The sequence below is a fragment of the Tiliqua scincoides genome, chromosome 6 (assembly GCF_035046505.1).
Source record: "Tiliqua scincoides isolate rTilSci1 chromosome 6, rTilSci1.hap2, whole genome shotgun sequence".
NCBI classification, from domain to species: Eukaryota; Metazoa; Chordata; class Lepidosauria; order Squamata; family Scincidae; genus Tiliqua; species Tiliqua scincoides.
Window position 1 is genome coordinate 69,544,237 of NC_089826.1, and position 144,179 is coordinate 69,688,415.

The window sequence follows — 144,179 nt, forward strand, 5'->3', positions numbered from 1 at the left end:
CACTCGCACAGAGCACTGGGTGGCATCCAACTGGCCTGCACCTGGCTCTGGCTCTGCACTGGCTCATACTGTGCAAGCTCTGGCACCCACCTGGCACAGACCGTCGCAGGCATGCCTTAGGGCACATTTGAAACAGTGCATGCTGGCGCTGAGCTCGTGCACTGGCCATTGCGTCAGGTGCTTAATCAGTAGATGCCTTGCCGAAAAAGATCCCTTTACCAAAATTCTAGATGGCAATAACTTCTTCATCCTGAATATTTTCTTGCTATGTGAATTGCCCTGGCCTCTGAGCGGCCCGCTTGGAGGCAGGCTATGCAGCATGGCCTTTCCCAGTTTGAAGAGACACTTGGCCAAGAGTCTGAGGCAAAGAGGCAAAGAAGGAAGGCCCATAGCCAGGGAGACAGACCAGGGACAGACTGTACTTGCTCCCGGTGTGGAAGGGATTGTCACTCCCGGATTGGCCTTTTCAGCCACACTAGACACTGTTCCAGAACCACCATTCAGAGCGTGATACCATAGTCTTTCGAGACTGAAGGTTGTCAACAAGAAGATGACTTATCCTGGACAATCTCTGCCTTTTGCGAATGTATCATTGCCACAGCTCTCTTCTCATCGCATACAAATTGCAATCTCCTGGCAAATTGCCCATATATTCAGCACCTCTTTTGTTCTGAAATCCTATCAATGGGTGCTAGCAGCAAACCACAACCACAGATATAAAAAAAATAGCATTGTAATTTATCTTCATCAGCTAATTTTAGCAACCAGGTTTCAACTCTGTCATTATACTTCGGGTCTTTGATTTCCATAACAAGGAGATTCTAACTGGTATGCACATTTGTATTCAGGGATGGGTCTGCATAAGTGTTCTTGAATTTCAAATCAATTGCAAAAGGTGCAAACAAATGGGCAAAGTACCTTAGAGCCACAACATAACTCTGAGTTTCTCTTGTGTTATAGTGAATAGTTTTGCAGATTCACTGATGCTTCCAGAAATATTTTTCTCTAAGCATGAAGATAATTTCCAGGTCTATCACATATGTCCATGTCCATGAGCAACTGAACAGCAACCAGGGTGACCACATGTCCTCTTTTTCCAGGACATGTACTCTTTTTAGCCTCATGTCCTGGAAGAGAACTTGTATGTCCTTCTTTTCCTTGTGAGCGGGCCCCTGCAGGCAGCGCATAGTTTACTTCTAATTAATAAATATTAATCTAGCTTTAAATTTAACAATAAGTAATATAGTGTTTAAATTAACCACATGAAATCAATATACAAGTATTTTTAGCTTTTATTTTGTCATGTCCTACATTTTTCTTGGATGTCCAACATTTTGGGGTGCCTTGTCCTGTTCTGAGATTATGACATCTGGTCACCCTGATAGTCACTCATCTATAGTAACAGTCTGCCGGAAAGAGCTAGGAGGGTGTTACCTTTATAATACATGTTCACATGTCCATAGGTGTGATAGGACAGGAAGTTGCCCTTGGAAAATAAGAAGCTGAGAAGCAGGGGAACAGCACATGTACAGCTACTCTTTTACAGCCAGGTGAATCACTTTGAGCCCGAGCTTATGCATGTCTACTCAGAAATAAGTCCTACTGAGGTCAATGGAACCTCCTTCAAGTCCCAGGGCTGCAGCCTTTCAGCCCTACTCACTCAGCTCCTGCATGGCAAAACAGCTGCACCAATGTGGCACATGCCGTAGCTTGTGGAGACCTCTGAAAGCCTCCTCAGGGTAAGGAAACATTTGTTCCCTTGCCCCAGGGTAAGCCTGCACTGCACTGCTGGGTCTACTTGGGCCAGCTATTTCACTAGAACAAGTCCACATGTTCCGGGTTGGGGGACTGAAGCCAAGAAGGAGGATAGGATATCTGCATGCACTTCTGCCCCCAATACCGCCCCTTTCCAGGCCCCAATCCATCCTCCTGGCCGCCTCCATCACCCCTATGTTCCTCCCCCTCACCACCCTGATCTGCTTCCTCTTTGCCTCCCACTCACTTACTCTCACTGACTGCCCCCCCCTGCACTTACTGGAGGCAGCAGCTGTCCCTGGTCCACTGGTGCACAGACCTGGCTGCTTGCCACTTACGTGGCCAGTGTGCTACTGGCCACTGGTGGTGGTCAGTGTGCGCTGAATGGCTTGTTGCATTTTGTGACAGCCATAAAGACAGCCATAAAGAGCCATAAAGGTGGTGGTCAGTGTGCGCTGAATGGCTTGTTGCATTTTGTGACAGCCAAAAAGAGCCTTAGGCCACCAGAACAAGCATTCTCTCAACATATGGCCCGAAAAGAATTTGGCTAATGATAGTAACACAGCAATCCTGTGCATAGTTTCCTAGAAGCATGCCTCATTGACCACAGTGAGACTTACTTCTGAGCAAACATGTATAGTGGCAATTTTCAACCTTTGTATCTCAAGGCACGCTGACAAGGCACTAAAATGGTCAAGGCACACCATCAATCTTTTCACAATTGACAAGGCAAACTGTGCTGCTGGCGGGGTGCTCACATCCCCCAAAGGCCCTACTAGTAATGACACCCCCTCCCAAACTCCTATGGCACACCTGCAGACCATTCACGGCACAGTGGCACATAGCATTGCCATAGCACATACTGCTGATGTAAATTTGTTTTGGTTTGGGCTGTAAAGCAGAAGTGGCCAACTTCGACACTCTCGCACTGCAGGGATGGTCTTTGCTCAAAACAATGTTCTGAGGGACAAGTGTGTATTTGGCTGCACAATGCACTCCCTCATGGGTGATCAGGTTCTTTAATTCAGTCCCCAAGAGGTCATCAGCCAAGTCATTACACATGAAACCTGAAGAAGGGATGTAGCTTTAAAGTGTGGAATCTATCTCAGAACATTTAAATGCAATTTTCCTTTTGAGTGAAATGTGGACAGCTTTCTCTGCATCTTGATTAAACCCTGGCAGCGTTCTGGGGGCAGATCAAAATGCTTTGTAATCCAGATTTCACCTGTGGGCACACAGTTAACCAGCCTGATGGGCATTTATCTTCCTATGAAGACAGGATTTGTGGACCATTTGGCAAAGAAAGGCAAGCAAATGTGTTCCTCTAATGGGGAACGGGGATTGATGCGAAGGAGAGTTGTTCATTGTACTCATTTCTTTAACATTTTGCAGGCTGCTGTTCAAAACACAAAAATGTCTTTCTCGGTCCCCAGATAAGGCCAGTCACTGGCAATCAGGCCGCATGATAACATTTTCCTCTCTTCCACAGTGACAGTTTGGTGGTTACTGCTGAAGACGCAAAGATAGACATCAATTTATGAGAAATCTTCTGCATCTTTTCCTTCTGAGCAGATTATTGATCAGGCAAGCAGTTGTCTTTCAGAAGTGCAAGTCAGCGAAGGAGAAAACCAATGGCACGCTAAAGAGCAATGTCCGTTGTAGCTGCAGTGCTTATTGTAGTGCCTAAAATAATGTTTAAGGAAGGGAAAAGAGAGAACTGCCAAGTCTCGAGTTTGCAAGAAAGCCACACAATCTGCCAGGGAAGATATGGATCTTGCAGCCTAATACTATTCCTCATCATTCTATAGCATGCAGCCACACGAATGGAGCACACGCTTCATGCTATGGTGTGTGTGTGTGTGTGTGGGGGGGGGGGGTAATCAGACAGCCAGCAAGAGTTAGGTAAAAAAACTATTTTACTTGCCTCTCAGTGTGCTGCCTGATTACCTAGGGGTCTTGTTTGGATGCAGGCCAGCTATTTTAGTGGAATAAGAAGAAGGGGTGGGGCACGCTGGAAAATTAGGGGTCAGATCCAGTGTGTTGCCAAGATCCACCCCTCCATTCCACTCCCCACCCCCTACCCTCTCCCTCCTGGCTTTAAACCTGTCCAAACCCTCTGCCACCTTACCTATGCTGGCAGAGCATTCAGGCATTTCTGGCAAGCGCACATGCCAACAGAGTGATGTTTGTGCCACTGCAGGGCTATTTACGACAGCAGATCATTGTAAATGGCCCACAGATGATGATTTCCTGGGAGACCGGGAAAAGTACTTTGCACGTGCCAAGAGACAAAACTCACAGCACAATTCTACTGTGGTTGTCCACTGGTGCAGCAATCCCTGTGCCAGTGCTAGATGCAAAAAAAAAAAAAAAAAAATATGTCTGTGGCACCATGTGATTAGGCAGCTCCAGCAGGGAGACCTGCGCTGCCCCACTGATGCGGCATTCAGAAGGATGAACACCAGTGGAAGAGTCATGCTGAGTGGTGGCGGGCTGGCAGGAGGGCGGATCAGAGGGTGAGGAGGGGCATTTCGGGGTGGGGAGGGCAGAAGAGGGCATATCAGACCCAGGAGGAAGGCAAAGTTGGCAGCACAGACCTCCACTGTATCCTATCTTCCCTCCTGAGACTGAACTCCCTCCACGGGGCTGCTTGGACTTGAGCCAACTAAATAACTGGCGCAGATCCAAGTAGCTCCATAGGGCAGGCTGGGGCTTTACTTGTGGTAAGGGGCAAAATATCCCTTTACCCCAAGGAGACTTCAAGCCTGCTCCTTGTGGTCCCACTGTACCAGCACAGCTTGGGATTGGACTGTCAGTCTGTCAAGCTGAACATGCATTGAAAAAACAGAGACTTGGGTCTAATAGCAAACTTGTTCTTCAGCTTTTGCTGTCAAGTGCAAATGGAGATTCACACAATGGAATACATACATCCCTTCCACACATAACGCTCTTGGCTCCATCTGAGTGGCCCCACATGATTATGGACATCCATTTGCACAGAACATTGTCCCCCTTGGCTTCTCCGGTCAGCTCCAAGTTTGTGTTGCTAAATCTACTTTAAAAGGACCGTGCACCCCGCAATTAAAACAAACTGGGAAGTGAGAGAAGAGGCCAGGGCATGCATGTTCTCACATGGGGCTGGTGTCATCCTAACTTGCCCTGTGTATTTAGGAGAAAGGTTCTAGTTTAGCCATCTTTCTGACAAGCTTATTTTCTGTAGTATTTTATAGATTATCACAGTCATTCATACTGGAAGAAGGAGAGGAGAAGTCTTAAGAGCTGGTCTAGAGCTGGTCATGTTGCATGTCCAAGAGGAAAAGAAGGACCAACCACTGTGGGGCAGGAATGCGCACCGGCAGCATAGCTACTGGAGGAACGACATGGTAAGTATTGCAGGTGACATAATGTACTGTGTAAGCAGCCAATCCCACTCACTGTCAGAGCCATTTCTGAGCAGCGTTCCTGCCACTACTGGTGGGCATGCCCTGAGAGCTCAAGGGAAAGGAAACCACAGAGCAAGCACACTTTCTGTCTCACAGAACCACCTCAGCATGATCTGGGCTTGAGGTGGCCCGAATCCATTATGTAAATAAGAGAATGTACAGAAATGTCTTCACGGCAGAAGACCTCGGGCAGATACCGCTACCCGAACGGCCCCTCCTGACCAAGGAATTAAGTCAGATGGAGGTTAAAAGAGAAGATGTTTCAGACCTCATTGATAAATTAAAGATCAATAAGTCCTGATGGCATCTACCCAAGAGTTATTAAGGAATTGAAGAATGAAGTTGCTGATCTCTTGACTAAAATATGCAACTTGTCCCTCAAAACGGCCACGGTGCCAGAGGATTGGAGGATAGCAAATGTCACGCTGATCTTTAAAAAGGGAAAGAGGGGGGACCCGGGAAACTATAGGCCGGTCAGCCTAACATCTATTCCAGGTAAGATGGTGGAAGGCCTCATCAAAGATAGGATCTCAAAACACATAGACGAACAGGCCTTGCTGAGGGAGAATCAGCATGGCTTCTGTAAGGGTAAGTCTTGCCTCACAAACCTTTTAGAATTCTTTGAAAAGGTCAAAAGGCATGTGGATGCGGGAGAACCCATGGACATTATATATCCGGACTTTCAGAAGGCGTTTGACACGGTCCCTCACCAAAGGCTACTAAAAAAACTCCACAATCAGGGAATTAGAGGGCAGGTCCTCTCCTGGATTGAGATCTGGTTGAAGACCAGGAAACAGAGAGTGGGTGTCAATGGGCAATTTTCACAATGGAGAGAGGTGAAAAGCGGTGTGTGCCAAGGATCTGTCCTGGGACTGGTGCTTTTTAACCTGTTCATAAATGACCTGGAGACAGGGTTGAGCAGTGGGGTGGCTAAGTTTGCAGACGACACCAAACTTTTCCGAGTGGTGAAGACCAGACGTGATTGTGAGGAGCTCCAGTAGGATTTCTCCAAACTGTCAGAATGGGCAGCAAAATGGCAGATGCGTTTCAATGTAAGTAAGTGTAAAGTCATGCACATTGGGGCAAAAAAAAAAAATCAAAATTTCACATATAGGCTGATGGGTTCTGAGCTGTCTGTGACAGATCAGGAGAGAGATCTTGGGTTGGTGGTGGACAGGTCAATGAAAGTGTCGATCCAATGTGCAGTGGCAGTGAAGAAGGCCAATTCTATGCTTGGGATCATTAGAAAAGTTATTGAGAACAAAACGGCTAATATTATAATGCCGTTGTACAAATCGATGGTAAGGCTACACCTGGAGTATTGTGTACAGTTCTGGTCACCACATCTCAACAAGTATATAGCGGAAATGGAAAAGGTGCAAAAGAGAGTGACTAAGATGATTACGGGGCTGGGGCACCTTCCTTATGAGGAAAGGCCACTTCAGCCTAGAAAAGAGGCGCTTGAGGGGGGATATGATTGAGACATACAAAATTATGCATGGGAAGGATAAAGTGGATAGAGAGATGCTCTTTACACTCTGACATAACACCAGAACCAGGGGACATCCACTAAAATTGAGTGTTGGAAGCATTAGGACAGACAAAAAAAAGTGTTTCTTTACTCAGCGTGTGGTCGGTCTGTAGAACTCCTTGCTGCAGGATGTGGTGATGGCATCTGGCCTGGATGCTTTTAAAAGGGGATTGGACAAGTTTCTGGAGGAAAAATCCATTACGGGTTACAAGCCATGATGTGTATGTGCAACCTCCTGATTTTAGAAATGGGCTATGTCAGATGCAAGGGTCTTGTTATCTGGTGTGCTCCCTGGGGCATTTGGTGGGCGGCTGTGAGATACAGGAAGCTGGACTAGATGGGCCTATGGCCTGATCCAGTGGAGCTGTTCTTATGTTCTTATGTAAATGTGTATCGTTCACACAGGTTGCAGAATTCCCTTTCCTTAATGGAATGTATCACTTAGGATGCCCATATTTTTCAGCGCATCTATAAATGTGGCTGTGATTCAAAAGAATCCAGTCTGGTTTGGCAGCCATTATGCCTCGGGAACGATTAATTTTAATCATCCTCCGATTGAGACGAGACTTGAATCTACCCTGTTTGTGCTATAAAATGAGGCAACGGTTATCACAGTGGTGATTACAACATTCCATACTGGGAAGCCGCAAGTGATGTCATCCTTCAAGCATACGGTTCAGTCATTTCAGTGCCCTGCATACCACAGATGCAATCAAAGGCAACTGGAATGGGGCCAGGTCAAGTGCTTAGTGGTTCCTCCCAGGGTTTTGGAGCCTCAGGAGCTGTCAGGAGGATTGCAAGCCAGCTTGAATCCTACCAAGTTGCCAGTTACTCCAAAAAAAGCCACTGAACTGGCAAATTTAAGCGGCTGCATGCATGCATGCATGTGGAGGTGCCAGTTCAGACTTTGTGATATCTTGTGATATCATTTGAAAGCTGCTACTGGGGCTTCCTTCACAGAAGCTTCCTTCTGACTCAGGTAGGATGCCTGTGTATGTGATCCACCTGAATCAGTTCAGACTACAGATGTGAAGCTCCCTCTCTTGAAGGTGCAGACTGGCAGTAGCAACCGTGGTAAAGCCCTGGGCGATACAGAGAGTGGGTACCAGTGGAGGTGGGGTGAGGTGGTCAGTGAAAGCAATTGGTGCAGCCCTGCACTTATCCACAACCTGAGGCAGCTGCATTAGCCTGCCTCATTAACAGACCAGCCCTGACTTGATGCTGCTCAAAGGTATGCTAGTCATAGGGACAAAGAATCCTGGAGACTACTGAAGCCTCTCAACATAACCTTGAAACCCACTCTGAGATTTCACCAGGCATTGCTCATACACTTTCAAGCCTTTCTTCACACCCATGAGGACTAGACACTTGTTTAAACCAATAAACACAAAAGAAAACTGATATTTTCAGGTGGTCAGCTACGCACCAAATTCTGTGTGGGGTTTCTCTGAGTGGCAAGCAGAGCTTCTCTGCATGGGCCCTTCTTCCTGCTCCTGGGTCTGATTGACTCAAAATCAGGCTTCCCAGAACCAGTTGGCAGAGATGTCATCATGTCACTGCCACCTACTTCTAGGTGCCATGCTTCATATGAAGAACCATCAGCCCTGGGCTTGCCATGGCTGCTCATCACTCTGGTTGCTGGGTGAGGAAGGTGGCTGTGGAGGTCCCACAAAAATGTTTTACATTAGGCCCCACTGCTCCTGGGACCAGCCCTGATTTCCTTGATGTCCAAGGGAATGCTCCTCATGGAAGGTTTTTGATGATCTAAAAATCCACTTTTGTGAGATTCCACGGTCACACAAATCATCGCATCCCCTATTACTTTCCCAACCCCTGCCAAATGGGAAGGTGCCAGCCCACACCTTAAAAGCCTCCGTGTGAACCCAACCATGTTGAGTTCCTACCAGTGGCCATGCACTCCTGAGGCCATATCACAGGGACCGCCTGCTCTGAGTCAACCATAACGCTGTATCACACACACAATTCCATATCTAGCTACAAAACTCTGGTGCATTTCGTAGCCAATGCCAGTGGTGTGTGAGCCTCTGACACACCACTCAGTAATCGTGATAGATCATTTTTCCCCATATTGATGTCACTTCCATAACTAATCAAAGGAGATATCTTTATGAATGACACATATTACTCTGTGCATTAATGTATTTGCTTGGTAAAGTTTCCCCCATGGATTTTTCCCTGCGGGCTGCTGTAGGCCATTTTTCACAGTGTAAGGTTATTGCTTCCGCTGTGCATGGTCAGCAATAATTTGATACAAGCATTCATCTCTACACTCTTCCCCCTATTCTCTTTATTACTGTCTCCTCATATGCCTCATCCGTCCTGTTCCTTTTGTGTGATAGGAGGACCTAATTCTGAATGTGGATTAGCTTTTTTCCATTCCAGCTGGGAACAAATGGTGTCTATATAAGTTGCCTGCATGTTGCACTGGTAGGCCATGGATGGTCCGCAGGTGTGCTGTGGGAGTTTGAGGAGGGTTGTTTATTAGTAGGGCAATTGGGGGATTTGAGCCCCCTACCAGCAGCATGGTGTGCCTTGTCAGTGATCAAAATATTAAAGGTGTGCCTTGACAATTTTAGCCCCCTGTCAGTGTGCCATGAGAGGAAAAGGGTTGAAAATCACTGCTGTAATCATTATATACTAATTTTCTCACTCTGTAGTATTATTAACAATATTTACTTATTATTAACAGTACTTATATACCAGTCTTTTGTATCTGGCTGTGTCTAGATTGAATGAAGTTGGGCTGACTGAAGCAGATACGACACATGGCTAAATAACAATGGCTATCAGGCCTTGTGAGCTGAAGGTGTGGAGAAAGTAAGAATTTCATCAATGATGTACATGCAACTACCCCATGGTCCTAGCTACATTTCAAATATTTGTATATTGGTTTTATCCCATTGTAACTGAGAGATGGCAGATTTTTTTTTATTTTTCATTAAAAAAACAAAACACAGTTGTGATGTCACACCCAGAAGTGATGCCACTTCCAGGTGTGACATAGGGGGCATTGTTTTTAAGTTTGCCCTGGGCTCCAGGGTGGCTAACTAGCCACAGGTTCTGGATATTTTAGTTTTGCAAGAGTGCTGAGCATTATTTAGACATATTTAATACTACCCTGAGCTATAATTTCCTGGGAAGGGGAAAATGATTCTCAACTGGTTTTAAGCTGTCACGTGAATATACGCATGGTGTTTTTCCTAAATAGTTGGCTCCAGAGTCCATTGCTGTAGAGGACATAAGATGAGCTTTTTAGCAACTACAATATGGTGATAATCTGGTTCAGAACTCACCTAAGATCGTAATTCCTGCCGGCATAACATCAAAGAATGACATAAAGATGTAAAGCAAATTGCTTGAAAGCAAAAATTCTATTACACTGGTGGAAGAATTAAGACAACATCTAGATTCTTAGCATCTGCAAAGCAAAGTTAGCATACACAATCAGTCTGTCTCCTGATTGCTTGGTACAGTACAGGCAATTTTATCAGCCGTTTATAGGGGAAAGCAAGAGCTTGAGTAGGAGAATTCATTATAGGGGAAAGCAAGAGCCTGAGTAGGAGAATTCATTGCACTATATGCAAATCTTTCATGTCTGATTGGGTACACAAAAAGCATGGTTTGTGTTGCAGCTGTATTTGCAGATTGAAAACACCACATCACGTCAAAATAGATGTCTAAAAATAGATGTTTAAAAAATCCTTATCTTTTTTTTGTTTTTGTTTTCCAAAGAGATCACAGTCATCTGGTCAAATAGCCTTAGAACTGTGAACTATCTGCGCCATAAAAAGATGCCCAACAAGTTCTGTGATTCACTTCCTGTGAAATCACTTCTGAAACTCCTTTTTATAGAATCATGCAGCTGAGTGTAAATCTGTGGTCTTACGCACATGAATGCAGAATACATGCATTGTTATCGGCAGAATAGCAGTGTGGAGCATTTTTTTCAACATGATAAAGGAAATGGAATCAGCTCCCTGATATGTTGCACCGGTCATGTCTCCCTATGTATCTGTGGACCTGTAGGGGTAGCACCCATCAGGGACAAGTGAAGGGCACCATGTTGGGGGGGGGGGACGACCACTATAGGGCTTTATGACATTGCAAACAGTGTAAGTCTTTACAACATTGAAAACAGGGCTTTGCCCAGGACTCCAAGTAACGTGGCAGTGGCATTGGGTATGAACATTCAAAAACCAAGGCTGTCCGTCTATGAGACCAACTGAGGCAAGTGACTTCTGCTGCCATGAAATGGCTGCAGAAGGAGCTCAGAGCATCAGCATCCATTTTGTGTGCACTGTTGCAAGATGCCACAGCAAAGTAGCTGCCATACATCCAAGGAGAGTAAGGAACAGGGAAACAGGGTTAGGATGTAGTGCAAGTCACTGCTGCTGAGAACCATCCCCTCCCTCGCCATTCTGCCCCCCATCCCATTCTGCCCCCTTGCCCATTGCCCATGTCTTGTGACAGCTTATCTGCCTCAGTGCAGGTTGCCTTCTGTGGCAGTGTGCCATGCTGCAGCTACCATTTGCACCCCCAAAATGGGCACTGGCATCACACTGTTTGCAATGGCTAGCTAGGATTGGGCCATAAGGTATAACAGGCATAACATATCACAGCAGAAAGGCCCATATGGAAGGTGACCACAATGTCAGGGAAGAGGCTATAAATATTTCTCCTGTGTAGGTACATATGAAATGTGTAAGTAAAGTTCCATTCTCATTTCTATCTTCTCTGCCCAAACAGCAGATTTCCGCAGAAAATCCAATCTGTGCCTTTTAAAAGCAAAACTTCAACCGGTTCTATTTCCACTGCCGTTCCTTCAATATTTTCAATTCATTGTTTTCAGTTAAATGCACCCCACGTGGGTCTATCCGCAACCACACTGCATCACAGGCATTGTAGTGTTATGGCCACATTCTTGGCAAATGTCTTTTAGCTCAGACAGATGAAGTTTGGCATGAAACAGTTAAAGTGTACTCTGCACACACAGATTGTTTGGCTCTCACAGATTGTGTTTCACTCCTGGAAATGAATATAGCTTGGCACAAAATTGCTCAGTGCCATAAGAATACCTAATGCTCTTTTATATGAGCATGACTTGTCAGTGGCCTTGTCCTTTTTTTTATTTTTTATTTTTTGGCTGAGTTCCTGTGTCTTTGACAACTGGGTAACAGGAGGACACTTTCTCCAAAACTGCATGTGCAGGCATGGAAAAATTTGACCTAATGATTATCTGTTTTCCTTTGTATCCAGCTGTTAAAGGCATACAAGCCCTGCACTACCACTGCACCCAAAAGAGGTAGTTGCAACCTAATCTCAGCAGAAGCAGGAGAGATTATGGAACCCTAGTACTGAACCTGAATGCCAGGCTTATATTTTCTTTTTGAGGAATGCAATCTGAATGCAAAGTAGGTTCCTCTACCATTGTAATCAAAGTATGCTATGGGTACTCCCTATTTTTTTTTTTTTTTGCTCAGATGAAGCACTCAAGAATGCTAAAATGTTATGCAGAGAACATGAAACTTACCTAACTGGATCAGACATGGCTGGGATGGAGATCTTACATAATGATGGTGGCTGTTTTAGCGACACCTTGTGGTGAACAGTGGAAATGTATTGCATCTGAGCAAATCCCTATGGTTCATTGGCCATGTTCACTTTTTACCACAGAGAAAGAACAAAGCTGAAAAGGCCACTAGGTCAGACTAGCAGCATATGAAGAGGATAGTTGGAGGGCTCCCAGCCCGGGGTGTCAGGCTGCAGAGGGTGTCCAAGAGATCACCCCAAGATGGTAATGGCAGCAGAGGTGACATTGGCTAAAGCCACAATTTGGCTAGTGCTGGCTACAGCCATCCACAAGAGAAGCATGTTTTTTATATGATTATACATACAAAGTTATATATAAATATGCAAATATAAATACAAAGTACAGGTTGAGTATCCCTTATCCAGACTGCTTGGAATAGGACGGTGTCTGGACTTCAGATTTGTCTGGATTTTGGAATCATTGCAAGAATTTAAAGAGAAATGCTTCCTCTTGCACTTTTCACTGTGACCCATAGGGGTGTCTGCTGGCCTCTTGATTGTTTTTCAACCATGTCTGTAGAGGTACACCCCATATAGTTTATGTGTATGTGACCTTGGTACTCCACTCAGTGACATTGCTAGGAGGTGGGCTGCACTGGGGTGTGTACGTGCACAGGGGAGTGACACCACTACTGGCCAAAAAATTTTAAATCTTGATATTTTGGAATAATACCTTCATGCTATACATCATTCAATGTGTAATTTCATGCAGAATGCAATGAAACAAACAGCATTGAAATATCTCTAGTCTATCAAAAGTTATAGCCAAAAAAAAACAAAAAACCAGTGAGGTGGGGCAATGGTACATCACCACGCCGACCACCTAGGGCACTGCCCCACCCACTGCATGAGAGGAGGTCCCTCTTGGGGATGGCAGTCTGGCCTCCCACACTGGGTGATGCCACTGGTTCAGACTGCATTCTGCAAAGCAGGAGCATGCTGAGATCTGTGTTCCTGGACCAAGGGGTCATCTAGTCCAGCATGTTTCCAAGAGCAACCAGTTAGATGGGTCTGAGAAGTTCACAAGAAGGGCCTGGAGAGGAAGACTGTCCTCTGTTCCTTTCCCTCAGATTCACATCACTAACATAACAATAACTTTGTGATACAAAAATTGGAAGACTGCAGAGAGACAAGCTGGTGATGGAATTCTTATTAGTTATCAATAGTCATGATGCACATTAAAAATAAAAACAGCAGCTTTACAGATATCCAGTACACAATGCATGTAAGAAAACCTGTTTGAAGTTGCATTTAGAAGTGGAAAATAATGGCCAATTCTCTTACCTTTGTAATGGAAATTGATGGAAAGTAGACTCACAGGGGATAATTAGATTGATGTTCACTTTTTCATTTTAAATGGGTCAGGCTGTTGTTTTGCAAAAAATGATTGCAGAAATTATGTAAGAACACGTGACAGTCAGGGATTGAAACACACGACTTTTAAGTGGCATAAACTTCAGAAAATACGATATTATCATAAACTGTGACTGTTGTTGTATGTAAAATTTACCTTGAGTGCTGGTGCACTGATACGTCCTTTGTGTCTTTTTCCTTGGGATGAAATTCTTCCTAGGCTTTTAACAATGGATGTTTTAATTCAGAGCTTGTAAAGGCAAAGAGAAGGAGTTGAGCCCAAGTCGATGCCTGTCTGCTCAGAAGTAAGTCCTATTATAGTCAGTGGAGCTTACTCCCAGGAAAGTGTGGATAGGATTGCAGCCTAACACAAGCTAATCACATAAGAAGGGATCTCTTTCTGTAGAAATCGGGGTGCACTCAACTGAACCAATCTCAGATACAGAAAAAAAAATTCTAAAAAACAGGGTTTATGCAGTCTTAAAATTCTGGGTACTGACCCAACAACATTCTTCTTGCTATTGAAACTAACAGCCTCCTTTTGACATTGATATTATTTCTATTGCATTTTGAACTATGAATTCTTTGAAATAAAATTTTTTTTAAATGGTCACAAATCCCTAGTGAGGGGACTGTTTCTGGTGTCACTCATGGATGCATTTTGCCATGGAACAACTGCAGATTTGGTATGGGTCTTAGTGAGAAGATTGGAAATCATGGCATGCATACTGCTGCCAGTCTTCCCTGGCAATGTGTAGTGGCAAGTGAGTATTGGGTAATCTCCTAGTTGGCACAGGGTGAAGTTTGTCAGGCATGAACCTGACGTGAACCTAGTGTAGGTTCACTAGGTTAGAACCTTAGAACCTGGCCCAGGAACTTGCACAATGCACAAGAATTTCTCGACATGCACTGTTGCGGATGAACTCAGTGGTAGAGCACATGCTTAGTATTAGAGAAGATCCCAGGTTCAGTCCCTTGTATGTTCTGGTAGGCAAAGGACCCCTGCCTGACCACTTGGAGAGCTGCATCTGCTCAGATGTAGATGAACCAATGGTCTGTATAAAGCAGCCTCAGGTGTTCAAGTCAGTGAGTTCTTTGAATATGGAGAGTTTGAACAACCCCAGTAGTAGATACAGACCTGGACTGGATAGACCGCCTTGAGTTCAATTCCTTCCTCGTCCATAAGGCTTACTGAATAGCTTGGAGCAAATAATTCATTCTCATGTTGCTAGTTCGAGATTCTCTGGAGCCCAGTCCAGGGAACACTCAAAGCTGCCAGGATGAAGGGTGAGCTCCAGGAAGGATAAATACATCTGAACAAATGGAATACTGATTTGCAAATCCTAAACAACTTCCCAGCATCAAGGTAAGGGCAATGCAGCCCCAAGATAAGGAAACAAAGATCCCCTTACCTTGAGGAGGCTTCCTTGACTGCCCCCACCTCCACCACAGGATGCAGCACACACTTCATTGGCACGCCTGCATCAGTGCTGGAAGGTTGGATAGAATTTGTCCCTCTGTCAATTGCATTCCCTCGCTTCCTCTTCCTTCAGTCCATGAGATCACCAACTACATTCTGTGTTATCTTTCCAATATTCATCGGAGAATTGTTGATGCCTCCCAGCCAGTAATGTGATACATCTGAATGTAATACGAGTGTGATACATGAATGACTGCAACATAATTCTCTCTTTGCAAAGCCTCTGGCCAAGCCATGTGCAATTCCTAATATACTTTATGCTGACTTTAAATTCTGTCTCTGTTTCAGATTGTATATTCAGCATTATGAGATCTTATGGAGCAACATATATAGAGAAGAATATATTTGTACGCTGTTGGCAGAATTCATTTCTCTCTCTCCCCATCCCAAGGATCTCATATGTAATACACATTTGTATGAATATTATATCTCAGCAACCTTCACATATTCCAGACCTTTAACCCCAACCTGCAACATGTGACCCACTTTAATTTTTCAGTCTCTCTTGCTGTTCCTACCATTTTTCTCCTTTTATTAAACAAAGCCTAATAAAAGGGAAATGACAATGCTGCTTTCATTATGATGCACTGTAGGTCAAGGTGACCACTTGTGGGTCCTGGCCTACCATTTGAAAACCAAAGACGCATTTTATATTTCTCTTATAAGTGGAAGGCATGGAAACCTTCCATTTGAATCCTAGCCCCAGCTCACGGAATGAAGAAGCGACCATCTTTCAGGGCTGCTTCACATTTTACAGAAATTAGGTGAACCTGATTAAGGGCCCAATCCTGATCAATGCGTACCAGCCCAGCATCAGGCATGGGAGGTGGGCTGCCACCGGAGCTGGCTCAGTGCAAGCCTGCGCTTTGCCAGCCTGGCTGGTGGACAGAGGACTGCCACCTGGAGCCTCGGGTGAGCACTGGGCAGCAGAGAGGTAAGTCTGGGGGGGAGGAGGCATTCCAGGTGGGGGGGATGCTTGGGGGAAGGCGTGGCAGGGAGGGGGCATGGCAGGAGGGAGCAGAGATGGCAGCAGGCCTTGTTGCCATATCCTTCCCTCCCTCCCAGCCTGGGAGACTCAACGCAGGTCTTCTTGAATCTGTGCCGGCTCAATAGTGGGCGCAGATCTGAGGAGACCCATCAGGACTGCCTGGTTGCTACATGGCTAAGGGAGCATAAGCTCCCTTCCTCTAAGTGCTTCCCAGACCCTTAGGATGCTGCAGTGGCCATTTTGGCACCACTGCAGTCCATGCTGGGAAGTTTAGGATTGGGCTGCCCCCTGTACCTTGTACACCTGATGTGCCTTGTACACCATATACCTCATACACCATGCACCAAATGTACTTTGTACATCTGATATGATGTATCCTGTATCTGCTGTTTTCCTGTAAGATGCAAGTCTTACATCATCATCTTTTCTGATTATAGACACACACTATTAGAGTAGTGATTTCCCACCTTTTTCAGTTCATGGCACACTGACAAGGCACTAAAATTGTTAAGGCACACCAACACTTTTTCACAATTGACAAGGCATACTGCACTGCCAGCGGGGTGGCTCACATCCCCCAATGGCCCTGCTAATAATGTTACCCTCCCCCAAACTCCAGCGGCACACCTGCAGATCATTCTCAGCCCACCAGTGTACCACAGCACACTGGTTGAAAATTGCTGCTATGGGCCAGCCCACCATGGCTCCTCACGGAATATATATGCATCAAGGCCAGCTCTAGGCTTTTGTGTAGCAAGGGGGCTGGAAGTGGATCTCCACTGAGCAGGAGACTTGCTGTTTTCCCAGCAAAACAAAGTTGCTTACTCATTCTCGTAATGTTTGTATTACTCTTAATTCACCTTCTCTGCACTGGAAGAGCAGTAGCGAAGTAGATTATGCCTAGTGGGGCTTGGTTTGGTGAACCCTTCAAAAAAGCCATGGGCCATAGGTAATTACCCAGGCTTACAGAGTCACGGTGCCAGCCATGACACATATACAAGATTCATAGAATCTGTTGGAGCTTTAATTGTTGCTGCTTGGTAAGTTTCCAAATGTAAATGAACTTTTTTCCATCTGGGAAAACAGGATGAAACCAACATTTCTGAACATCAAACCATTTACCTTCATGTGAATGAACCATCAGTTTCAACATTCAAAAAAGAGCTCTCATATCACTTCCAAGTCAATATTTCTCAATGAAAGCAGTTCATACATTAGGCTGCAAGCCCTCAAGTGACCGTAATTGAGAGAGGCAATTTTGAGCTATATGAAGGCAAGTGTGAATAAGGCCTATAGTTATATGCAATACAGGAAATAGGGCAATAGCTCAAAGTGGGCTTGGCCCTTCCTACTAAGAGTTTATCCCCAGGTGTCGCATTGATCAATATTCTTGTATAAAGCACTTACAAGTCCTAGTTGTTTTCAGTTGTTTTCAGTGTTCCACTTTCACACTGGCTAGGCTAGTGGGCCAAAGAACCACTGGAGGAGCAATACTTCATGCATTGCACATGCTTTCAGTGCAGAAGGCCTCTGGTTTGGTCTTTGGCATCTCCAGGTAGGACTGGAAAATGAATCCTGGCTGCAGCCCTGGAGAATGGCTGCCATTCAATGTACAGGAATGCGCCACAGAGCAACGTTCAAGTGAATGAACAACTGACCAAAGAACAGTGGTCCCACTGACCAGGCTAGCTACTTTCCCTCCTTAGGCTGACTAACCGGTGCTTCATGTGTTTTCGGTCATACTTTTGACAGCTAGCTGCCTTCTTCCTGCTTCCTTCAGTCCTGCAAGGCATTCTGTGATGCCAAAAGTCTGCCGCAAGGCATTCTAAGGCGCAACCTGACAGCCATTAGCAGTTGTCCAGGCAATGACCTATGTGCCTAACAGGGTTTGCAGAACTAATCCCCGTCAATAAGCGGTTCATACCTGTACACAGTACTGATCTAGCTGGACCAGAGGTCTGACTCTGTATAAAGCAGCTTCTTCAGATGAACATTATGTTGCAGAGGATCTTGGGACTGGGACGTATTCTAGGTCCCACGTATACATCAGTGTCCTCACTGCCACCCCAAGCGAACTGAGACTGTGTCCTGGAACACACTCAACACTCCCCTGCATTTTTACATTACTGAAAGATACACTACTGAAATAACATTACTGCATTTGTACATTACTGTCCTGCCTATCAGGACAGCTTCACCACCATTATTTATCTTCTAATTGAGGAGATCTTGATAATCTTCCAAGGAAACCCAGGATTCACACCATCTTGAGGGAAGGAAAAGCTGTGCTACACTAGCCTTTTTACTCTTTCTGGTGATTTCTTGCTATCTGATTATCAGGTTTCCATGCACAAATCCCTTCTTTCCATGACCATGTTTAGCTTTACCTTCCTCCCCCAGTCTGTTGTCCCTTTGTTATGGTTCTTCATCCAGGTCATCTTCTCTCCGACCTTCACAGAGAACACTACCAGCTCCCTTGGCATAAAAACACCGTTTGCCAGCATGCTTCTTTCTCAAACAAAATGAAAAACAAACAAGTCAGGAGATATGATTCTTTGGCAATTGCTGGGGTTCTAGCACACCACCAGGGAACACAATCAACTCTTGGCATGGGCTAAGATAGATGACCTGGTAAGTTTTTCCCTGACTCAGAGTTCTACGATTTTACCGAAAGAGTCGAGGAGAACGGACAGAAGTCCAAACACAAGATGCTTTGGCAGCATAGATATTTAACACATATTTTAAGAACCTTTGCCTTTTGGGATGTTAAAGTCTCATTTAATTATTGTATATTCGAGATACCCTGAGGGAGAGAGAGAGGAGAATCCCATTTTGGACGATTTCTTTCCTTTCTGAAGTTTCCAAGGAGCAAGGAAACAGAACCAGCATTGAAGTTGTCTCTTCTTGTTCAGCTGCAACTAGAATTCTAACAGTCAGACTTCGGCCTTTTGGGAAGTTGGGGTCTCTGGGTTCCTCCTGCTATAAGCCAGTGAGCAACTGAGTTCCACTAAAGGCCTGTGTTTAGTTTCTGAAATAAGATTGCCAGAACTGAGACCTGCATGAATTCAATGCTTAACCTTCAAATAAGTTATAGAGCACACACACTTGCATGATAGAAATTGCCATGTCTAGAAGAAGACAAAATTCTGTCTTCTTTCTTTTACCAATCTCCCAATAAGCAACACATGGAAAACAACACATAAGTGTGTACAGCCTTTTGGAGGCTGCTGCACCATCGCAGAGCACATGTTCAATACCAGGTTCAATCCTTGGCATCTGGAAAAGATCTGTGCCTGAATCCCTGGAAAGCCACTGTCAGTGATTTGACTAGAAGGAAAGCAGATTTGTCTATTCAAAATCATGTAGCCTACAACTAAAACAGCCAATAAAATAACCACTAAGTCTAAAACAGCTATTAGAAAATAAGCCAAATGCAACCTGAAATGAAAAAGTGTTGCAACCCTTCAGGTTCAGTGCTCTCCTAAGAGTTCCTCTCAGATGGCCTCCCTCTGCTTGGTCTCTGTAGCCTGGGATGGTGGCAGCAGATAGAAACTACAACATTCCCTCCTCCCCATTCAGCTGCTGACCCAGTAAAAGGGAAAAAAGGAAGTAGGAAAAGGTGTGTGTACTGGCGTCGCTAGAGGGTGTGTGGGGGTGCAGGTTGCACCAGGTGACGCGCCAGGGGGGTGACGCGCCCTGGGGGAGGATGCGCTAACTTAGCGGCTTTTGGAGCTACTCCATCGTGCCATACACCACTGCATGCAGAATGTCCAGCAGAGTGCAACACACAAAACTGAATTGTAATTGCTCCTCTCGTTCAAAAGTTATGGCCAAAAAACCGGAAAGAAAAAATGCATGGAGCCCTATGGAAAGTGAAAGTGAGCCGTATCGCGCGTTTACTCGTGAGTAGGCATACTTGCCATAGTCCGTCGGAAAGGGCGGACTGCAAGGAATCCAAAGACACCAGAATGGTCCCGATTCAATGAATGCAGCCCCCCCAAAACACGAGAAGGAAGTCCCTGCCTCCCTCCCAGCTGCGTCCATTGAGCCAGAAATGAAGCCACGTGGTCGTGTTTACTCACGAGTAGGCGAACTTGCCTTAGTCCAGGCAAAGACTGAGAGGGCAGGCTGAGAGGACTCCAAGGACATCAGAATGGTCCTGATCCAATGAATGCAGCCCCCAAAAACACAAAAGGAAGAAGGAGATCCCTCCCTCCCAGCCCTATGGAAAGTGAAGTAGCCTCATGGTCGCATTTACGCACGAGTAGGCAGATGAGCCTTGGCTAGTGGTCAGGCCAGGCAAAGGGGAATGTGAGGACACCAAAATGGTCCCAATCCAATGGACCTGAAGCTCAGCATATGTTCCAGAAGGCAGTCTCTCTATCCAACTAAAAAGGACGAAAAAAGAGGCTTGAATGGTAAGGGGAAGTTTTCCATTTTGCACTTGCAAAACCAGGAGGGTCTTTAGCTTGATATGCCTGAAATAGAAGAACTTTAAACTGGGCACTGGGAGGGCTGGAAAGCTTACTGATTCTTTTTGGGGGGTTGTTATTGCAGGCAGACTACAGAGTAAGCTCCATTGACCACTATGGGACTTACTTCTGAGTAGACATGCATAGGATTGGGCGCACAGGCTGCAACCCTAACCACACTTTCCTGAGAGTAAGCCCTATTGACCACTATGGGACTTCCTTCTGAGTAGACATGCATAGGATTGGGCTCACAGGCTGCAATCCTACCCATACTTTCCTGAGAGTAAGCTCCATTGACCACTATGGGACTTACTTCTGAGTAGACATGCATAGGATTGGGCTCACAGGCTGCAATCCTACCCACAATTTCCTGAGTAAGCCCCATTGACCACAATAGGACTTACTTCAGAGTAGATTCACTTGGTGGAACAGAATTGGCTCCCCCTTATTTAATTATTTACATAAGAACATAAGAATAGCCCCACTGGATCAGGCCATAGGCCCATCTAGTCCAGCTTCCTGTATCTCACAGCAGCCCCACCAAATGCCCCAGGGAGCACACCAGATAACAAGAGACCTGCCTCCTGGTGACCTCCCTTGCATCTGACATAGCCCATTTCTAAAATCAGGAGGTTGCACATGCACATCATGGCTTGTAACCCATAATGGATTTTTTCTCCAGAAACTTGTCCAATCCCCTTTTAAAGGCATCCAGGCCAGATGCCATTACCACATCCTGTGGGAAGGAGTTCCACAGACTGACCACACGCTGAGTAAAGAAATATTTTCTTTTGTCTGTCCTAACCCTCCCAACACTCAATTTTAGTGGATGTCCCCTGGTTCTGGTGTTATGTGAGAGTGTAAAGAGCATCTCTCTATCCACTCTATCCTTCCCATGCATAATTTTCTATGTCTCAATCATGTCCCCCCTCAGGTGCCTCTTTTCTAGGCTGAAGAGGCCCAAACGCTGTAGCCTTTCCTCATAATGAAGGTGCCCCAGCCCAGTAATCATCTTAGTCGCTCTCTTTTGCACCTTTTCCATTTCCACTATGTCCTTTTTGAGATGTGGTGACCAGAACTGGACGCAATACTCCAGGTGTGGCCTTACCATTGATTTGTACAACGGCATTATAATATTAGCCATTTTGTTCTCAATACTTTTTCTAATGATCCCAAGCATAGAATTGGCCTTCTTTACTGCCGCCGCACATTGGGTCAACACTTTCATCAACCTGTCCACCACCACCCCAAGATCTCTCTCCTGATCTGTCACAGACAGCTCAGAACCCATCAGCCTGTAAGTTAAGTTTTGATTTTTTGCCCCAATGTGCATGACTTTACACTTACTTACATTGAAATGCATCTGCCATTTTGCTGCCCATTTTACCAGTTTGGAGAGATCCTCTGGAGCTCCTCACAATCACATCTGATCTTCACTCGGAAAAGTTTGGTGTCGTCTGCAAACTTAGCCACCGCACTGCTCACCCTTGTCTCAAAGTCATTTATGAAGAGGTTGAAAAGCACCGGTCCCAGGACAGATCCTTGGGGCACACCGCTTTTCACCTCTCTCCATTGTGAAAATTGCCCATTGACACCCACTCTCTGTTTCCTGGTCTTCAACCAGGTCTCAGTTCAGGAGAGGACCTGCCCTCTAATTCCCTGACTGTGGAGTGTTCACAGTAGCCTTTGGTGAGGGAATGTGTCGAACGCCTTCTGAAAGTCCAGATATATAATGTCTACGAGTTCTCCTGCATCCACATGCCTGTTGATCTTTTCAAAGAATTCCAAAAGTTATCTTTCTTTTCTTTTAATTTAATTATTTATAATTATTTATTTTAATTTGCTTGATTATGTCACTTCTGGCCATGACATCACTTCCAATGGGTCCTGGACAGATTGTCATTCTAAAAAGTGGGTCCCAGTGCTAAAAGTTTGAGAACTGCTGCAATAAGGTGTTAGTAAGTTGACATGGGTGTGTGTGTGACTCTACAAGTTTTCAAAATCACAATCTGGAGGAATAAGACCATCATGTTATATATCAATCAATGTGTAGTTTCATGCAGAATGCAATGAAACAAACCACATTGAAATATCTGTGTTCTAACAAAAGGTACAGCCAAAAAACCAGTGGGGGTGGGGCAATGACACATCACCATGCCCACCACCTGGTGCGTTGGCCCGCCCACTGCATGGGGTGACGCGCAGGCCTCCTGCACCAGGTGACGCGAATCCTAGTGACGCCACTCATTGTGTGAGCACTAACCACTAGGCTCTACTCCCCTTGGTCAGCCTACCTATCCTGGTGCCTCCCCTGACATTGATAATATCTCCCGGTTTAACTCTTTCCTAAGTTAGGAGAACGCTAAAATAAATCCCACAAATTTTCTTCTAGAGTTTTTTCATGAAGATTTTGAAGGACCAAGACAAATGAAGATGGGGTAGTAAAATCTCGAGTTAAGATGGGTATGTGTGGACAGGTCAGTTAGTAAACATGTGTGTGGGCTTGTAATTTGTGTGCCGCTCTTTGCAAGGATGCTGTATGCAGTATTTAAGGTAGGAAGCACTTTGCAACAGCGCTGCTTAGCTAGCTAATAAATCGCAGAGAAAGGGGACCACAAATGGTAAGAATAATATTTTTAAAAGACTTTGCTTGCATGTCTGAGGTAGTGGATTTAACACTGAAGCCATCTTTCAATTTCAGTTAAAGTGCAGTGCACTGAGTTAATTTAATGGGAAGTGGGGTGGCCTAGAAGATAAGTGAATTTGCATTTATGGGACACAAAGATATATTTGAGGATGGTTCTGAGAAAGTGCATTATAAAAATAAGCTCACAGGTATAGCCTGTGATTCATGCATTTCATAAAAGCTCCAAGGCACTGAGTAGACAAAGCTGAAAAGAACTGGATCACAATGCTTGCATTAGAATACAGCATCATGCAACAATGGCTTATACAAATTGGATGAAGTTGGGATCAAGGTGCAGGTTAAGATCTCATAAAATGTTGCCATAGTATTTGGAATGGGATGAACTATGGTAGTTTTATGGTGTGAAAGATCTTTTGTCTCTTGGTGAAGAGTGCTGTGGTGTAATGAATGAGTCATGTTCCCCCATTCATAATGTTCATTCATAATGTGCAGATTGTATTGTAGACCACTATGCTAATACAACCAATACAACCAGCATTTTCAACCACTATGCTGTGGCACACTGGTGTGCCGTGGTAGTCAGCAGGTGTGCCATGGGACTTTGGGGGAGGATCATTTGTTAGTAGGGCCACTGGGGGATGCAAGCCTCTGCTGTCAGTGTGGTGTGCCTTGTCAATTGTCAAAACACTGATAGAGTACCTTGGCAATTTTAGTACCTTGTCAGTGTGCCGTGATATGAAAAAGGTTAAAAATTGCTGGTGTATACAATGGTGTTGTATAGTAGGAACAGACTGAGCTGAGAATCAGGACTTCTCTGGTTCAGTTCTCACCTCTACCATGAAATCACAAGGTGACTCTAGGCAAGCCTCTGAGTTTCACAGTATAAGTCTATGCATGTCTACTCAGAAGTAGACAAGTGGGTCGGAAAAGTGGGTATAGTATTGCTGCCTTGGTCTTTGTTAATAAGGGAGTTGCATGAACAATTATTTCATAAATGTTTCCCTTGAGAAGGGCACAGGTGATAACAGAACACCAGGACCAGGGGACATCCACTAAAATTGAGTGTTGGGTGAGTTAGAACAGACAAACAAAAACATTTCTTTACCCAGATGGTAATTAATCTGTGGAACTCCTTGCCACAGGCTATGATGATGGCATCTGACCTAGATGCCTTTAAAAGGAGTTGGACAAATTTATGGAGGAAAACGTCCATCACAGGTTACAAGCCATAATGGGTAAATGCAACCTCCTGGTTCTAAAAGTAGGCTATATCTGAATGCCACAAGCAAGCGATTATAGGATACAGGTCTCTTGTTGTCTTGTGTGCTCCCTGTGGCCCACTGTGAAATACAGGAAGCTGGACTAGATGGGCTAGATGGACAACAGGGATCTTCTTGTGTTCTTATGTGATCTGTCCTGCCTTTCGTGAGGAAAAAGTAGTTTAAAAGTAAAATGGCTCCTTGATAAGGAACCTTTAAACTGAGTTCAAAACCAGCATTGTGTAGAGATAAGGAACAGCCTTTTAAAATAATAGACTGGAACAGAGAAAGCTTCCAATCTAAGGATGTAGATGTATGCACAAATATCATATCTAATACCCTTCCAGACACAGAAGGAAACCTTCCTCCTTCCAGAAGGAAAAACATAAATTTGAAGGGAAGGTAGGGCATAGGGAGAAGTCCTAACTTTTTACAATGAGATGGGGTGGGGTGTGTGTGTGTGTGTGTGTGTGTGTGTGTGTGTGTGTGACTTCCCAGCACTGTTGTTGATGCCACATTGGTAAAACAACCTTCCTTAGGGGCATAATATTTCATCAAGGCCATAGCTATGTTTGGGTACACAACTCTTTTGATCTTCAGTCTTTTCCCAGCCTTCCAATCACTGTCAATTAGGTCAATCACATTCGGAACTGAACAAGCAACCTGACAAAACCTGCAAGATTTCCGTTCAACCTCAGGCAAAATGCTGGCAGCCAACAAGTTTTCCTTCAGAAAATATAATGTGAGCTATTGAGTCATTGATTGCCAATTTTAAATGGAGTCTCGACAGAGAAGCTGTCAGCTTTAGAGTTTTTCCAGCAAGTGATAACTTTACAGTCTCTTCTTATTCGTTATATATGACTTTGGTTGCCTTTGATGGTTTAGCAGCAAAGATCTACGGCCATCATCATCTGCAGCCATTGACTGAAATGCCAACACAAATGTTGCCTAACTATATCTGCTGCTGACTAGCTCCTTGTGAAACTCCTTGGCTGGTAACTCCCTTGTTGATTCAATGCACCTTTCTTTGGAACTGCTTTTGTTGCCCTTGCCACGCTGGGCAGCTCTCCAACTGTGTTGGTACACAGAAAAATTCAGCAAGCCTATTCAGGGCTGGTGTTGCAGGAACTATCCATGGTCCTGATGTCTTTTCTGCAATTCTAGATTTAGGGCTTACTTTTAGAACTGTTTGCTCAATCCCATACTTCCTGCTAGCAAATACTTTATATTCCGGTAGCACTGTTCAAACACATATGTAAACTTGTCTTCTAACCAGAATTAAAGGTCTTCCATGGTCCTTTATTCCCCACACTGGGCAGTAGCTTTTCTGTGGACCCGGACCACAAACAAGACTCATTCAAATGGGGGAGAAAACAGAGACCAGAATGAATAATTGAACTATTCAAAGGTAAGAGCTTCACACTTGTAGCAAAATGTGTGTTTACCCTCTCGTGTGAAGTATGCGACATGGACTTTTCACTCCAAGAGTTGATGGATCAAGCACCTGACTGCAAACAAACCAAATTCTTCTTCTTTTGATTGGAGAAACTGCAGAAGTGTACAGAAATAATTACAATAATAATGGTGTGTGGGAAAAATCTTTGCAGACATAGCATGGTGCTTGTTCTAGACATGGAAATGCAAGATTGTAATCAAGGTCTTGAAGGAAATGACATTGGGTGGTAGAAATCCCTTTCAAATGATACAACATTTTGCACATTATCTAGATTTGATACTCTACATCAGTGTTTCTCAAACTGTGATTCAGAATCCACAAGGTCAGTGGTCTCAAACTTTTAGCACTGGGACCCACTTTTGGGTCTGTCAGTACCCACAGCAAGTGATGTCATGACCTGAAGTGACATCATCAAGCAGGAAATTTTTTAACAATTCTAGGCTGCAATGCTAACCACACTTATTTAGGAGTAAATCCCATTTACTGTCATTGTTAAAAGAATATACATTGTAGCCTGTTAAAAGTAGAGAGCTGTAACATTTCCCCAAATGCAGTCACATACCATGGTAGCATCAAGTCTAATATATGAAAAATAAAACATTGAAATGAATGGGGACCCACCTGAAATTGGCTCATGACCCACCTAGTGGGTCCTGACCCACAATTTGAGAAACACTGCACTAAATGACTCATGAGCCTATTTCAGCTGGGTTGCACACCACCTAGCTCAGCTGCCATTGAAAATGCGGGGTGCAGAGCTGCTGGGTAGGGTGGACTCCCAGTGGGAGAGAGACATGGTGCTTTGCCCTGAATAGGTGGGAAGATAGGATGCTGAAACGGAAGGGGCTGTGTAGTTGGAGGACAGCTTCACACTTGTAGCAAGTCTGCATTCTGTTTTGACTTCCAAGCTGGAATGTTTGAATTTCAAGCTATGCAAAATAACAGCATGAGTGTGTTATGTAATAGGACCTTTGGCTGATCACGACTTAGGTTTGAAGCCTAAATTGTTGATGTCACTTCTGGCCATGACATCACTTCCAGTGGGTCCCAACAGATAGTCATTCTAAAAAGTGGGTCCCTGTGGTAAAAGGTTGGAGAACCACTGCTCTACATTACACAGGACTGTACCACACTAGTCCAGTGGTTCTCAAACTGGTGGGTTGCGACCCGCCAGCTTGTGTAAAGCTGCCCTGCTCCCTTTAAGGGGCGGGAGCAGGGGGAAGCAGCAAAGCGATCCCCAGGATCGCGCCCCTGCGGGGGGAGGGGGACTATGTCTTTACAAACCATACATGCTCCCAGGGTCCAGGGGGTGCGGGGAGCCCAGTGCAGCGCTTGAAGGGCTCTCCGCGGCTTGTAAACAGTGAAAGCTCCAAGCACGATGAAACAGGAAATTCCACTTCCAGTTTAATCACGCTTGGAACTTTCACTATTTACGAGCAGCAGAGAGCCCTGCAAGTGCTGCGCTGGGCTCCCCGCACCCCCTGGACCCTGGGAGCATGTATGGTTTGTGAAGACATAGTTCCCCTCCCCCCGCAGGGGCGTGATCCTGGGGATCGCTTTGCTCCCCCTGCCCCTGCCCCCACAAAGACTTACCCCAGGAGTAAATATCCCGGGACGTTTAGGAACCACTGCACTAGTCCTTTTAATAATTATCCATGTGACTAGTTATCCATGGTTATAACATAGCAGGTCTTCACAAGTAAGCCATCAAGCCAATGCAAGCCAGCAGCCATCCGTGGTGATGCACCAGGACTCAATAAATCCCCTTCTTGTACTGTCTGCCTGGGATCCCCCAAAAAAGGTGTTCTCAAGTTCCAATCAGTCCCCATCACGTGGCTGGTGTCCTGTGTTTTGTTTGGTGAGTCACAAGTTGTTTCAGGCCTCTACTTGAAATGAATGGCTGGACCAGTGATTTTCAATCTTTTTCATCTCACAGCACATTGGCAAGGCACTAAAATGGTCCAGGCACACCATCAGTTTTTTGACAATTGTCAAGGCACACTGTGCTGCCAGTGGGGGGGGGGGGGCTCACATCCTCCAATGGTCCAACTAATTAATGACTAATAAATAAAAAGGAATTCTCCCAAATTCCTGTGGCACATGTGGAGACCATTCGCAGCATACCAATCTACCATGACACAGTGGTTGAAAATGGCTGGGCTGGACCATATATAAAAGGTGATGGCCTTCATGTCCTCACTCTTCAGGTTTTCAGAAAACGAAGGTTTTATAATTTTTTGTACATCTTACCTGGTCTATCTTATTTCTAGGCCAAGTCTCCTGGTCTCCTTCTTAAATGTAATTTCTAGCAATGTTCCCACATCGGTTGTCATTGCAATATAGGTGAATATTTTGAGGAGCTCATTCTTTCAATCTTAAAAATTGCTTTGCTAATTTATCATGTCATTTGCACTGGTTAAGGAAAGGATCTCACTGTGCCCTTTGCTAGCTGTTCTCCAGAGCCTACGCTCAATGTAGCAGTGGTGGGAAATTGTATAAGAATGTTCTTTGTTTTGTGCAGAGGTAATGGCATTCATGTGAAGGAACAGCTTTTTAAGACAGCTTTGTATGAAGAGCTCGGGCAAAGTGGGCCAATTAGGACTCTCCGATTACGTATCCCTGGAAACTCATTACTTCAGTTCCATTTAACAGATCCTTGGGTTGATACCAGCGTATAAAATATCCCCCATTGGATGCTGTTTCAGATGCCATTGGTTCCAGTGTTCCAGGCTATTTCTGAGTTCAGCCCAAGCTTGCTTATTTGCTGCATTGAGAGACTATCTAGGTAGTGTTATAATGAGAGCCTTCCAGGTAGAAGGAAGCTTGATTGTATCCTCCTTATTAAGCAGCTGCACTCCCAGCTGGCTTGTTTATCACAAATGGAAATGATGCCTTTGGTTCTCAGTCTCTCTGCATGATGACCAAGGTCAGAACCAAAATCACTTTCCGGGCATTACAAAAAGACAAATGCTGTCGGCTGTCTGAACTCCGGATCATAAAAGACCCAGATGCCATAATATACCATAATGATATATCTCTAATCAGACTATTCAGTGCTACCAAAGGATCTCTTAAAACTGAATCACAACTTGCTCATTTGAATTTAAATGCACCCCATCTTAGACAAATCACTGTCGAGTGAACATATTTTCAGTAGATAGTGGAAACTATGTCAGTGTTTTGAGAAAAGCAGATGATGGAGCCTTAGTTGACCCAAAATTTGTGAGCAGGAAAAAAAACTTTTGAGCAGTAAACCATTACTAATCATAACTCAGCCAAATTAGCCCCTTTGAGTCCCATTGGTTTCAATGTGAGCAATTTAAGCACATGCCTAGCACATTTAAGCACATTGGTTTCCGCTGAAACAAACACAACTTTAGAACTACAATCACATGCCCACTTACTTGGAAGTAAACCCTGTTGAATTCAGTGCGACTTCTGGGACGTGTGTAGGATCAGGGTGTAAGACTGCAATTCAAAGCCTGTTTTGTAGAGGTCATGACCCATTGAATTCATGGGACTTTGAGTAAATATGCTTATGATTATGTTGCATAAATGTCTCACTTTGGCTGCATGTGGCCACACGAGACAAATATGGGTGAAAGGTACACCTTTATTAACCATTAGATACAAAGAGGGAAACATGAGACCTGCAGCAACTGAGAAAGGACAGAATGTAGTGCAAAGGCCATTTGCTGAAGGGGCATCAGGAGATAGCCCAACCCCCAGTGGACATTCTCACCCTGATTCCAAGCCATGCTCCTGCAAGGAACAGACAAGCTTATCACAGTCAACCCTAGTCAAACCCACCCCAAGCCATGAAGCATTTGAGGTGGATCAAGTGATACATCCTTCAGTCTTGGAAGACTATGGTATTGCGCTCTGAAAAGTGGTTCTGGAACAGCGTCTAGTGTGGCTGAAAAGGCCGATTTGGGAATGACAATCCTTTCCACACTGGGAGCAAATGTAGTCTGTCCCTGGTGTGTCTCCCTGGCTACGGGCCTTCCTTCTTTGCCTCTTTGCCTCAGTCTGTTGTGTGAGTGTCTCTTCAAACTGGGAGAGGCCATGCTGCACAGCCTGCCTCCAAGTGGGTCGCTCAGAGGCCAGGGTTTCCCACCTGTTGAGGTCCATTCCTAAGGCCTTCAGATCCCTCTTGCAGATGTCCTTGTATCACAGTTGTGGTCTACCTGTAGGGCGCTTTCCTTGCATGAGTTCTCCATAGAGGAGATCCTTTGGGATCCGGCCATCGCCCATTCTCACATCATGACCAAGCCAACACAGGCGTCTCTGTTTCAGTAGTGCATACATGCTAGGGATTCCAGTTCATTCCAGGACTGTGTTGTTTGGAACTTTGTCCTGCCAGGTGATACCTAGGATGCGTCAGAGGCAGCGCATGTGGAAAGCATTCAGTTTCCTCTCTTGTTGTGAGCAAAGAGTCCATGACTCGCTGCAGAACAGAAGTGTACTCAAGACGCAAGCTCTGTAGACCTGGCTCTTGGTATGTTCCGTCAGCTTCTTGTTGGACCGGACTCTCTTTGTGAGTCTGGAAAATGTGGTAGCTGCTTTACCAATGCATTCAGTTAGGTCGGTAGCAAGAGAAAGAGTGTCAGAGACAGTTGAGCTAAGGTACACAGAGTCATGGACAACCTCCAGCTCATGCGCAAAGACTGTAATGCAGGGAGGTGAATCCACATCCTGAACCATGACCTGTGTTTTCTTCAGGCTGATTGTCAGTCCAAAGTCTTGGCAGGCCTTGCTAAAATGATTCATGAGCTGCTGAAGATCTTTGGCAGAGTGGGCGGTGACAGCTGCATTGTGGGCAAAGAGGAAGTTGCGCAGACATTTCAGCTGGACTTTGGACTTTGCTCTCAGTCTGGAGAGGTTGAAGAGCTTTCAGTCTGATCTAGTCCGGAGATAGATGCCTTCTGTTGCAGTTCCAAAGGCCTGCTTCAGCAGGAGTCCAAGTGATACAGGCCAGAGACTACCCAGTCAACCCCTCATGCTGGTGAACAATTGAAGGAAGTGGGTTCCTGCCCTGCCTTCGCTGACCTCCAGGTGCACACCAAGAGCCACTTCAAGCCTTCATGTCTGCACTAAACTACAAAACATAGTGACCAACAGCCCAATCCTATCCACACTTTCCTGGGAGTAAGTCCCATTGACTCTAATGGAACTGACTTCTGAGCAGACATGCATAGGATTGGGCTGCAAGAAAGAAAGAAGAAAGTCCCAACCCCACACACAGACTGGGGAAAGTGGAAAAACTGCATGCCACCAGCAATCAGGCAAACAAAAAGTTCCTGTCAGCCCCAAACAGCAACCATCCAGGCCCAGAATGTGACAACAGGAGGGTAGGTCAGGAACAGCAAACATGTATGCAGCTCATCACATACAAAATGGCACAGTGTGAGGCACAGCCAATAGAGACAGATTCAGCCAAAGGCATTCCTGACATGAGCACCACCCAGGGCGGTGCTTAACCTGAAGGAGCTTTGCATCCTGGAAGTTTGTCATCATGTCATGTCATCATAACACCTGGACCTTCTGGGCTAAATATGATAGCTTACCTCTGGGTCAACTCCATTTGGTGATCTTTGAACCCTGTCCCTTCATGTTCTTGCTGTAAAGCAACAAAAAAATTGCTGGTGGGTGCGAGCGGCAGCTGGGCCTATAGCAGGCCAGAGATTGCCAAAGGGTGATGTGGCTCACCTGTGGGGGTGTGACTGGGGTCAGCCTGCCTCTATCGCCTCCTTGTGATACCACTGGGTTAGGCCCTGCCTTAATGTGCAGCCGCCAATGCGCTGGCAGAAAGAATCTTATGGTTAGACCGACCAAATGCCATCCTTGAATGAGAAGTGGTGAGGCTCAGAATAGTGGTGTGTATTCCAGGTTCCTGATAAAAGCTAGAGAGCATATTGCTGGCCAATTTATAATATCAAGGCACGTACAGTTTCATTTAGCCTTCCTTTGTGGTCTTGAAAGCAACTTAAAACCTAAGCTTTGTTCTACCTTATCACACTGCTATATATTTCACTGGGGAGATCAGTCAACAATCTCTGTTCCATCAAGGGAGATGTGTGTGGCTGATTATTTCCAACTCTTCCAGCAGAGCTGATTTATACAAAGCTGGAACGTTTTTGCAGTGAAATGTTCATTTGTGCTATCTATTGTGAATAAATTCCATTTGCTTTCTTTAGTGTTTCTTTTCAATATCAGTCAATATATGTGGCAGCCAGTAATCAGCAGACTCATAGAATCTGTTTTCTCTTTCACTCTTTTTCCTTTCAATATCCTCATGCTTTGTGCTTCCCCAATACCTTGTTGCATGTGGTTTCCAATACATATTTTAAAAATCCATGTTGGCATCCTTCAGTCTCAGAAGACTATGGTATCGCGCTCTGAATGGTGGTTCTGGAACAGTGTCCTCTCCAGTGCGCGAAGCCTGGGTAAAGTAGGTATGAAGGATAGACTGTTACCCATGCAGCAAATCCCCCCTCTCCACATCGCTGAAATGGTCCAATGGAAAGGCAGAAGCCAATACAGTTGGTTCCAGCGGTATCTCAGAAGTTGCCAGAACGTGACTGTGTTCAGCCATGAACTGCCTCAGGGACTCCAGCTCCGGATTTTGCCTCGAGGTTGACTCCTGAAGCCTTTTCCATAACTGGATGTAGCCACAAGGCAGCGGAGGTTTGGGGTCAGAGTTTTCCTTCTCTCAGATGAGCTGTCTTCCCAGGCTAAAGAGTCTCATCTACCTGGTGGACCACTAATAGTTTTCAGTAAATAAACATAAGAACATAAGAACAGCCCCACTGGATCAGGCCATAGGCCCATCTGGTCCAGCTTCCTGTATCTCACAGCAGCTCACCAAATGCCCCAGGGAGCACACCAGATAACAAGAGACCTCATCCTGGTGCCCTCCCTTGCATCTGGCCTTCTGACATAGCCCATTTCTAAAATCAGGAAGCTGCACATACACATCATGGCTTGTAACCCATAATGGATTTTTCCTCCAGAAACTTGTCCAATCCCCCTTTAAAGGCGTCCAGGCCAGATGCCATCACCACATCCTGTGGCAAGGAGTTCCACAGACCAACCACACGCTAAGAAAAGAAATATTTTCTTTTATCTATCCTAACTCTTCCAACACTCAATTTTGGTGGATGTCCCCTGGTTCTATGTGTTGTGTGATAAACACACATTTATCTTGTTTTGCAGTATAATCTTAGAGGAATGTGTTATGTGTGATGTTGCTGAGTTAGAAACCTGCTTAGTGAGAGGAAGTGACTCTCTCTCTTCAACATCTTCGAAAACATCGGTAGACAGAAGCCCCAATAGTGATATAAAAATAAAAATGCTTGCATTGTGTGCCAGACCAGACATAAGTAACTCAAGAGATCTGTGATTCAATCTTTTTCTTGTGTGATTACAACTTTTTTTTAACCTAATGGGAGGCCTCAGATTCCATTAGAGCAATAATGTAGAGAAACAGTGTTGAACCCTTTCCCCATGTATTTTTCCTGAATTAAATCACACACGTACACATAAATTCACATATCTAGAACTACTATTGGCCATCAAGGGAAAAACAGAGGTACAGATGCTCTTCCTGTATTTTTACCAGTGCAGAGTTAGTAACAGATTTGGGGGAATTGCTGCTGGGGAAACAGGAGAGAGCAAGAGTTAATTAAACATCCACTCTCACAGCACTACTGCTCAGACTAAATTTGGAGCCCCCTATGGCTTCTTTAAAATAAGAAAGGGGAGATTCAACCACACAGATTTCTCACATTATATCTGGGATGACTGTGAGGGATGAGTAATTTACAGGCTCTGTTTTTCCTCTGCCCTTGATGCCTGGCAGCTGAATGCTATCAAGACTTGAGGCCATAGCAAGCCTTGAACTGGTGACCTAAGGCATTAAGTAAGTGATATACCTGTATGTGTATCATCCAGTTTTGATCAAAAGAAATAACTGCAGGAAGTCTATTTGCAGCCACCAAGGAAGACTCTTTGTTTACATCAATAGGCAAAGTGGATGAGGTGATACTCCCTACCTAACTTCTATACAAGCTTCCAAGTTAGACTTGCTTGTGGTCTAAGTAATTAGGAGATCTGCACTTGTTTATGGACCGTCTCTGTGTTGCTCCATCTGCCTCCTGGTGCTTTGCAGTGTGACATTTTGTGAGCTGAAGATAGTCTAGCTTTACATTCTAATTAAGTTGCTTCACAGTATTATAATGAGGAGAAAAGTCATTTCTTGCTATCCCTTCATATGCAAATGTAGATAAGCCCAGAAGGAGTGACACTAGGCAAGAAGACAAGAAACAGGCAGGGAGTTGGAGGAACAGAATGCAGTTAAGGGCATCTCTGAGAAACTGGGTTGCATGCATTGAGCTAGCACTTGAAAATAACATTCCCCCAGGAGGCAAGACTTTAGCTTGACACAGTGCTAGGCAAAGAAGCATCTCCTTGGTCTATAATGGAACAAATCATACCTCTGGAAATAAATATGGAGTATGTATTTTAGCTATATGGTTTTTTATATGTTGATGTCTAGTATCTGCCCCAAATATATTTCAGGCATGTGGTTTGTTTAAAGTTATTTCTGATCTTTCGAAAGACTCGAAAGCTATGGTATCGCACTCTGAAAGGTGGTTCTGGCACAACGTCTAGTGTAGCTGAAAAGGCCAATCCGGGAGTGACAATCCCTTCCACACCAGGAGCAAGTGCAGTCTGTTCCTGGTCTGTCTCCCTGGCTATGGGCCTTCCTTCTTTGCCTCTTTGCCTCAGACTGTTGGCAAAGTGTCTCTTCAAACTGGGAAAGGCCATGCTGCACAGCCTGCCTCCAAGCAGGCCGCTCAGAGGCCAGGGTTTCCCACTTGTTGAGGTCCATTCCTAAGGCCTTCAGATCCCTCTTGCAGATGTCCTTGTATCGCAGCTGTGGTCTACCTGTAGGGCGCTTTCCTTGCACGAGTTCTCCATAGAGGAGATCCTCTGGAGTTTCTATAATACATAATTATAGCAGCATCTAATGATTGGTATTTCTTTTTGATATAAGGCTAGCCAACCAATCTTGTGTGGATTTATTATGAATTTATTGTAAAGGGATACACAGGACAATATAATTGTATCTCTGTTGATTCCAGGGGTTATAATCCTTTCTGATAATAAAGTGTTAAAAGGTTTTTTCTTTTAAAAAAAATTGATTTTATATTTTATTCAAGAAAATGAAGAGCCTTTGTCCTAGATAAATTGGCTATAATATTTTTTAAAAATAGGAGCATACATGCAATAGCTGCAATAGATTGCGATTTGTGGATTAGGATTTTATTGACTGATGTCAGGGCCCTTTTACAGTTTGATTTTATAAATAAAAATTTTCCCTGATCAATATATTGAAATATGTTGGAAAGTGTGTTAAATTATACTTGCATCCCTATGATTGTCCCGGATAGATGATAGCACTAGAGTTAAGGTTGGTTTTCTAATGCATTTGTACAATTTATTACACTCTATTTATATTTACTATGTATTACATTATTTATGTAAGTTTATTATTACGAAAAATATTTCTATACCACTTTTCAACACGAGTAGTTCACAAAGTGGTTGACATAGTAAAATAAATCAGTGCTTGTGGACAGGTCGATGAAAGTGTTGACCCAATGTGCGGCGGCAATGAAGGTCAATTCTATGCTTGGGATCATTAGCAAAGGTATTGAGAATAAGATGGCTAATATTATAATGCTGTTGTACAAATCTATGGTAAGGCCACACCTGGAGTATTGTGTCCAGTTCTGATCGCCACATCTCAAAAAGGATATAGTGGAAATGGAAAAGGTGTAGAAGAGAGCAACCAAAATGATTACTGGGCTGAGGCACCTTCCCTATGAGGAAAGGCTACAGTGTTTTGGCCTCTTCAGTCTAGAAAAGAGGCGCCTGATGAGGGACATACCAAATATTGCGGGGGATGGACAGAATGGATAAAGAGATGCTCTTTTCCCTCTCACATAACGCCAGAACCAGGGGAAATCCATTGAGTGTTGGGAGAGTTAGGACAGACAAAAGAGAATATTTCTTTACCCAGCGTGTAATTAGTCTGTGGAACTCCTTGCCACAGGAAGTAGTGATGGCATCTTGCCTAGATGCCTTTTAGAGGGGATTGGACAAATTTCTGGAGGGAAAAGTTCATCATGGGTTACAAGTCATGGTAAGTATGTGCAAGGTAGAGGTAGGCTGCCTCTGATTGCCAGATGCAGGGGAAGGCACCAGGATGCAGGTTGTGTCTGTTGTCTAGTATGCTTCCTGAAGCATTTGGTGGCCACTATGAGATACAGGAAGCTGGACTAGATGGGCCTTTGGCCTGATCCAGCGGGGCTCTTCTTAGTAAATGGTTCCTTGACCCCAAAGGGCACACAATCTAGAAAACTACAGAAGAAACACCAGCAACAGCCACTATGCTGGGGTGAAGAAGGACAGTTTATCTCCTGCTAGATATGAGAGGCTGCCACTTAAAAAGGTGCCTCTTTGCCCAGTTAAGCAGGGACAAATAATTAACAGCCCAATCCTAATTCCCCCCATGAGTGCAGCAGTGCCAGCATGAGCCACATTTCATTCATTCCATGGGGAAATTTTGGTTGCTGGAGATTTCCTTGGGGAAAGAGGATATTTGGGATAGAGATTCTTTCCACCTTCGTTGTTCCACCTTACTTCAGCTGGTCTCAGGCTGGAATTCTGTGTGGAAATGGGCTTCTCAGCTCCCAGTGTCCACAGCATCTCCACTTCTTGTGATTGGGGGGGGGGGAGTGATTATGAGCTCACTGTTCTCAGCTGCCATGGTTTAAGGTGGGCAGAGGCAGAGAGACAAGAGGCACAGCATATTGACAACCATGTGCTGACATCACAATGCTGCTCTGTGGATAACATGCTCTGTCTGTGCTCCCATGGATGTTGGAGGTGTTAACTGGGAAAGGCTGTGCCACCACTGCTTTGCCAGGACAGGCTTGGCATTCAGCTCTTGCAGTGCTCGCATCAGTGCTACACCCATATAGTGCTGCTAAGATGGACATTGGTGCAGCCTCTGAACAGGATTGAGCCAAAAGTACAGTATAGTCTCCCTTCATCCTCATCTCCTGATAGCTTCTACTGAAAGTGGATTTTATCATTTAAAATAAATACTTTTGGGCCCAATTCCTATCCAATTTTCCAGCACCGGTGCAGCTACGATGCAGCCCCAAGGTAAGGGAACAAATGTTCCCATACCTTTTATGGAGCCTCCCAACTACAGGATGCAGTGCATGCCCCATTGGTATGGTTGCACCAGCACTGGAAAATTGGAAAGGATTGGGCTCTTTATCATTTCCACTGAGTGCTTTGTCTTGTTTTATTACTGTTTTAGTTGTTTTTAAAGTTTTGTGGTTTTATTACAGTTGTATGTTTTGAATCTTGTAAGTGGCCTTGAGTGAGAAAGGTGGGGTATAAATTAAAGAAATAAATAACTATGTATGTATATCCATGTAACCTGCAGACTGGACTTTATTTGAAGTAATTTATCAACTTGGTAGCTTGCAGAATCATATATTCTCTTGACAATTATTCTTGTTCAGAAAATAATGAAAACAGAACTTGAACTGAAAGGCAGTTGCTGCTGTGCCATTTCTGTGTGCAACCAGCTAGCTTTGTTTGTGCCATTCAATACTGGCACATCTATCACTAGGTTAAGAAATATTCCCATTACTGCTGCGACACTGCTGACCTTTTTCATACGCCTTTTTCATTTGTGCGCTCATTTCACAGTCGTTGTCTTCGAAGGAAGCTGGATACAAAATGCTCCACAGCATGAAATCCTTTTCAAATTTGGCCACTGCAACTTTAGCAGCTTAACAGCACAATCCCGCACATGATTATTCAGAATAAGAGTGCAATTCCAACCATAGGTTAGGCTGGTGCAAGTCCCCTGCACCAGCCTACAAATGTTGTAAAGCATGTCCACACTGACTCAGACAGTGGTTGGGCCAGCACGGACACCCACACTGGCTCCCAAAGGCTAGATCCAGCCGCAGAGAGGGTGAGTGCATGCCAGTCTGGGCAGACCGGCGCAGGGGGTGGGAGAGGGGTGTGGGAGAGCAGACCAGGAGAAGAGTTGGGCCCTGGAGGTGGTTGGGACTAGCTGCAGCAGCCCACACCTAACCCCCACTCCTACGCATAGCAGCCTTTCACAGGCTCCTCAGATTTGTGATAGTGAATTTGCTGGTGCAGATCTGAGTAGTCGCATGGGGAGGCCAGGGGTTAACATGGGGTAAAGGGGAAAAATTCCCTTACCCCAACATGATATCCAGCCACCTTCTTACCTGTGCTGGATACAGCGCAGCCCAGTTGGACTGCTGGTTCCAGCGCAGGATAGGATAGGGCTGTTAGGTTGTAAACCTATTTTACTCACTAGAAACAATAGCCAAACATGCATGGGTCATCAATAGAATGCAATGAATGAATGCCTTATTTATTATTAAATAAATAAGGCATTCATTCATTCATTGCATCCTATTGATGACCCATGCATGTTTATATTCCCAAACGGGGCAAGTACTATCTAAGGTCCTGCTAAGAGCAGTTCAGGCTCAGGACGGTTTTGAAATCTCATATTATCTCATAGTGAGTTGCTCACATGTGAATTTGCTCAATGAGATTTTTATGACTTTTATCAATGGGCAAGGATGGTTTCATGATTTCCATCATCTTCTTCCTAACAACACCCCCAGAAATATGAAGCAATTGATTTATGTACTACGTATATGATGCTTATGTGCCTTTTACAAATGTGGTACATTTTCTTTCCACCCATCCATCAATCAGCTGAGCTGATGTCTTGAGCTGAATGGCTTTCATTTAATCTTTTCCTACAAGACCATCTAATTCTATCCTTTCAAATCTGGTTCTTTATTCAACTTGAGATATTATTCATCACCATAATGCATCTTCTGGTTTAGTTTACAGCATTTATTTGTCCTTTCCCTATTATTAAACAGTACGAAGACCTCTTTATCACTTGCCAAATTTCATTACCATTCATACTTATATCTCAACATATTCTAATACATAACATTCTTTTCAATGTCCAAAGCATCATTACTGAGATAATGTATGCAAAACACTTTGCATACTGTACTTTAAAGAGTTATATAAATGTTAGTAATAACAATATATTTTCAGGAAATGAAATATCTTGGTTGATACCGTAACTGATTTGGTCTACTCAGTCCAAATGTATAGGAATTATGATATATATTGTTTCTTTTTGTGTCTAATATGTAAACCTTTTCTATGGTCTACATTTGTCTGTAATCTGATCTATTCTATGCCCTTTATTGTTTAATAGTCCAATAGTCCAATCTTTTAGCAATGTTTAAGTTATATCCATAGTATCCTTTTAATAACCAATCCTCTCCAGCTTCCACTTTCCATTTTTATGTAATCCTTTTAATGGCCTTCTCTTAAAGATCCTAGGTTCTTGGATATTAACGTCTATAAATTCCATATTAATCCACTGTACAGCATGTTTTCACTTTAAGAGTGCATTTCCCTTTAATGGCTCTTCTACAATTTCATTATTTCTATGTATGTATTTATAGAGATGCCACTCCATAAAGATTTGAGTATCCTTGAAAAAGTCTTACTATGGCAATGCATAGGTAAACTGCCTTATTTATCATGAAACAAGTTTGCTTTCTAAAAATGATCTCATAGTGCAGAAAAATGCTGAGCTGCTTATTGATTGATGTAGATTCTAAAAATACACTTTCCCTCCTAAATATGTCAAACCTTGAAAGGCTGGCAAGAATCTAAGGAGTAACGTACAACACACACAGTTGTTGAGTGATTGGCACTGTTTTTAGTATATTTTGTCCTCATTTATGCCTGGGTTCCCACAATTTTTTAAAACTTTTTGTTAAAGTAACAGCCCAATCCTAACCAACTTTCCAGCACCAATGCAGCCCTGAGGCAAGGGAACAAATGCTCCCTTACCTTGAGGTGGCCTCTGTAACTGCAGAATGCAGTGTGGACCCTGTTGGCATGGCTGCCTCAGTGCTGGAAAATTAGTCAGAATTGGGCTGTAAGCCACACAGGTTTTAATGACAAATGCCATTTTAAATTTTATAAAACCAACAATCTGAATTAATTGTAATCTATTATTTATTAGCATTAGTTCTAGGATCTTCTTCTCTTTTTCTAGGAAATACATTGAAATAAGAAATAAAAATCCTATGTTTATCTGCCATCTGTTTATCTGCCAGACCTAGAATTTGAGAATCAGTGATCCCACAAGTGGGAAGGGTACTGTGACCAAGACCCCTCCACCTGTTCCACGTTCATACATTGATATAACATTTGCATGTACTGCCATGTGCATAGACTTGACCCTGAGATTCATATACATTCAACTTTTCCAGTGATCATCAAGTCTGAGCCTCCTTGCTTAGGATTACTTTCCATGTGTGCATTTCAGTCTGATGTGGTCATGCACACAGAGAATTTGAGGTCTGATTTTTCCAGTCCCACTCCATCTCTCACTCCAGTACACTTTAGACTACAGCTACATCATATATTGACATAAAGAAGTAAATAAGGGGTACCAAACAAAATATTAGTTACGGAAGATTTGCTCTAATGTCATAGGAACAAATGTATCAGGGAGACAAACCTGCCACATCCCCCCTGTTCCCAGCACTGGGGGTGTTGATCCCAAGGAGGAGCCATACCTCAGTGGCAGAGAATATGCGGAAGTTGCATGTGGAAGTTCTGGACTTCAGATCCTGGCATCTCCCTTTATAGGATCTCAAGAAGTAGGGCTGGGAAAGAACTCTTGCCTGAGACCTTGGAGACTTGTTGGTAGTCAAAATAGGTAACTCTGGGTTTATTCATACGGAGTGTAATATATCCATGGGGCATTAGGGCAAACCCACTATTGCAAATCTTTGTATTGATTTGTTCCCTTTCAGCTTTTCCAGTACAGTACCACAATTTCCTTGTTGCCAACCATGTCCTTGATAGAAAAAAAATGTATTTACATTATTATGAGCAAGACATAACTGAATTCTGCATTTACATATGTTAGCTTATTAGACTGCTCTATGGAGCTCGTCACCTTTAGCCTTCCTCATGTATTCCAGCGCTATCATTAATTTATCCTTATAATGCATTTGGGAGACAGCTGCTTTTAAATGCAGCACCTTGCAAGGTGAAGACGTACTGCTTCTACATTCTGATTATGTTACTTCACTGCAGTATTATGATGGGGGGGGAAGTCATTATGTGCTATCCCTTTTCATATACAAATATACTTGCACTAAACCTATATGCTCATGTGTGCATTTTTATTTAAAATACATGTCTTCTACAAAACACTTTTTCACATAGTAAAAAATGAATTTTATAAGACAATTCTGTATATTATGTTGGATAGTGAACTTTTACCAGTACCAGCTTTCATTGTGAAGCAGTGTGATGTAGCGGGCAGAGAATATACCATCAGAGTTCTCCTTTCGTGTGACTTTGTGGAGCTTCTTTTCTAGCTGTTCTTTCCTGTGGGTGTGAACCAAGATCCAGTCAAATAGGTACCATGAATAAAGTGTCAGAGACACTCTTCTGCTCTGTCTCTGTCCTCCTTTTCTAACCCAGGGAGTGGGAGGAGAAGGAGAAGCAGTGGAAGTGAGTGGGCTGACAGAGGCGGTTGCCCCCTGCCAATTTCATGTCTGTGGCAACCAACACATCTAGCCTCATGGATGATCTGGCCCTGTCCACAGTTAGTGGGGAAAAGCTAATGTTGCTGATCTCTCAGGTGATATAAGTGACTTGTGTACATAAATCCTGCGCCCAAACAGCTTGATATTCATTTCCTACATACAATTGCTGATAGAAGGCTCATTTAAAAGAAGACTTTTAAAGCCCTTTACGGCTCGGGTCCGGGGTATTTGAGGGACCGCCTCCTTCCCTACAATCCTGCCCGTGCTCTTAGATCATCTGGGGGGGGCCCTTTTGACTGTGCCGCCACTAAGAGATGTGAGAGGGGCAGTGGCCAGGAAGAGGGCCTTCTTGGTGGTGGCCCACGAACTGTGGAATACCCTTCCCTTAGAACTGAGAACTTAGAACGTTGCTAACGTTTCGGCATGGACTGAAGACCTTTTTATTTCAAAAAGCTTTTAATTGTTGACAGGCTGGCTGGCGTTCTTGCTTTTTATATGAAAATCCACGGGGTTTGTTTTTAGTTTTTTTAATTATTGTAAATTGTTTTTTAATGTATTTTTAAGGTGTTTGAAAGCCACCTTGTGTGCCTGCTGGACAAAAAGGCGGGGTATAAATTAATAAAATAATAATAATAATAAATAATTTGCACCTAAATTTTCAAAACTGCTGTAACTTTAGCCATAATTTCAACATAAAAACAACAGAGTTTTGGAGCATCATAAGAATGCCAAAAGGATCAAAACATTTATTTCAGCAGATCCTTTTGTAGACCAAAATCTACTTCATCAGATGCATGAAGTGAAATTCAGTACTTCACCCTACACTGAAGTGATCAGGAGTCATTTATGCCTCACTGCACTGGGAATGCAGGCACTGCTCAAATAACTGATGAACTAAGTGACTGCTCTTTCAGCGCATAGGTGTGCATGCGCCCAGAATTAACACACATAAAGAAAGATATACAGAATGCGACTTCCCAAAAAAACTGGTGATTCCGCATGCAGAAAAAGAGTATAGACAAACAGCGCAATCCTATGGTTTTCCTTGCCATAGCAGGCAGCCATGCTAAAATGGGCTGTGCTGCATGCTATGGGACGGGATGGTGGTGGATCAGAAGGCTTAGGAGAGTTAAGGAAGAATATTTTCCCTTACTTCCCTGTAACTGTCCCATCTGCCAATGGGTGTCCTTGACCCTGTGCCTGCTCTTTAGCTGGTACAAGTTCAGGGATAGAAAGGGGGATAGAAAGGCAAGGAAGGGAACAACATACTGGCACAGGTCACATGCACCAAGATACCCCCCCTCCCACTCCTGACACGCTGCTTTTGGTCTCTGCCCTGGTTAGCCCACTCTCACCTCTGTCAGTCGGTCTTCCTTCTGCTGCCACAAGGCATGAGGCCTCCATAGCCTCTCTCATGGCAGCCTGGAAGTACAAGGCTTTGCAGGCCTGGAAGTGCACAGCCCCAACAGAATGTTCTGTGTAGGACTGGGCCTACGAAACATTTCAAAAAGTTGAAACTTTTTCAACTTGAAAAAAAGAGGAAAAGGATTTCCTTGATGGTGATAAGTGGTAGGCTATCTGCAAAATAATTTTGGACGCAATCAAGAAATTAAAAGCTCTTCCATTTAAAAACAACAAAATAAACTCCCATCCTAAACATATTTTTCTGTGAAATCCTATTCATTTTGATGGAGTTATCTTTCAACTGGTTGGCAACCTTCAGTCTCGAAAGACTATGGTATAAGCCTACAGCACCCGGTATTCCCAGGCAGTCTCCCATCCAAGTACTAACCAGGCCTGACCCTGCTTAGCTTCCAAGATCAGATGAGATTGGGCATGTGCAGGGAAGTGGTCGTTTGATCTTGGAAGCTAAGCAGGGTCAGGCCTGGTTAATACTTGGATGGGAGACTGCCTGGGAATACCGGGTGCTGTAGGCTTATACCATAGTCTTTCGAGACTGAAGGTTGCCAACCATCTTTCAACTAAGCATGCCCAGGATTTTTGATGGAAGTAGGTGCAATATCCAAACTGTGGTTATCCCACCGGGGTTCAGTAACAGAGGCTAGGTGGGGGAATGAACTCTTGGTGGGAAGGCTCTTGCTTCCCTCTGGTGCCGCCTATGGGACATGACTGTCATTGCAACACTCTGACAATTTGTATGTGCCCAACATCTCCTGAGGATGGAGCTTTCTGGGGGCAAATTCAGGGCTAGTCCAAGACATCCTGGTGCTTGAGGCGGCATGTCAAACACTGTTTGCCCCCTAACTGATCATGTTCCAGCCTCTACTCCTTCCACTCTTCAATGTTCCAAGTTCAGTTCCATTCCATAGTTCCTCTTCCTGTCTGTCTCATTCTTCTTTTTCCAATTCCATGAATGGAAGGAGAAGAAGGTCCAGTGGAGGTCAGTAGTGTTGGGGGGGGGAGGGCAAAGCGTTGAGTTTTGCAGGATACCTCAATACACCCTGTAAGCTGCTCCTCCATCTCCTCCATCTTGGCATCTCCTCCATGTTGCTTTTGCTGCCCAGAATGGCTCTGAAGGGGAAGGGGCAGCTTACAGGACACAGTGTGATGCCCTACAAAACTAAGGGCTTTGCCCTCTTCTGGGAACACTACCAGCGGAGGCAAGAGGGAGCTCCCCACCAAACTATTCCCTGAGACGACTGCTTCAGTCGGCTTCATGAATGGGCTAACTAGATGCATAAAAGGATGCATTTCCCAGCCCTTCTTCCTGGCAAAACCCCCTCATGAGGAGAAAAGTTGCATGGGGGGGGGGGAAGTGTTGAGCTTTCTCCCTGCCTGTGGTTCCCCTACTTAAAAGTCCTTCTTCACTGCTTGTGTACCCTTCAGGGTTAGTAGTGTAGCTAGCCACTCTGGAGTCTGGGGCAAAGTTAAAAATGATGCCCCCACATCACACCTGGGAGTGATGTCACTTCTGGATGCGACATCATTCCAGTGGTTTTTTTAAATTGAAAAATACAAAAAAACTGCCACCTTCCCCCCTACCCCCAGCCCCCCCTCCTGCTGACCCCCAAAGAGGTGCAAGCGGTGATTCAAGTCTCTGAGTGCTGCCTCCCTTGCTCTGGCACCTCTCGCATCCCCAGCCCCCTCCTGCGTGCCCCCCAAGCCCTCAGTCACCCCCCAAGCCCCCAGAGCAAGGGGAGCAAGCCACCAGAGACTGTGACTGCAACTGCCCCTCTCGCAGAGCGCCTTTTTTCTGGAACTTTTTTGAAGAGGCGTGAGTGGCAATCACAGGGGATGCAATTGCATGGGCAGGCAGGAGGCCAAACTGTTGCTCCCAGGCAGCCTGGTGCAGTTGTTACCCCTGCACCCCCTTCTAGCTACGCCACTCTCCAGGAAAAACATGCTCGGGAACACTAAGGAGAGGGGACACTTCTGAAGCACACTTGTTCGAGAGCAAGGTCTGCTGCCATCAATGCATAGGCTCACCCACTGCACAAGGCCCCAGGGCCACCCTTGGCTTAGGTCCTCAATCTTTTAGTACTGGCACCCACTTTTTTGAATGTGAATCTGTCAGGCCCCACCAGAAGTGGTGTCATGACCGGAAGTGACATCTTCAAGCAGGAAATTTGTTAACAATCCTAGGCTGCAATCCTACCCACACTTACTCAGGAATAAGTCCAATTTCATTGTTGAAAGAAGGACCTAGTAGCCTGTTAAAAGAATAGATCTTCCACATTTCCCCAGATGCACTCACATCCCACGGTAGCATCAAGTCTAACACAGTAAAAATAAAATATTGAAATGAATGGGGACCCACCTGAAATTGGCTCGCGACCCACAGTTTGAGAAACACTGGTTAGGAGGCTGGCAGCAGCCCTAGAAGCAAACTTTTCCACCTGCGCCTGTGTGGGCATGCTTGAGTCTTTCCCTTGGCTCCTGCTGGGCACAGCAGCAAGTGAGGCTCGACCGCCTACCCCTTCCCAGCAACAAGGCGCTCCAGGCCGGCGCCCCCTGGAAGCGACAGCAGGTCCCAGTCCCAGGCGCTGCTCTTCCTTGCAGGCCGGCTGGGCCTGACGTCAGCGCGGCTTTCCCGAGTTGCTGCTGCTGGCTGGGCGCAGGCAGAGCCAGGCTGCTGCCGCACCAGCCGCCTTCTTCTCCTGATGGGCTGAGGAGGATGCTCGGTCCTTCGCAAGGCGCCGCTCCCGACACGCCGCCGCTGCGCCGCTGCGCCAGAGACCGACGAGCCGGGCCACGAGCTGCCCTGCAGAGGGCGGGGGGGGGGGAGGGAGGAGAGACCTCAGGAACGTGTGCGGAGCCGGGGCGCCGAGCGGAGAGGCAGCCCGCGGGCAGGGCGCACGCGCGCGCAGAGAGGTGCGCACTGGGGCTGCAAGCCCAGCCGCACTTGCCAGAGAGTAAGCCTCATTGACTCGAATGGGGCTTACTTCTGAGCAGACAGGCACAGGCTTGGGCTCTGAGGCTGCAACACCAGCCACGCTTCTCTGGGAGGAAACCCTCTTGACTCTCACGGGGCTTGCTCCTGAGTAGACAGGCATAGGACTGGGCTCTGCGACCCTAGTCCCGCTTCTCTGGGTGTGAGCCCCTTTGACTCTAATGGGGCTTACTCCTGAGTAGACATGCTCAGGACAGGGCTCTGAGGCGGGGCCCACCTTGGAAAAAGGGGGCTCAGGAGGAGGCGGGGAAAGGCGCTGAGAGAGGAGCCTGAAGCAGCCCTGTGGGGCGGGCAGAGGCGGGCGAGCGCTCCCCACGCCCCGCTTGGAGGAGGAAGGAGGACTGCGCGGGGCGCAGGAGAAGGAGCTCCTCTGGAGGGACGGGGGAGGCGCGCCACAGAGGCTGCGAGGCGCTTGGAGACGGTGCCCTGAGCGCGCACGTGGCCAGAGGGAGGAAGGCGGCTTGCCAGGCAGGCAGGCGCGGGTGTTGCGCCTCTGTGCCCGGAGGCAGGTGGCCTCGGGTGGCGGAGCACCGCCGCAGCCATGGCCCTGAAGGACGGCGCGGGCGGCGGAGGGGGCGGCGCGGGCGCGCCCTCCACCATCCTGCCCATCAGCGACATGGGCTCGGCGTCCTCGCCGGCGGGGGGCTGCGCGCCCTTCCCGGAGGTGGTGGAGCTGAACGTGGGCGGGCAGGTGTACGTGACCAGGCACTCCACGCTGCTGAGCGTGCCGGACAGCACCCTGGCGCGCATGTTCTCGCCGCGCCGGAGCGCCCCGCGGGAGCTGCCCAGGGACAGCCGGGCGCGCTTCTTCATCGACCGCGACGGCTTCCTCTTCAGGTACGTGCTGGACTACCTGCGGGACAAGCAGCTGGCGCTGCCCGAGCACTTCCCGGAGAAGGAGCGGCTGCTGCACGAGGCCGAGTACTTCCAGCTGGCCGAGCTGGTGAAGCTGCTCTCGCCCCGGGTGCCCAAGCAGAGCTCGCTCAACGACGAGGGCTGCCAGAGCGACCTGGAGGAGGGCGCCTCGCCCGGCAGCGGCGGCGGGGGCGCGGGGGGCGAGCTGCTGCTGCCCCAGGCGCCCGAGAAGCGCGCCGGCTTCCTCACCGTGGGCTACCGCGGCTCCTACACCACCGTCCGGGACAACCAGACGGACGCCAAGTTCCGACGCGTGGCCAGGATCATGGTGTGCGGCAGGATCGCGCTGGCCAAGGAGATCTTCGGGGAGATGCTCAACGAGAGCCGCGACCCGGACCGCCCCCCGGAGAAGTACACCTCCCGCTTCTACCTGAAGTTCACTTACCTGGAGCAAGCCTTCGACCGCCTCTCCGAGGCCGGCTTCCACATGGTGGCTTGCAACTCCACCGGCACCGCAGCCTTCGTCAACCAGTACAGGGAGGACAAGATCTGGAGCAGCTACACCGAATACATCTTCTACAGTAAGTCCCTGCCCTCTTCTCCTACCCCCGGGGTGGCCAGAGGAGAGAAGCAGAGGGGTTCATTTCTGCCAAGGTCCACAAGGGCTTTTTCATTCAATTTTCTCTTCCTTGAGGCTGTACGATCACGTGGCATGCTAATTCTAGAAGAAAGTACCTCTGAACATGTGCAGAGTACCTTTGCAGGGGGTGGGAAGAAGGGGAAGCACAGGGGTTCATTTCTGCTAAGGTTCACAAGAGCTTTTCCATTCCACATCCTCTTCCTTGAGGCTGTACGATCACGTGTCATGCTAAAAGTGCCTCTGAACATGTGCAGAGTGCTATTCCTTCTCCACTAAGGGCCCAATCCTATCCAGTTTTCCAGTGCTGATGCGACCGTGCCAGTGGGGCATGCGCTGCATCCAGCGATGGGAAGGCAGTCACAGAAGCTTCCTCAAGGTAAGGGAACATTTGTTCCCCTAACTTGGGACCATGTTGCAGCTGCATCGGCACTGAAAATTTGGATATGATTGGGCCCTAAACCTCCACTCATATAGGTTTAGGGGCAAAGTTTTCTTCTTCTAAGGCAGCGATTTTCAAACTTTTCCATTTCATGGCACACTGACAAGGCACTAAAATGGTCAAGGCATACCACCAGTGTTTTGACAATTGACAAGGCACACCATGCTGCTGGTGGGGTGGTCACATTCCTCAATGGCCCTATTAATAAATGATCCTCCTCCAAACTCCTGCAGCACACTTATGGACCATTTGCAGCACACCAGCGAGCCACGGCACACTGGTTGAAAATTGCTGTTCTAGGTCATTTATCTAAGGACACAAAAAGAATCTTGCTGGATTAGATAATTTAGGCTTTAGGACTGAAGGTTCTAACGTGACAAGGTAACTTGCCATTTTTTCCCTTTTACCGCTTCATAAATTATATTTAATTGCTTTTAGAACTCAGCATTAGTGGGTTCAGGGACTGAAGGCATTTCCCGATATAAATGACTCATTGCAAAAATCCATCTTGTAAAAATCCACTTAAAGCTCATGCACACTGCAGAGAAGGAGAAATTTTGGAACCTCTCTGTGTACAAAGGAGCTAAATAAGTTATAACTTACCCAATAATCACCACTGCTCCAGATATACAAAAAGACGACTTAGTTTTCTTCTTTGAAAATGTAACCATGTGTGAGACCAAAGGAATGATCTTGAAGCTATCAGTTTCTAATGTGTACTCTTTTCTTGACTGAAATAAAAATGCAATCCCAAAAAATGTTTACCGCTCTGATTTTAAACAAATTATGCAGAAGTGAGTTCAAGTTAGACACACAAGATTAATTTAAATAACAGGTGATGCTTTTAGGAGCAGAGTGATGAGATACCTGTGGAAGGGCAAATTTGGCTTCTTCCCTTTTTTCCTTCTTCCCAGATCAACTCTCCTCCTTTTGATATGCTCGTCTCCCAGGGCTAGTGCACATACATGTTTATTTCTTACTGTCTCATTAGCCTTCATCACTTCCTGTTATTTTGAAATATTTATATTGTTCCTTCCTCTTAAAAAAGATCAAAAGGAGACTTCGAGTCAAATGTGTGTACAATCTCCATTAAAAAAGTATTATTTGAATGGCGATAGATATTGAATCGATAAATGCCATCTGTGGTGATTAATCTGTAACTCATACTCATCACTTAGTACTGCAGTCAATGAGAGTGTTACATATGCATGTGTGTAAATTGGCACTCAGTCTAGTATACCAAGATGAGTTTTTGTGATCTGATAGTATTTGGGCTTTTGTTTTATCAGGAGAAATAAGTTGACATTGTAGTGGGCATCACAAGCTACTGTTGTGGGTTTTGTAGTGCAGTTGTGAACCAGGAAACTGGAGAAACTGATTTTGGCACTGAAGGCTTTAACATTCATCTCTGTGAAATATGTGTGGCCTTCCCCTCCACCAACCCATATGTAGCTTTAACTACTGCTGGTGTTGCCTGAAATACGACAAATCTCCCTTCTTTTTAAAGGCTTGGGGACTGATGCTATTTGACTTTGAGGGTTTCATAGGTTTAATTGAAGTGTGGCTTAGTACAAGATTAAAGCAGGCAATGCTAGAAGTAAGGAAGGTTTTTTAATATTTTATCACTACATTTCCTTCTGTTCTCATTAACTACAAAGTAAACAGATGCCATCTAGACTCTTTTCAGTGGAGGGCAGAACATCAAGAAGCGTCTTCACTTTCCAAAGCTGTAAAAAAAATTCTGTCTTCTCTTTCCTCTTTGACAGTGGGTGAAGTTCTTTAAATAACCTACTTTTAAGTTAGGTGTACCACAGTGTACAGATTTCACATTGTTTGCAAATGGTAAAATAAACTGTAGATGTGCAGTGCTAGAGCTAGACAGCATTGCTAAATCTCATGATGTGCACACTGTGTTGGACGATAAGTAGAAAGTGATTCGGACTAATGAAAACGCAGCTGGATTCAAAATGGGAACATCATTTGTCAGAGGTTTTTCTTCCCAAGACTCAGGAAGCTTTAAATCTTTTTTATAAAGAGTTTGGAAAGGTTTTTATTGAGCCTTGTATGAGAGAGAGAGATTTTCTACTCACTTATGGAGGGGTGTATATGTGTATCGCTTTCACAATGAAAGGAAGAAATTGGAGCATTTCAATACAATGGCTGTGTGACTAGGAGGTAGATGCAATTTCACACTTTGAAAAAGTTCTACAAACAAGCATAATGGGAATTCATTTACAGATATTCATTAAGATTGGCACATCTTAGGACCCAGGACCAATTCATGGAATCATCAGGCTCCTGGACTCCTGAAGTTGCTGCACGTGTCATCTGCCTGCCTGCGATCAAGGCCACTGCCATGTGCAAATAAAGCTATGTGTATGCCGATGCACTACTGGTCTTTGGAGGGGTTGAAACTATAAAGGTGTCCTGTTGCATGTTGTCCTGACAGTTTAAAGGTCTCTATGGTTTGAAGCTTGAGGTTTTCAGATTTCAAGTTCTAGTTTGAAGCCTAGGACTTTTAGTACCATGCATGCTATGTTTTAAATAAATGAAGTGCTGATGTCATCATTTCACTTTTCTTGATTGAATTGGCCCTTTCAAATGCCTGACTCAACATTAATTGGTATTCTGGATCCATTGCTGCAATCCTGAAGGGACAGCCTCTCCCACAATCTCCCAGGAGTTGAGGTTGGAGTGGTAGAGAAGAAATCTAAGCCAAAGAGCATTTTCCATCATCTCCTGAAGTCTGCTCAGTGGCCTAAGACAAGTCTTCTCTTATTTTGTTGTTTGTTGTTTTAGAATTAAATTGTAAAGCACTTTTAAATGCTTTTGCAGAAAAGCAGTATATAAATGCAGTTAATAAGGAATAGAAAACTTGGATAAGTTAGAAAATTATCTAACCAAAGTTAAGCATGTTTAAAGTCCCATTTTATTTCAGGGGAAAAATTAAGGACAGGAATAAATCTTTCCCATGAAGATCAGTAGGATGTAAAACAGCCTGACTGGATAATGTCCTATGGCTCAGAGTGAGCAGTAAGTTGGCTGGTTTCCTAAGCATGGTTAGGTGATTGGAAATGCCCTGCAGGTTCACACGCTCATCCCACCATCCCATATGTGGGCATTCTGCTGCCCTTTCAGTTTCAGAGCCAACTGATCCTGTACACTTTACAGCCTGATCATATGCCCCCCCCCCCCCGAAGGAAATCTCAGTGAGTTTGTTTGGGCTTCTTCCCATGGAACTGGTGCTGTCCCATTTTTTATTTTTTTTTTGAGGGAAGAGAAACCACCTTTCTGGCACATGAGACAGTATGCCAAATGCTGCCTGCTGGTGCCATCTTGGTAATGTCCCGGCCTTTGCTCCTCCTGCTCTCTGGAATGGAAAAGGGAGATTGGGACAGAGCAGATGAGAAGTGTGGAGGAGAGGAGGGTGGTGGGCTACTACAGCATCCCATTCAAGGAATGGGAGAAGGAGAAGCAGTGGAGGAAGTGGGTGGACAGAGAAAGGCTCTTCTGCCACCTGAATTGATTGTCTTGGTTGACTTCATGGACGGTCCAGCTCTGGCTGTGCCCATCTACTTCCAGTTGAATGAAACTGTTAATGCCTTCAAAAATGGCCTTTTAAAATGAGGCACTTTTGATTTTTTTGATTTCTTTTATGCTGATTCATTTTATGCAGTCTTTTATTTTAAAACACTGCATCAGGTCAAGGGCCCATCTGTTTCAGCACCCATGTGACCCATCAGCCTCCTCTGGAAAGCCCATCAGTAGGAGAGAAAGACATCTCTTTCCTGCCATTGCTTCCCTGCTAATGACCATGTTTCTCAGGGATCTCAAACTTGTTTCATATAGTGGACTGAACAGCATTAATGGCGACTGCTGAGGGCTGGAAGTTACATCATTAAGCAGGAAGTGATGTCATTAAGCAAATGATGACCAGATATAAGCACATTGTTCTCGCATAGAAATGCATTAGCTGCAAATGATAGAAGGCAACATATGCGTATGGGAGAGCCGAATTATTACAAGGGTTGTCCTTTTAGCAGGGCTGCTTCTGCTGAGGCGTCACTTTGCAGCTCAGCTGCTGAGAGGTCCTCTGCAAAGCGATGCCTCGGCAGAAGTGGTGGCGCTGAAAGGGTGGTCCGAATGGTAATTGGGCTGGCCCAGCACCTCAGCAGCTTCTTGCCCCTTTTGGTCTGCTCCTTCCCCTGTAGCGTTCCTTGCCTTCTGAGACCTTTTGAGGCCCCATTCTGCATCCCAGTGCCTTAGCAGAAGCAACACTACTGAAAGGGTAGTACTGGGAGAGCCCAGTTATCAGGTGGGTCAGACAAAGAGCTTCCACAGACTGCATTTGGCAGAAAGGCTCCTGAATGCAACAGGAGAACATCTCTGATCGTGTCCAGGAGCTCAGGACTGGCCTCCATTGTGGGTTTGGAACCTGTAGTTAGTTAAAACCGCTGGTCCCAAATCTACATATACAGAGGTGGGACATTTATGTTGCATATGATTACAGTGGCATTCTTTTTGAGATTTTTTTTGATGCACACATATGCTTCTGCGTTCTGTTAAGTGCCACTAGAAGAGAAACAAAATTTACAGTTATGTCAAGAATAGATTGGTTTTTCTCAGTGGTTATTTTGTCCATCGTGCTTTTCAACACCTAATTAAAACATCTGAGCAAGGTCACTTGGAAGTTGGACTGAGATGTCATCAGTGGGTTGATAGAACCCAAATCTATTTCTCTTTAAAAAAAAAAAAAAAGAGTTGGATGAAGTGGTGGGAGAGTTGAGCAAGTGCCTGGCAAACTGAAACTTAATTCATTGACAGTGAAGGTGCTATTGGAAGGTAATTTAGCTGACCAAGGAGTTGGGATTCAATCCATCTGGATGGAATTGCACTTCCTCTTATAGATTAGGTTTACACCTAATCTGTAATATTAACACTCAGTTAGCTCTGACCCTGACTATGGATGATCAGGTGGCATCTGTAGCAAAAGCAGTTTAAACCACCTAAGGCTGGTGTGCCAACTTTGATCCTTTCTGCAAAGAGTTCGCCTGTCCACTTTTACCCACACTGTAATATGCCAGTAGACTAGTGGGTGCTGAACAGTGGTGACCTATGTCGGTCTCTGGCTCAGGTAGGGATTTAGGATTTGGTGGCAGAGGCTGCTACTGTCTCCATGTCCCTTCCAGCCTGATCATTCCTTTGGCCCTCCGTCCCTACTCCCTCTTCTGCCCTCTGCCAGCCTCCCCCCGCCCCCGAAAAGCCTTGCCACTGACTGGTGGCAATACTGCCTGACACTCCCCTGATGTGTTGTCTTGATACTGAGGCCCAGTGCAGGCGCTGTGGCCTTACCATTGGTGCTGGAGTGCCTTATAGCACTTTTTATGACACCCGGAACCAGCAGTGAGGCTAGAGCCCAAGTGGTAAACCTAATAGGATCTGGCTGCCCTTCCCAAACTTTAAAAGACTTTAAAGGTCTTTAAAGACTTTAAAAGGTAAAAGACTTTAAAGGTCAGAACTAGCACTTTCAGTGGGCCTGGAAACAAATTGGAAGCTAGCGCTTAGTCACTTGAGCAGCCATCTGACAGAGCTAATCGCTTGAGCCCACATAGGCAACCCGTTCTGCACTAACTGCAGTTTCTGGCCAGTCTTCAAGGGTAGCCTCAAATAGAGCATGTAGCAATAGTAAAGTCTTGATGTCACCAGGGCATGGATCATGGTGGTGAGGTCTGATTGACTCAGGTATGGATGCTAGTCCCCCAGTCTTAGCTGGGGAAAGCCACCCCCCCCCCCAGCTACCACCATCATCTAGTAATCCAGGAGGAGAATCTTGGAGAGCTGCAAAATAGTACCCCTAAGTGCCAATCCTGCCAACTGACCAAGAAGGACACCTTGGTTGATGGGGTCCAAAGCAGCTGAAAGGTCCAGCAGGACCAACTGGGATGAACTCCTATTCTTCACTCCATGGTGTAGACCAGTGATTCTCAAACTTTTTAGAGGCCCTAGAGCTGCAGTTTTCAAACTCTCAGGGAGTTTGAATCCCGCAGTAAGTCTTTGCGGGGGCGGGGGGGAGGCAGCAGGGGTAGGGGCGGGGGGAAGGCGATCCTGGGGATTGCGTCGCTCAGGGGGCTGCAGGGACTGGGGTGCACCCTCCAGTACCTGCAGCAGCTGTCCCTGGGTGTGGGGAGCCGGGCGTGAGCGCCTGCAGGGCTCCCCAGATCAGGGAAAGTGAGAGTGGAGAGATTGCGCTCTGCCTCTGCAAAACCGGAAGCAGAGTGTGATCTTTCCACATTCACTTTCCCTGACCTGGGGAGCCCTGCAGGCACTTGCGCCCGGCTCCCTGCGCCCAGGGACGGCTGCTGCAGGGACTGGAGGGTGCACCCCAGTCCCTGCAGCCCCGTCAGAAGGGAAAGCGGAGCGATCATGCTCCACTTCCGGTTTCGCGGAGCGGGGTGTGATCGCCCCGCTTTCACTTTCCCTGACCTGGGGAGCCCTGCTGTAGGTCGCGCAGGGAGACTGTAGGAGGCTTGGGCAAGTGTACCCAAGCCCCTGCAGCCCCCCTGAGTGGCGCGATCCCCAGGATCGCACCACTGGCTGCTCCCTGCCTCCTGGCTGCCTCCACCCCTTAAGGGGAAAGGGACCAGGACCCTCAGGCTGGGGCGTCGCGACGCCCCAGGTTGAATACCACTGCCCTAGAGGCTGCTGCGTGATTTATAAATGCCACGGGGTGTGGCTATTACAGTGATTGGGCAGCAGTGCCCTCCCCAAGTAGCAGCTTGTTTAACCCTTGATGCACATACCCTAATCTGACCTGTCAGTTTTGTGAACCACCAAAAATTTGGTCCCAGACCCACAGTTTGGGAGCCACTAGTATAAACTATCCAGCAGGGTGTCCAAGGCTGTTTCCATCCCAAAGCCTGACCTGAAACTGAACTGAATTGGGCCCAGATGATAAAAGGATGCGATGACAGGTATCTTTGGAAGAAAAGCAGGGTAACAATTTAAAACAATTTGTTAAAAAAATTGCTTATTAAAAAACAACAACAGTGAAAAGCACATCACTGATACCAGCAAGGTAAGAGGACAACTACATCAAGCCCCTTCTGTGAAGAGTACGTAGTCCTCACAGTATCAAACTGTAACTCACCTTAACTTCTGTGTATAAACATGCAGTAACTACAGATTCTGCTCCATTTATTTTTGTTTTCATTTACCTCTTCCTCTTCTACTTTTTCTGTCTCTTTCTAGATTGTGAGCCAATTTGGGACAGAGATCAGTCTCTTTCCTTTGTTATATAAACTACTTTGAGAACTTTTTGTTTAAAAACAGTATCTGAATATAAAAGACCATACAGTGACCTGCCCCAGTGCAGGTAAGGTGGCATGTGGGAGGACTGTGTGCGGGAAGAGGGTAAAACTAGGCTTTCTGGGGAAGGAACTAGGGGACGGGGAGAAGCGTTTGGGTTTGGCAGCAATGATGCATGCCAGATCTTTTTCCCTCTTCCAAAACTCTCCCTGACCCTTTTCTCTTCCTAGACATACGCCAAAACAGGTGCAGTGTGTCTGATGAGAATCATTAGTGGACCCAGGGCTTACACAAGGAAAATTTTAAAAAAATTACTTCCTGTTTGATTTGTCCCCCCAACCATAGGATGCAGCATATGCCTTTTTGGTACAAGTGGCAGGGGTTTAGGATTGGGGCCTAATGTGTGCTTGGCATTTAGACCCAAACTAAATGTATTACAGAGAGATACTTGATTGACACTGAGCCATGTCTCTCCTGTGATATATGGTCATCATTTTTTTAATGTGATGCCATTAACCATTCCTACTCTGCTTCATTCCTGCCCCTGCAGCAGGAAATTGCTAACATAGTAGCATCATATAATGTAGAGTTTTCAATTGCAGATTACAGAGGTGTCATAGGATTGCATCACACACATGCCTCTCCATAATATGTAGTTTAGGTCTTACAGCTTGAAGGCTTTAATTGTATTGACATATACATAAATTTCAAGCAGTTTGTAGGACCAGACCTGCTTCAGTTCAGTTGTAGGCTTGTATTATGTGCACTTAAATCATTCTCTGAACTACATATGCTGAATTAGCAAGTCAATTGCCACTTATCATTCACTCTTCTATCAATGCATTTACAAGATCAGTATCTTTTTTTTTAAATCATAAAGAAGGAAGAATCAAATGCATCAGATACTTACAGAGCTCTTAATGCCAAGCAGCCAGCTTGTGGGTTGGCTTCTTGGAGAACAAGTTCAGCTTGCATCTTCAGCTCTTATCTTATCCTTCTGAGTTTAGAAGTAGGGTACCTCAGAATGCCAGATGCAAGGGAGGGCACAAGGACTCAGGTTGTGTCTTGTTGTCTTGTGTGCTCCCTGAAGCATTTGGTGGGCCACTGTGAGATACAGGAAGCTGGACTAAATGGGCCTTTGGTCTCATCCAGCAGGGCTCTTCTTATGTTCTTAAGGGAGGGCACCAGGATGCAGGTATCTTGTTGTCTTGCGTGCTGTTTGTTCGAGGCAACTATTGGGCCACTGTGAAATACAGGAAGCTGACTAGATGGACCATTGACCTGATCCAGTGGGGCTGTTGTTGTGTTCTTATGATTTCTTTGTATTTCATAACATCCATCTTACTGGTCTAGTGCCATGTAGGATTTCTTGCATGTGCATATTACTTTGCTTTCTCTTTTGAAGACTCTGTTTGCTGCCATTAGAATCCTTTGGGCTGAACTAGTGGGGTATAAATATCTTAAATTAAGTATAGTGGATTTCATATTTAATAGTGGAGAGCTCAGTTGGAATCAGTCCTTTCTGCGTTGACAAGAAACACTCTTATAGTTATACAAGAAGAGAACTTGCTGTTTGCATATTTCTTTTTAAGACATCTGCTACATTTATGTTGCTTAGTTTTCCACTTGATATCACAATTCTCTCTACCCTGTTTGCTATGGAAATTGTAACAATTAAATGAAATGTTTTTCTTTTATTGTAAGATCATTAGGGATACAATGACTTTTGTATCATATAGTACAATGATACTATTTTCTTTCTTAAGGTATAACTTTGGAAACTTAAGTTGTATACCTTGACATCTTGGGACAAAGCAGACTATAATCTTACATGCATAGCAGGAAGAACTGAAACACTATTTTCCTTCTGAATCTTTGACTTCTTAATTAAGATTGGCATCAACATCCTGAAAAACCAAAGTTTATGTATGCTGAATTCATTATTCAATGTAATCTCCTAAAACTTTATAAAAATAAAGGTAAAGAAAGTCGAAGCTAGAAGAGATGGTGATAATAAGGATAGAATTTAACCGCACAATCATATCTTGCGTTGGAACAGGCAGGCCAGAAGGCCTGTGCTGTATCCAGTGCAAGACGGGCCCAAAGTAGCTCAGCCGGAGGCAAGGGGAAACTTTTCTCCTTACCCCCGGGAAAGCCACTGAAGCCCCAATGGGTCTACTTGGACGTGTGCAACCTCAAGAGGTGGCATAAGTCCGAGGAGAAAGGAGTGGCTTGCGGCCTCTCTGTGCTTCTTGGGAATGGGGGCTAGGATCTGGCATATCTGCTGGGTCCCAGTCCCACCTCCCGCAAACTCTGCTGCCAAATCTTATGCTCCCTTCCTAGCCTGGAAGCCCTACATGGGCTTTCTCGGTTCTGTGCCTGCTCAATAGCGGTTCCAGCTCAGAGGAGACCCATTGGAGCCACAGCGCTGTTACTCAGGGTAAGGGAACAAATGCTCCCTTCTCCCGAGGAGTCTTCTGGCCCCATTTGGCTCCGCTGTTCCTCTGTGTTCTGGGGCAGCATAGGATTGGGCTTCCCATGACTCTTTTGGCTGAAAGTGAATAATATATAATTGTGTATGATCTCACTTGAGGTCCACTCTTGCCTCTGTATTTTGCGTCTTTGGGTCCTTGTTTCCACATCATTGATGTTGTAACAAAATTGTTTAGGTGCTCTCGACTTCTCTTGGTTTTCTTTCTAGAGCAGTAAAATTCAAACCTGGAAACCTGCTGTAGCCCCAGTTGCATAGGAGATACAGCTTGTTTATTTGTTTTACCATACATGTCAATTTCGTTCTCTCTTTCACCTTATCACTAGGTTTCCTTCTTTCTCTGCTGTTCTTGATATTTCTTCTCTTCTCTTTTTTCCCCTTGATTTTTTTTTTTCCTTAAAAGAAGGCACAAATTATTGATGGTGCCACTGATATAGCATTCTGTAGATTGGGGTGTGTCCCAGTTTTGGTTAAAGTTCTCAACTCTGACTAAAGCTGTCCCTGGAGAATGATGTAACATTGAAAATTCCTGGAGGCCCTGTTAAAAATTCCAGGATTGCTTTCAGTAATCATGTAGAGATTGATGCTGATTCCTTTGAATTCCAGGCCAATCCTGGAGGATTGGCAAACTTAATTGTACCCCTGACTTGCCAGTAGGATATTTTCAAGGAAGCAGACTGATTCTGCTGTTTTTGACTTGTGCGTTGTTCATAGGTCTAAATGCACCTGTTTTATCTTAATACCAGCCTACATGGCTCCTGTAGGGATTTTGCTCATTTCTTCAATGTATGCTAAAGTGCTACAGTATAGATAAACACATCTTTGGCTAGTTTATTCTGCTGTTATTGTGTCAAAAATCAACTGATGTACGGATAACATGCTGGTTTTCAGATGAAATATAGGTGTTGTTTTCAGTCATGTGCACGTCTTTGGATGGAAGTAAGTATTGTTCCAAGAAAAATTTGGTTACAATAAATATTCAAGGAGGAACTCAAGTCTCAGCATAAATGTCTCACTCCCTCTGCCTCTTTTCTGAATTAAAAATGCATTCACATCCCTTTCTCTTTGTGGCAGCTCCATATTTCCTACTCCCGTTCCATCTCCCATTTCTGCTGCCCTAATTCACAACGCTTAGATTAAGGTCTTGACCTGCTGCAAATGTTCCTTGTATGCAGGAGTAATGTTTAGTAGATGGTATCCACCTGAAATATGAGCAGTTAATTTGCACAGTTGTACATTTAGAGATACGGTATGGCCTGTCTTCTGACTTCTTGAAGTTATTCACTGAGGAGCAAAATTGCAGAAGTTCAGAAGAAAAGCTCAGAAGATACAGGGAGTTGTATCCTAAGCAGTGGTTCTCAAACTTTTTAGCACTGGGACCCACAGTTTAGAATGACAATCTGTCAGGACCACTGGAAGTGATGCCATGGCTGGAAGTGACTTCATCAATTTAGGCTTCAAACTTAAGCTGCAATCAGCCAAAGGCCCCATTATACAGCTGGTTGGTGCTGTTATTTTGCATAACTTGGAATTCAAACTTTCCAGCTTGGAAGTCAAGGCAGAATGCAGGCTTTCATCCATCTCCAACCACACTATCCCCCCCTTTCCAGCATCCCACCTATTTAGGGCTAAGCCCCATGCCTCTCCCCCCCCCGGAAGTCAGCCCTGTTCAGCAGCTCTGTACCCTGCATTTTTCCCTCTGTATTTTCAATGTTGGCTGAGATAGATGCTATGCGACCCATTTGAAATTGACTTGCAACCCATCTAGTGGGTCCTGACCCACAGTTTCAGAAATGCTGCCCTAAGACTTAATTCCATGAATGGACAGGGCCATTCCTTACAGGTATGCAGTTCGTGTGCTGTACAAGGGTGCCGCATTTCAGGAAGCGCCTGGAAAGCTTGGAGTACTTTTTACTTAAGTTACTCTGTAATGTGCCAGGTATATTAATAATAGAATGGGGAAACCTACTGAAATTCTATTTCAAATTGTGTTTGAAATAATTAATAACTAGACTAGTGAAAATATATGAATATTTCTTTTTACTTTGGTATATTTTTTCCAAGAAATTACTTTACAGTCATTATTAACTGTCTGTGGTCCACTGCATCATTTTATGTTTTGTTGACTTGTCGTTAACTTTATGCTTGTATATATTGTTATCTTCCCATTACTTCCAAAAACTAGCTTTGATCCCCACTATGAAGTTTGCTTGTAATCGCTGATATAGTCTTATGTATGATTTTTAGAAAGACCAAAAAATTTATCAGCCAACAAAGCTGTAGAAATCATTTTGTCTTTGACAATATGACAAACAGTAAATTATTAAAAGTGTAACTTGATTCCAACTTCTACTAGTAGTAGACACTGAGAATATGTTTTCACTTCATTGCAAGGTAGAATAATTTTTGACAGAGGAGGGGGAAAAGTCTGCTATGCAAACATACAGACAAATGTGCACATTTTCCAGTTACTGTGGTTCCAAGCAAGATTAATTATTCTGAAGAATTTTGTAGCAGGGATCAGCACAAACATAAAACATGTAATTGAATTGATCTACACAGTTAATAAAGAAAATTTCAATACAAAAAGGGATTCCATATATTATAAAATTGTAGTGTGTGTGTATTATATATATTCATTTATTTATTTTAATTGTATTGTACAGACAGAAGTTTGAAGCTTTCTTCAATTATTTTCTATGCCCACAATCCCACTCAAGTTAAGAACTTTCAATTCTTATTGATTTCAAATGCTGATCTTTGCTCTAATGCAGAGGTCTCCAAACAAAGGCCACATCATATATTTTACACATTTTCGCAGGCAAAAAAAAAAAATAATCAGTTTTATGAGTGAATGAATGAAATTTAAATGAATGAATAAGTTGACTTGGATCTTTTTTGTAATCAGCATGATATGATTCAGAACAAAAGAGAAATGTGACAATTACAAAGAAATAATGCTCTGCTTAAACTGCGAAATAATGTTATGAGTAAAAATGGCAAATATTAGCAAACTCTCTAACAAAAAAAAAGGCAAGTTGCTGTGGACTGGATAAAATCTTGTGGTGGACTGACTGTGTCCCCCATGGCTGTAATATGGAGGCCCCTGATCCAATGAAATAAATGGATTTTTTTTTTATATATATATAATGCTTTATTTATTTATTACAGATACAGGTAAGGAAAATTGGATAGACTTAGGGCTAGGACTACATAGGTTACACAAGAGGGTGGTGGCCATCGATTACAACAAACATTAATCCAAACGAAATTAATAATCAATACAAAAATTATCATATTCTTTAACCCAACTGGTTAATACTTTAACATTCCATATTTTTCCTCTAACCTTATCTATCCCATCATAAAAAAACACTTCAGACTTTTACTTATACACTCTTCTTACCACTAAACTAGTCTCTAAAATAAAATCTTTCTTATCTAATTCTTAATTTCTAATATGACATCTAAAAAAGAAGTCTCCGATTACAATGGTATTACCTCCTTCAATATCTCTTATAACATTATACATCATTTTCCATAACTATCCAATCAAAAAAAACTTCAAATTTTTACTTATAGACTCTTCTTACCACTAAACTAACCTCTAAAATACAATCTCTTATCTGATTCTTAATTTCTAATATCACATCTAAAAACAAATATCTCCAATTACAATAATATACTTCGCTTATCCACCACATATTTATTAACCCAAAATACAGGTTTAATATTTTCTCCAAAATAAATTGACATCTATAATTTATTTTATTTACCTTCTTTTTTTTTATAAAATAACCCTTTTATTTGTCTTAATACCACTATAGTTTACACAATACTTATATTCCAAAATTGCAGTTCCATCTGATTGATTTCATATATTTATCACTTTAATTTTCACGATACTTATATTCCAGATTCCCTTTTCATCCACTTTAATTTAATCTAATTAATAAAATATTTAGCTTAATACCACTCAATTTCCGCAATATTTATATTTCAAATTTTCATTTGCATCTATACTTTGTACTCTATCTTATTGGTGTTCCCTCTTAGTCCTCCTACTGGTTCTTCCACTTCTTCTTTTTCTTCTTAAGTCCCCCCCTCTGTATTTCTTTCTTCTTTTTCATTCTGTTATTCTTGAATTCAATCCATAAATTCTTCCTCTTCTTGAGACAGCTTGCTCTCTGAACATTTCGTCTTTTTTCTTCCTTAAGATTCTCAGTTATTATGACAATTGTTTCTTCCATCTTGTGTCCCATTTCAAAATACTCCACTTCTTTAACTTCACCCGACATCTGATCCATTCTTTTTTCTTCTCTATTGTTTATAATCTGTTCCTGCGAGTTTACAAGGGAGGAGCTTATTTGCCCAATTTGTTCAGAGAGTTCTCTGACTTGTTGCTCCATTTCTCTTCTAAAATCCATCAGAAAGTCCACCAACAAGGCCTGGCTTTCACGATCATCTTTTAGATTTTCAAAAGCCATTTTTATCAACACCAACTCGAGCCACTTCCTGCAGGGCTACTTTCTAATTTTGTATCCAGGGCTACTTTCCAAATTTTTATATCCAAAAAAAGTCAATCAAATCCACAATCAAATTAGGTTAGTATGCCTTTAAATAACCAAAAGAAGAAGAAAAAATTCAAGTCTCTTGCTGAGAAACCGAAACCGAAAGTAGCAGTGTCCAGGCTTAAATAAAGGCTTTTTGCTGGGAAAATGAAGGTAGACTTTATTTCCTTCGTTGAAGATTACTTATTTATTTCTCTTCGGTACATACCATTAAAAAATATTATCTTGTACTTACTCCAGCAGGGGAAATATCAATTCACCTATTCCCCCCGTGGGTGGCTAACGGCCAGCGTGAATAATCTTGAATTATCTCCTCCTCCTCCAGACTTCTTACTTACAGTTCTCAGTAAAACTTTTTAACGAGCCAAGTTCACTCACTCTTAGCTTTTTTCGCTGTGATGTTGTATCTAGGCCGTAGGAGGACGGATTTTCAGCTATCCGAGCTTCTCAAAGATGGCGCCCGGGATAGATATGCTTCAGCACAGAGCAAAACAGAGAGAAATCCTTGAAATTGCCTGTTTCTAAGGACCCCCCCCCCGTTCAAGCTCTCAGCTCTTCATACCGTCTTCCTGGCACCGAAGCGTGCCTTAGTTGATTAGGCACATGAAAACATATCTATTTCGCAGTCTCTTCGGGAACCCCCAAAGTTCACTGCAACTTCGCTGAAAGTTAGCTCCGCACCCCGAAATAAATGGAATTTAGAAGTGATTAACTTTGGTTTGATTGTGCCCAGTATTAAACCTGCCAGTGTTAGCTGCCAACTCCTATTATCTGGTTTGAAGTGAGCTTGTTGGATAACTTGGAAGTATAACAAATGCATCCATCAGTAACTGAAATCTAGTGACTTACAGTTTCAAGTATGATTATAAGGAAGTGAGAGCCAAGCTGGATGTGACTTTAATCACATCACTGGACCCAGCCTGCTTGCTTTTTCTTATGCAAATAGCAGAAAAAGCTATAAAAGGCAGTGCAAACTTGTTTGGAACTGTGGGGGGGGGGAGAATGAGGCTTTGTCCCCCTCACAATGGTCTATCTCTAGACTGTTTTCTTGTTGTAGTGTGGTGGGTAAGGAACTGAGCAGTGAATCTGATTTCAAACTTCTGTCTGCCCTTACTTCATTGAGTGGCCTTGGACAAGCCATTTCTTCTCAGGTTCCTAGTTCCAATATAGGGAAAGTAATTTACAGGTTTATTGTAAGAGCTTCATCAAAATAAAAATGTGAAGGGCTGTGCACATTCAAAACTTGGTGGTTGTGACCTATGAGCCTAGGAAGCACTTGTCCCTGGCCCCTTAAGGGGCAGGGAAAGGGGGAAGGCAGCAATGTGGTCCCCAGGATCATGCAGCTGCCAGGGACAGAGGGTTGTTTTTTTCACTTACCTCTCCCTGTGTTGGCCTCGGGGAGGTGTGGGGAAACCCCAAGCCTGAGAAATGTTAATAATCAGAAACCACTTCCAGTTTCATGACTGAAAACCGGAAGTGGTCTCTGATCATTATTTTTAACTTTTTCTGGGGCTCTAAGATGGCTATCAGGGTCAAAGGTGGGATTGTCAGTGACCGCATGCTAATCCAGGGTAGTAACACCTAGTGCTTAGCAGGCTTCCTCCCTTTCTGCTCCTTTCTCTCCCCTGTTTGGACATGCAACTTATTGGGTTCGCTGGTAGGCTGAATCTGCTGCCACTAGCCCAATCCTATTCTTTCCCCTGTCAATGCAGGTGTACCAAAACACTTTGTGTTGCATCTTGCAAAGGGGGCAGTCCCAGAAGTCTCCTCTGGATAAGAGAACCCTGCGGCTCTTACCCAGGTGTAAGCCTCTGTGGCACAGAGGGGTCTACTCCGACCTGCACCAGCAAAATTTCTGGCACAGGTTCACATGGACCTGGGCAGCAGGATCAGGTCCAGGAATGGAGTTTGGATTTGCCAGCTGCCTCTGCTGCTAAACCCGCCCCCTTCCCAGTCCTGATTCACCTCTGTTACGGACCCATTCCACCCTTGCCATCCTGTTCCACCCTAGTTCCACTTTTTCCGTGCCCTTTCCTTCCTTCCCCTCCAACTTACCTTTGTCTGCAGACCTCTGGTGGCAGTAGCAGACCTGCCCTCGAGGTGCCCCAGGGCAAAGGTCCACAATGGCACCCTTCTATGTGCAGCTGTCCGTCCACTCACCTGCAGCGCAATGAAACCTCTCGTGGCTCCAGGACCGACCAGGGAAGCTGGTCTGAGGAAGCCATCAGAGGCTTCCACGCGGTCTTAAACAGTATTTCCAGTACAGTTATCAACTACGTCAGAAGCCTCAGAAAGCTTCCTGCGCAGTCCTAGAGATGTGTACCCAGGGCATTTGCCCCATTCACTTAATGGTAGGTCCGCTGCTGTCTGGTGGTCTGTCATTGTATTTATGGCCACTCTTGTCTTGCTGGCCACATGCAACTTCACACATTGCTGACACAAAGACACTTTGCAGTGGCTAGAAAATGCTCTTTGCCATTGTAATACTAGCTCCGGTGGTGGGGGGAGGGGGATAGGATTGGGCATTTAAATGAATGCATTTAAGCCTATTAAAGTCTTTGGGTTTAAGCATAACACAAAACATATTTGATTGTCTAAATGTTTGCCTGTGGTTACTTCCCATGCATCTAGAAAGCCAGCATCTAGGGAGAGTGCTGGACAAGGCAGAAGGAGTGAACATCTTAAAGGAGTTCAGGGTGATGTACGTGAACCCCTCCCCCTTTTATCCACACAACAATCCTGTGAGGTAGGTTCATCTGAAGATAGTCACTAACTCAAGAAGGGTCACTGTGTAGTCTCTTACCTGCAATCAAGTGACATAGCCTTGTGGGAATTGTGCCATGTGATTATTCTAAATGTATAATATAAATAAAGTGATTATATTTGATTATCTGTTTCTAAATCAGTCATAATTTTAGGGAATTGGAGGGAGGGAATGAAAGAGAACCTGCCTAGAATGTATATACAGTAATGTACTCTATCTCAGGGCAATTCAGTAGGGGCTTGAGTTGAAGTTCCTACTGTTTAAATGTGCCTGAAGAGTTCTAACTGCAGTTACTAGAAGTGGTAAAGATGTCATGTTGCTACTTTCTTTCTCAGATTATTCTTTAATCTTTTCTTATGAAGTTTTAGGAATTCGTTTAGTTTACACTAGATGGCAGTAGACTAGTACATGTGCACAAGAAATGGTTTAGTAATGTACTTTCTCATGAGGAGGGAGAAATAATCTCATTGGCTATTGTTCTGTAACTGTGATGGCCAGAATTTGATCTTCACTACAATGAAGCCAGACACGCTGGAAATAAATCAAGAAAGATTTCTTTCTTGTGCCTTTTGTTCATGGATTAGTCAGATTCCCAGTGGAGAGTGTCAGCCCAATCCTGACCTGCCGGTGCGTAGGTCTGCAGTGGCGCACTCCAGGCAGCTGCTACCTCCTTCTTGGGAGAAGGGGACTTTCATCCCCTTCCCCCGGGTAAACTGAGTAGTCCCACAATGGGGCTATTCGATTTTACGGCGACACAAAGTTCGCTGTAGAATCAAGAGCCCCCATGATGGGCAGCCAGCCTGGCATGGAGGCTCTGGATACGGTGGAGCAAAGCTCCACTGGTCCCGCCTCCCTCCTGCCTCGCTCTCCCGCTGGAATGACTCCTCCCTGTCCTCTCTCCGCCTCCCCCGCCCCGGAACACCTCCCCGCACGCCCCAACTATCTCTCCGCTGGTCAGCAGTCTGCGCGACCGCTGAGCGCTCCGGAACTGCACCAGTACTAGACCAGAACTGGGCTAGCACCGGCAGAGCACCAGTGCTAGGGCTCACTCCCCCCTCCCCTATTGAAGCTGAGCAGGACTGAGTGGGAACAGTTTGTCTAACATCACCTAGTAAGTTCATGACAGAGGCAAGATTTTTGCTGAGGGTGTTCCTCAGCTGCACATCACAACACCACCCTGCTCTTCTTCAGTGTAAGCCTACTCCTTGCACACCATTGTTGGAAAGAGACAGAGTTTCGTGTAGCATCTCATTTGGCCCATAGACAACCTCACCATCTGTGTTGGCAAAATACCTTATATAACTCTGGAATAAATCCCATGCTGTCTTGGCAATTAATGGCCAGGTTTTTCAGATAGCATTTTTAATCGAGTGTCTGTCACAAACTGGAAAACATCCCAACTGACTAGTCCCGGCACATGGTAGTTGCCATAAGATTATCCCCTAAGCATTTCTCTGTCTTTATTTGTGAAATCTGTCTTCCAAATGTTGTCCTTTTAAAACCCCTAATTCATTTATATATTTTTCTTTTTACATTTGTTTCTTTCCCCTCAGGCAGCCTGCAAAACTTAGTGCTGTGCCCCTCTGTGGGAACACTACTGTCTTCACCACCATTTGTGGGGTTCTCTGTAACATCTATGGTAGCAGCCTGGAGGTGTGCAGCTAGAGAAGCTCCAAGTGCTCCCATGTTAGGGCCCAAATGTTCCCTTACCTTGAGGAGGCCTCTGTGAGTCCCTCCACCACAGTCCCTCCACCACAGGATACAGTGCACTGGCACTGGAAAATTGGATAGGACTGGGCCCTTAGTCATGACAAACTTCCATTGAAGTCAGTGAGAATCATGACTAACTATAGACATTGAAATCAGTGGGAATCATGACTAACTATAGACATTGAAATCAGTGGGAATCATGACTAACTATAGACATTCCAGCTCAGTAGTCAAAGCAGAATGCAGACTTGGATCCTTCTCTAACCACATAGCCCTCCCTTCTCCTGTCTAGTGTCCTATCTTCCCACCTATTCAGCACAAAGCACTATGCCTCTCTCTCACTGGGAGCCCACCCTGTCCAGCTGCTCTGTACCCTGTATTTTCAGCGGCGGCTGAGCTAGGTGCTACGCAACCCACCTGAAATTGGCTTGCAACCCATGTAGTGGGTCCCAACCCACAGTTTGAGAAATGCTGTGAATGCTTTTCACCACAGACACTGTGTATGCTCAATCTTGGTCTGTTTTGTCCTTTAACTTGCTGTTCAGTCTTTCTGATCATAATCCACATTCTATTTGTCCTTCTGTGGCTTTCAGTCAGCAGTGCCCATTTACAAAGAGTAGTGAATTTCCAATCTAAATTGAGCAACAAATTCAGTACCTGCTGTGAGTTTTCAGAAACCTGAGCTCCGACTGTGCTTATTAATATTGCATTGTTTATTAGGAAAGTAACTTGGTGATGTGTGTGTTGTTTTTTTTCTCCAGCTAAAGGCCAAGGTTATGTCCCACTGAGATTCTAATGGCATATTTCCTTGTACAAAAGTATAGGCCTAATTATTTTTTTTAACTATATGAAGAAAATCCATGCAGTTGCATATAGTACAGCTAATGTGGCTTTATATCTTTGCATAGTCCTGGTTTTTCAAGTTGTAAAATATCAAATACTGCATAAGCATAATCTATTTTTAACAGAATTATTGGAGCAAAATGTTAAAACTTATATTTTTCATAACATATGCATAAGTAAATACTTTAATTATTCAAAATGTGTACCTAGCCCTTTAGATGTGAATTGCATACGTTCATTTGATTTAATTCATAATCTACAATGCCACTTATGACTCGGAGTGCACATAAGTTACTGTAGTAAAGGTAAGCATCATAGACTGGACTTGTACTGCATTTGTAGTATCACCATTTATAGTAGGAGTGTCAAACCCATGTCATACAGTGGGCTGAATAGCATTCATGTTGCCTACTGAGAGCCAGAAGTGATGTCATTAACAGCCCAATCCTATGCATATTTACTCAGAAGTAAGTTCCATTGTAGTCAATGAGGCTTACTCCCAGGTCAGTGTGGATAGGATTGCTCTGTAAGCAGGAAGTGACATCAGTAAGCAAATGATGGTTAGAAATAAGTTCTTTGTTCTCACGTAGGAACTCATCAGCTGCAAATGTCAGAAGAGAAAGTATGCAACTTTGATCCTTTCAAAATATGGGAGAGCCCAATTATCATGCTTCTGCCAAGGCTTCACTTTGCAGCTTAGCAGCTGAGAGCAGCTCAAGGTGGTGCTGGGAGTTCCCAATGATCATAAGGAGAGTCAAATAAAACATTTCCAGGGGACGTATCCAGCCTTATGTGGGCCTTATGTTTGACACTCCTGATTTAAAGGGTGGTTTTGGTCATTCTTCACATAGGCTTGGCTGGGGTAAGTAGCAGTTACTTTCCTCCTCATATGGGATTTAAGCACTAGACAGCCCAATCCTATGCATATCTACTCAGAAGTAAGCCTCACTGAGTTCAATGGGACTTACTTCCAGGAAAGTATGCATATGATTGCATCGTGAATGGAAAACTGCTCCTGCTGTTAGTGGACTATGCCTAATTCTCTTTAAGGGACTTGGGGGAGAAACGGATCTCAGTGTGAACTCAGTTCAGCACTGTTTGGTGTTCATAAAAGGCATGGATTTGTGTTTTTGTCTCTTTCTCTCCTCAAATAGCAGGTGGCGCTCAGAGATCCCATACATAATTTGTAGCATTTTTCACTGTGGCTTTTGTAACTACCCCAGGGAACCTTATTACTTTAGTATTTATACTTGGAGGTGCAGTCTGTTCAAGCTTGGGATTATTGAGTAATTACTTTGCAGCATATCTTTTTTATGCTGAAAATGGAAACCATAGAAAAAAAAAGAGGCTGTATTACAGGGGGCCTCCTGTACAAGTCAGGATTAGGCAGCAGAAAACTTGGACTTAAAGCACAGTGATGTATTAAAGGGAACTTTCCCCCATAAGGAATAATGTAAATAGGGGTCCATCCCCTACACTGGATTTAAAAGGGAATTTTCTCCCATAAGAAACAATGGAATAGGGTAGGGATAGGGACTATAGATTGGCATGCAGGCCATGATAGAGAGTGGTCTGACTATCTATATACAACCAGGATGGTTTAGTGGTTTGGGAATTCGACTTAGACCTGGAAGGTCCAGGTTCAAATATCTGTTCAGCCATGAAACTTCCTGGCTGACCTTGGGCCACTTGCTATCTCTCAGTCTCACCTACCTCACAGGGTTGTTTTAAGAACAAAAAGAGGGGAAGAACTATGTAAACCTCCCTGAGCTGCTTGGAAGAAGGATGGTATTAAAATGTGGACAAAATATGAATTTGTAAGAGCCCAGAACACAGCATCTACACCCATTTTGAGCCAGTAATGATTCTAATGACTCTCTCGCATAATTTTATGTCAATATGAGCCTTTAAAACTCTTTAAAATTGATTCCCCCCCCCCACATTATACGTTTTTCCATATCATGGGAATAAAAATAAGTAAAATTATCAACCCTCAGAAAAAAGCACCTTTTTCTTGAATATTCTCAGTTTTTACAGGGATGTTATAGGGATGTGCTGGCTGGGCAGTAAATGTTGTAGGTGTGCCTTATGGCACATTTGCGACACTGCACGCTGGCGGTGAGCTAGCACAAATGGGTCTGGATTGGGCCCTTAGTTTGGATTGAGTTGCCTGCTTATAAGTCTCTAGTAAGGTAAATGCATCAGGAAAAGTTGTATTTCTGCAAGGAGATATACACATTATGACACTATTGAATGTCACCACCCCCTTCCTCCACACAAGGGACCAAAATTATACTAGTATAACAAAAGATTCATTATGTCACAAAAAAATTGTAAGATATTTTCATTTTCTCAGTTATTCATAAAGTGTCATAGACAACTGAGAACTGTGCAGAGGGGCCCAGTATTTATTATTATTATTATTTATTTTATTTATACCCTGCCTTTCTCCCCAAAGGGACCCAAAGCAGCTATTTTAAGTCCAAAAACCACGTACTGTTGTAATGAAAGTCTAGAATCCAGCCCAGTTAGAAAATGTAGCTGTCACATTCAATTAATTATAATCAGAGATTCAAAAATCCCCTTGAAGTTCATCTTAACCCTTTGACTGAGAAATTCCCTCAATCTGATCCCATTAGGAGGCTTGTCAAATAATCCATTTTTGAGATCTTTTATTTATTGGAAAGCTCGTTTTCTATATACTGGTATTCATTGAATGCAGGCTTCTTTTATGTGTTTTCATTTACTCTATGCTGCTTCTAAAGCGTTATGGACAGTTTCTTCTACCTTTCTTGTGTCTTGAGGGTGGACCAAGAGTGGTTTTCCATATTATAATCCTTGAAGTCACCTGTCTCTTGAGAGTCCTGCCATGACTCTTCTGTCTTCCCAGAGTGGGGGGACTAAATGCTAGTTTTTACTGTTGTGCATATGTTGTAAATAATCAACCAACTCATTTACCCCTTTATTAGTAAAATATATACAACAGTAGTTTTACTCCTGATTCCTTGCAAATTAGGGAAACTTTTGATTGACCAAGGCAAGATACTTAGAGAATAATAATTGTGGCTTTTCTGTTAAAAAAAAAAAATCTTGTTGAATGTGGTAGTCTAGAAAAAAAAAATGGTCAAGAAATTGAACTGTGTTCAGTTCATGTAAGGCAAGGAAGGAGAAAAAGTAGGAATTGCCCAGAATGTGGTTCATTCTTGTAAAGAGCCTACCAAGTTAGGGTTTTGAGGTAAACCTATCTGGGACACACATCTTTTATTTATTGATTTATATTATATATGTAGATACGTTTTGCAAGTAACATGTTTCATAGATGAGCTCTCTTCATTCGAGCTTGACTTTCTTTCTTGAATTTCTCATTCCTGTGATTACTTGAAGATACAACTTTTTAAGAAAAACACTTTTTTTAAAAAATAAGCTGTTAAGTTGCATATGTCTCTGGAATTAGGACAGCTGCTGTGTGTTAGTAACAAAGAGTCACTTTTACTACTAACTTGGAAATTTTGCTTGCCTTGAGGCTTTTGGAGCAAAGTGAATTTAAATTATTACTGCAGAGTTATTCTGCAAAAAATTGATAAGGCTGTGTATTTCAGAATGTCATGCCGAGTAACTTCACTTTGCAGTGCACAAGAAGAAGCATGAGATTTGAATTTCACACGTTTCTGAAAGATACCTTCCTCATATTAATGGACTCTAGAAAATGATGTTGGCACACAAGTTACTTGAAAGTTCTCAATAGTTGTTTTGAGTGCATATTCCTCCCTGTATCATAAATTTTGTATGTTTTCAAGGTGGCAACTGTGTTTAGAAGACAGAAACATACTTCCTTTCTTGGCTTTGGGGAAATACTGCTTATCACTTCTTCATGAAAAATGCTGTCTCCTGTGTTTTGTTTGCAACACTGTCATCCATTTTTCATACTCTGGCTAGCTCATAACACTATCTATGCATTGCACTTTCAAAAAGATCGTCTGTTCATGGGTGCAGTAGACCCAGGCAGTGGGATGTGCTGATAAACTTGAACAGGAACTGAGGACCCATTGGTCCTGCTATTGCATCAAGTCAAGCTTGCATGCCTGTCCCTGTCTAACATACTACATTGCTGCTTGCTCCCCAGCTCAGAAGACTAAGGGCACAAACCTAACAGCGCTCTGGGCCGGTGCAAGTGGAAGGCGGGGCTGGGATCCAGCAGTTATGCCAGATCCCAACCTCATTCCCTGAGCAGCGCGGAGCCGCTTCAAGCCGCTCTGCTCTCCTTGAATTTGTGCCACCTCAGGAGGTGGCACAAGTCCAAGGAGACCCATAGGGGCTGCAGTGGCTTACCTGGGGGTAAGGGAAAGAGTTTCCCCTTACCTCTGGCTGAGCCACTTTGGCACCCTATCTCGCGCTGGATACGGTGCAAGCCTCCTGGCCTGCCTGTTCTAGCGCAAGATAGGATTGTGCTGTAAAAGTCACAGAATGTGTACATAATGCAATTACATGTGGGCCCTGCTCGTCCATTATCTCAGCATCTGTGAGCAGCCTCCCTTTGCCTCAAAATGCTTCCCAGATGCAACCAGAAGTCGCTGGCATGAACCGGAAATGGCTTCTGGTTGTGCTCTGAAGGTTTCTAAGGAGGCTGGGAGGCCATGCATAACCAAATATCAAGCTGGGAGAGCCCAATTATAACAGGGGCTAGAAGATAAGTAGCTTCCAGGAGTTGCATTTGACCTACGGGTCTTATGTTTGACACTCCTGCTCTAGCGCATATTATAGTACAGTGGCCCTCAGTATTTGTGGGATTTGTTCCAGGATCCCCCCATGGATACCAAAATTATGACCAGATGTTGGAATCTGCAAGGGAGGGGCCTCCAGGTAAGTTATTGCAGCCCTGCACCAGCCGCCACCTTGCAGATTCCAACATCTGGTCATAATTTTGGTATCCAGGTTCCAACATCTGGTAAAAATTTTGATATCCATGGGAGGCGGGAATCCTGGAACAAATCCCACAAATACTGAGGGCGCACTGTACGATAGTATGCGCTAGAGCAGGAGTATCAAACATAAGACCCATAGGCCAAATCTGTATCAGAACCATTGTTACCCCACTGATGGTCTCAATTCATTTTCAACAACAACAACAACAGTATTTATATACCGCTTTTCAACAAAAAGTTCACAAAGCGGTTTACAGAGAAAATCAAATATCTAATGGCTCCTTGTCCCAAAAGGGCTCACAATCTAAAAAGATGCAACACCAGCAGACAGCCACTAGAAAAGACACTGCTGGGGTGAGGTGGGCCAGTTACTCTCCCCCTGCTAAATAAAAGAGGAGCACCCACTTGAAAAAGTGCCTCTTAACCAGTTAGCAGGGGATTTTCATTATCTGTTATTCTGTTTCTTAACTGCGTCTCTGTTTGAGTTCTCGCCAAATCAATTCCACGCCTGCATTTTCAGTCATTGTTAGTTCTGCGGTCATTCCCTGTTGAACTTCCATTTTCTGTCAGTTCCTGCTTTTAAGCTCATTCTAGTTTCTCCAGAGTAGACTAGATAAGCTAAAATGTTATGCAACTCCTTCCCCTTTTTGCCACTTACCAACCAGACATTATAGGCAATTTTATCTGCCCTAGTTATTCGGTCTTTGCCACAAAGTGGCAATACACTTTGTGGCAAAGACTGACTAACTAGGGCAAATGAGTTGCTGCAATTTCTGTTGTGTTATCTGAATCACTTATTAATTTGGGGACATTTTCATTGCTTGTGTAGATGCCAAGCCCAGAGAGTAATGCACCACATTTTTTTTCTCAGCCTACAGTAATGGTACGAATGCGAAACTTTAGATATACATTATTTGAATTTTCAGGAGTGCGCACACAAATTTTTGGTTTCTTCAGACAGATAGCGTAGCTGCAGCAGTGTTTCGAAATGGCGTCTGTAAGTGATGTACCTTACAAGCAGCGTGTCGTCATTGAATTTCTCACTGCGGAGAAAGAAACTATTGGGAACATTCACAAACGTTTGTGTACAGTTTATGGAGAATCTGCAGTCGACAGAAGTACGGTTAGTCGTTGGGCACAGAGGGTGAGGCCATTAGAAGACGGTTTGGCAGAGCTCCAAGATTTGCAGCGTTCGGGGCGGCCATCCACGGCTGTCACACCTGACAAGACGCGGCTTGCTGATATGCTCATTCGCGAGGACCGACGCATAACGACTAGGCAGTTGCCGCTGAAGCTGTCAATCAGCAAAGGAAGTGTGGATGCAATCATCCGTGCTCTTGATTACTCAAAAGTGTGTGCACGATGGGTTCCGCGCTGTCTTACGGTGGACCACAAATCTCTCAGAAAAAACATTTCTTCTGAGTTGCTGAAACGTTTTGAAGATGAGGGGGAAGCGTTCTTGTCCAGGATTGTGACAGGTGATGAAACCTGGGTTCGGTCATGATCACTGTGTTTTGGGACTGTGAGGGCGTCATACTCATTGATGTGATGCCAAGAGGCAGCACCATTAATTCTGAAGCTTATGTGAAGACATTAACCAAACTCAAGAAGCACTTCCAGCGACTTCAGCGCCATAACAATCCAGGTGAATGTTTGATTCAACATGATAACGCTCGGCCTCACACAAGTTTGAGGACTTCGGAACACATCACTAAACAGGGTTGGACTGTGTTACCCCATCCACCCTACAGCCCTGACCTAGCTCCCTCAGACTTCCACTTGTTTGGGCCATTAAAGGATGCCATTTGCGGAAGACATTTTGAGGATGACGAAGAGGTGATTCGCACAGTGCAGAAATGGCTGCGTGACCAGAACAAGGAGTGGTACCGACAGGGCATACATGCCCTTGTGTCTCGCTGGAGGAAGGCCATAGAACTGGATGGAGATTACGTGGAAAAATAGGGAGTGTAGAAGAAACATCATTCTTTCTTGTGTGTAAGTTTCATTGTGTTCAATAAATAATTGTTGAAGAAAAAAAATGTGGTGCATTACTTTCTGGGCGACCCTAGATGTGATTGTAAATATTTGGCTACTGGTAAAAATGTAATTCCATTCATTAGAACTTGCTCTGTTATTTCCTTTCACATCTACTTTGGCCCTGAAATAACATAGTTATAAGTGGTGGCACAAAATAATTATAAATAGCCATCGGACAGCCAGGTGAGAGTGCATATCTAATAGCCCAATCCTAACCAACTTCCATGTGATGATTTGTTCTCTTGCCCAAGGGTAAGTCCCAGCAGCTGCTATGGGTTACTCAAATTATTGATAACTTTTTGTGTACTTATGTAAGTTCTACGAGTATAGCAAAGTTTCATTATACCGTATAAAGGAGTATTTGCAGGATACATGTCTCTTATTGTCTTTGTACTCCCTTGGTGTACACTTTGTACACTTGGTGGGCCACTATGAGATTCAGGAAACTAAACTAGGTGGGCCCTTGACCTGGTCCAGCAGGGCTTTCCTTTCTTTTATCAAACGATAATATTTTCCAGTACAAAACCTATGTTGAATTGTTTGCAAAGCTGAGAAAAGGAAGATTGATCAGGTTGCATTTTTTTAAAAGTGGATTGGATGGACAAACTCACAAGCTTCTTTTAGCGGGACATTCCTACACAAATGCCAACACCTATGTCATTTAGATCCCAATATTTGGCATGGCTGCATGATATAACGTGGCAGGGGGTTCACCTGGGCTGTCTGTATCATAACTTGGCAACTATCATAACTTGGCAATCCTGGGCCAACACAAGTCCCTTGGCAGGCCTGGGAGTGTCACAAAAGTGCCGTCAAGAGCTTTTGCACCACTCCGGGGGAAGAAAGGCACATTTGAGGCACTCCCCAAACCAATACAAGCTCTGGGGATGGTGAATTTGCGTCGGCCGAGCTCAGCCAGCACAGGGATCGGGGGGGAGGATGGGGAGGAGGCAGGAGGGAGGCATTTTGAGTGGGGGAGGGCAAGCAGTTAGGGAGCAGGAGGCGGGGCCAGGATCCGACAGTTATGTCGGATCCTAACACCACTCCCGCGGTGGTGCAGATCCGAACATAAGAACAGCCCCACTGGATCAGGCCATAGGCCCATCTAGTCCAGCTTCCTGTATCTCACAGTGGCCCACCAAATGCCCCAGGGAGCACACCAGATAACAAGAGACCTCATCCTGGTGCCCTCCCTTGCATCTGGCCTTCTGACATAGCCCATTTCTAAAATCAGGAGGTTGCGCATACACATCATGGCTTGTACCCCGAGCAACCCCATTGGGACTACGGTGGTTCTCCCCAGAGTAAGGGGGTTCCCCTTGCTCCTGGATGAGTCTCTGGCTGCCTGAAATTTACGCTGGATACAGCGCAGGGATGCCAGCTTGCCCATTCCAGCACAAGTTAGGATTGGGCTGCCCAAGAATTATGGCCATTTATTGGCACTGGAACATCTTTTTACTAAATCATTCCAATGTAAATCTGATTGTTTTAGGAGCTCTGTTTATTAAGATTTACTATTTACCAAGAATTTCAATCAAGTTTTTGGTATTGCTGTGCCCGTCTTTTTCATATGAAACCTCTCTTTGACAACCCCTTTCATTATCTGAGTGTGACTTGGCTGTGTAGAAAGATAAATAAATACTGCAAAATAGTAAAAAAAAATATCTTGATGAAATAGAAACCTCTTGATTTATAAACTATTTTGTTTACTAATGTAAGATAGTAATATATTTTGTATTTGTAGGCGTCTGTATGAAATAGCTCTGAGAAAATATCTAAATAATGACAGAAGTAAATGTTCTTTGAGAATTTTTTTCTCTATCTTTCAATTTCCTTTTTCTCCTTCTACTCTGTGGAGATGACAGTTTTTAACTTATATCATAAATTTGAGGTAAAACTTGGACGTTATTAAATTATGTCTGCAGTCAACAGTAACTAAACAGACACACAAACAATCCTGCAAGCTCCTTTAGTGGTTTATGTTTTCAGTTGAAAGCCTTTCTTGCGATTTTTGTGCTCCTAAATAACCCTGGCTGGCAGCATTAGATCAGAGCTAGGGATGTGTGAAAATAACCTCTGTATTTCTATGAAGGTTTTCATATTCTTCTCTGTGTTCTCTGATATCTTCTGAGTGCCTGCTGAGTGTCCTGGGTAGCCTGGCCTTTCCAAACAAGTTCTGTGCATGTCATTTTCTTAAATCACAAAAGAGCATTTGTACAAATGAGTGTATCCTTTCGCAGGACAGTCCGCATACATGTGTTGGCATTTTACGTGCACATTACTGGTGGCTGCTCATATACCATGATTTACATTTTCAGTGCTGTTAATTTTCTAGTTCTGCACAAGACTGCAAATAGCACCAGTGAAACTGGCAGCTTTTGCACCTGCTCCTAGCCTCCCTTTTGCCACAAGTAAGGGGAAGCCCCTTCACTCTAGAGATGAAACTGACAAAAGCTTTCATGTTTTCCCTTGGTCAATTTACCTCTTAAATGAAGGGACATGTCCAGAGAGAAACTTGTCCCTGTCACTGCTGCTCTTAGCAGCCTTTGGACACATTTCCCTAAGGTGTTATTTTATTCTCTGACCCCCATGTGCACAAGTTTTTATGTTCCGCTCCTTTTCATTTTGTTCATTTTCATTTTGTTCTCCCCCCCCCCAAAAAAAAATTAATTCAGTTAGCATCAGACATAAGAGAGTGTCTGATATCCACACTGGAAATTGAAATATTAATTTACTTATGTATATATCTATCTAGGAAGTATTTAGGCAAAGTGCACACATTAGCACGAACTGTGCTGTTGCGACTTTCCCTCAGCCAATGTCCCTAGGACAGTGGTTCTCACACTTTTAGCACCGGGACCCACTTTTTAGAATGAGAATCCCAATCGCCCAATTACAGCAGGGAGATTGGAGTTTGTATGGCCTGGCTGGAACACACGAGCCCCTTCCCCTGAGGGGATTGGTGGAGGGCTGTGGCTGGGGGGAGCAGAGGTAATTTAAGGACACAGCAACAGCCCCCCCTTCCTTCTTTGCTCATGGGCACCGAGCGGACACCCACCCATTACGCAATCTGAGTTGTACTGGTCGCCGATTGGGGCCGGGTAGGAAGTTTTTGCTGCCTGTCAAGATTGGACGGTGACAGGCAGTTTTTTTGCCTATCCCAGACTGCTGTGGGGTACGGGGCTGCGCCCCTATTATACAGTCGGTCACTTTATGCTGGCAGGTGGTGTGGTAGAGGCGTGCTTGGGATTTTGGAGTGCACCTTCAGACAGCATAGGCAGGGCAGAACCCAATAGCAGTCCTCAGTGGCTCAGCGGCATGAGGACATTGACTGAGGCCCTGGCCGGGACCGCGGGGGTCCTCCTCAGAGGCTCAGCGGCTCGAGGCGGCACAGCACGCGGTCCAGCTGCCTTCCCCTTATGAGACAGACCAGGATGAGCTGTGTCGCCCAAGAACATGGCGCAGCTTGGAGTCGGGTGCACATCCAGCCTGGGGGGCAGAGTTGGTTCTGGGCCCGCCCAGTGGTCCCGCTTCTGCACCACACGGGTTTTCGTGGCCCCTGCAACTGCAGGTCTCAGCCCCCTTTTTCTATATTAAAATGCTAATAAAGTGGCCCCTTCTCCCATGTGTGTTGTCTTGAGTGTTCATTGGACTGTGCCCAGACAGTCTGTCGGGACCCACCGGAAGTGATGTCATGACCAGAAGTGACATCATGAAGCAGGGAAATTTTTTAACAATCCTAGGCTGTAATCCTACCCACACTTACCCAGGAGTAAAAAGCATAAGCATAGTATCCTATTCAAAGTACAGATCTGTTACATTTCCCCAAATGCAGTCACATACCATGGTAACATCAAGTCTTATGTATTAAAAATAAAATATTAAAATGAAAGGGGACCCACCTGAAATTGGCTCGCAACCCACCTAGTGGGTCCCAACCCACAGTTTGAGAAACACTGCCCTAGGATAACTAAAGCAGAGCTCTGGTGTATAAGGCAGATTCTTATTGATCATAACATATATTTTTAATAAGTAGACTCACAGACGCTTCTCAACTTCTTTGGAAACCTTCTTTCTTTCTGTCTTCTCCAGAAACTCAGAATCTAAAGAAGTCTCTGCTATTTCTTTTCGTACACCAGAACAGGAATGTGAGCTGCTCACAGAATACAACTGAGAAATTCAGGATTTTAGCATAACTGTGATTGAGCAGCAGTATCCCCCCTCCCCTCAAGGTAGCAGCAAACACTAGAGTGCATGGTCTTTCTAATTCAGGCCTTTTCTTACCTTTTAATGATTTTTTTTTCAGTTCTTAAAAAGTTTTTAAACGTTTAAAAGTGCAATACTGTATATCTGCATACAGGCTGGTGGAGCACAGGGGTTCTGCATTAGGTGAAAGCCTTCTTTCTGTGTCACTTACAGTACCTGCATGCAGATATACTGCACCTTTAAACTTTTTAAAAAAGAATTAATTTTAAAATGTGATAAGACCATTGGAAAGATCATGAAGTCCTGTCTTTGTTCCTGTGGGGTGGGAGGGGAAAAACTAATTGATGATATCTATGCTAAAATAATGGATTTCTCCACTGTATTCTACAGGCTGCTCTCGGGGGAGAGCCCCAGGGGAGAAAATGTCCCAGTAGCTTCATAAAGGAACCATTGAGTTCCATCCTTAGGCTATGGAGCTGTGACCATGATTTTTTTCCCCTATCCCTATGGGTTATGTGTGTGAGAAGGAATAAAAGCATGATAGCCCTATTTCCCTTATGTGTCTGTCTTCTTTTGTTCATTAGTCTGTGGAGCAGAAGTTAGGAACAAACTTCTTTTTCAGATGATGGGGCTGAATAGAGCCTGCACATTTTGGCTCATATCTTAGCTTCTCAAGTACCTAGGAACTAACTTTAAAAAGAAAGAGAGAAAGAAAGCTGCTAATTCTGACCTTCTAATGGGCAAAATGCATAGGGGAGTAAGGGCCAATCCTATCCAATTTTTCAGTGCCGGTGCTGCTGTGCTTATAGGGCAGGGGTCTCTAAACCCCAGCCCAGGAGCCAGATGAGGCCTGCAGCAAGCCTCTATCCAATCCAGGGCCATCCTCTTGTACCCTGAAAGCCTCTGGTCCACTCGACTGAACATGATCATAGCTGTGCTCTGATTGCATCTGGAGGGTGTTCTGAGGGCTGGAGAGGCTGTGAATGAGCCCACTTAGGTCCCAGTCATATCCAATTTTCCAATTCCAGTGTTGCTGTGCCAAAGTGGCATGCATTGCATCCTGTGATAGGGAGGCAGTCACAAAGGCCTCCTTAAGGTATGAGAGCACTTGTTCCTTTACCTTGGGGCTGCATTGCGGCTGCCCCAGTGCTGGAAAGTTGGATAGGATTGGGCCCTTAGCTGGCTAAAACTCAACAATTTGAATAAAATGGCAACTCTAATTTCATACCCTGTCTTTCCACACAGAACTGGGCACTTTTGTTCTGGAAAGAATGACTACCTCTTAATAGGGAAAAGTAATGTTGTGCATTTGAGTGTACTATTGCAGCCGAAGGCAAATCTAATCCACATCTCAAACACTAATTCTTTCTCAGGGTTCGCCTTCATCATAGCAAGCAGGGAGCATTTTCCTAGTTGTAAAAATATTTCCCTTTCGCATGGGGCTGTTGTGAGAGCAACTGAATCAAGGATTGGTAGGTGTGAATGAAGTATGAATTAAATGATTTATCACAAATGTAAAAACAAACAAACATTGGTTTTCCCCACCTCATCTGATTTGAGTTATTTGTGCTTTCTTAGGAGTTCTGCTGACTGATTAATGTCTCACTGTAAATAAGCATTTGAGTCTGATGATCAGTAATCCTTTACTCTAAATTGTCTTATTAGGGCAGCTTAATCCTGTGGTGCTCCAGTGCCACGAGGTCCAGTGGCGCTGAAACGGCCACCACTGTAACCTGCAGAGCCAGAGCAGCCGCCGGAATCTCCTCAGGGTCGGGAAAATTTATTCATAAGAACATGAGAAGGGCGCCACTGGATCAGGCCAAAGGCCCATCTAGTCCAGCTTCCTCAGGGAGCACACAAGCTTTTACCCTGGATAGAGCTCCACTGGTACAGTGGGCCCTCATTCTCTTAAGGTCTTCCATTTAAAAATCCTTGAACTTTGTATAGCAGGAATCAAACTCATTTGACTGAATTGAAATTGAACTTTAATACTTTATCTAGCCAAGGAGGAGAGTGGGGTAGTAATGGCCCCTTATGCACTGTTACCTTGGGTAAATTTAACCATTTGCCTTACCATGGTGAGGGTATATATCCCATGTGCATTGTCCTGAGTTCCTTACTTATGTTGCAAATATAAATATAATAATAAAATGACTTGGGCCCATTTTCTGCTTATAGGATTCTGCTTTATCTTTTGCAGCTGCTCTTACAATAAAGTTGTCTTTGTGATTTTGGAACACAGCACTGGAATGCGTTGGTATTTGCAATCTACAATGTAGTTGAACATCCCTGAAAATGGGTGATCTGGCAGTTGAGGGAGATATTTAAGTCATCTGTTGTCATAGTCAGCTCTTAGGTTGGCTTCTGTTATTGATATTTTAAAATTTGGAATTTTCTTAAGATGGCTGGAAATTGCTCTCAGCGCCTGGCAATATGTGAAATTCATCTATAAATGACTTGATTTCACAAAACAAAGCATGACTGAAAAAGCTTCCTAAGCCAAAAACTTAAGCCAGACTTGCAGCATCCAGTTTTTTTTTTACACACAATAGTCTCCTGCGCTGAGAGTTTTGTCATATCTAAGACATACAAATAATACTTTTCTAAAAAATGTAACCTAAAGCTGTTTTTGTGAAAATGAAGCCATTTTGAAAATAATTCCAGTAAGTGAAATAAAAGAAGAGTAGAATGGATGAAACAAGGATAAAATAGGTAATTAGCTGTTGTGAATCAATTATTATAGCTTTTTTTCTTGCAGCTTAAAACCTTTTGCTTAAAAAAGAACAAAAACCACTGACAGTTTTGAGGTAGCTGATAAGACATCAAAGTTTTAAGTGTTAATATCCAACAACTTTAAATACCAGATCTTTTATGTATCACGGGTATACTCAGCATTTGATAGTATGTGATGGGGGAAGGGAGTGCTTGTATACAGTGCAAGTTGGGTTGTTGCTGATTTCTGGGACAGACCTTTTTTTAATTTACATTATTCATGGGTTAATGAGTGTGTAAAAATAATTTCCCTGATGGGAAGTTTCAGTCTGTGTCTGGTGTCAGGACAGTTGGTCACTCATCTAGTTTTTGTGTGTCCCATGTGTTATAAGAGTTTGCCAGAAATTCAAGAGCAGCACTAATGTTGTCCTATCAATTCCAAGTTGGCAGATGGCTTCTTGGAGACATCAGGTTGTTTTAGCATGTGTCAGAGCTGTGGACCACAGCCTGGTACTGTGGAAGGCAGTCAGGGTGCTGTAAATGGATACCTGGCAGTTGATCCACCTGCCTCTCCCAGATGTGTGACAAGTTTGTGTTTTAAATTCTTCCCACTAGTTCCGGTCCACTTGCCTACAAGACTAACAGTGTGTGTAAAAAGGCAGGATAAATACCTGTGACCAAAGCAAAGTCTGCTTTCTCCAGAAATGGGCACAGCTCTGGCATAAGGCTGCAATCCTGTATACGCTTTCCTGAAAATAAGCCCTATCGTGCTGGGGGGTGGTGGGTTTACTTAGGATTGATCTGTTAGACTTCTTTATTCTCTAAGGCAGTGGTTCTCACACATTTAGCACTGGGACCCACTTTTTAGAATAAGAATTTGTCAGGACCCACAGGAAAGGATGTCATGACCAGAAGTAACATCATCAAGCAGGAACATTTTTAACAATCCTAGGCTGCAATCCTACCCACACTTACCCAGGAGTAAGTCCCATTGACTTTGAGTACGTCATTGTTAAAGGAATATACATAGTAGCTCGTTAAAAGTACAGGACTATAACATTTCCCCAAATGCAGTCACATAACATGGTAGCATCAAGTCTAAGATATTAAAAATAAAATATTGAAATGAATGGGGACCCACCTGAAATTGGCTTGCGACCCATCTAGTGGGTCCCAACCCACAGTTTGAGAAACACTGCTCTAAGGCATTTCGTTTATAGCTAATTATAGACTGCTCCTTGTTGCTAATGTTTAATCGTTTTAATGCATATTTTATAGTTATACAAATTTTATGATGAATTTGTTTATTGTAAATTGCTTTGGATTTTTTAAATAGAAAAGTAGTATATATTCCATGTGCCAGGGATGCATGTACTAACAGAACTGAAAAGAGGAGTACTGTATTTAGGATATTTTAGTGCATGCACTGCGGGTAACTTGTAAATAGAGAGCATCAAATGAATGTGTGTCTTCATAAGTGGGCTATCATAATATATTTTCAAAAGTAGCAGTTCAGCAATTGTGATTCCAGTGTATGAAAAATTCATACTGCTCAAATGCTTGTTCTGTCAACTCGCTGACACAAAAGCGTCATAAAGTGCTTAGTGACAATACAAAACCCAGGTGCACCGATGGGAAGGCTGGAGCCTTCCTGCTAGCACTGGTGGTCATTGGGGCAGGGCGAGGGCAGGATAGGGCAAGATTGGGTAGATCGGGGCTGGGGGGGCGGAATCAGAAGCATGGCACATGCCAGATCCAAACCCTCTTCCTTGACATGATCCACCTGCATGGATCAATGCAGACATGTACCAGCAATATTGCTGATGGGGCTTACCCAGGGGCAAAAATGTCCGCTTACCCCAAGGAGGCCTCCAGCAGCCAGAAATCCCCATGGGATGCAGTGTATCCTGCATCAGTGCTGCTGCATCACAGCATAAGGATTTATGTTGGATTGGGCTGAAAGTTTTCTCTTAGGACAGGGGTGCTCAATAGGTGGATCGCGATCTACCGGTAGATCGCGAGGCAAAATGAGTAGATCGCGGAGCCCTGTCTCTCCAAACTGTTAATATGTCAGTTTTGTCTAGTGACTAGACGAAACTGACATATTTAGCTAACACTAAACTGAAACTGACACTTTAGCTGCTCTTCAGGCATGCAGCAACGAAACTGACGAAACTGACTAGACTCCAGCAGGGGCTCCATACATTAAAGGGGGTGTCTGTCAGACGCTTCCTTCCCCCCTGGTAGATCTCCGGGCCTTGCTGGGTTTCAAAGTAGCTCTCGAGCCAAAAAAGTGTGAGCACCCCTGTCTTAGGATAATAGCACATTGATATTTCTTATGTAAGTATTTGATTTAACCTTGCATGTCAACAGCAGGCTTTCATTTAAGTCATCAGGTGTTTACTGTTCCTAAAATTCTGTTTCAGCTGTATTATATAAATAATGTGTGTTGATGGTATTATTCACACTTATTGAAAGTACAGAATGTGAATTTTCAGTTCTAAAGATGTATAACAGTGAATTTAATATGAACATTATGTCTGGTGTAAAGGTTGCTCTTTCCATAAGGCATGTTAACTAGTTTGCCTTTTAACAATGAAGAAAGAGGGTGGGAAACAGTCAAGATTAAATATTTTTTGCATTGGTTCACATTTTGCATAAAAATGTTTCCATCCTTGGTGCCTATACCTCATAATGAAAAGTCGTGCGTACAGTATCATACAGTATCTATAGTATACAAAGGAAGGAAACTTGTAACTAAAATGGGTAAATTTGGGTCAAATCAGAGTTTACAGCTTAATCCTAATAGGCATTTACTCTGCCAGAACTAGTGTTCTGGCAGCATGAGGTCCTTTACGGCTGTTGCAAAACACAAACATACCATTCAGGGTGGCTGGGCTGCTGCCACATGCACCAGTTGCTGGAGAAAAAGCCCTGGCACTGATAATTCAGCAGGGGGGCAGGGGGGAGGCAGTGGTGGATAGAATTGGACAGGGAAGGGGAGGGGGAAGATTAAGGTCAGGAAAGGGATGATATCTGCAACAGTGGCGCCACCAGCAGTCAATCCTATCCTACCTCCCTTTCCTGGCCTCAATCCACATTCCCCAGAGCACTCAGTCTTGTGCCAGCAAAGTAGCTGGTACAGTTCCTGATACATTTGGGAAGTAGAGGCTTACCCCTAGACAAGGGGACAAATGTTCCCTTACCTGGAGGAGACCCTCCAGGAGCATCAGGATACAGTGCACACATGCGTTGCATGGCTGCATTGGCCAGGAGAGTAGGTTGGATTGGGCTTCACTTTTGCATTTATTCACCACCCCTATTTAATAACTATTGCCAATTTGATGTTTCTGCTTGTTATCTGTGTTCTTAGTTGGTCTGGCTGATGCACTGGGGGGAACATGGCTTTTATGACTTTATACCTACAGGGTTTTGCTGGAAAGGCAAGTTTGATCTGCTGTAAGTGAATATAAGAAAATTCCTGACCTGCTATTTTCAGTCACTAACAATGCAATTCTGTGCATATATACTCAGAAATTGGTCCCAGTGAGGTCTACTCCTAGATAAGTGTGTACAGAATTGCAGCCTAAATAGTTAAACAGCATTAATTTTGCACCGAGTGAAAAGCCCTCGTGGTAAACTTTTCTTTCACTGTCTATCTTCAGTATCCTCATTTTAAATTTTCATTCATGTGAGCTTTTCTTCTGCCCTCAAGAGTTATTTGGGACATGACAAAAATGAATACAGTTAAATAAGTAGGGGTTATTGTGAGGTTGGAACACCACACTGAGAGTTCAATCCTATGCATGTCTACTAAGCCCCATCATAGTCAGTGGGACTTACTCTCAGGAAAGTGTGGATAGGATTGTAGACTCAGCTTGCCATCAGGCATGCAGGTTGCAAAATTAGTGAACAGAACCTGTTTGTTTCAAAGTTACAAATCCAAGATTCATATTAAGACAACTTGGAGCTACTGCTGTGAAGTTGTTAGAGTGACTGGCTAAGATTGCCAAGACTCAGCTGCAAATCCCCATCCAGCCATATAGTTCACAGGCTCAGTTACTATCTCAGTTTAACTTGCCTTGCTGAATTTTGTGTGTGTGTGTGTGTGTGTGTGTGTGTGTAAGAGAGAGCCCACCAGCCTGAACTCTTGCATAGGAAAGATGGGATGGAAGTAATAAATTATTTCTTGGGCACTGCAATATCTCTTGAAACAAATTGCTAAATAATCAATTCTGGCCAATAAACAGGCAGCAGAGAAGAAATGGTGTATACTGAGTTTTGGAGATAGAAGTATGGATATTCTAAGCCTGTGCAAAGAGCATAAGATACCACTTCATATAAATTTCAGGCACAGCATAGGTATGAGAGCATGTCTTACAGGCATCTCTGTACAGGAATGAATTGTCTTCTCTTTTCTTGTTAATAGCAGGGGTTAAGTAATCAAGATGAATCATGCTATGAATTGAATAGGAAAGGAAGGTAAAAGAGACAGTCCATACTTATCAAGGAATTTGAAAATAATTCTGATTTGGTGGATAATTATGAATAATGGTCTCAATCCCAAGTTTCATTCATCTTAGCAAGGGAGAGTTAAACATATCCTTAAATCACCCATTCAAATCCATGGAGTTAAAAGTGATTAACTTTGACTGGATTGTGTTACATGTGTAGACTTTGTATACTGGAATAAGTCTAGCTATTAAAGTAGACTTTGAAAACAAGTGTATAATTAGGAATGTGAGGTCTTTTGAATTGACACAAGTTCTTGAAAGACGAGAAAAGTTTCTAATACAAAGCTATATTTTCCTTGGTTTCAGTCTTCCAAAAATACACACAATCAACAAGCATCCAAGTAGTAATTTGTCTGCATTTATGTAGCCAAAATAAAAAGCTTTTAATTGGTGTGGGGGCAGAATCAGCTTTAATACAGTAAAACCTCTGTTCTGGGATCCATTCCTGAAAAGTCAAGTGCTGTCTGAAAGAAGCATGCTCTGTTCCCATTGGCTGTAATAGCTGTCGGTCAACCCAGAATAAAGGGCACTGTAGTGCTCTTGGTAAGTAACAGAACTACAGAGCAGTACTGAACAGGAGCACTGTAGTTACTCTTGGTTACAGAAGGGGAGACTTGCTAGTGCCTCAAGTGTCATCTCAAGGCGTGTAAGCATAAACCATCTTCAAAATCTTTTGGCACTTTTTCTGGGTTTTTCCCCACTTGTTTGGCTGACTGGTGCAGCCCTGCCCTTTTTGTTCAACCAAAGATGGGTCAGATCATACCACTGCCATATTAATTGTTCTATTTTGGTTGCGTTTTTTTTCTCTCTAAAGAAGAGGAAGCAATGACAGAGAGATAGTAAAAGTGACTCTCATGTTGTAAGTGCATCCTGATCTGAAAAGATTGAAGACTACATCCTTTTCTTTTTGAGCAGTGATAGGAAAGCTTCTGTATTTGTAAGAAAAAATATTTGACTTTAAGTTTAAGTGAAAATATTTATAGCTTTTAAAAATTAAGTACTTAAATGAGCTGTCATCACGGTCTCTGTGTCAGCAACACATTCTTCAACACGAAGCCCCAACATAGAGTCTCTTGGAGACACCCAAGATCAAAGCACTGGCACCAGCTCGACCTGATTCTCTCCAGACGCTCCAGCCTTCCCAGCATCAAGATCACACGCAGTTATCACGGTGCTGCCTGCGACACGGACCACTCCCTGGTGTGCAGCAGAGTGAAACTGCAAGCAAAGCGACTGTACCACACGAAAAAGGAAGGAAGACCTCGCATTGATACCAGCAAGACCCGGGATCAGAGAAAAGTGGAGGAATTTGCACAAACACTTGAGGAATCTCTTCCAGGCCTGGCCGATGCAAACGCATCCAACAGATGGGAACATTTCAAGAATACCGTTTACAACACCGCCTTGTCCATATTTGGCAAGAGGACCAACAAGACGGCAGACTGGTTTGAAGCCCACTCTGAGGAGTTGATACCAGTCATTGAGGAAAAGAGGAGAGCTCAAGCAGCATACAAGGCCTGTCTCAGTGAGTGCAACCTACAGGTCCTCCGAGCTGCTCGCAGCAAAGTCCAGCAGGCTGCCAGGAGATGTGCTAACGACTACTGGCTCCAGCTCTGTTCCGAGATACAGATAGCAGCTGACACGGGCAACATCAAGGGGATGTATGATGGTATCAAGCAGGCCCTAGGTCCAACACAGAAGAAAATTGCCCCTCTGAAGTCTGCAACAGGCGAGGTCATCCAGGATCGGGCGCAGCAGATGGAACGCTGGGTGCAGCACTACTCTGAGCTATATTCCAGAGATAATGTAGCCACCGATGAAGCGCTGAACAACATTGAGTGTCTGCCTGTGTTGGAGGAGCTTGACAGTGAACCAACCCTAGAAGAACTTCACGTGACCCTGGACTCCCTTGCCTTTGGCAAGGCACCAGGAAAAGACAGCATCCCTGCTGAAGTCCTAAAGTGCTGCAAAGAGATCATCGTCACTGAGCTGCATGAAATCCTCTGTCTCTGCTGGAGAGAAGGTGGAGTACCTCAAGAATGAGGGATGCAAACATCATCACGCTGTACAAGAACAAAGGTGACAGGGGTGACTGCAACAACTACCGTGGCATCTCTCTCCTTAGCGTTGTAGGAAAGTTGTTTGCCCGAGTTGCAACTAAAGAGGCTCCAGGTACTTGCAGAGAGCGTCTATCCAGAATCACAGTGCGGATTCCGAGCCAACAGGTCCACCACTGATATGGTATTCTCCCTTAGACAACTGCAGGAAAAATGCAGGGAACAACGACAGCCACTCTTTATAGCCTTCATAGATCTCACGAAGGCTTTCGACCTGGTCAGCAGGGACGGCCTCTTCAAGATTCTCCCCAAGATCGGATGTCCACCCAGGCTCCTCGGCATCATCAGATCCTTCCACAAGGACATGAAGGGCACTGTTGTCTTTGATGGCTCCACATCAGACCCCTTTGACATCCGAAGTGGCGTGAAGCAGGGCTGTGTTCTTGCACCAACCTTGTTTGGGATTTTCTTCGCTGTCCTGCTGAAGCAGGCCTTTGGAACTGCAACAGAAGGCATCTATCTCTGGACCAGATCTGACGGAAAGCTCTTCAACCTCTCCAGACTGAGAGCAAAGTCCAAGCTGAAATGTCTGCGTGACTTCCTCTTTGCCGATGATGCAGCTGTCACTGCCCACTCTGCCAAAGATCTCCAGCAGCTCATGGATCGTTTTAGCAAGGCCTGCCAAGATTTTGGACTGACGATCAGCTTAAAGAAAACACAGGTCATGGCTCAGGATGTGGACTCACCTCCCAGCATTACAATCTCTGCGCATGAACTGGAGGTTGTCCATGACTTTGTGTACCTTGGCTCAACGATCTCCGACACTCTTTCTCTCGATACTGAGCTAAACCAACGCGTCGGTAAAGCAGCTACCGCGTTTTCCAGACTCACAAAGAGAGTCTGGTCCAACAGGAAGCTGACGGAACATACCAAGATCCAGGTCTACAGAGCTTGCGTCCTGAGTACACTTCTGTACTGCAGCGAGTCATGGACTCTCCGCTCACAACAGGAGAGGAAACTGAACGCTTTCCACATGCGCTGCCTCCGATGCATTCTCGGCATCACCTGGCAGGACAAAGTTCCTAACAGCACAGTCCTGGAACATGCTGGAATCCCTAGCATGTATGCACTGCTGAAACAGAGACGCCTGCGTTGGCTCGGTCATGTCGTGAGAATGGATGATGGCCGGATCTCAAAGGATCTCCTCTATGGAGAACTCGTGCAAGGAAAGCGCCCTACAGGTAGACCACAGCTGCGATACAAGGACATCTGCAAGAGGGATCTGAAGGCCTTAGGAATGGACCTCAACAAGTGGGAAACCCTGGCCTCTGAGCGGCCTGCTTGGAGGCAGGCTGTGCAGCATGGCCTTTCCCAGTTTGAAGAGACACTTTGCCAAAAGTCTGAGGCAAAGAGGCAAAGAAGGAAGGCCCATAGCCAGGGAGACAGACCAGGGACAGACTGCACTTGCTCCCGGTGTGGAAGGGATTGTCACTCCCGGATTGGCCTTTTCAGCCACACTAGACGCTGTGCCAGAACCACCTTTCAGAGCGCAATACCATAGTCTTTCGAGACTGAAGGTTGCCAATATATATATACTTAAATGAGCACCAGGTCCTTCTGGCCTCCTGCTTACGTTTTTCATCCTCCAGCTTATGTCAGCCAGAAAGTAACAAAGGCAGCATAGCTAAATGTTTCTAGTGTACTTTTCACATTAAAATCTGTGCCAGAATAGCTGAGACGGATAATAAATTGAAAAAAAAAAAGGCTGCATAAATGTATGTCTTGAGTGGAATACTAAGTACAGTTTCCATATGTAATAACTGCTTCAGTGGATCAGTGGCTTAGTCTTGCACCTATGAGGTGATAGGTTAAAACACCCACTCCCATTGGCTGAATGAAGACCGTTATCTCTGAAAATTGTTTTGGGGGGAAGGGGATTGGAACTAGAGCATAATGCTGAAGTACATGCTTTTCATAGATAAGATGTCAGGTACACAGTGCGATCCTATGCATGTCTACTCAGAAGTAAGCTCTATTGAATTTAGTAGGGCTCTCAGGTAAGTGTATCAGACGAGCCTCCATATCCACGGATCCGATATCTGCTGATTCAAGGATCCTATGAGCATTCACGCTTATTGGGACGATAAAGCAGGCTGCCAGGGCTGAATGCTTGAAAATACTTGATTGAGGGTAACAGGACGTCAAAACTACTGTAGGTTAATGGGTGTGCATGGGGGCTACAGATACAGGGTTCCTGTGTCCACAGTTTCCATATCCATGGGGGTGGGTGGGCATGGAACGGATCCCCTTTGACTACAGGGGCCTTCCTGTATAGGTTTGCAGCCTCAGTCCCTGAATTTCCAAAGGATCTTAGGGACTCGGAAAGATCCAGGCCTAATACCTTGGCGAGTCACTGCCAGTCATGGCATCCAAAGAAAGTAAATTCCAACTAAGCACCATTAAAAAACAATGGTGATAAGTTAGCTATGACTAATTTAAGCCCATTTAATTTCTATGGGTAATTACTTTGTGTTGAGTAGAATAGGTAGTACTGTTCAGCAAATACAAAAATGACTATCTTTGGATGGGCCGTGATTATTTATAGTTTTGTGAAGAAATTATTTTTCCTTGGATTTTGCAGGTCAGAGGAGTTGCGTTTTTAGAAGCCTGAGCTCCTGATCCTTTGAGCTCTGCACTACTTCTGAATTTACCGCACAATGTCTGCTCAGTCAACTGACTTATAAACAGATTACCATAAAGACAATACATAAACTGATGTACTTGAATTTGGGCCATAAACCAATGTATCTCTGGAATTGAACACATCCCTGGATGTGTCCCTGGACTTCCTGCAGCTGAGAAAATAGCAAGTAATTAATGGAAACATAGTTACTAAAATCCATGGCAGTTTAAACACACACACACACACAGAGCTCAAATTACCCATTTGAGACAGAAAAAAGAAGTGGCACTTTTGCTGCTAAAACCAACACTATTGGAGGAGACAGATTGTGTCTCTTTGAAAGTGCCAGCTTGACTGTCCATAAGTCAGGCGTTCGTAAGTCAGGGACTATGTGTAGATTAGTGTTTCTCAGCCAGTGATATGGTTACCACCTGTGGTACTTGAGGTGGTGTCTGATGGTACTCACAGAACCCCTGTCGCCCTTTAGCAAGACCAGGAACACAGCAAACAGTGGTAAGAGGCTCCAAAGCATGCTTTTTTTGCACGCGAAAAGTCCTCCTGTCTACCCTAAGCCTCTTGCTGGTGTTTGTCACATTACATCTTACCTCCCAACCCAGAGGTAACTGGTAATGATGTAACTGCCAGTTACTTCCTGTGGTACTTCGAATAGGCGGACCTTGTGAAGTGGTTCAGCGGAGAATAAATGTTGAGAAACACTGGTGCAGATGTTATTTACACTGAGTTTATTCATTCACTATATGTTCTCTGACTGCTTCAAGGGCCAGGCAGCTTGTTGGCCTTTATGAGTTGCAATACCAAGAAAAGCCAACCTGGTTTACAGCTAAGGGACTAAATCCAAATGGTGAAAATAATGCACATTATCACTGTGCTGTATTTGTTGGCAAGGAGAGGATATCTTGTGTTCTCATGAACTTAAACCTCCTATAGCTAGCAATGGAAACTATGTAAAAAAAAAAAAAAGGACTTCAAAGGTTGCTTCACAGCATTACCTCCCAATCCTATTGGACTACTTCAGGGGTGCCCAAACCCCGGCCCTGGGGCCACATGCGGCCCTTGAGGCCTCTCAATGTGGCCCTCAGGGAACCCCTGGTCTCCAATGAGCCTCTGGCCCTCCAGAGATTTGTTGCAGCCCGCACTAGCCCGACACAACTGCTCTCAGCATGAAGGCAACTGTTTGACCTCTTTGCATGAGCTGTGGGATGAGGGGGTAGTGCCGCTGGTGGTAGTAGAGGTGGTGGTGGGAGAAATAGGAAGGGCAAGGGACAAATGGGGCAGAGTCTAGGGTGGGGAAGGGAGAGTGTTGAGGACACTGCCATATACTATCCCTCTTCCTGGCCTCTGTCCACCTACCCAAGTCCACTTGGACTTGAGCCAGCAAAGTAGCTGATGCAGGTCCAAGTAGTTCTATCAGGGCTGTGCATGTGTGATCTGGAGCAAGGGAACAAGTGTTCCTTTACTTCTTGGAGGCCTCTAAGACCTGACACTCCCCTGCGAGATGGTGCAGTTGCATCAGTGCCAGGGGAATTTAGGTAGGACTGGGCTTTTAATTGACATTTACATCTAACATTTTCTAAACCAAGTGTTTTTGTATATCTGGCTATGGCATTTGGTACGTCATGCAAAATAATCCACCCGCTCTCTTCCCTTGTTTTCTTAGGATTTGACAGCTTCCAGGATCTGCTGAAGAAACGTGCTTATAATTTGTTTTTTAAATCAAAATATACTAATTATATTCAGCACGGCCCCACCTACAGTCCAATTTTTCTTGCTTATTCATAGTCTTAGAGTACAATCCTATGCACGCTTTCCTGGGAGGAAGCCTAATTGAATACAATGGGACTTACTTCTGAGTAGACAGGCATAGGATAGTGCTGTTAATGTCTCTCATCTACGAGAGATGAGAGACATCTCGTATATTATTTCTCTTTTTAGAAAGACTTCTTTAATTTACCATGATTTATTATTCATTTAGAAACAGCAGTTCAATGTGTGGTGATGCAATTGCCTTTTCTAGCATTATTTTAACCAATTTCAACTCTGTTACCCTTTTTTTCTCAGAAATCTAATTTTATAAAATATCATATTCTAGATGTCCTTGAAAAATTGTAAACATTCTTTTTTTCCAGTTCATAGACCTTATTTTCCTCAACTTAAAACCTTCTCCCCATTACATCTTGTTTGTGCGTTTTGAGTGGCATATAACACATTACATTTTTCATGGTTTTCATCCATCAAATGTTTCAGAACCTTAAACATAGTCATAAAAATGGTTGAATTCTTATGCTATAGCCAAAGACCAGGGGCTTTGAAAGGGGCTCAGCAGCAACAAAAAATTAATAGAGGAGCGAGTACAAGGTGAAAAGAGGAATCCAGCACAGGTATTTCTCAGAACTGTGAACTCATTTTTTGTTTTCATGGATGAATTATTTTTGGGTGTTTTTTTTTTTTTTTGTTCTAAATGAAATTAACTGGCCTTCTCCTTTAAGAAGATAATGCAGAGCCCTTCGTCTTTGCCCTTCCCCAACAAATTAAATTGTAAAATTGTTTTGTGTGGTGAAGCATAAAACAGGCAAATTGGTAATTGCAATAATGCAAAAATTATTATTAATGTAATCAATAGCTTTAATTTACTAAATTATTGCAAACTGCTGTTAGGTCCTAAATTAGAATATTTGGAAAGCTCTTCTAAACATTCAAATTATGGGTCAACTCAGATGTTGAATCTGATAAAGTTATTTCTCCTGTTAGCTAAATAATTTATGTCTTCTATGGAAGCTTATAAAAATTAGGAAAAAAAAATTTATAACTCCCTAAGGGCGCAATCCTAACCCCTTATGTCAGTGCTTTCCAGCACTGGCATAGTGGTGCCAGTGGGACATGTGCTGCATCCTGCAATTGGGTGTCACTCACGGAGGCCTCCTCAAAGTAAAGGAATGATTGTTCCCTTACCTCAGAGCTGCATTGCCCTTATGTCAGTGCTGGAGGTTACTGTCAGTGCTGGAGCATAAGAGGTTAGGATTGTGCCCCAACTGTCTTCACAAAGAATTACTTCAAAGAAGAAGTGTTCAATCAGACATTAGTTCACACCTTTATCATATCCCCATAAAGAGAGCAATCCTGTCCAACCTTCCAGCACTGATGCAACTGGACCAACAAGGTGTGTGCTGCATCCTGCGATGCAAGGGGGGTTCACGGAGGCCTCCTCAATGTAAGGAAATGTTTGATCCCTTATCTTGGGACTGCATTGTGGCTATATTGGCACCGGAAAGTGTGATAGGATTGGGCCCAAAGTTTAACTGGTGCTAGTTCAGACTATTTGTAGCTTGTTAGTTCATAAAATTGTATTAAAAGAGCTTTAATTATTTAGATTCTTCAGAGTTATGACTAGCTGTTTAGACTGGTAGGTGATCATATCAAACTTTAAAGAATCTCAATAGTTAAAACAAAAATTTCTCAAATAATTCTATTAACTCTTAGGCTACAATCCTATGCACATTTTCCGGAGAATAAGCCCCACTGAAAACACTGAGACTTTCTTCTGAGTAAACAAGCTTAGGTTTGTGCTGTTAGACTTGCTCTGGTAAGAAATTTTAATCTACACAGCAATATGCAGACATTGGTATCCCAGGTCTTTTTGCTTTATAGCAGTGGTTCTCGAACTTTTCCAGCTCACGCCTCCCCTGATCCTTGTAGCCATTGGCCACAGCTCCCCATTACAACACTTCACCTTAGTTACCCCCAAAATGGGGATGAAGGTGTTATAAATATACAGTAGAAACAAGGCTGCCAGCACTCTGAGGCTGCAATCCTAACCACACTTACCTGAAAGTAAGCCCCATTGAACAAAATAGGACTAACTTCTGAGTAGACCTGGTTAGGATTGTGCCCTGAGTTTGTTAGCAGCACACCTGGAGGGCTTTGGAAAGAGAGGGGTGAAGTGATGAATCTGCTGGGGGAGGGGAAGACTTTGTTTTGAACTGATGCAAACTGAGACCTAGAGACTGTTTGGCTGGAATCCTAACCCCACTTTCCTGGGAGTAAGTCCCATTGAACACAATAGGACTTACTTCTGAGTAGACCTAGCTAGGATTGTGCCTTTTGTCTTACAATAGCAGCAAAGAGAGTACCCTCCCCTCAAAAGGAGGCAGGAGGGAAAAGGGGAATGGCTAAAAAGGAACGGGGATTTTTATTTTTAATCAGTTTTTGGAGACAAAGCCATCAAGAGTGGCTTTTTTTCTTTTTTGAAGGGGGGGAAGAAAGGTGAAGATCCTGGGTTAAGCTGACACAGACCCTAAGCCTATGTAGGTCTACTCAGAAGTAAGCCCCTTTGAGTCAATGGGGCTTACTCCCAGGAAAGTGTGGAAAGGATTGCAGCCACCTACATCAAGATTACAACTCACCCCAAAGGAGACGGGGCTGCTCACACACATACACCCAGCATGCAGATGCCACCCTTGTTCCCCCCAGGCAAGATGGAGGGATGCAGGCTGGGGCATTTGGACAACCCCCCCCCCCACTAGGAGCAGAGGAAAGCACTGCACTGCCTGTACTTACTCTTCCCTCCCAGTTTGAAGCCTGCCAGGAGCACCCCTGTGCTGATGAGATGCAGCACCTCTGCACTCTTCTCTCCTCCAGCCTTGACCAATCCCAGGATGCCCAGGGCAAGGGGCACACTGGGAAATGTAGTCCTTGGGGCAAGGTTGCACATGGAGAGAGCTCCATGATGAGATGCAGCACCTCTGCCTGTCCAGCCAGCCTTCTCTCCCACCTCCCCCCACCATGTTTCACACTGCCCTACCCACCTCACCTCATGCTGCCCCACCCACCTAGGGAATACAACAAGTCAGGAGGCAGCCAGTGCAGCTGAGCTGCAGCTGCCGGCCACCTCTCTCCCCGAGATGCCTGGGGACGCTCCTGGAGGCTAGCCATGCCTCACTAGGGAGGCAGGATGCACAGATTGAATACCTCAGCTTTACAGGAATAGTTGGATTGCACAAAAGAGTGAAATCCCTCCTCCCTTTTAATCACCTGTAGGATGAAGCTTCTGACTTGCACCTGACCTTCAAGTCATTGAATGAGTTTTTTTTTTTTAATGTAAAAGGAAACTACAACTCTAAACAAAGAAAAACCACCGTCTGTTGCAGAGTAGTTCCATCATGTCAGTGTCAATCCTGAGTTTATATATGGAAACCCAGATTCAAATTCTTGCTTGCCCTGAAACCACATTGTTTCGGTGCAGGCCCACTGTACCAGTTCAGGAGTGTCACAAACTTGCTGTGATTTGTGAGCTGGCCACATTGGCTCAACTACATATGCCAGCCTACTGGTGCTGGCTCAGAGCCCTGCAGAGTCTGGCGCAGGTGAAAGTGGTGACCTGTGTGGGAGAGGGTGGCAGGAGGGCAATCAAGGATGGGGTGTTTTTTTTGGGGGGGTGGGGTAGAACAGGAGGTGGATTGGGCTTGGTAGAGGGGCCAAATCCTAACCCCCACCCCTGGTGCAAGCAGCCTTACATGGGCTGCTTGGATTTGCACCAGAAAAATAACTGGCACAGATCTGAGTAGCCTCATAGGGCAGGCTAGGGCTCAGCATTAGTTAAGGGGAAAATATCCCCTTTCCCTGAGTTGGTCTCCAGCCTGCACCTAACCTGCACTGGATGTAGCACAGGCCCTTTGGCATGGCTGTTCCAGCACAGGTGAGGAGTAGGCTGTGAGAGTCTCAGGAGGGTGAATACTGTGTGCAAAGCCACATTTTTTTTCTTTTCTTTCTTTTTTTCTTTTTTTGGGGAGGGATATAGAATTGCCGAATACACACAGTGCATGCTCTATGTGAAAACTGGTGTATTTTAAAAATAGCTAGTAGCTCATGTTTAAGAGGATGGGGTAATAGGAAATTGTAAATACACATCTCATTTGTAAATATGTATCTCTTTAAAGAATAATGCCAGTGAGGCAGAATCTTTTTAGAGGCTACATTTTCATTTCATTTCAAGGATTAAGAGATTCCGTTTCAGACCATCTGCTTCTTGTCTCACTGATTTCCATTGTACATACCAAGACTTGTATACCCCTTGTAATTAGGCTTCTGTAACTGATTTTGTTTTCCATCCATAAAGACAGAGCCTGTCTAGAAATGATTTTGCTTTTCCAGGGCATTCATACATTTTCTTTTGTAAATTGTAAAGGGATTCTATTAATATAAACTTTAGAGTCAGCCTGTTGGGCTTTTATAATGTCAGCTGTTTCTACAATCAAGATGCCTTTTTCTCTTGATCTGTTATGCTAAAAATACTGTGCTGTCATGCCAGCGGAAGCAATATGTGCATTCATATTTTGGAAACTTTTTGGGTAAGGCTAACTGGTTTTTTGGTTTTTTTTAAATCAGGGAGTTTGTGTTTCCCAAGTTTCCAAGGGTCATAGGAAGCTGCCTTCTGCTGAGTCAGATGCTTAGATCACCCAGTTGACCCCTCTTGATTCTGGCCACAAGTGGCTTTCTTGCTTGGAAATGCTGGTATTGAACTTGGGGCCTTCTTCAAGTAAAGCATGTGCTGGCTCCTCCCCTTATTATCTAATAAGTAGATAGGCACTTAATGTTGAGAAGCTAAGCAGGGTCAGGCCTGTTTAGTACTTGGATGGGAGACTGCTTGGGAATACAGGGTGCTGTAGGCTTATACCATAGTCTTTCGAGACTGAAGGTTGCCAACCATTAAGGCCCAATTCGAATCAAGTGGCGCATCAGCGGAAAATGCATTCCACTGGTTTATGCCGTTGCATAACTACCATAAAGTGCTTTGCAACAGCGTTCTCAGCTGACACAGCAGCAGGAGGGCCAGAGCCTTCTCCTCCGTGCCAGTGATCACAGGGGGGCCTGCCAGACCAGGTAAGTCTGGTGCAGGGGGAGGAGTGAAATGAAGTGGAGGAGGGTGGCACAGTGGGGGCAGGGTGTGAATAGATTGGGTCCAGGAGAGGGCAGGATTGGCAGTATCATTGCACATTGTATTCTGTCCCCCTTGCCATTCCCAGTGCTCCTGCATGGATCAACCAGGACTTGCGCCAGTGTCGCTGGCACAGGCTCAAGTTGACGTGTTGCGGCTGCTGGGGCTTACTCCAGGGGCAAGGGGACAAATGTTCCCTTATCCTGAGAAGACCTCCAGCAGCTGAACTTCCCCCATGGGTTGTAGCCTGCACCAGCGCTGCTACATCGCTGCATAGGAATTTAGTTAGGATTGGGATGTTAAATTTACTTGTATGCCTAGCAATTTCACTTGTGAGTTTTGATCCAAACCCTTTGCTCAGTGAATTTTCAAGATTATAGATGAAAAAAGGAGGTGAGAAAGAGTAATTCACTGCATCAATGAAAACTATTTTTCTGCAAGAATCCAAATGCTTTTTAGGCTAGAAGGATTGTTTTTGAGGAAATGTCTGTCTTTTTTTTTCTTCTCCTAGTCATATCTTCCAGTTATCCTACAGCAGGATATAAAGGGCCAGAGTAGTTCCAAGGGAAAGTTATTAATATAAAGACGCTATGAGAAATAGTAGGAGATTAAGCTTTCCAATGGTCAGGTTGCAATTACTTTATCTTTTCAGGAAGAAAGGACTTTGCAAATAGAAGCCTACACATTTTAATTGGAAATTATGCGCAGTTGTGTAGCTGACCGGCGTGCCACCCTGGGGCACCCTTCTGACCCGGAAGTAATTGCGGTGACATGATGGCATCACTGAAATTACTTCTGGAGCACTCTGAGCAAAGCTGGCTGCTTCTTATGAAGCAGCTGGCCTTCCTCCAAGTGACCACACTGAGAATGGCTGTGGGCAGGCTTAAGAACCTGCCCACCCCTGTAGCAATTCTTGGCATGGTTGAAGCAAAGCCTGCCATTTCAGAAGAAGCGGCTGGCCTCCCTCCAAGCAGCCATGCCCAGAATGGCTTTGAGAGGGGCAGGTTCTCCTGCCCACTCTCACAGTCTTTCTCCGTGCAGTCCTGCGTCTCTTGGAATGAGCCTGGCCACTTCTGTGGGTGGCATCGGTCCAAGTGGCTCAGCTGAAAGTGAGGGGGACAGGACCACAGTGACTGGATTGCTGCAGCAGGGAAGAGTGCCACATGGGGTCACAGCATTCCTGTGACCCCCCCTCCAGCTTTGCAGCTTATTTGACATTTGATATATGTGCTGATTTCCCCCACCCATTCTTGAAACCATCAAAATGATCACATGTCTGAAACTGTGATTAGGTGATCATACTTTCACAACTCCTTGTAAGCACTTCCTGGTCCTTTGGATTCTTTAAAGTGTAACCCTGAAGAATATAAGAAGGATTTATTGGTCTGGTATGAAACTGATGTGGGTTGCCTTTATAAAGCTTTCTTGTTCCCATAGTGGGGTCAGTCATAAGTCAGCGTACTCCAGTGACTCCTTAGATTGGCAAACATGTTCAGGCTTCTCTGCAATGTTGTGACTTTTAGCTGCCCCAAGTGCAGTGAATTGAAAAGTCCCATTTTGTTTCTCTTGTTTACTGTTGCACACAGCTGTGTCTCTTGTCCATAGTCACTTTGAGGCATCCCCACTCTGAAGCCTATATTGCCTCTTTTAAAATGCTTTTAGCGACCCTCTTTCCATCTGAATTAAGAGCACTTTGAATTACTTTTGATTTCCATTGCAAAGTGCAGCTTGTTCTTGGACAGATATCAGAGACTCCAGAGAGTTTAGCAAAGTAATATTATATTCTTTTTTTCTCTGTCTAGCCACTCTTGGAAAGAAGGTGGTAGTAAAGAGATTATACTGAGCAATCATCTGACCAACATTATGCTATGTGAGTTTTAAAGCAAAAATCTTCTAGGCATTTTGCTGTCCAGATAAATACATCCAGATCACATTACACTATCTTACAATAAAATATTAGTGTGATTTTTAAAATTTTTATTAAAATGCAGTGGGATGTGAATGGGCTGCAATCTTTAACTGGTAGATTCATCAATTTAGAGAATAATCCTAAGGATACGCTCGGCCGGTGCAAGTCCCTTGAGCTGGTCTGGGAGGGTCACAAATATGCTGTTAAGCACTTTTGCACCTCCGTGTGAGTCGGCTGGGCCAGTGCAGGCACACTTACCAGCCCGTGGTTGCCAGATCCAGCCTCCACGCTGTCCAAGCCTAGTAATTTTGCACTGGCCGAGTTCAGCCGGTGCAGGGATCAGGGGGCGTAGGGAGGACGGGGAGGCATTCTGGGGCAAGGGGAAGGTGGTGGTGGGTGGGCCCATGGGCCGACGGAAAGCAGGAGGCAGGGCCAGGATCTGTCAATTATGCCAGGTCCTAGCCCTGGGCAGCATGAAGCAGCTCCAGGTTGCTCCATTCTGCTGAGATCTGCGCCACTTCTTTAGGTGGCACAGATCTGAGTAGATCCATTGAGGCTGGTGCGGGTCTCTCCAGGGTAAGGGGATTTTTTTCCCCTGAGTCATTATATCAAATGACTCAGCCAGCCTGAAACTTGCACTGGATGCAGCGCAGGTCCGCCAGCCTGCCTGTTCCAGCACAGGTTAGGATTGCGCTGCCCATTTAGCTAAATCAATCTAAACTTTTAGAAAAATGGATCTGTGAAGAGCTGCAAGTCAAGGGAGTGCTTTTTTTCTGAGATTTAAGTTCTTGTGTGTTACTTTAACAGGGGATAAAAAAAAAAGATTAAAGATGGGTTTTCTTTCTAAAGTTAGTTTTCATTTATTACATTGTAAATTTTTTTTTTTGCTCCATCTCAGTAATCTTTACTGAATAAATCAGGATTGTGGCTCTGCGTCTCAGGGGTGAACTAGATGCTATGGTAAACAGTGTGCTATAGAAAATGGCAATTGTGCGTTTGGCTTCTTCTTCCCCAATATCTGGTAGAAGTTATTTGTCTTGGGATATCCCAATGTTCTTTTCTTTTTTCTTTTTCCTAACTGCAGTTAGTAATGTGGAGCAGAAAATTGTGATGGTGAGAAAAGCCAGAGGGCTGACCAGGTGCAGTGCCAAGGGTTAGCATCATGGTTCCCCTCCTCCCACAGGACCCCAGCTTACCCAGGGAGAAGACTTCTGGGCCAGAGGATCAGGGAGGAAGCTGGTGGGACATGGGGCCACCTCCCCATACGCTGCCTGGGCGCTCCTGTGGGCGGCAGAGTGCAGCGGAGGAACACTGTGTGCCAAACCCTTCGCTTTCTCCTCTGCCTTGGAGGAAGGAGGGGGGAGACAGAACGCAAGTCATTCGGCTGCTGGGCAGCCACCCCTCCCCCGCCTCAGGGGAGAAGGGGAGCATTCCCCCGCCTAGCCAGCTGGGACCTGCCTTGCTGGACAGGGCACCTGGCTATGACATCGGGAGCCCACAGCTGAACCCCCCGACGCTGTCTGCAGAGCTATAGGACCCAGGTGGGCAGGACCAACCCACCCCCCAAAGGCAGAGACCAGAGCAGAGGCAGCAGCCTCCCCAGGAACAACCCTGGCAGCTCCAAGTGAGAGGAGGTGGGAGGAAGACAGAGAGAGGAAGGGGAGGAGTTGTGGTAGTCCCAGGGGATGGCAGTCCCAGAGACACACCCTTTTTGTACCATCCCTGTGAGGGAAGGGGAGGGGCCAAAGGGGAGGGGCCTGCCCTACATAAACTTGGAGGCCAAGGATGACAAGGCAGTTGGGAGAACAGGCAGGAGGATCTGCTGATAGCAGCCCCTGCTCCTGACTCTGGCAGATGCTGCCAACCCAAAGAAAGGGGGGCTGGGTGACACAACCTCCCTTTCTTCTGGTGAACTAGTCTGAGGCCACCACCAGAAGGTCCCCCTTGGAAAGGCCGGGCGGGCCAGACCCCTTCCCTCCCCCTGCCTGGAGGCCTCACAGTTAGCATATTGCATGCAACCCCTGCCCCCACATCCTTGAGATTTACTGTGTGTAGTTGAGAACACTAGTAGTTCACCTGCTGCTACCAGAAACTAGGAAGACCAGACAGAAAGGTTCTACCGTGGAACAGCTCCTTTTCCAGGTGATAGAAAGCCCCAAGGGAGCCAAGGGAGTGGATGTAACCCACACAGAGCATCTGATACTCCAATACTCGACCAAAGTAACTTATGGGGGTTTATGGACATTAGGCATTAGCTAGGTACTTACTCTCTGAGAGATTGGATATCTGAGGGAGGGGAATCACCTGGGATCCTGAATTTCCTGGAAGTTATATGAGTTTCTGCAACCACTAACTTGGCTAATAGTCAAGTCCTTTGTCTATCAGTCAAGGGGAAGATGCTCGAGTAACAGAAGGTGAAGAGAAGGATAATAGTGTTTTGCATCTGGATGTCTAAGCAGCATTCTTTAGATACTGAAGGATTATAAGAAGGCTTCTGGAGGGCTAAATTGCTCCAAAACAAAGAAAAATGGACAAAAATAGGGGATTTTTACTACAGTAGTATTGCAACATAAAGTAATTACTGCAGACATTACAGGGAGGGAGAAGGGCAGCTAAATGCACAGTTGCCATTTTTGGTGGCAAGTTCATGTTTGCTGCAATGTGTAGTGTAAGCCTTCTGTTCACGCTCATTTCAGATCACACCTATTTAGTTTTGTGTGCCAGCCTAAAGTCAGCAACACTAAGAGTTTCTGTAGTTGCAAGAAATTCTTACTTGATTATGTCAATCTAAAGTGCATTTTTTTTAATATCCAGAAATGGCCCCCAGTCTTTCCCCTGAGTGCTCACTGAAAGCATTTCTGAATAACTGAAACACAAAATCTTTTCTCACGAGGATAATTCTGGCATCGTGAATGATTTTGAATGGTCTTATGTTTTGCATGGTTTCCCCTTTTAATAGGAATATTTTGAAAATGTAACCTCAATGCATCAATGCATCAGATTTGCAATTGTGTGACCAGAATTCTGTTATTAGCTACACATGCACTTCTTTAGTTAACTCCCTTTCGTTGTGTAGTTCAAGTTTGCAGCACAGGTTGCCATCCTCATTCCACTTAAATAATGTCAGAATCCTGTTAAAGTTTATAGCTGCATAATAAGTTGAGCCAAGAAATGCCTGGCTTGAGCAGAGGGGTTTTGGCAGGAAATTGGGCTTTGAGAATATATGGCTCATTTTAGATCCTGAGTGGTGAACATCAGGACTGCAAGACGCCCTCTTCTACCAGTGGTGGTATGAGGGCAGTGTCCATATACAGCTTTTGCATATTCCAAATTGGGGACAGTTTTTTTTTGTTTTTTTTTGGTAAAAAGAAACATTACCTGATTTTTCCTTTTTCTTTCCAGGTATATATGAACCATCTCCTAGCTTTTTCTTTCATTGTAGTTTACACTCTTTTCCCATAGCTATAATTACAGTGGTGAGAATTTACTTATAGGTAAGCATGATTACAGTGGCAAACCTGCCGTTGAATGAATGGGGCAAATGCCCCAGACGCGGAGCCTCACACGACTTTAGGACCACATGGGAGCCTCCCTGAACCTCTCGATTGGAAACTGTGCTTTCGGTCTGCTGGAAGCACAGTTTAAGCATGGGGGAAGCTCCAAGATGCTTCCCTGATGCGTCCTAGAGTTGCACGAGGCTCCATGCACTCCAGGTAAGTGGGGGCATGGCGAATTTGCATGGGGGTGGCATCCTGCAGGGTGCGCTGTTGTGGATCTTTGCCCCGGGGCATGGTGCTGGTGAGGTTCGCTGCTGCATGATTAAGATGATAATTGTGGGAAGAACAATAGCTTTGTGATAGAGCACTTGTTTTGCATGCAGAAGTGTCCAGGTTCAATCTCCAGTGTCTCCAGGTAGGTCTGAAAAAGACATTTGTCTGAGACCCTGGAGAGCCTTGCCTGTCTGTGTTGACAATACTGAGTCAGGTGGATTGGGTATAACGCAGTTCTATGTTCCAGTGAGGCTGCATAATTTTCTTTTTGGCCAGGCCAGCTACAGTTCATCATGCCATTCATGCTGCCAGTGGATTATTTTCACATAGTCTACACAATCCTCCAAACCCTGGCCCGGGAGCCACTTTTGGCCTTCGGGGGCTCCTAATCAGGCCCTTGGGAAGCCCCCAGTCTCTAATGAGCTTCTGGCCCTCTGGAGATTTGCTGGAGCCTGTACTGGCCCTATGCAACTGCTCTTAGTGTGAGGGCGACTGTTCAATCTCTCGTGTGAACTGTGAAACGAGGGCTCCCTCCATTACTTACTGTTTCACATCTGTGATGCAGCAGTGGCAGCGAAGGAAAGGCTGGCCTTGCTTTGTGCAAGGCCTTTTATAGGCGTTGAGCTCTTGCAAGACTTATATTCATTCATATAAGTTCTATCTCTAATATATTCATTTATGTAAATTTATTCAAATTTGAAATGTAAATTAATTCTTCCCCCCCCCCCAAACCCCTGACAGTGTCAGAGAGATGATGTGGCCCTCCTGCCAAAATGTTTGGACACCCCTGCTCCAGACTAATCACACCAAAGCCGTTTCTTCTCTGATCATTTTTCCTCAGTTCATTCTAGTGATGAGAAGCACTGCAAACCAGAACAAACCAAAGCTGATTCACATACAGTCTGTTCACGCACTAAACCAGCCATTTTCAATCTTTTTCATCTCACGGCACACCGACAAGGTGCTAAAATTCTCAAGGCACACCATCAGCTTTTTGACAAGGCACACCATGTTGCTGGTGGGGGCTCAGATCCCCCAATGGCCCTATTAATAAATGACCTTCCCTCAAACTCCCCTGGCACACCTGCAGACCATTCACAGCACACCAGCGTGCCACGGCACAGTGGTTGAAAATGGCTGCACTAAACCATGGTTCCCAAACTTTTTTGACCGGCAGCTTCATTGACCTACTGGGCCATTCGCCATGGTTCCCGATTAGGGCTTCAGTCCTATGCATTGTATAGGGCAGTGGGTTTTGTAAGGATTCTGTGGCTCACCTGGCTGGTTTTCACAGCTCTCCAGGGAATCACAGCACGATTTGGGAACCACTGCACAACACCCATCGTTTACTTTTTTGAGTTTCAACATCAGCTGCTTGGTCCAAAGTTAAAGGAGCTAGAATCACAATTACAGGTTGCCTCTGTTTCATTTTTGCATGGGCTAAAGACAGACAGTATACAGATCATGCAAAGAGTGGAAGGTGGTGAAATTGTCACTGCTACCAGTAGTGCTATCATCCATTCAAAGATTTTGTAGGGTTTTGTAATCATCTAAAAGACTTTAAACTTATGTGGCTAGACTTGAAAGACAATAGATGAGGGACATTTCCACAGGAAGCAATGACTCTACCGTATGTCCTGCAACTCTGCTAAAGACTAAATTAAAAAATAAAAGCATTTTTTAGTCCAGATTTGCAAAGACTGATGGAGTTCAGAATCCATTGAAAGTATTGTTTCACAGGAGAATAATTTAAGATAGCAAATACAGGTATATGTTGGTCAATGGCTATTACAATAATTTTCTTTTGTCTTCTCTAGGAAGGGGATTTTCTTCCAGGGGTCCCAGGTATATGGCTTTTAATTCTAGACTTAGCGGGAAATCATAGAATAACGTTGCAGTCCTTTACACACTATTTAGTAGTATGTTTCATTGAACTCAGTGGGATACGAATAGGGTTGTGCTGTAACTTCACCAATTCAACGTACTAACTCACTTTCCACTTTTGAGTTCAATTTATCCTCAAAAGCAATTTAATATTGATTTCAAATAGTGAGACAGTCTTACGCTATATTATAAGATCATATCTAAAGCACATTTGTGCTTATTGTCATCTAAGTCTGGAGATGAGACAGGCTACAGATTGAAATAAGCAACAACCACAACAAAACCACAGTAGTATTAAATATCACTTTTCCATCAAATCAAGATGCTGGTTGTATTAGAGCATTCACTCTGGAATGCATTATCCACTGATTCCTCCTTAGCTTTGGTAAACCAATACAGCAGTCAGTTGATTTCCATTGCCTTTTGTCTTTTTTAAAAAAAATTATTGCTGGGAAGTGGAGGGAGGAAGAGTGAATGCCTAATTAAATCTAATGGACTTCTGGTGCAAATTTATTGGAATATTGACATTTTATCACCAATTAGATTGTGTTCCTCATCTCATTAGCCTGTTAGCTTTACTTTTTAAATCATTTTTACCTTATTAGATGAGGAAAGGCTTCTTCTCTGCATTTTAAATTCCATTTTGTGTGTCTGAGGGAATGCATAGAAGTATAAGGAACCTTATAACCAAATACTGTGCACATGGGAATATTTCAGAATATAACTTGATGACCCAAAATGGTAAGCATTCTACTTGCGCACACCTCAGGTAGTAGCAGAATCCTTCAAATACAAGATGGTATCTGCTTTTTGTCAGGAAGGTGTGGCACATCGTTTATAAATCTCACTGCCACAAGAAAGCTTGGTTTGTGTTATGTGGACTGTCATTTTGCTCAGCAGTCGTGCAGATATGACATTTTAGATCCAGGGTATACAAGCAGCAGTTCACGTGATAAAAATGCACCGAAACGGTACCACTTCAATTTACAGGTGAACCATCACATTGCAGAGTACTGTGTTGAAATAAAACCCTTCCTGTTTATAGAAAAAACAGGTATGGGACAGAAGGGTCATAGCTCAGCATTCTCCCTGACATGCTAGTTTGGAAGGAGGTTAATGGAGGAACAGTCAAACATGTTACCACCCCCCTCCACTTGTGGTCTAGTGGTACTGTTAGAAACAGTCTGACTGCCTGATCAGCTGTTTGTTTGGCTGGCCTGATACAGGAACTGAGACCTGAAATGGCTTTTACTTGGCTGCCTCTTCCTTGTCTAGATTGTGATTATTTGTCTTTTCCTGTGGCTGACACAGATTGAGTATGTGCCAAAGAAGGTCTCCCTGGCTTTGGTATTTTTTTATTTTTTTAAAAATGCATATTGGTTAAGATAAATGCATGGTGAACTCTGTACAAGCAGTGAGGCTTCTGAGCCTGCTCTTCCTTTTTAACAGAGAATCCCCCTTGGGTAGGGTAACACTGATAATCTGCGAGCATGGCTCAAAACAGAATTTCCTGTTGACCGGAACACAACTCTTTTAAGAAGTCTCCAGAAAATTTCAGAATTTATCATGATTTTGCTAATGTTACCCGGAAGTCTAGCTTTTCCTCTCAAGAAGCCAGAACCCTTTCCCTTCTGGTTCTCAGCTCCAAATTCCCCCTCCTGATCTTGATTTTCATTAGAAAAAGTAGCCATCAGGGGCTTGTTACATGCGTTTGCCTGTAATATGGATGTAGGTTCTTAGAACATGTAGCAGTCAGGATCAACCCTAGGCTGCAATCCTATGCAGGCTTACCTGGGAGTAGTAAGTCTCACTGAATTAAATTGGACTTACTTCTGAGTGGACATGTATAGGATTGCAGTGTTAGTACATAAGCAGGGCTTAGGGACTAACTCGATATGACAGCCTACCTGTTAGAATGTGTCTCTGCCTCCTACCTGTAAAGCAGTGGATTAGGATTTAAAGAGGATTCAGGTGAAAGAGAGATGTGGAACCTTCCACCACCTGATGCGTTTACCCTTGAAACAGCCGCCTTCAAAACTGTTTCTGTCAGCAATGCTTATTTCCAATCTCAAAGCCTAGCTGGAAGAAGCACAAATGAGTGCTCTTACTTTCAGAAGCCAAAGTGACAAGCGAAGGGATGGCAGGTGGAGAGAGGGGGAGGGTTCAGCATCAGCACCCATCTGCTGTCTGCCCCTTTTCCTCTTTAAATCATCCTCACTGACCCTTCTGTTTAGTTAGCAGCATGACTCTTGTTCTCAGGCATTGTTATGCTGCCTTCACATCTAGTTAGATCCTAAGATCAGGATGGGAACAGATCAGACCACTTGCTTTTTGGAAACCACATTTAATACAAGTGTCATCATTTCACATTCTGAGTTTCTCAGGTGCATGAGTTGAAGGTTTTCGATACTGTTCACCCTGATTCAAAGATACCCAAGCGGAGTTGTGATCCCTGGTCACTTTTTCATTGACTTGCTAAACAGATTATTAGAGGCAGAGGGAAAAGAGTGCACTTTTAGTTGGGGGAAAAAAGCAAAAAGGATTCCACTGTGGTTTGGGCTCCTGGGGTCAGCTATTGGAACAGATGGGAAGCTGAATGCAAAGAATTTTCCAGTAACTGCAGTGAATTCTTGTACTTGCAAAGGGGCCAGTCCTCAAGCTCGTTGCCAGGGCAGGGCAACCTATGAGGCCAACTGAGGCCAGCCATTTGGCAGGGACACCCACTTCTGTCCACCTGCTTTTTTTCACTAATCTTTCTCCACCTCCCACTCCCTGGATTGGAAAATAAGGAGGGGAACAGGGCAGACATGTGGAGAAGAAGAGAGTGGTGGGCTAGACCAGGGGTGTCAAACATAAGGCCTAGAGAAGCTTTTTATCTAGCCCTCAGGCTCTCAGGTGCTAAGCAATGCTGAGATCTCACTGCTGAAAGGGTGGCCTGCATGATAACTGGGCCCCCCATATCTTGAAATATGATCAAGATTTGTGTATTTTCTCTTCTGTCATTTGCAGCTAATGAGTTCCTACACAAGAACAGAGTGCTTATTTCTGATTTTGACCTGTTTAATGACATCACTTCCTGCCAAATGACATCATCACTTCCGGCCCTCAGCAGGCATCATGAATGATATCTGGCCTGCTGTATGAAATGAGTTTGACACCCCTGGGCTAGACTGTCAGAGGAGCAGAAGCTGGCATGTCACCAGGTGAGGGAGGCAGCATTTGGCAGCAGGAGGTCTTGGGCTAGCCCTGCTTTTCCCTGAATTCGAGTAAATGTCTTAATTAAATGGTTATTCATAGGTGGTTTCCTATTTGTAGAATCTCTAAGATTTATTGCAACACAAATGACCATTTATGACTTTAAAAAAATCAATATTTTTTATCATTTCCTTATATCCTTATATCTTCAGTGTTTTAAGATTTTCCAATTTTCCCCCTTACTTCCGATTTCTCTATCAGAAAATTTTTTTCTGATGACATGGAATGGGCATTCTAATGAGAGGAAGGAATGAGCTTCTCTTCATTCTAAATGGATGCTTACCAGAATGCATTTGAGCATTTCTGCTCTTGTATCCTGCCAATCTCTCTATGGCAGTGTTCCCAGGTAATTATGGCTTTCTGCAGGCCAGATCTCCATTGTGCCCGTCCAAGCTGGGAAGGGAAAATAAGGCAAAGGACATGAGATCTGACTTAAGAAAATTATAGTAAAGACAAGTACTGTTTGTTTCTTTGGGTCAGATATGTTTGGGATTGTTAAAATACAGCAATAGCAGTAGCCATACAATTCACAGTCACCAGCAGAAGGATTACTTAGGGTTATTGCAAAATTACTGGGTCTGTGTGAATGCTTGTGCTTTTAGCAGATGATGTGGGATCTTCATATACACTATTTTTTTATGGAATGCCTTGTAATCAGTATAGGATTTCAAATGCTCTCCCTCTCTTTCCTTTTATTTTCATTCAGTTCTCATGGAGTCTTATATGATCTCTGTGCCTATGCTTAATTTAAACATCTTGCAGCCCTGGGACTTTTTCCAACTTTAGGGATAACAAATCAACCTTCATGAAACCTGTACTGTATATATTTATCATTTTGACATAAGTGTATTTTTTAGATGCCAACTTACTGCACTCCTATCCTCATAAAAATCATGTGTCCAGTGAACATGCACAATATAGTTAGGTGCTCATGCCCCACTTCACAGAGCAGTGAGAAATTTCAGGAGTGCAGCAGTACTAGAACTAGGGTTTCTTTGGGACTAAAGATTACTGGAGGTTTATGGTGTTTTTGTCATTTTTGTTTTATTTGCATATACAGTTGTGTAGCAGCAAAAGCACAAAAAAAGTAGCCCCTGCAAGCAAAAACAGGTTGCATCCAGAACTGGTAGCTGTGTTCCCCAAAGGGTGCCTTGACCATAGGCAAGTTCTCTCCCTTAGTTTTCATTCCAGTCTCTCTCAGATCACATCTGTCCTTTCTTATTCAGAGTATACACTGCTCCAGAAACTGGCCACCAAAGAAGGGAGTATGGATTGGGTCACTTTACACTCGTAACCTCCACTCCCCTTCTCAGATTGCTTGAAGTCAGTGGAGCCTCTCATTCTAATAAGGAGGTTCCCATTAAGATTCATCCTGGATTGTTCAAGCCTCTGTCTGTCCGATTTCCTGACAGGCAGTATTCTGCATGTAAGGAAAGCAGTCAATTAGCCAGCACTGTGAACCCAAAAAAACGGATCACCAGCTAATATTTGTGGGAGGAAGCGGAGAATACCATATTCCTCTTCTTAAACCCTGATTCTGTTGTACAGCACATCTGAGCTTTTGTTTTACGTCCATACAAGATGAGTAAAATGTTGGGAAGTCACATTCACCTGTCATTAAAGTCATGCAGAAATTCGAACTCAGTTTCCATATTAAACAAGGAGGAGTCTATGATCTTTGGAAGTTCAGTAGCATTACTTTAGATGAACTGCTTATCATGTAAAGGCACGAGGTCCTGTTCTTAATGATAAATTGCTTCATTCATTTCAAGGCACTACACAACCATTCACATGCCATTGAGCTTGATGCTATTAAAGGGTAATTTCCCTTGTGGGAATTTCATTCACCACAACAGGATTCTACACAGCAAAGTCCTTTTATCATCCCAAAGCAGATAAAGGAATTTAAAATAAAAGGCTGCTTCCCATTGCAATCACAGTTGCACAAACTGCCCCTCATTTTGAAATGCCCACAAGCCGAAAAATGTAATCACATGCCTGAAAAACGAAAACATTTATTCAGAATAGCCAAATCTAATTATGAAAGTCATACGTTTTTCACTCAGGCAAGTGAGATACAACCAGTTTTAATGCCAACAGAGAACTGTAATTATTATGGAAAACAGCTTTTTGTCCATTTAGCATTATCTGTAATAAAACCTAATGGGATAAATCCAGACACACGTTTTGCTAGTTTGGACAATCTCATTGCTGCTGTTGGGTTTCTCAATTTCCTTTACTTTCTGTACTTCAGAAGTTAATTATGTTTATTATTTGTTGTGGCATGCATTGTAGTTTGGTTTACTTTGGAGTTTCTGTACTAGTCCCCAGTCATCATATATAATCTTGTCTCAGTTACAGGCCTCTTGTACAAACTCCTATAACAGGCTACATATAAACTGAAGGCATTTGAAACGTGTGGAGAAAAACAGCTGTTTTAAGCAGATCCTTTCCCTGTGCAGTGCTGTAGCACCCACATGTGGAGGGGTCTCCATAGGACTTCTTACTAGATATAGACAGAGTGCCTATGCCTTTAACTAGTGGTTCCCAAACTGTGAGCCGTGGCTCCCCAGAGAGCTACAGAAAGCAGCCAGGGGAACAGCGGAATCCTTGCAAAAAACCTGCCTCCCTATACAATGTATAGGATTGTAGTCTTAATGCGGAGCTGCAACCAAGTGGCCCAGTAGGTCAAAAAAGTTTAGGAAGTAGTAGTGCCTTTTAACCATTGCATAGAAGAGGTAGTTTTGCAACTTTTTAAACCCTTCTGAGTTGAGCTGCGCCTGCCAAAATTCCCTCTTCTATATAAATGGTTAAAGGTATAGGTACTGTCCCCCTTTGTATGTGGTAACCCTATTCTTATAAATCCTTTTCTTTCCTTCTCTCCATCAATGTGTTGAGATACATTATAGGTAATGAAAGTTCTGTTCATTCCTCCCATACAGTTCTTTCTCTCTCTGTGATCAAGTTAACTGAGATTTACAGCACAAGCCTATAACTCAGCCCCACTGAGTTCATTGGGCGTGACTCTCAGGTAACTATGCATTGGATTGCAGCCCTAGAGCTTGAGTAGCTTTGCAGTATGCAGAGGACAAGAGCTGGTTGGAAATATTGGGAAAAATACACGGCACTGGAGAGTTGGGTAGGATTGGGCTCCAAGCCCCACTGAACGTAACAGGACTGAGTAAGGATTTGGCTGCTAATTTCTGTATAAAAGTTACAGTCCTACTTTGTGGAGATTCGTGTGTGGAAGCGTTTTCCTAGATCTTTGTTCTAACCTTCCTCTCCTGTCAGTAAGCTGTCCCCATGCTGAGCGCATCACTGATGTCTCAAGTGCAACTGCACAACTCAGTACAATCAAACAGTTCAAGTCAAGCAAGTCTCTCCCATGGATCCTCTTGCAGTTTGTTCTTTCCTAGATGCCTGGTTAGCAGAGTAGGAGGAATTAAGAAAACAAATTTAGGAGCATGCACAGTTTTTGAGGAGGTACAAGTCCCAAATATCCCTTGGGAAGACTTGACAGGAGCATCTGTTCAAGCCATGGCATCCTCCTTTTTCTGCATGTCAGGGTGCAGGATTGTGGCCCAAGACTTTATCAATACATGCTTTACATTACTCTTAAATGAGATAGATCCAAAACCTGTTGGCGCTCATTCCTGTGAGCGGAACTTTGAGCCTTTGTAGTTAAGCTAGACTTATGTATGGTATCCACAGTGCCTAATACAGAAAGTATCAGAAGTTGTGTGAGAAAAGTATATAGTGTACTGCAGGTGTGTGCTACCTTTTAAAAAAGACAGCCACACATCTTCTTTAGGGAGAGTCATTGGAAACAGTGGAATTGTCAGAGTGGAAGGAGGCTGAAGAAAGTTTGTAACCTCCTTAGGTTCAATAGAATGTCACTATCTAGTGTTTATGTGTGTATAAAAATACCCATACAGATAATGAAAATTATTGTATATTTTTATTTTCTTAATTTATTGCCTACTCACCCTTTTCCCACTCCTTTTATTAGGACCGCCACAGAGAACAGTGTCTCCCAAACAAGAACACGAAGAGCGGAAGCATGAAAAAGTTACAGACAAAGGAAGTGAGAGCGGAACTTCCTGCAACGAGTTATCCACCTCTAGTTGTGACAGCCATTCTGAAGCCAGCACTCCCCAAGAAAATGCTGCTAGCACCCAGCAGTCCACGGGGCACCAGCCAAATACTCTGACACTGGATCGACCCTCCAAGAAGGCCCCTGTGCAGTGGATGCAGCCGCCAGACAAACGCAGAAACAGTGAACTTTTTCAAAGTCTCATGAGCAAGTCCAGAGAAACAAACCTGTCTAAAAGGAAGGTGTGTGAGAAGCTGAGTGTTGAAGAAGAGATGAAAAAATGTATCCAGGATTTTAAGAAAATCCATATTCCGGATTATTTTCCTGAGCGCAAACGCCCTTGGCAGTCTGACCTGTTGCAAAAATATGGGCTATAGTTTTTCAATATTTCATGACATGTCAATGGTGCATTAGTTGTTTATTAAGTTGCCAGTTTCCTACTGATATTCTTCTTTCTGGTCTACCATTGGATTGATTCCTGCTGCTTATTTCTTTCTGTGAACAGTGGATGTGGGATAGGACATGGGTTGATTTTTTTTTCTTTCATTTTTTTTTCTTTAGAAAAGGAAATAATAAAATGCAACTGAGGTATGATGGATTATTTCATAATAGTTAAATATGCATGAGAAAAAAACATTTTGATTTTCTGACTTCTTATTCGTGAAACAAATATATATCATGAGATCGTTCGTCATTCTATGTCCACAATAGCAATGATTCAATATCCACTGGATGAAGAAGAATGGGGCTTATGATAACAGCATTAAATCCAAACTCTTTTTTTTTAAAGATGTTAATGCTATAAAGCAAATGTCTATTTTGCATGAACACAAATGTGACAAGCACTTCACATGAGAACAAGAGGTTTGTCTGCTGCTTGGATAAATATATTGTTCAGTACCAAGACTATAAGTGTAACATGTCTTTGGAATTGAACTTTGTGAGAATTTGTGCGTGGCTGTGTGTTGTTTCGTAAGGATGGTGTAAATATGCCTTATTCTGTTTTATGACCGCATCCACATTCATTTACTAGTGTTCATCAGGACTATTTCTGTGAAATGCAAAACTCTCAGCAGATTGTGAAAACTCGTTTGATGGTCTGAAAATTTTTGTTTTCATGTTAGTCAACAAAGTTGGGGGGGAAAAAATAAAGACCTTAACATATTTGTTACAAGGGGCCTACTGTTAGATGTTCTTGATTTATTACTCTTCTATTATTATTAGTATTTGTCTTCAAGTATGTTTTTAGAAGAGTTTTTGCAGTGTTCTTATTATGCTTCTACTCTGCTACCAAAGCGCAAGCAACATGTTTCAGCAGAACATGAATAATGTTTGGGGTATGTGAGTTTTAATTAAAATGTTCAATACAGATTCAGCATGATGGAAAACAACAGTGTTATTGATTACTGCTTGGTGTAGTAGTAGCAATAAAATCTCAGCCAGAAGTGCACAAAGAGTATTTTGGTTGACAAAGAAAGAAATACTTCTGACAACTGTTCGAGAAATTACTGTTAAAATACTAAATTTAAGATGTGATTAACAAGACACGCCAGACAAAAACCTGTTTTCCCAGGGCACAGAAGCTAATATTTACTCATAATGGCACCAAAATAATCTGGTTAAAGCAGGCATGTTTGTGGGTGAGTGATGAATTTGCAGAGGCTTGTGAAATAATGTTGTGTGTTAAGTTTGTATATACAGCCAACCATTTTTGCCTTCTCAATTCTTTTGTCTGCTGCTTTTCTTTACAACAGTTCCAGCATCTTTGCTGATTTGGCAGAGCTGGTCACATCTGCAAATACTGCTTGCAGTCATAGGTCCACCTATAATTATTTCAGAAAGAAAGAAAAAAACATTCAGACCTTGTAATCTTTTCATTTCCTTCACTGGATCAAATTATTTAAAGCATACTTTTTCAGTTTTATACTCTGGAGTTTGTGGGGCTGTGCTAGTTTGTCTGATTTCCAGCTATCAGTTATGAAATTGATACCTGAGCATGGTCTAGCTATAAGCATGCTACAAGCATGCTGGCAGCCCAGTTTGGTCCCAAGATGGTGTGAGGGTCCATCATAATGTGTGAATGGGCCTATTGTTTTTCATAGTAATAGAGAGAAAGTTTTGTGTCCTCAAACTCCTTATTGGTGAAGATGAATGTAACTGGTTGATGGGCGTGTAAGAAAGCAGGCGTATTGGAAGAAAATATATCCTTGCAATGTAAAAATAAGAAGAAGCAAAACTTTCACATGCAACTAGTGGAGCATCTTCAAGGAGCTATACCAGTGGCATATGGCAAATGCTCATCTGCGCATTCCCTAATTATAAGAACATATGTGTCTTGTATTTTGGGCCCACTGAAGTTCCTCATACAGTAGTGTAGCTGGGGGTGCAAAATAGTAAGTACTACAGGTGCCGCAATACACTGTTTAAGCAGCCCTCCCACTCACCATCGGAGCCATTTTGGCAGTGACAGCAATTTGCAAGTGCTCACTGAACTAAATGGCATCTCTTGCGCACTGCTGTCGCTACCCAGAATAGTTCAAACAGCAAGTGGCGCTTACATGGTGTGTTGTGGTACCTGTAATACTTACCATTTCACCTCCCTCTAGCTACACTACTGCCCTCATGCCTCTTGAAGACGGAATATTTTGCTAGTGTTGGGTACACTGAAACATTATACCAATATATCTAAGGCACCTGAAGCTAGTGGTGATTGCTGCTAGTTCAGAGAACTGACGGTGATTGGCAATGTCAGGCTATGTTTGCTGTGAAAGAGTAACCAGGATGCCAAATCACTCTGATGGTATTTCTTTCTGCCGGTACTTTCTTGCCCTTTCCAGCTTTCTGTTTGGTCCTACAATCACTGCTCTGATCACTAGTAGAAGTGGTGTCTCAAAGTATCCTGAAAAAAAATTTAATGTAAGAACTGGGCCTATGACAAAGCATATAATTATTTTCTTTGATTTGTCTTTCTGTTTTTTCTAATGGTTCACATAATGTTTGTTCATTTAAAGAGAATTGTTTATTTAATAAACGTATTTGTAGCTTTTCCACTAAATAAGATTATTATTTATTGGGAATACACTGCTTTTCAATAAAAAGTTCACCAAGTGGTTTACATAGCAGAGAACTGGAAAAAAAAAAATTCCCTGTTCCAGAAAGTTTAACAAGAAGAAGACATGAGCGAGGCACCAGTAAATAGCCACTGAAACAATGGTACACTGGGACAAATAGGGACAGTTCCTTCCTCCCTCCAATACGGGTCACTGTTTTTATAAGGTGTTTCTTTGCCCAGAGTTCTCAAGTCCCAGAGTTAGCAGAGTTCTCAAATGGATTTATAATAAAGTTAAAGAGAAGAAACCTATAAAATACAATACAGGCTTGCCCTGGTGTCCATGGGGTCTGTTCCGGAACCCACCCCCTGCAATTAATTGAAACCACAGATGCCAGGGGACACCAAACCACCCTCTGGAGGGTCCTCTAAGCCCAGCAGAAGCCCCGCACGTCTGTCCGCGGCCTCTGCTTGGTTCAGACAGAGCCTTAAGAGTTTTTAAAAAGTCACTTCTGGTTTTTTTCTAAAACGAAGTGATGTTTTTAATGCCTTATAAGACATTAGGAGGTCCAGAGAAGACCTGAATAGTGGATAAGTGAATCCGTGGATATGGAATCCACGGATATGGCGCCCCCATAAGCCCCAAAGAGATAAGAATACAGCTACAGTTGTAACTACTAAAACAGTTAGTAACAATATTGATGATTTAATAGCTAGGAAGAGGTGATATTTCATCCAGTGGCAAAAACGAAACTGTGAATGGCTTTTCAGGTCTCCCTAGGTAGGGGATTCCAGTGGAGAGGTGGCACCAATGACAAGGTTCTGTTCAAACCATTCTCACATCTGTGAGAGAGGGAATGCAGCAGTCTGTCCCTATGCACTGAGAATGAGAAAACATGATCAGGATGCAGCATTCCCTAAGGTTTGGAGAGTTAAAGGTGATAACCAGCGTTTTGCACTGAGCCCAGAACTTAAGAAACTGCAAGTGAGATATCTGGTAGCAGTCACAGTCTTTTGTAGAATGTAGAAATAGTCACCATGTCTACCACCAGTGAGAAGAAAAACTATCCTTTTGACTCATAAAAATAACGTAGAAGTACATGTTCTCTTTATTATAACCCTCTTCAAACAGCTAATGAGGGAGCCTGGCCCCAAAAGGAGATGAAATGTCTGCCTCGGTATCATGCTGTATTGCCACCCGTCAGTTGGTGAGGAGCCAGACGCAGGTTCTCTGAAGTGGCAGCGCTTGATCTACGGATCCCCTCTGCTTTCCAGCAGTCTCTCTGTTGCTTTGAGCCTTTTGCTTCTAAATCATTTGCGAACACACTTGGGATATTTAGGGAAGTCTCTGGCATCAGTTATTATCGTGGTGTAATTTCAAAACCAGCCAGCACACAGCTTCCAAAATGCCAAATGAGATTCAACCACTTTTCCTATCCTGATAAAATTAGGTGTTGCAGTCATCTGTTTTGTGGATGCAAAGTGGCAAATTTCACTTTCAGAGGCCAGTCTCTGTGCCAGGGGTGCCAAACGGTGGCTACGAGCCATGTGCAGCTCTGTGACATATAATGTGCAACTCCCAGAAATGTGCTCCCTGAGCTCCTTTTAGCATCACAGTATCAAAGGTAAATAAAACATTTTCAAGCTTTATAATTATTTTCTGGGTATAAACTGAGTATCCACTAGATTAAAACATGTTTAATGTTCATGGTAAGGCCACAGTTCTAGCTACACTTTCCAGGGAGTAAGCCCCATTGACTCTAATGGGACTTACTTTTGAGTAGGCACACATAGGATTGGGCTGTCAATCTATTTAAGAATTTAAATGCTTCTTAAATATTGTGGCTCTCAAACATTGTATCTGTTTGAACAAGTTTATCATATGTGGCTCTTGTTAAACAAGTTTGTCCCCCCTGCTATATTCAAAGATAAAACCTGCCCCCATGTGAGCATAGAAAGGGTTAAGAAACCCATGCTGAGATCTACCCTGATCTAAGGCTTTTAGTGTGGCTCACACTAAAATACCCACAAATACGTTTTGATGTGAAAAATCTCCCTGTGCATTTTGTGATGCACCCCTTCCTGTCACAACCTCTAAGCTCAGAAACAGCACCCTGATTCTGGCCAACTTTCAGAGCTTGCTCCACTCACAATTGCAACATTCAACTCTCTAATTAAAGATTGCTTTTAAAACTTGCATCTTTGCTTATTATTATGCACGGCGAGAGTGCACTCTGAACATTAGTATCCCATTACTGGCACATACCGTGGTGCCATCCCTGTGTTGCAGCTCAAATTACCATTGTAATAGCTGCTGGCTTCCAGTAGCCTAGCCCTTTGCAAGTTTGCACAAGGGAGGCACAGTTTATGCACGGCAGCTCTAACAATCTCTCATAACAGGCATAAAACACCAAATTGTGCACAGAAGCTCTGACATCCTCTGAATGCAAACTCTGGGCACTCCCCGCAACAGCTGTTTTCTTTCCTGATGGCCAGTGAGAAATTTGCTTGGGCACTGCCCCAGCATTCGCACACTATTGATCATGCACATATCTCATGGGTCCTATGAAGCAGCTGTGCTTTACTTTATTGAGGGCCAGCTCTCCCATTTGGTGGCTGTTAGCCTAGGAGCCATCCTGGGGTAGAGAGCCTTGCAACTAAGACAATTCCTCAGGCTCTCCTGCACATTGCAGGGAAAACCTGATCGCACCCTTATTTTACACAGGGCTTGGCAGGGGGTGGAGACAGCATATGCCTGTGACCTGACTAGATCCAATGAAGATACTAGCACTAGCTTCTATTAAGGAGGATCCTTACTGAGTAAAGGGCAGACCCTGCTGGCAGGCCACCTATGTTTTTATTCACCCTCTTTCATATGTTCAGCCGTGAACATTGTTATTTCATTGAGGGCCCCATTGCGGGGCTACTCACTTTACCCTGGGGGAAGTGGCAACTGCCTGGCGTGTACTGGATGTGGCAGCAGCCAGTTTCGGCACTGCTGTAGCCTCGCACACTGGGCAGCTCACGATTGGGCTGTGAACTTGCATTGCCATTACTGGATAACTTCTTCCTTGTGTGTCTACTCTTGGTAATGTCTGCAGCCTCCCTTGTATCAGAGTGGCTTCTCTGACCGAGTGTTTAGCGCATCATGCAACCAGTGTCCAGCCTCTTGGAAGATTTGTTGCTTGTGTGCTATGTAGAGGTAGGTAAAAATGGTTTCATTTTTTCATGGATTTCAGTGTTTTCCAAAGTTAGAACTGCTGAAAGTGGTGTTATGTGTTTTTATTCCAAGGGCATATTTTTATAAATTATAATTATAAATTATAACCACTTTAAGTGTGCACTAGGTAGGTAATATATGTGGTTTAGTGTCAGCAGATGCAGCCATGTGCATATAGAGGTGTTAGAGCAGGGGTGGCCAACCCTTCAACTTTAGGGCTTCTGGACTTTTAATAATTGTGTAGAAGAGGGAATTTCAGCAGGTGCAGCCTGTCCTCTGTGAGACAACAACTTGCACCTGCTGAAATTCCCTCTTCTACACAATTGTTAAAGGTCCAGGAGGTCAACAGGGATTGGCCGCCTCTGTGTCAGAGAATATGGAGAGGAGAATGCTTTAAAAAATTTTTTGCAGATGTTTGGGGTTTTTTTTTTTTTACAATAATGAGAAGTGCAGAAAGTGGTGTTCATGTGTTTTTATTTTGTTACCACTGGGGAAAAAAACCATCACTAGTGATATAAGTGCACTGTTAGAAAAATCCACATGGACAGAAACCTTGGCATGAACTGGTGTGAAAGCAACCAGTTGCAAGTGAGGGCACCAGGATGCAGGTCTCTTGTTGTCTTGTGTGCTCCGTGAGGCATTTAGTGGGCCACTGTGAGATACAGGAAGCTGGACTAGATGGGCCTATGGCCTGATCCAGAGGGGCTGTTCTTATGTTCAGCCACAGAGAAACTGGCAAGCCCTGTGCTCAGGGAAAGGGCAACACAAGTCTTAGATTTCATGTCACATTCACTATGTAGAGCCAGGAAGGTTTAGTTAGTGGTTCAGGAATTAGACTTAAACCCCTGCTCAGCCATGAAGCTTCCTGGGTAACCATGGGCCAGTCAATATCTCTCAGCCTCACCTACCTCACAGGGTTGTTGTGAAGACAAAAGGAGGGAAGGGACCATGTACAGGGAGGAACAGGTATGAAAAATAAAAATAATACATACCATGACATCTTTTCTTTGTTATAAGGTTTATATGTAACCTAAGTGGTTGTCCATTTGGAAGACTGGGATTAGATCTGATATTTTGCAGTTATGAATGGATATCTGTTGGCTTTCTAACCACATCAGTTGTCAGCTTGCTGCATTTTTGGCACAATTCAGTATTTTTTTTTAAAATGCTGTTTTCTTACTTCTGCTTCACCTGCAAGCAGTCAGTGCAGTCTAATGGTAATAAAACAGCCATTATATTTTGATACATGGAACTGCTTCAGAGATTATGGAGGTTGCTGCTGCTGCTAAAATTGATGACTTTCTAAATGAACTTGTTGCATTGCCCGTATGAGGAGGCAGCTCAGGTGAAGGAAGGACGTTGCCAAATGTTAACAGTTAAACTGGCTCTAAAATTTTATGTAGGGATGTGCACGATTCATTCACATTTCATTCAGGTAGTGATGAGCTCATTGAAAGCAAACATTCTTCTTGAGGGTACTGCCAAGGCGAACACTTCACTTGCCTGCTCATTAACAGATATTGCTTACCCATGTCGTCAGTGCTCTTTGTGCAGGGAGTCAGTGCATGATGAAAATTGCAAGCAACCCAGCCACCATTAATTGCATTGGTCATGTGAAAACACGAAGTAGATCATCTGTAAGAGTCAATGGACATAAAGTATATCATCCTTCCTTTGGTCACAGTTTTGCACAAATAAATCAAAAGAGCTTCCTCTTTATATGCAAACGAAAGAAAATAACATATTTGCTCTGGAAAAAAAATAGATTTTCAAAACTTGGAATATATTTCTGTATGGGCAGATAATTAAAAGGATTGGTTCATTTCCCCTTCAATGAATCTGGAACGACCACTGAAATGGATAAGTTGTCCAAAATAACTGCATTTTGGCAACTCCTATTCATTTTAGTTGTTGGGAAGTGTGTTCCCATTACGTCAGAAGAAGGGTCGCCGCTCTGAGATGCATGAGTCTTGTGTTCCCCCACCTTCCTATCTTCCCCACCACCCACCACCACCAGCATTCTCATGGAAGAAAGCAAGGAAATACTTTTCCTCTTTGCAAAACCCCAGCCAGGCAGCGTCTGACCTGGCACATGGGTCACTGAGGGATGTCTATTACAAGAACAATAGCCCAATCCAGTGCAAATTCCCATGCAGCACTGCGGCTGGGCCAATGCAGGCTGCACTGCATCCTGTGCAGGAATCTTGCAGGCTGGAGTTCTCTGCAGTCTAAGGGGACATTTGTTTCCTTGCCCCAGGGAAAGCCCCATCCTATTCAATGCATCTACTGCAGGAGACATGTCTTTTGCAAGTTTGTATACACCCATGTTGGTTGTTTGAGCCCACGAAGAGGGATAGGATGTGTTGCTCACCACTGACACTGATTCCTCTCCATTCTGGGCCTGATCTGCCCACTCTGCCCCATCACCACCTACCCCCACCCTGCAACCTGGCAGGGGACTCACCTATTTCAGTGGGCATCCTTCACTGTGCCAGCATGCATACAAAGGTCTTGGGCTTTGTTCTAGCATGCCCAGGCTCCACACCATCACAAAGTGCTTTATAGCATTCATGGAGGTTTGGCACACCAGCAGTGCATGCGCTATGCCAGCAGCCAAGTGAGACTGGATCAGGCCCTCATTTTATTACCCCACATTGGCCTTTATAATTTATCATGCAAGGTATTCATAAACAGAATCAAAGCTTAATGAAAGCAAAGTTTAAAAAACTTTGCATAACAGTTTGCAAATCCCATTAAAGTGAGCGTGAGCTTGAAAACAGTTACCAGCTCAGAAGCCTTTTGAAAGCCAACTGTGATGGCTGCAAGATGTAAGAGAGAATTCAAATGTTCCTGACCCAAAGCGGAGTCAAATGTGTGATTTGTCCGTAGCTGTCATTTTTTGTTTCAGTAACAATTTAGTAGTAGCAGTGCTTTGATGATCAGGACAGCAGAGTATGCAGCTATAAGTTTTCCCTATACAAAGTATTTCCCTATTACAAAGTATACAAAGGGTGTTTTTTTCTTTTCCTTTCTTTTGAAAATACCCCCCTCCCAGCTTTAAACAGGTTCTTGCCAGTAGTTTCTTTTTTGACACATGCAATTATTTGAGCATGGAAAACTATCTTAGCTTTCACATTCCCTACCATGTTATGTTCCGAGGAACTGTCTGAAAGTGTCAATTTCCTTTTTCTCCACCTAGTAATTAATTGTTTTTTTGGATTCATATAACAATATCAGTGAAAAATTTGCCCTGCTGGAATAATCAGAAGGCAAAATGAAAATGACACTAACACAAGAAAAACACAAACAATTTATTTTTTTGTAAAAGACCAAATGATTGTTTCACAGAAGCTGTGATCTGAAATATAAATTATATTTTAGATGAGATCTGCAACTCATTTACATGATTGGAAGTGTGTTCCAGCTAAACAGGAGACCTCTTGGCCCCCTCTTTACCGTGGATGATTGAAAATCTTGTAATAACTAATATACTTAGGGTGCAATCCTAACTTGCGCTGGAACAGGCAAGCCAGGAGGCTTGTGCTGTATCCAGTGCAGAATTGTGGACAGCAGCGGCTTAGCCAGAGGCAAGGGGAAACTTTGGTAAGGGCTGGTGGCACCTATGGGTATCCTTGGACTTGCGCCACCTCCTGAGGTGGCACAAGTCAGAGGAGATCAGAGTGGCTTGAAGCTGCTCCGTTCTCCCCAGGAACGGGGGTTGGGATCTAGCATAACTGCTATGCTATCTGGCATAACTACATGCTATCTGCTATGCTATCTGGCATAACTGCCAGATCCCAGCCCTGCTCCCTGCCCACCTGCCCCTGGGACAGACCATTGCCCTCCCTCCCCCTGCTCAGGAATGCTCTATGGGGCCAACACAAGCACCAGAGGGGAAGCTGTCACAGAGGCATCTGTCAGCCTCTGTAGGCTGGCACTTCTCGGAGCACCTGCCTGGCTTCCCCTCGAGGAGGCGCAAACGTGCTTTATGGCACGTTTACGACCCTCCCAGTTTTGGATTGCGCCCTTAATGATTGGAAATGAATGTGATTATTGGTTCACTCTGTTCTGGAAGTTTGATTGTAAAGGCATCGCTATCCAGATTGTCTAATTCAAATATAGATGTGGGCTGCAGAAAAGGAGAAGCTGTTACTTAGTAAATTGCCTGAAAGACATAAGGACCATAGGAAACCTTGTTGATAACATTAGGAAAAAAAACCCCAAATTATGGTTGGCTACTTCATTAGGATCAACTAAAATGTTGCAAGGTAGTGAACCCTTCAGTTGGCTTGCTTATGAGCCGGAGTGAGATGACTGACTCAATTGGCAGGTTGATGGAGAAGGTGGCCTGTGCCTGCAGGCCAAACTCACCGGCATTACTGGTCCTTGGTGCCTCTGCTGCATCCCTTATCTTGCAGCAGTGGAGCATCCTTTCTTCCTGATCTTCCACCTTGCTTCCTGTCTTTTCAAGACAGGATGCTATGGAAGAAGTAAGGAGGACTAGAGTGGTGGTGGGCTAGAGAGATGCTATATCCACCACTTCTCTACCCCTTCCACACTTCTGTCCCAACCGTCTTCACTTTCCACAGGCAAGGAGTAGGAAAAGAGGGAGGAGGACTGAAAACCTGAGAGGCATGCCAAGGAACCACCTTCCCCCCCTGTGCTGCTGGAGTGAACAGCTGCAGAACCAGATTTGCCCTCTTCATACAGCAGGTTTCTCAGGAAAGAGGCAGAGTTGGCCACCTTGCATGGACTTAAACCTTCCATCAGCTTCACACCCCTGCCGGAAGAACATCCAAGGCTGAAATTCTAAATCCAGTTTACAAGGGAGTTAACCCCATTGAACAGAATAAGACTTGCTTCTTTAGTGAACTTTAAATTTGCTATGACTTGCTTAGCCGCTGTCCATGGTCCTGACTCCCTTCTGAGCTGCTGGAAGCCTGGTTCCTGGAACTACACCTGTGCTGTGTAGTTGGTAGATTCTCTGCGCTACCAACATACAGTGGGGCCTCTTTATCCACCAGGGAGCAATTCCTATTGATACCAAATTCTGCAGATAATGAAATCTGCAGGGGGGGGGGAGGGTGGACCTGGCAAACCAGAAGTGGCTTCCAATTTTGTCTGGGAAGCCTTCTGAGGCACATGGCCTCCCCACAACTCAGAAGTTCTCCCAGATGCAATGGATGTATTTGGGAAGTCCTATGAAGCCCTCCAGATGCAGGTTCAGCACCCATGGATACTGAAATTCACAGATGCCAAGTCCATAGATAAGGAGGGCCTACTGTACATGTAAAATGGACAAGAGGTTGAATATACCATTGAAAAGTGAATATATACTGTTGACAAGTGGTTATATAAATACTGTTAATAATAATAATATGAGGTGGTGGCTTTAGTGACCTACAAGGTTCCCAATTTAAGCTCTCCCCTCAGCCCTGACTCTGGCCTCACTAACAGCACAAGCCTGTGCTTGAAAACACAGAGCATAGTCTCATTCAGTTAATTGGGGCTTACCCTCAGGAAGGTGTGTATAGGATTGGAGACGCAGGGCCCAATCCTATCCAATTTTCCAGTGCCAGTGCTGCTGTGCCAATGGGGCATGCACTGCATCTTGTCATGGGGCAGCAGTCACAGAGGCCCCCTTAAGGTATGGGAACATTTGTTCCCTTATCTTGGGGCTGCATTGTGGCTACACCAGTGCTGGAAAATCGGATAGGATTGGGCCCTAAGTACGAGTCTTAAGCAAGCCACAATTCTTTTTCAGGCTACCATTTACTAAATGAGGATTATAATACTGACCTACCTTACTCAGTTGTTGCAAGGATGAGAGACAATGTTTATGAATTGCTTTGAAAAAACCTACAATGTTATTGTGTTCCTAGTTTCCAATATGTTTTCACATGCACAGCTTTTTGTTCCAGTATGAAATTTAAAATCTGGGATGCAGCACAGTTAGAGAAGACTGCCAGACCCCAGTTAAGCCTGAACTAATCTCCTAGGCCTAGGGCATTAAATTAACTCTTTGCTGCTCTGCTTGGACTGATATGGCATTGTGCTTTTATTTGCATCAAAACAGTCCAACGATTAAAAAAAAAAAAATCCCACACAGTCCTTCCCCTGCTACATTATCACTTCACTAAGTCCTTCCCTGCAGAAGAAAGATAAACTAAGAGAGTCAGAGAAAACAAAAGTAATTCAGGAAAAGGGCTCAGAAAGCTTAAGCATTATCTCCACTCTGTTCAACAGTACTGGGGGTTGCAATGAATTCACAGAGCGCCCCAGGGTATAACCTCTTGCAAAACCACACATGCTGTAAATAAGGAATATGTAACAGTTTAAATTCTCTTTTCCCAAAAGCTCTGCAAAAGTCGCAGGTTATAAAGAGGGCAAAAAAGAAAATGTAAGAATATGGAATCCACACCGATGCTTTTAAGTACACTATCCTTTAGCACTGTCAAATGTCTTCAGAGTGCTTCACATATATTATCTTGTAAATCTTACAGCAACCCTATAAAGTAGATTAGTGGTGATTTATTTCCACATTGCAGAAGAGATGCTGAAACAGAGACAGTAGGGCTTGCCTAAAGTCACCTAATGGGCTCATCATGGGAGACGTTCATTATGGGAGTATTAAAGAGGAGACTTTTCAATGTATAATTCATGCTACGCCTGCCCAGCTCAATATAACCTGCTTTGAGAGTGTTTTGGGGTGAATTTTGGGAGGCAACATCTTCCACGATGCACCACAGCCTTGATTTCAAAATGGACACACCCTGTTGTACTGTTGAATTTGGTTGCTGGGTACTGACTACAACCCAGAAGCCTCTGCAAAATACAGGCATTCTATGGCAAACACTCAGGGTTATCTTGGCTGAGGAGTAAATAGAAAGGGTTCCCTGAATGCAGAAATTTTGGAAAGCATTGCAGTAAAGGACACGATCTCTACATTTGCAATTTAAAAACACCTGCAGTGGTAAGAACCCTATGACTGCTGCCTTTACTTTCTTTTTCCCCATAAGGAAGGTGTTTTGAATATCACACTCATTGTATTAGTAAGAAATATTTGATCCCTGCAAGTAAATAAGAGCAAATCCTTGGCCTATTTTGCATAGGTGCACTATTAGAAGAGTAGGTCCTATGCATGCATTGGGATGCTGTGTGGGCAGGAAGAAAGATGATGTACATTGGCCACGACGAAGGTGCTTCCATGCAGGCTTTGTGTGAAAAATCAAAGGGTTATGTAGTGGTTATCTACACAGGCGCTGGGATTAGCCTTGGTAACATGGCAACCCGCAGGCAAACTTGCTGGTTGCCCCCCCACTCAGGCACACCAGAGTGGGCCAGTTGCTGAGTCTTCGCCCAGAGCCTGTAAACAAAGGATGTTATGAAGAAGCGCATATCTTAGGAATGTGTATTGCGGTCAAGCCAGAGCCAGCAGGTTTCTTAGCAGTGCAGATTTCAGCAACCTTCAGTAATTTTCCCTAGTGTCATCATGTGCTTTGAGAATGAATAAAAGTCTGAGGAAGCTAGCCGGGAGGATGGACTTCTCTCTCGATCTCATACTGTCCTACTTCTGGCTTAGCTCTCCCTGCATCAACCCTCTGAATGTCTGCTGTGTCTCTCATTGCTCTGACTTCTTGCTGCTCGAGTTCTAACTTTCAAACCCTCAGAGTGCTTCTGCTTTTAGCACTTTTCCTCAGGCACCAAGGTTCTAAACCCTGGGTGCTGCCCAAGTAGCGTTGCGTTGCAACAGGGTTACCTGATTTGTTACTTAATAGCAAAGTGGGCAGAAATCTACTAGAGATTCCAAGATGAGCTCCACTGGTCTCACCCCTCCTGCCCCATTCCCTCTCCCGCCCCATCTTCCTCCCACCCTCCCACCACCTTGGAACACCTCAGCACCAGTGGAGGGCTGGCGTGCAGAGCTCAGGATTGGGCTCTTAGTTTTCTTAGAATTCAGTTCTGTTCACTATGGGTAGAGAAGAAACCTGCCTAAGCAGAAACATATGTTTGGTTATGCAAATAGGGGTCCTCTGCTTTCAGGCTGTTAACTTTGCCTGACACTGACAAAGTACCGAGAAGGGGAATACTCACGACAATCCACCCAGTCCTGAACAGCATTTGTACAGAGCCTTTTCTTCACAAGTCAGCAGTGAGCAAGAGATAACTCTGTGAATGCAGAATACTTCTGATGTTGAGGGATGTCCTGATATTATTACAGGTTCCGTAATCATAGGTCTGGCTCTTCCTTCAGCAGAGTGAGGCTGAGGCAAATCAATTACACCAGGCAGAAGATTTGGAGGGGATAAAACTAAAGGGACAGATGTCATGTGTTGAGTTGATTGTGTTTCACCATTATTATGGTGACTATTCACTGTTGGCAACCTTCAGTCTCGAAAGACTATGGTATCGCGCTCTGAATGGTGGTTCTGGAACAGCGTCTAGTGTGGCTGAAAAGGCCGATTCGGGAGTGACAGTCCCTTCTACACCAGGAGCAAGTGCAATCTGTCCCTGGTCTGTCTCCCTGGCTATGGGCCTTCCTTCTTTGCCTCTTAGCCTCAGACTGTTGGCCAAGTGTCTCTTCAAACTGCCAAAGGCCATGCTGCACAGCCTGCCTCCAAGCGGGCCGCTCAGAGGCCAGGGTTTCCCACTTGTTGAGGTCCACTCCTAAGGCCTTCAGATCCCTCTTGCAGATGTCCTTGTATCGCAGCTGTGGTCTACCTGTAGGGCGCTTTCCTTGCACGAGTTCACCATAGCGGAGATCCTTTGGATCCAAAGTCCAGCTGAAATGTCTGCGTGACTTCCTCTTTGCCGACGATGCAGCTATCACTACCCACTCTGCCAAAGATCTCCAGCAGCTCATGGATCATTTTAGCAAGGCCTGCCAAGATTTTGGACTGACAATCAGCCTGAAGAAAACACAGGTCATGGTTCAGGATGTGGTCACTATTATTATGGTATGATTATGGTGTGTATCACCATAAACATCACCATTTTGATTTGCTGCCTAGCATGTCTCCAGCTATCACTGGGTAATCGGTTGTGAACTGAAGCCTCTGCAATAGCTATACATTAGAACTACTCTTAAAAAACAGTAGTGGTGGTTTATTAATTTTATCAGCTTGCTGTACGGTGAGGGAGGAGCAACAGCCAAAACATGATCTACATTGTAGGGGTTATGTGGTGTATTAAATAGCTGTCCAATTTCCCTAATATTGCTGCATTTATTAAGATATTATCTGAGGCCCCTAATCTTGTTGGACACTATTGGACTAGCATTCCTGTAGCACAAGGTCCTTTACATCAGTGAGAAAGCCAGGCTACCATCATGTTGTCCTGGGCTGCTCTGCAAAGAAGCAGCAGGGCATTGCATGCAGTAATGGCTCCCAGAGCCTCCATTGGCACTGATAAATTGGTGGTAGTGGCATGTTGTGGGAGGGGGAGGGAAGGGGTTGTGTTGGGGTGAATAGGGGAAGGGATGGGGAGGGTTGAGTGTCTTCCACTGTGATGTTGTGTTGGCCACCAGCAGACTGAGAAAGGTGACCATTTGAAGCAAAGTAATCCTGTGCAATTTTTCTTGCCATGGAACTCTTAAAGGACATTTATCCTTCTTGTTATGGAGCCTTTAATTGCAATCCTATGCCTGTTTCCCTGGGAGTAAGCCCTACTGAACACAATGAGAGTTAGGGCCCAATCCTAATTGGCCCTATTGCCTGTGATGTGCTCCAGCGCTGGGTGTCACAAACGTGCCATAAGGCACAATGGCAGCATCCTGGAGGAGAGGCTGCTGGGGCTGGGCCTCAACGGCACGTGGATGGCCAGCTGGCACTCCTTCGGCATTGGCCAGTAAGATTTCTCGGGGTAGGAGGACGGCAGGGAGTGGGCAGAATGGGGTGGAAGGAGGGCGGAGGGAGGGGAGGATTGGGCCCAGGAGTGGGGCGGAGACAGCTCTGCCATAATAACCTGTGCTCTTTCCTGGCCCAGACATCCTGACGTGGGCCTTTTCGGGGCTGTGCCTGCTCAGAAAAGACCCACTGGCGCCGCAGCTGCATTACTCAGAGTAAGGGAGCAAATGCTTCCTTACCCCAAGAAGACTCCTAGCACTAGCCCAGCACCCATAGGATACAGTGGTAGCTCTGTTGGAGCCCTGGGTGCCACTACTGGAGCCCTGAGCCTCAATGCCCTGATGCCCTAGGATTGGATTGCCCTTTCTGACTAAACATGCATTGAACTGTACTGTTTGTCTCTGACAGATATAAGAACATAAGAAGAGCCCTACTGGATCAGGCCAGAGGTCCAGCTTCTTGTTTCTCACAGTGGCTCATCAGTTGTCTCCAGGAGCACACAGACAGCAAGATACCAACATCCTATTGCCATTCCCTTGCATCTGGCATTCAGAAACAGGCTATCTCTAAAACCTAGAGGTTGCATACAGAGATTTTTACCCCATCAATTTCAATATCCATTAAAGACAGTTTTAGAACTTCTAGGTATCACATCGCAATTATTCCATATTTCTTGACTTTTTGATTCTTCCAGGGTTCCTGTTTTATTTTCCCACTGCACTGAATAAAATTATTGAACTGCACCACTTTTACTGTGTTACGGAGGGCTTTCTGTTGCCTTGCGCTCTTACTGTTTTTACTATACACTTAGAGAAGTTCAATTTTCAATTTCTTTCTGGGCCATGATTTTTCCCTGGGAAATATCTGGGGGCTTGTTTCTGTGATAGGAAAAGACCTTTCAGAAGTAAAGGTAGATAAGAAAAGTCTTCTTTCTTGAAAGTTAGTTGGCTGCTTTGCATCAGTTGCCGTCATACAATGCAACTGAGATTTAGAGAATTGGTGCAACTAGTTCTGCTTAACCAGTGGAGCGATTGGGTTTATGTTTCTCAAGCAGCGACCCCACCCCAAGCTCCATTCTGTATGACAACTGCCTTTGAATCTGAGATGTCTTTCAAAAGTCATTTTGTGAGATGGCATGGGAGGTGAAAACAAATCCAAAGAAGTGGTACTTAGCACCTGTACAGCATCATGCTTTTGAAGTGCTTCAAGTGCGTTACCTTGTTGTAATCCTTACAACACCTCTGTAAGGTAAGTAGTACAATCTCCCAATTGCAACTGGGGGGCTGATGCTAAGAGGGAATACTAGTGAACTCATGACAGAGGTGAGATTTGAATTAGGAACATCCTGATCCGTTATCTCTGATAACTCACAGCCCAATCCTAACCAGCAGGTCTCCATATCCAGTGCTGGTTAGGAGCAGGCTGGAAGACTATTCAGGCTAAGGGGACATTTGTCCCCAGTGGTGTAATTAATGGTCCTGTAGCCCCGTGCCAAGCTCACAATGATGCACCGGAAGTGATGTAAAAATGGGGGAAAATCTGCCTTTTTCCCCAAGCAGCTTGCCGCCCACTTGCTCTGCCACTTCCCCCCAGGCTCCCCCCCCCATATTAACACCTTACGGGTTCCCTGCTGTATCATAATAATATAATAATTGGCTCTCAGAACAATCAGTCTCATTGGTCAGTTTTGAGTTAAGAAAATCCAGTTTTTGTTACATAATGTAGTCGTGTTTTTATTTCTGATTATTTGGCTATAACTTTTGATAGAATAGAGATACCTGACGTGGTTTGTTTCATTGCATTCTGCATTAAAGTTGTCACTGAATGGTATATAATATGATGGTATTATTTGAAAATACCAAGGTTTTCACAATTTTGGTCACTAGTGTCAAGCTCAGGTTGTTGCCCCCCTAAAGCTTGTTGTCCAGTGCAATTGTTACACCGCCTTAGCTATGCCACTGCACTCCCTTAGCTATGCTGCTGTTTGTCCCCTTACCCCATGTAAAGCCCCAGCCTGCCCAATGGGGCTACTTGGATCTGCACTGGCTAAATAGCCAGCATAAGTCTGAGAAGCCCATGTCAGGGGGAGGGGGGGAAGACTTGGGAGAGGACATAGGATATGGTGTAAACTTGCTTCACTGGAATTATACTGCCTTCCCAAGCCTTTCAAGGAGTTTTTATTATGTTCCTGTACAAAGTGTCATTTCAATTGCTTGCACTATATAGTGCTGTAGAAAACAAAGGACACAATCCAGAAAAAAGTTAAGCACATCTCAGTCCCATTGAGAAGTGAAAACATGTGGTTAACTCTCTCTCTCTCTCTCTCTCACACACACACACACACACACTGAAATCAGAGCAACTCAAAGGATGAACCACATGCGTACCAAGTGCACATTTCCAGAAGACAACTTTTTGCAAACAAAGCAGATCTTAAACTAGCTTTTAATGTTGCTGAGGTCTTTCTGAACCAATATAAAAATTATTTATAACAAAAGATGTATTCACCTATCTGGAAAACTTAATACCTTTTTTCTTTTGGTTCCCTTTCAGGAAATTTTCTACTTTGGGGGATGTATTTAAATCTATCAGAGTAAAGGGATCATTACCTTGCCTGTGGCTCATTTACTATATAATCTCATTTTGGTCTCAGCCTTCGTGGAATAGTAATGGATATTGATCAGTTGTTTTAACAGTGGAATAACAGATTCGGTTTAATGATGGTGTAATATCTTTATAATGGTTGGACTGTGAACAGAATACATTCATTATTCCACAGGCAGTACAAAGCTGTATTAGGGCAACTTATGCATTTGCTGGAGGATTCAATTACGGTAAGCGAGTAGGGTTTTGAAACAGGCAGCATCCATAATACACAAAGGATTCAATTAGTTTAAAATGCCAGCTATAGTACATTTTAGCAAGCATGTAGACATCCTTATGTCTAGCAACCTGGCATTGCATCTTCTTTTTATGATTAAAAGAAACATAATTTAAAAATAAATATAAATATGCTGCTGTCTAGAACAGGTTACTAAAAGATGTCTGGAAAGCATAATATGGAAGACAAGTTTATCAGGGTAGGTACTAGCCATGATAATTATGTGAGGTCTCCAGGTTAGGTTCACTTTTTATGAATCCATTCCGTGATCCAGGCTGGTTATTTTAGAATGCCTCAGGTAACTCACAGGGGAATCCATTCCAGGATTTAGACTGAACTGGAAGTTCTCCAAGGAGTGATATTAATCTGGTTGTTGCTGCCTGCAAGAAAAGTTGCAGAATATTAAACCCCGCATGTTTTAAGACAAATCATCCTGAGTGTATTTCCTAAGATTATGTGGCCCTCTAATCATCACAGTTTGGAGGCAGGCAGTATGGCACTGTATAAGGGTTGCAAAATGAAGTGAGCCAATAACAACATGTGAGATTCAGGGGGCAATCCTAATGAACTTTCCAGCACCAACGTAAGGGCAATGCAACTCTGAGATAAGGGAACAAACATTACCCTACCTTGAGGAGGCCTCTGTGACTGCCCCCAACTGCAGGATGCAGTACATGCTCTACTGGCACAGCTACGCTAGGGCTGGAAAGTTGGTTAGGATCGCACCCTTAGCCACTTTTTTTAAAGTATTCTCTGAATTCCATCCTTTAGTTCTAATGAGGAAAGTTATGTGTTTCTTGCAGCACATTTAATCATTCCGATATTCTGATATTATTCAGATCAGCTTGAAGCTAAGCCTGCATAACGTGGGATGCACCACACTAAATGCTGTCCATCAACCATGCACGTGGGTGCATCAGATGAAACAGACTGCAGTCTCACCTCGAATCGGACACACTAGAGCATATCTTGATTCATTGCCCAGCGCACTGTTCACTTCGGAAGTTGTATTTGGACCCTTTTCTACAGCATCCTACTAGGCCATTTATTGATCCCCTTTTTGTTTTGTTAGGTGACAACCAGGCTAACATTACTATAGCAGTTGCTAGTTTTTTATCTCAAATTACCAAAATATCTCTTGCCTGATTGTTGTATTTTCGTTTATATGCCAATAAAGGTATTATTGATTGTTTGATTGATTGACTGCAGTCTATGAAAGCTTGTGTTCAAATACATTGGTTAGTCTTTCAAGTGCCACAGGTCTCTGTGGTTTTTATGGCAACGGATTAACATGGCTATCCCTCTGGAAGTGAATGCTTGGCTGGTGGGTGTGTTTGACTGGATAGACTGCAAGTTGTCATAGGCCTATCTCAAGCTGGAGCAAAGAGTGATTTATGCCATGACCTATGGAATACACTCTTTTGTCTGGGGAGAAGGACAGAGCTAGCTGCCCACACCTTATTTCCCAAGAGGCCCACCCCTACATTAGTATAAGGAATAGGTGGAATAATCTGCTCTTACTGGGCTAGAGGGTGAGAGGAAATCAAAATGTGCCATTGAAGGAAAAGTCATGCCCTCCTTGCAGTCTTTGAAGCACATACCACAGGCCTACGCACTTCCATTCTACTGGAAGATATAAAGATAAATGTGGTGATGCCTGTTCCATTGTCTTTTTTTTAGTCATGCAGGATCCAACCAAATCAATGAGTGTTAGAAGCTGTAAAAACATTTAGGATCCCGACTCAAAGTTCTTAACATACTAATGGAACTATACAGGTAGGGCCAGCTGTTGCTATGGGGCTACACAGGCTAACACCATCAAAATCGCTGACGTACCTCTGAGCAGCCTCTTATCAATAAATCAGGCCTGGAAAGGGGGATAGGATACTGCAGAGGCCTGTGCCGCTGTTCCCAACCCACTCCCAGGACTGATCCCCAAACCTCCCCCTGCTCCATTCCACCCTCCCCATCCCTCCTCCGGACCATGGAGACTTTACTTTCTCTGACAGGCAGGCGCCATGATAGTCTGTGCTGCCGCAATGTACCTTGGGGCATGTTTGCAACAGTTTGTACCCTTGTCTCACCAGTGGAGGCTGGCATAGGATTGTGCTGTCACTGTTTGGTTTGACAGCCATGCTTCAGCTTATCTCTATCTGAGAAGTAATAAGGGACATAGTGGCTGTTGTAAGGAGCAGAGACATAGTGGCAAATTTTAAAGTGCAGGAGCTTATCATAACTCCCCTCATAGCCACGCCTCATTAGACTACAACAACAATCAACTTTAAATTTCTTCTTAAGGGTGTTTTCTTTTCTTTCCACTTACTTCTACTTTGAAACTTATTATATTTCATTTAATGATCTGGCTCATTTCATCCCAAACTCTTGGAGTGGGGTGCGATAATTTAAAGCAAATGTATGCACATCAAAAAAATGAAACTTAAAAATATTCCAGATAAATATAGCACACATGTTAGAGTACTAGATTAGGTATGTTTACTCAAAAGTAAATCCCACAATGTCCAGCAAGACTTACTCCCAGGTATATTTGCATAGGATTGTAGTCTTAATGATAACAACAGCTACATATTACCTCTCAGGTAGTCCTTGGGGAAGAATATGGTCTAGACCAGTGTTTGTTTCTCAAACTGTGGGTCGGGACTCACTAGGCGGGTCATGCGCCAATTTCAGGTGGGTTCCATTCATTTCAACGTGCATTTTATTTTTAATATATTAGCCATGGTATGTGACTGCATTTGGGGAGGTGTTACAAATCAGTACTTTTAACAGGCAACTATGCATATGCTTTTAACAATGACAGTCAATGGGACTTACTCTTGGGTAAGTGTGGATAGGACTGCAACCTATGGAATGTTTGGGAATTTTTTTAAAACAGATCAGCAACTGCTTAGGAAGGTTAGAAGGGTTTTTATTTTAAATAAATTTTAAACTTATACTTATTGTAAAATTTTAATTGACTTAATTAAATAATTGATTTGATTTTGGAATATGGGGGTGTTAAAAATTTTCCTGCTTGGTTATGTCACTTCTGGCCATGACATAACTTCCAAGTTAATGACATTACTTCTGGTTGATCCTGGACAGATTGTCAATCTAAAAAGTGGGTCCTAGCGCTAAAAAGTTTGAGAACCACTGCTGTAAACCATCTTGAGCAACGATGGAAAGGATAAATAAAATGTTTTGAATGAATGAATGAATATATAAGCCCAAAAGTGAGTGGATTAAGAAGTGGGTACAGTGGAAGGGCAGTAGACAGACAGGGGGTGTAGAGCGGAGATGAAGATAGAGAGATAAATGAAGACAGAGCCTAAGGAGCCAGTTTCTAAAGCAAAGCCCCAGGCTTGATCTGGATCGAGAACCACTCCAGATATGGAGGAGCCAATGGACCAACTGCAGGAAGTGGTATCATGCTGGGGCCTAGGAGTTCACTATTGTCCCTTGTTCCTCCATTGCAAACCTCTCAGGCAGTCATTTTAAAGCACTGTGCTGTAGCACACTGGTGTGCCACGAATGGTGTGCAGGGAGAGTTTGGGGAGGGTCATTTATTAGAAGGGCCAATAGGGAATGTGAGGCCCCCCCCCCCACCAACAGCATGGTGTGCCTTGTCAATTGTCAAAAAACTGATGGTGTGCTTTGACCATTTTAGTACCTTGTCAATGTGCTGCGAGACAAAAAAGGTTGAAAATCACTGCTCTAAGGCATCAATCCTATTAGGGCCTTGCACTGTCAGAATATTATTATTATTAATTATATAATAATAATAATAATAATAATACAGGTATTTCTATACTGCCTTTCTTGGTCCTCAGCTTTCTCCTTAGACTTTATTCAAGGCAGTTTACATAGGCAGGCAATTTTTAATCCCCGTAGGAATTTTTACAATTTGAAATAAGGTTTCTATCTTTCAAGAAACCACAACATTCAGATGTTTCTTTCTTGATCTGGTCGCACATTCTGGCCTCCATTCTCCCACGCTCAGAGCAGATGGAATAGCTCGGCTGAGCTTGTCAGCTGCTTCAAGGTCGCACAGTGCCAGTGGCCTCAAACTGGCGACCTTCAGATGTTATCTTCAGGCAAATGGAGGCTCAACCCTCTAGACCAGACCTCCTGCCCTAGTGTTCCTGCAGTGCAAAATCCTTTACAGTGGCGCAAAACCAGGACACTGTCTCAAATGGTGAGAGCTGCAGTGTATGTTGGCGGCAGGAGTGGGCCATGGGTGGGAAGAGAGAGTAATCAGGCCTGTTGGGAGGGAATTGGGAGTGTCATGGAGGGAGGGAGGGATCCAGTGGCAGTTGTGAATGTTGGATCATCTCCAGTTTTCTGCCTGCCTTTCCCCCTGGCTTTTCTAGCATTCATGCTAGCTATATAGCTGGCATAAGTCTGAGGAGACCCACAGCCTATGGTCCATAGGTAACTGGGCAGTCTACCAGGAGGTATCAATCAGGCTGTCTAATCATCCCCTCCCAACCATAGCCTGCACGGCATGCTCTGTATGTTATAACATGGCAGTGGATAGGATAGGGCAATAAGTGATTCATTCACAACATTCCATTTTTGAATCCCGCCTGATCTTCAGTGCCCTATCTTGACCAATTATTTGCTAGAACTACAGATATAAAGACTATGGGCCCAGTCCTATCCAATTTTCCAGTACTAGTGCAGTTCTTCCAGTGTGGTGTGTGCTGCATCCTGTGGTGAAAGGGCAGTCACTGGGATCTTCTCAAGGTATGGGAGCATGTGTCCCCTTACCATGGGGCTGCATTGTGGCTACACTGGAGTTGGAAAGTTGGATAGGATTGGGCCCTGAGCCAGTACTGACTCTTGCCCCCTTTCATGGATGCGATTTTGCATCCATTCCAGGTATGTGCACTTTGCCAGTGTGTTGAACACATCAATGATCATTGTTGCGCATGTGGGAACTGCATTTAATGAGGCACACTCAGTCATGCCCAACACATTTACCTGTCCTTTTTTTCCCTTTTAGAAATGCATTCATAATTTTCATGACAGCTGGGCAATCTCCAATTTTCCCTATAAGGTCCACGCGTTCACATTGAAGCATGTTCGCAGATATGGTGGTTGCTGATGGATTTGATCAGAGCACCCTGGAGGATACTAGGCTGGGAGCATTAGTGCTAGAAAGAGATACAGAGCATCCATTTCGATGGGGAGTGCTGTCATTGATTTGTATAAGCTATTTCCTGTTGGCAGCCCTTACAACTTACTGAGCAAGGCAGACATACATTACACTATCATCCCAATAACCTCCTACAACTGTGTTCATCGCCCTTGGAGTAAGGTTATCTAAGGATTTATTGCGAGGAGCAAAGGCTAATATAGTAATAGAAATGGCTGCTGTTATCACAACAAGTGTTCATTTAAGGCTGCATAACTTTTATTTCCTTGGGTTGTAATGCAGAAACAAAACAATGGGGTGTGTGTCACCACTATATTTGTCTTAATGACGGTGGATGTATTCTCCTGAAATGAGTGCGATTCTGCAGGAGTAGTTCTTGGGGGCTGGTGCCAAGTAGTAAAAGCATTGCCCTCTATTATTGGTAGAAAAATCATTTCTGTCTATTATTGGTTCAACAGCTATTGGGACAGCTGATTCTGTAAAGAGCTGCAGTAGCCAATAAAAGAGGCGTTCTAAAGGCCCATCAGTAAGGAAATGACACTATCTACTGATTGCCCTAAAGCAAACAACCTGATATATGCGAAGGAGCATTTTCTCTTGGGTGGCTATCAAGTGGCACTTTAATTAGGCTGTTTTGAATGAGCTGGTTTTCGTCCAGCAAACCGAAGCAAAGGCTCAGGCAAATTTCAGTGAAGTATAATTGGGTTGTCAGGTTAACTGGTTTCCTTCCTGGGAAAATCCTGAGAGCTGGGTCTGATGGCTGTGCATATAAAAGACAGCTCCCAACGTTCTGTCACTCTCTAGTGTGATCAAGAAATAGAACGTGAGACAGGAGCAGGCTTGATTCTTAATGATTGGTGTCATCAGGGGTAGGGGGCAGGTTTAGCCCCAAATCTAATGGTGTCCCTTTGTGATCACCCTTCTCCCATATAACTCATAAAGTGCTATACAGGCAGGAGTGCTGGCGGGGAGGCCAGACCTTTCCCCCATGTGCTGGAAGGCCTGCTGATCCAGGTAAGATGGCGGGAACAGTGGGGCAGGGAGTAGGCAAGGTGGGAAGAATGGGGAAGTGATGGGACACTTCAGGTCTCAGCAGGGGGCAGGATCAGCAGCAGCGGTCTCCTGCTCTGGTGGGTGCCTCCGGTCAGTTGGAACATGGAACATGCCACTTGTGGCGGCAGCCATGCTACACACACTGGAGCAGTTGTGTTTGTGACTGCCATAAAATGTGTTATGCTGGTGGAATGCATGTTCCACTTATTGGTAGGTAGGCTAGGGCCATCAATCATATAAAGGCTCCTTTTACTTATGGTTAACAGACATGGTTGATCAATCCTCCATAAATTTGTCTCGTACACCAGAAGTGGCTGAAGAACATGCTCTCCAAGTGCCCGTGTTTTATTTTTATTTGCTCCAGTGGCAAATTACCTTCTGAGACTCAAGCATTGTTTTTATTAGGTGGAGCTAATTCCCTCGTCCACCACTTTGCAAACAAATATGGACCACATGGTTTTCAATTCTTACTGACTACCCAAAATAAGATTTTGGATCAGTAGGTTGACAATTAGCTAAACTAACAGAACTAGATCAACTGATGAGAAATGAGTATTCGCATTGTGGCTCATGACATTTTGAGGATGCACTAACATCTGCTAGAGTTTCTCCCGTCCCAATGGATGAAACATGTTTTCAGTGCATTCACTGAATACAGGATCAAACTAAAAATAAGCACTAGTCCACGTTATGGGGCAAACAGTGAATTGCTCGCAGTGGGTTCAGAGCTCTTGGTGTATTGTTATTCTTGATTAAATTCTATTGAAACAAAGGCAACATGTTTGTCATGACTGACTTAAACTGGGTCAGGGCCCATATGTATTTGCATATTTGTCTCTTAATTCCTGCTAAGTCAAATGTGTTTTATAGTAGATCAGAATTAAATTTAAACCATCGCAGCATGTTAAGGAAAGAAACCCAATACAGCAGGATTTCAAGAAACTGCAGACCTTTGCTACAAAGAGCTTGTGCCTCTGTTGCAAGAACATAAAAGGGAGTAAAATTGCCTGAAGCTTAGACACTCTGAAGGCTTAAGATTCAAATTAATTTGTACTTTTATTGACATGGAGTTGATTTGTGGTGTACATAGTTCAGCTTAGGAAGGAGATCTAATTACTTTGGCATACGCAATGTGGATCTAATCAGGGTTTTTTTAAAAAAAATGCAAATTCACTTTGCTAACTGGTCAAAGAGGCACCTTTTAAAATAGTGCTCATCTTATATTTAGTAAGGGAAGAGCGCAACTGCCCAGATTCACCACAGCAGTCTTTACCAGTGGCTCTTTCCAGGTGTTCCTTTGACATCTTTTTGTAGATTCTGAGCTCTGTTGGGACAGAGGATCATTTATTATTGTTTTGTCATGTAAACTGCTTTGTGAACTTTTTTGCTGGAAAGTAAACATCACAGGGCTACAAACTCCCCCCCCCCTTTTTTAAAATTGTTAAGGATGTTTGAATGAATTTGGGATATTTTGGGGGTACTGAATCCAAAAATGGCATTGGTTTTGCCCGATTGGTTCTAGTTTTGAGGCCATGGCATAGCCACCTAATATGCTGGTTCAAGCAGCTTCCTAGTGAGGAAACTGACGCCACGGCTTCCTCATGAGGAAGCTACTCAAATCAGCGTAGAAGCTAGCTATGCCATACCCCCGAAACTAGAGCCAATCAGGCAATGCCATTTTTTGATTCAGCACCCCAAATTTACCCAAGAATGGGTCTGACCTTTAAGACAGCAAAACATGAGTAAGCCTGTATACGTAAACATAATTATAAAGAATAACAGTATCTAGAACCACAGCTCTCAAACTTTTTAGCAACAGGACCCACTTTTTAGAATGATAATCTGTTGGGACCCATCAGAAATGATGTCATCAACCTGGAAGTGGTTTCATGGCCAGAAGTGACATCAAGCAGGAATTTTTTTTTTAGCACCCCATATAATCAAATCAAATCAATTAAAGGCCCAATCCTATCCAACTTTCCAGCTCTGGTGTAGCTACAATGCAGCACCGTAGTAAAGGAATACACGTTCCCATACCTTGAGAAGCCCCTAGTGACTGACCTTCAACCACAGGATGCAGCATATACCCCACTGACATACCAGCACCAGCACTGGAAAATTGAATGGGATTGGGCCCTAAGTAAATTAAAAGTTTACAATAAGTTTAAAAAATTATTTAAAATAAATAAGAACCCAACTAACCTCCCTAACCCAGCAGTTGCTGATCTGTTTAAAAAAATTCCCAAACATCCCAAAGGCTGCAGTCCTATCCACACTTACCCAGGAGTAAGCTCCATTGACTATCATTGTTAAAAGCATATATATAGTTGCCTATTAAAAGTATCTGTAACACTTCCACACATGCAGTCACATACCATGGTAGCACCAAGTCTAATATATTAAAAATAAAATGTACATTGAAATGAATGGGAACCCACCGGAAATTGGCTCACGACCCACCTAGTGGGTCCTGACCCACAGTTTGAGAAACACCAATCTAGAACAAATGCAAAGCCCTACTTGGCAACTAAACTCCAGAAAAATCAACTCAGGTTGTAACCACAATGTGTTCCTCCTTCACATTGCTATGGTTCAGATGCCTGAACCAGTGAGATGTTAAATGGAATTCATAATCAAATCGCTTTGTTAATTTTCTCACATCTCAGTAAAAAAGACCAATGGAGCGAAAAGTAAACAGAGTGATGCCCGGTACAGTACGTCATCATGAATGAGAGAAATCTAGATGCTCTTTTAAGTGCCATTGTGGTCATAGATCGGGGTGTCCAAACTTTTTGGCAGGAGGGCCACATCATCTCTCTGACACTGTGTCGGGGGCTGGAAATAAAATTTGAATACATTTACATAAGTGAATATATTAGAGATGGAACTTACCGTATCTTTCGCTCCATAAGACGCACCTGACCATAAGACGCACCTAGTTTTTAGAGGAGGAAAACAGGGAAAAAAATATTCTGAACCAAATAGTGTAATAAAATATTTAATAAACTATAACAGAACAACATTTGAACCATGTAAAGTGAACAGCAGTCAACAGTGGCATTAAGAACCATTATCACTGTCATTAACAAATTGAGAGACTTAAAGGTTTGAGTACTCTAGTTTTCTGGAAACCCCAAGAACTCATCATCACTAGAGTCAGAATTTATGAAGCTCACAAAAGCAGGTGCACTCAAATAGGGGATCACATTATCTTTCTGCTACAATGATGTTCTGCCAAATTCCAATCCACTGGGCCTTATGCCCGCTTAAGGCTGATCAGTCCCCCTTGTGCAACTCACCAGTGCAGCAAGCAAAAGTGAGTCCAGTTCCAGTCCACAGATGCCAAGTAAATCAGTCCCATCAATCAGAGTTGCCAAATCAGAGTCCAGAACCAATAAGCCAAATTACAGTCCAAGGTCAGTCAAATCCATCAGGGTATCCAAGTCCAGTCACAATCCACAGTCAGATTCCAAATTCAATAAAGTCAGTCAGTCTCCTCCCCTACCTCCAACCTGCACTCCTTCAAAACCCACAAACCCTTTCTGCCTCAGGTACTCCTTATATCCCTGAGGGCCCTATTGCCTTCCAGTGTCTGCAGCTGTGCAGCACACTCTGCTGGATGCCCAGGCCTTACCCTTAAAGGGGCCACTGCTGACACCACATCTACCTCCTCGCCAGTTCTTCTGTGATTCCAATACAAATGAACAAGTGGAAAGTCCAACCACAACTTGAATTCTCAAGGCACAACAAACCTCTGGATTTATGGTGAGAACCGAGCCTTACCTGGGGCTTGTGCAATAAGCAAACACTGGCATTCTGACCAAGGAGACAGTTTTTTTCTTTGTGATGGGGGGGGGGCTTACATTCAGATGCTGGATGAGGTGAGTGAAAGTGCCCCTCCCCTGCTGTGTGAGTGTGTGTGTGGGGGCAGAGCATCTGTGTGTGTAAGAGAAGGGGGTAGCCTGTGTGTGTGAGAGAGGGGGGAAAGTGTTTGTGTTGCAGAGAAGTTGTGATGCTCCAGGCTTGGGGTGGGGGGAAAGAGAAGCTGTGATGCTCCAGGCTTTGGGGGGGGGGGGAGAGGCTGTGATGCTCCAGGTTTGGGGGGAGAGAGGATGTGATGCTCCAGGCTTGGGGTGGGGGGGAAAGAGAGGCTGTGATGCTCCAGGCTTGGGGGGGGGGAGAGAGAGGCTTTCCTGGGAGTAAGCCCCCCTGACTCTAATGGGACTTACTTCAGAGTAGGCATGCACAGGATTGGGCAGTGAGACTGCCACCCCACCCACACTTTCCTGGTAGTGAGCCCCAGTGACTCTGTGACTTACTTCTGAGTAGACAAGCGGGCTTGGGCAGACTGCCACCCCACCCACGCTTTCCTAGGAGTGAGCCCCAGTGACTCTGAGACTTACTTCTGAGTATCCTCTGACTGCCCGGGGAAGCAGAGCAGAGCGAGCAGGCAGGGGGCGGGGCCAGGGCTGGGGCGGAGTTTTTGTTTTTGTTTTTTTTGCAGTATTCGCTCCATAAGATGCACACACTTTCCCCCCCACTTTTGGGGGGGGGAAGTGCGTCTTATGGAGCGAAAAATACGGTATATGAATGAATGAAGGTCTTGCAATAGCTCAAGGCCTATAAAAGGTCTTGCACAAAGTAAGCCCAGTGTTTCCTTCGCTGCCACTGCTGCATCACAGATGTCAAACAGCAAGCAGCCCTCATTCCCCAGCTCATGTGAGAGGTCGAACAGTTACCCTCATGCTGAGAACAGTTGCATCAGTTCAACGCAGGCTCCAGCAAGTCCCCGGAGGGTCAGAGGCTCTTTGGAGACTAGGGGCTCCCCACAGGCCAGATTGGGAGCCCCCGAGGGCTGGAAGTGGCCCCTGGGCCTGGGTTTGGGCACCCCTGTCATAGATCATGGATGCAGACCTCAAATGATTACTTTTGCTAAAAGAACAGACATACACAATGCTGAAATACCCTCCTTAGAGTTTTGCAGTTGTATGCCAAATGGAAATATGTCACAACAGGAAGAAAAATGCTCAATATGTCTTCCTCAATAAAACAACAGTACTGATCGATTTAGATTCTGCAGTAGTGCCTCTTCATTTACATCCCTCTCTGATAGACGAATGCACTCTGGACACTTGCACTGTGCCTCAATTTGCCCTGGTGTGAGCTTCCTCGCTATCCAAGCTCTTTGACATAGGCAAGCAAGCAGTTATTGCTGCAAATCAAGGCAAACTTAATCAGGTGCCGTGCTTAGAAGTGCGTGTTAGGGACTCCCACAATAGCTGTTTGCTACAAGTAATGTTTTATTGTCTTAATTATATCACCGCTGGAAAAATCAGTGGCTGTGTGTCTAAATTCATTTGTGAACATTAGTGCATTTCCCCCCCCTTCCCTGAGGAGTAATATGGTAAATAACTATATCTGAAACCTAAGACACTGTGATGGATGTTCTGTGGAGGATTTTAGCTATAAAATTGACTTCCAACAAGCAGTCCAAAGCCTTGTAAAAAGGCTGTGATCAGGCAGGCTTAGAGTGTCATTATACCAAGGGCTGAAGATATTTTCCTCCTTCCTCCTTATTTAAAGGAAAAACTGGTTAAAAGGAGCTGAAATGACCTGCAAGTGACAGTGTCAGTATGCTAGTCAAGTCTTTCGGCGACTCTCCTCATTAGTGAAACTGAACAAAAGAAAATGAATCAGACCATTCATCCCTTGAACGGAGGCACACTGAGAAAGTCCCATTAAAGAAATGGAACCTGCATTTCATTCGGCAATCTGTGCATTCCACAGAACTGGAGAGAATTGTTCTAGGGCTGTTCTCCAAAAGCAACAGCACCTCTGATCAATTGCGATCCTGACCCCCGTGCCGCCCCGGGCCAGGACCACAAAATGCTGCCCCATGCTGCCTCATCCCCCTCCCACCAGGTGCATCAGGAGGCCTGAGGGCTGGAGAGACTGCACACCGCCTCCCCAGCAGTCCTTTAGAGCCTTCTGAAGAGCCTTCTGAGGCCTCCAGAAGGCTGAAAACTGGGAGTGACAATTGTAGCTTTCTGGGGGCTGGGGAGGTTGCAGGTGACTTCCTGGCCCTCAAAAGGCCTTGGAAAAGTCTAAAAAGGCTTGTTTAAAAAAAAAAAAAAGTGGTGGGGGAAGGAGGTTGTGGCACACCTCTACGTGGCGCCCGGGGCATTTACCCCCACCGGTATGCCAGTGCCTCTGTTGTAT

At 44.1% G+C, this 144,179-nt stretch overlaps 1 protein-coding gene and 1 pseudogene across 1 annotated transcript; one reads left to right on the forward strand and one right to left on the reverse strand.

The window, feature by feature from the left end:
* Positions 1–43,477: 43,477 nt before the first annotated feature.
* Positions 43,478–43,594, reverse strand: LOC136656481 (5S ribosomal RNA; annotated as a pseudogene).
* A 3,092-nt stretch (positions 43,595–46,686) lies between these two features.
* Positions 46,687–113,134, forward strand: KCTD8 (potassium channel tetramerization domain containing 8). Its single transcript, XM_066632610.1, has 2 exons — positions 46,687–47,581; positions 112,674–113,134. The coding sequence occupies exons 1-2, from the start codon at positions 46,687–46,689 to the stop codon at positions 113,132–113,134; spliced, it is 1,356 nt and encodes a 451-aa protein (XP_066488707.1).
* The last annotated feature ends 31,045 nt before the right edge of the window (positions 113,135–144,179 follow it).

Excerpts from the sequence above, each read along its gene's own strand:
- KCTD8 (XM_066632610.1), top strand. The coding sequence starts at position 46,687 with ATGGCCCTGAAGGACGGCGCGGGCGGCGGAGGGGGCGGCGCGGGCGCG. Across the intron at positions 47,582-112,673 it reads CACCGAATACATCTTCTACA|GACCGCCACAGAGAACAGTG; the intron begins GTAAGTCCCTGC and ends TCCTTTTATTAG.